The sequence below is a fragment of the Eptatretus burgeri genome, chromosome 13 (genome assembly GCF_056783735.1).
Source record: "Eptatretus burgeri isolate ZD-2024b chromosome 13, Ebu_testis_v1, whole genome shotgun sequence".
NCBI classification, from domain to species: Eukaryota; Metazoa; Chordata; class Myxini; order Myxiniformes; family Myxinidae; genus Eptatretus; species Eptatretus burgeri.
Window position 1 is genome coordinate 79694284 of NC_140973.1, and position 144179 is coordinate 79838462.

The 144179-nt window shown below is 45.2% G+C and overlaps 2 protein-coding genes, 1 long non-coding RNA gene and 1 other non-coding gene across 4 annotated transcripts; 3 read left to right on the forward strand and 1 right to left on the reverse strand.

Moving 5' to 3' along the window:
- The first annotated feature begins 15674 nt into the window (after window positions 1–15674).
- ATP5F1B (ATP synthase F1 subunit beta) lies at window positions 15675–26621 on the forward strand. Its single transcript, XM_085853310.1, has 11 exons — window positions 15675–15837; window positions 16762–16953; window positions 17301–17475; window positions 17739–17860; window positions 23164–23348; window positions 23562–23720; window positions 23845–23967; window positions 24616–24828; window positions 25257–25376; window positions 25591–25672; window positions 25935–26621. Exons 1-11 carry the CDS (start codon window positions 15741–15743, stop codon window positions 26030–26032), a joined length of 1566 nt encoding a protein of 521 aa, XP_085709436.1. The 5' UTR covers window positions 15675–15740; the 3' UTR covers window positions 26033–26621.
- On the forward strand, window positions 17581–17652 carry LOC147014890 (small nucleolar RNA SNORD59). Its single transcript, XR_015050949.1, has one exon. It is a non-coding gene; the product is annotated as a small nucleolar RNA SNORD59 (small nucleolar RNA).
- Window positions 26622–35358: 8737 nt separating the features above from the next.
- On the forward strand, window positions 35359–59285 carry LOC147014891 (uncharacterized). The gene is made up of 3 exons (XR_015050941.1): window positions 35359–40647; window positions 40782–40966; window positions 57383–59285. It is a non-coding gene; the product is annotated as an uncharacterized LOC147014891 (long non-coding RNA).
- On the reverse strand, window positions 44507–78067 carry LOC147014892 (insulin-like growth factor-binding protein 5). Its single transcript, XM_085853311.1, has 4 exons — window positions 77147–78067; window positions 75152–75408; window positions 46944–47063; window positions 44507–46424 (listed from the first exon to the last, which is right to left on the reverse strand). Exons 1-4 carry the CDS (start codon window positions 77532–77534, stop codon window positions 46317–46319), a joined length of 873 nt encoding a protein of 290 aa, XP_085709437.1. The 5' UTR covers window positions 77535–78067; the 3' UTR covers window positions 44507–46316.
- Between the last annotated feature and the right edge of the window lie 66112 nt (window positions 78068–144179).

Genomic DNA, 144179 nt, shown 5'->3' on the forward strand with positions numbered 1-144179 from the left:
GGGATGGCCAGACGGAGGCCCCTGGAGTACCGGCGGAAAGTGGACGCAGCGACGTGCTGTTCTGGCACATGCTCCCATACATAACCTGACCTGATTCAGGAAGGATATAGATGTCACAGAGAGGGTTCAGCTCAACCCCTTTCTCCCCCTGACGTATCATGTCATCCCGCTCCAGGTCATCCACTGCTCCATGTGACCCACCACGACGGGTGTCACTGCGTTTTACGACACAAACACTCGGGGTCACACAGCACGTGGAAGATGAGTGGCCCGTGTTTGGAAACGGTGTTGGGAATTCATTCAAAAGTCGAACCTTGGGTCGTTGTGAGTTCGGACGTCATGCTGCACCATGGTGACTGGTCGAGGAGGAGGTGGTGGTGGGGGTGGTCTCTGTGATGGATGAACAAACGTGCCCAAGTTCGTCTCTGCCGAGTGGGAACGACGCTCGGTATTGTTCAGGTGTCTTGAAGACATCCCTCATCGCCAGGTGTTTACCCCGCCAGGTGTTTACCCCACCGGGTGTTTACCCCGCCAGGTTTACATCCGTCACACGACATTAACACCAATAACGATTCCAGGGCAAAAGAGCGCGGGATCGGGATCGCAGCATCGGGATCGTCGCGCCGATTCCAGGGTGATCATCCGCAAACCGGCCCGACGGTGCACAGTGGATACGCCGCGCACGAGTCCGGCACGGAAAAACAGCCGAGCGATGCCAAGCTCGGCAGATTGATGAGCGAATGAGATCAAGGAGAGCGATTAATAAAACGGGATTGCGGGCTTCGGCCGGGAGGCGGAAATTGCGCCGAAGCCTTATCTCTGGCGCGGCTCGTCTCGCCTCGCAAAGCGAACTCGTCCATAAAGGTTACCCGGCAACTGATGGAGGCGCGGGAGCGCTTGATGTGCGTCCGATAGCCCGGGCGACCCGTGGGCTTGCTCGCAATATCGCTCCGGGGAGAGCTGGCGGCGGTTTCCGTGCTCCTGGCCAGAGCACGGTCGCAGATCGGACTCGCCGGGCGCCATGAGACCCCGTAGTACCCGCGAGTACCCTTCCTATACCGCCTGCAACCTGATGGTGAATATGTACCTCGCAGGTAACTTCCGGCCCAGGAGAGGCATCCGCAGCACTCCGGACTTTCACACGCACACGCACACGCACATGCACACGCACATGCACACGCACACGCACACGCACACGCACACGCACACGCACATGCACACGCACACGCACACGCACATGCACATGCACACGCACACGCACACGCACACGCACACATCGATTGAACTTTTACAAAGCTCGAGGATATCTTCATTTCCCTTCCCCTTGGTGTGTTTCGGTTTCGTTGCAGCCGCTCATCGCCTCCCTCCCCCCGTTCCGCTCTGAGTTCCTGCAGCGCTCGCTCGGAAATGGCATCGCCAGCGCTTCCTCCAGCGATTCCTCCAGCGCCTTTCCCTCCATCATTTCCCGCCAAATTTCCGACATTCACCGCGGCCGGAATTAACGCGAAAACCATCGATTTCCCGCCGATATTTAATGAGATTTGCTCAGGACTTTAAACTTGCGTTGGAGGACTATTCACTCCCGTCGAACCGGTACGCGAAACGTATCCCGGACTCCGCGTACCCAGGTACGCACGCGTCATGCACTCTGCACACGTGCACTGCGTGTACCCGGGTATGCACAACCTGTCGCGTACTCTGCGTATTCGGGTAGTCAAAAGATGTCTCGTACTTCACGTGCGTGCATCTGGGCGTGTCCAGTGCTCCACGTACTCAGGTATGTACGTGTGGCGTGCCCAGTACTCTGTGCAGCCACTGTCCGGGTGCTTGTCTCGCAAACCTTGGTTCGGAAGGTCCTCCTCGTTTGAAATCTACCTGTAGTGTTCGATACTGTGACGTAGTTCGCTCGTATTGTCGTTCAAAGCAGAATCCGTTGTCGATTGTTCACCAACTGATCATCAACTCGAGGAGGGATGAGATGATGACTCGAACCGTGGGTTTTGTTTTACCCTCCCGGTGTTGTATTATTAAACTTTGTCAAATGAACGTGTTTTAGTGATTTTATTCACTCCGTAATCTTTATATATAACAGACTTCATAAATCCATATAATGGGCTCCATAATCCATATACATTACTACTACTACTACTACTACTACTACTACTACTACTACTACTACTACTACTACTACTACTACTACTACTACTCTTACTACTTTAACGACTCCAGTTAATCACCTTCCTGTGAGGTTGGACGAGGGGGATGTTCGACCCAAGTCTTTCACGACCTGGCTGGTCACCCCTGATATTGGAATGCAGGTAATTTAGTTGAGGATAATTATAATTCGCTCAGAATGCCGGCGAAAACTCGCTTACTCTTCGCAAAACACATCATGGGATGTTGTACGTCCATCAACGAATACTCGCACACGGGACACCTGGTTTACGTGCATCGGAGGGCGAGCGCACTCTGTTTGTGTATTATAACAGTCTACCTGTGGAACACCTGTGGAACACCTGCGAAACACCAATCAGACAGTTTGTGGTGAGCTCGGGAATCCAACACAGACTACGCGGCTCCATCGGCTCGGTTTGCTCTCTCTGCACCATCCCCGTCGTACCGCACCATCCACATCCCCGTCGTACCGCACCATCCACATCCCCGTCGTACCGCACCATCCACATCCCCGTCGTACCGCACTATCCACATCCCCGTCGTACCGCACTATCCACATCCCCGTCGTACCGCACTATCCACATCCCCGTCGTACCGCACTATCCACATCATGGACGTTAACGGAAATCGATATTGTGGACACCATGTTCAGGTGTTCTGTGTCGTGTATAACGAACGGTATCATCGTCATGTGTATAAAACGGGACCAAAAATCCACGTCATGGACCTCGGAACACACACTCGACGGATCAATAATTCCGTGGCTTCACCTGAAATAAACTCCGACTTTCTGTTTACCTTTAACCACAACATATATACATATATACATATATATATATATATATATATATATATATATATATATATATATATATATATATATATATAAATATATATAAATATATATATATATATATATATAAATATATATATATATATATATATATATATATATATATATATATATATATATATATATAAATATATATATATATATATATATATAAATATATATATATATATATATATATATATATATATATATATATATATATATATATATATATAAATATATATATAAATATAAATATATATATATATATATATATAAATATATATATAAATATAAATATATATATATATATATATAAATATATATATATATATAAATATATATATATAAATATATATATATATATATAAATATATATATATAAATATATATATATATATATATATATATATATATATATATATATATATATATATATATATATATATATATATATATATATATATATATATATATATATATATATATATACATTTTTTTTTTGTTCAGGGTAATTTAACCTTTTATTAACTAGCAATCACCTTTTGTTAAGCCACGAATTTATCAATCAATCCCAAAATCCAGTTTGTGGACACCGTTCAATGCGTGCATGCACGTGTACAGGTAGGTACACTACCTGTAAATGCATGTGCATAGTGACGTAGGGAATGCGTACGTTTAAAAGTACACTTGCGTGCATGTGCAGAGTATACCTGTACACGGTAATGTATACGTATATATACCTGTGCGTGCATTAGAAAGTGACGGCCTTTGCCATCAACCCAGGACGGTGACCGGTATTAAGGTGTTACGGTATTGTGTGACCACACCTGTATGCTTCAGGTAATGACGTATTTATTTCCCACGTCGGTAGATTACCTTGCCAAAGCCCACCTGTGTCCACGCTTCCGTGTACCCACAGAGCCCAAGTGTAACGGGTTTCCACGAGAGATCCAATCGTCGCCGTGGAACGGCCTGTGTCCGTCTCCCAGCCCCAAAGGTACGGACGGACGGCACGGTGCACACGGCAGGATAACACATGTACGGATCCTTCATGGGGTTGACCGTTGAGACAAACACACGGACACGTTTCCAACCAAGTAATAAACGTTTTTTTATGATTTAATTTTAATAACGTTACATACACATCATGGCGATGGCACCGGGCGTAGTGGCGTGCGCCTGTAATCCGGCTACTCGGAGGCTTGGGTTGGAGGATCGCTTGAGGACAGGCACTCTGTGCTGGGCCGCGCTATGAGAGGGTGTAGGGCAGCCCGGAATCATGGCGAAACCAAATCCTTATCCCTGTGTCGTAAGAGGCGACCAGGGTTGCGTCAGGAAGGGCATCCGGCGTAAAACCTATGCCAAATCAGTATGCGGATCACAACGGATGATCCGCTGTGGCGACCCCTAACGGGAGCAGCCGAAAGAAGAAGAACAACAACAACACATCATGGCGATGACAAAGGATCACCGTTAGTACAATGGAAACCAGGTACGCCGTGAACGAGTCACAAAGTAGATCAGACAGGTGGTTCTCAGTACCAGTGCATAGCCGTACGTGCAAAAAAAAGAAGAAAAAAAAAGAAGAATTGCGACGTCAATTGTGACGTCATAGCACCGTGTCTTGTCGTTGGTTTGTTAAATAAATGGCCATAACTTGAGAACCACTTGTCCGATTAATATCGAACCTTGAAAAGGCACATACTCAGGTACCCAGCAATATACCTGGCAAGTTTCAATTAGATCAGACCAGTGGTTGTCGAGAAACAGCGGACACACACACAACACACACACACACACACACACACACACACACACACACACACACACACACACACACACACACACACACACACACACACACACACACACACACACACACACACACACACACACACACACACACACATTGCTGGAATTTTCGATAGATGTAATAAGTAGATAACATCTCAAGGTTATTGATGCTGACGGACCACTCAGGTGAACATGTACGTCCGTCGTTTTACAGGTAGCGGACAGATCCAGCTGTGGCAGTTCCTCCTAGAACTCCTGTCGGATGGCACGAACTCGCACTGCATCGCGTGGGAGGGTCCGGGCGGGGAATTCCGACTCACGGACCCGGACGAGGTGGCCAGGCGATGGGGCGAACGCAAGAGCAAACCGAATATGAATTACGACAAATTGAGTCGTGCCCTTCGCTATTACTACGACAAGAACATCATGTCCAAAGTGCACGGGAAACGCTACGCGTACCGCTTCGACTTCCAGGCAAGTCCCCCCCCGACGCGTACTTCCGTGTGTGTGTGTGTGTGTGTGTGTGTGTGTGTGTGTGTGTGTGTGTGTGTGTGTGTGTGTGTGTGTGTGTGTGTGTGTGTGTGTGTGTGTGCCATGTATGACCCGCGTATGGGTCCGGGGCACAACATGCGCACGACCACTCACCATTCAAAACATACCGGGCACGCTCGAGTGCATCGTCCATCTGATACATAATTTTATTATTACACTGGTGCGTGCCCATACGTGCGAAAAAAACGAAAAAAAAGAAGAATTGTGACGTCAATTGTGATGTCATAGCACCGTGTCCTGTCATTGTTTTGGTAAATAAATTGCCATAACTTGGGAACCACTTGTCCGATTAATATCAAACCTTGAAAAGGCACATACTCAGGTCCCCAGCAATATACCTGGCAAGTTTCAATTACATCGGACCAGTGGTTGTCGAGAAACAACGGTCACAGACAGACAGACAGACAGACAGACAAGCCGGTAGGCGACATGGGTGGTCGCTATATAATTGCATACTAGTTATACAGTTTTTGACTGATTGGGCTGAAATGCTTTGACAAAGAGGTTGATTATAGTGCGCATAAAAGGCGATTTTTGATTTTCGGAAAAAAATATATAAAAATATTTTTCAGATTTTTTCAAAACTTTCAAAGTCCCGTTGCTAGGCAACGGTGGCGTCCATAGCAACGGTGTTCAAAAGCATACAACTAGATCCTGGTATGAACCTACCAGCCAAGTTTCATCAAAATCGGTTGACTCCTCTGGCTTCCAGAGCTGTCCACTACATACATACAGACAGACGGAAAACCTCAGAATAACGGTAGTCTAGCGACCACCCAACAGACAACACAGAGATTGCTGGAATTATAGATAGATGATAATATTAACCTGCTTAGTTATTAGTATATTTATCCTGGTTTGTTGCACTACACGAAAAATAAATAAATATATCATTTTCCGTTAACGAGGTCATCGTCGTTGCCTTTCGGATGTCACCGTAAACTATTGTTGTTGTCATAACTACCTTTTCCTTGCCAACCCGTGGTGTGTCCGTCCATTGCCTCGATGGAAGTATCGAGCCTTGCAGGTGTTTAACCGTTATGGTGTTCATGGTTCCTTTTTAGGGTTTGGCCCAAGCTTGCCAAGGTCCACCCGAGCACGGACCCTACAAGCTCTCCGGACCCCTCGCGGCTTTGCCCTTCGCCGGGTTTCCAAAGTTCAACTTCGTCAGCACGGCGAGCGCACACACACCGCAATTCCCTTACGCGTGGCACGGCGCGGGCTCCACCGGCGGAATGTTTCCACGGGCGGGCACAAGTGGTGCCGGTCTTACGCCGAGCCATGCAGGGTCACAACCATTTTGCTCGTTTTCATCTGCCGAGTTGTCGGCCAACGGCTATCGGAGCATGTTCCACAACCTGGCGTGAATCGACAACAGCTCTGGACATCCTTTTAACTACTACTCCAGTATCTCAACACCATGACCACACCACCTCAACAACATGACAGCACCACCTCAACAATGCGACGTGACCAGCACAACATCGCAACCACACCACCTCAACACCACGACCACACCACCTCAACAACATGACAGCACCACCTCAACAATGCGACCACACCGCCTCAACACCACGACAGCACCACCTCAACACTGCGACCACACCTCAACACCACGACAGCACCACCTCAACACTGCGACCACATCGCCTCAACACCACGACCCCACTACCTCAACTCCATGACCCCACAAACGTCAACATTTGATTGCACCACCTCAACAGCACCTCAACACCAGGACTTCAACACTGTGACCCCAACGCCTCAACACTGTGACCTCGATACTGTGATGTCACCATCTCGACGACAACTGCTCTTGCACCATTAAACACCATTCCATTTTGCGAGTGCACACCAGACGTGTTAATCCAGGAGTGTGTGTGTGTGTGTGTGTGTGTGTGTGTGTGTGTGTGTGTGTGTGTGTGTGTGTGTGTGTGTGTGTGTGTGTGTGTGTGTGTGTGTGTGTGTGTGTGTGTGTGTGTGTGTGTGTGTGTGTGTGTGTGTGTGTGTGTGTGTGTGGTTATATTAAATGCCTGAAAGAGAACAATCATTATGGACTCATTGCGTTTCACAGCTGTGCTTATAAGGTTTGTTGCTTAGTTACCATTAAATCTGTGTGTTATCAGCGATATTGAATATTCAATACACTACCCAATGATAGACCGAACAGACGTATTGCATGGGTCCTACAACCAATATACCGCCCTGAAATCGACCATTGTCATATACACACACACACACACACACACACACACACACACACACACACACACACACACACACACACACACACACACACACACACACACACACACACACACACACACAGACACACACACACACACACACACACACACACACACATTGTTAAAGTGAAGCAAAGTACAAGGTGATGTAAGTACAGTGTTGACGCGGATATACGATATCCACCATACACCTACACCGAATGTGTTCACCGTAACTGACACTCTGTCTCTGATGCGGGTGAAACGTCCCCTTGGAGATTAAACGGTTTCCGTTCACACTCTGTAACCACACTAAATGTGGTTGATCATTGTGGACAAATTCCTCTTTGCGATCCCATTTAATGCACTCTATGAGCAGTTTGCGCATTCCCGTGTTCGTTAATTCAATACTTGCTTCAGTTGTAATTATAGTATCGAGTGAGTGTACGTTTGATGTGTCACGGTGGTGTATACGTGATAAATAGACAAAGTGCTCTGTATATGAACCTTTAGCTGCGACTCGTGTTTGGGTTGCCAATCGGGATTTTATTGCTTTTTCGAGAATAATCAAATCCATGGAAACCAGACAAAATAATGTGCAACTTTGGGAAAATGCGCAGTTTGTTTTATCATTTCATCAGGAATCGCCACCCAATGTGCAGTTTGTTTTATCATTTCATCAGGAATTGCCACCCAAAGTGCAGTTTGTTTTATCATTTCATCAGGAATCGCCACCCAATGTGCAGTTTGTTTTATTATTTCATCAGGAATCACCACCCAAGTGCAGTTTATTTTATCATTTCATTGGGAATCCCTGCCCAATGTGCAGTTTGTTTCATCATTTCATCGGGAATCGCCACCCAATGTGCAGTTTGTTTTATCATTTCATCAGGAATCGCCACCCAATGTGCAGTTTGTTTTATTATTTCATCATGAATCACCACCCAAGTGCAGTTTGTTTTATCATTTCATTGGGAATCCCTGCCCAATGTGCAGTTTGTTTTATCATTTCATCAGGAATCGCCACCCAAAGTGCAGTTTGTTTTATTATTTCATCAGGAATCACCACCCAAAGTGCAGTTTGTTTTATCATTTCATTGGGAATCCCTGCCCAATGTGCAGTTTGTTTCATCATTTCATCGGGAATCGCCACCCAATCTGCAGTTTGTTTCATCATTTTATCGGGAATCCCCACCCAAGGTGCAGTTTGTTTCATCATTTCATCGGGAATCGCCACCCAATGTGCAGTTTGTTTCATCATTTCATCGGGAATCCCCACCCAATGTGCAGTTTGTTTCATTTCATCAGGAATCCCTGCCCAATGTGCAGTTTGTTTCATCGGGAATCCCCACCCAATGTGCAGTTTGTTTCATCATTTCATCGGGAATCCCTGCCCAATGTGCAGTTTGTTTCATCGGGAATCCCCACCCAATGTGCAGTTTGTTTTATGATTTCATTTTGAATCCTCACCAAATATGTTGTTTGTTTCAACACTTCATCAGGAATCCCCACTCATTGTGTGATCTGTATATCATCCAAGGGGAATCCCCACCCAATGTGCAGTTTGTTTTATGATTTCATTTTGAATCCTCACCAAATATGTTGTTTGTTTCAACACTTCATCAGGAATCCCCACTCATTGTGTGATCTGTATATCATCCAAGGGGAATCGCCACCCAATGTGCAGTTTGTTTCATCATTTCATCGGGAATCCCCACCCAATGTGCAGTTTGTTTCATCATTTCATCGGGAATCCCTGCCCAATGTGCAGTTTGTTTCATCGGGAATCCCCACCCAATGTGCACCTTGTTTTATGATTTAATTTGGAATCCTCACCAAATATGTTGTTTGTTTCAACACTTCATCAGGAATCCCCACTCATTGTGTGATCTGTATATCATCCAAGGGGAATCCCCATTCAATGCGCAGTTTGTATGATCATTTAAACAAACGAGTGTGCGAGAGCATCTCCATGGGTTCTGTTGGGCGATGCGCCAGTCTTACACAGCACGTCCTATCATGTCATCACTGTTTCACGTTGTTCCCGTACACGGAATTAAAAACTGTACAATCAATGAACTATTTAGTGCTTTGTGAATGATTGGTTAAACTACATTCACCCTGATAACCGATGCCACCTTATTTCCAAATTAAATAGAGAATCTCATTTCGGTTTATTTATTCATATTGTGACGCATTGTTCTTTATTGTTTTTTTTTTATTGTCACAAACAAAGTCAATTCATAATCATTGAATAGAATACCCGAGTTTGTGTTTCTTGTTGGAATTTGAATAAAAAGACAGGTTTTGTCAGATGGAATTGTATCTATAATGTATCTATCTATTGTGTGTTTCATGGGTATATCAAGGAGATGGGGATGGGGCAGGCATCTGCCTGGGGATGGCCAGACGGAGGCCCTTGGAGTACCTGGGGATGGCCAGACGGAGGCCCTTGGAGTACCGGTGGAAAGTGGATGCAGCGACGCGCTGCTCCGGGGCATGCTCCCATACCTGACCTTACCTAATGTATCTATCCAGTACTGTATGAGGAGCCATGCATGCGTGTGTCCGTGCATGCGTGCGTCCGTGCATGCGAGTTCCACCCATTGGTTGGACAGTTTGCCTGACTCCACCCACAACTTCTATACTCTCGCCCGCCATCAACTTGGGAACCCTTTTGAACTTTAAAATTTACCCTTTAGGATTACCCTTTTGAGCCTGTTCTCTCAAGCAGCGCTTTCACTGCGGAGGTTATGCAGGTTTGCTTTTATTTCCGACTATTTTCTCTTAAAATTGTGAGTTGAACAGGCGACTGTGATGGGTTTCTGTGGAGTCGGTGATGGCATGATAGGGGAAGCATTACATATTCCACTGTTTCGACGTGGGAATGCCAGTTTATCTTTATGGGCGGGAGGATGGTGAGAATAAAGATGGGACAACTTTGGAAGGGGGAGGTTGAGGCTTTGGGGGGGGGGGGTTGAGGACTTTCGGTTGGGGATAGAGTGGTTTCAAGGCTGAATGTGGGGAGGGGATTGATGTCTTTAGGGTTGGGAGGGGAAGGGTGAGGATGTAGACTTGGGGTTGGGGGGGGGGAGGGTGAAGAGCAAAGATGAGACAGTTGAGAGGGGGAGGTTGAGGATTTTTAGATCCCTGTGGAGGATCTCTAAGTCTTACTCAACTTGTTGTTCTTCATCTTCTTGTGGACTTTTTTGTTTCACAGCCTACAGTTTACATCGAAACTTCCTGAAACTTGGCATGCATATATAAAAATACCCTGCGCAGATAGTAACCATCTCCAATTTTGAAAATTCCTCCTAGAAAAAAAAGTTATGACGTCAAAATATCTCCGCTAATAGAAATCGCCTAAAAAATTATCTCAAACTAGGCAAGCTTTTTGAATTCTGTTTGCGGGAATCGAACAGGGCATTAGCAGAGATGAATTACCGCACATATGATACATCACTATAACATCATATCAATTTTTATGACGTCATTCTTATTTCTTGACATTTTTTGTTTCACAACCCAGAGTTTTCATCGGATCTTCGTGAAACTTGCCATGTATATGCAGAAAGCCCACGCGCAGCCAGTAATCATCTCCGATTTTGGAAATTCTTCCGAGAAAAAAAGTTGACGTCATAATATCGCCGCTAATGGAAATCGCCTGTACCATTATCTCCGAAACTAGGCAAGCTGTTTGAATTTTGTTTGCGGGAATCAAGCCGGGCATTAGCACAGATAATTTATCTCAAACCTGATACAGCACAATGACGTCATATTCGTTTTATGACGTCATCATTAAGAGGACGAGGATCTTAGCTTATTTGAGCTTGTTTGTTAAGCAGTCAGAAATGCATATGTTTATTGTGTGTGTGTGTGTGTGTGTGTGTGTGTGTGTGTGTGTGTGTGTGTGTGTGTGTGTGTGTGTGTGTGTCCCCCATAACTCCAAAACCATGAAACCAAGTGGGTCCAAAAGTACATACATGGAGTGCATGAATGAAACTGGGTATTTGCATTAATTTAAACACCCCTTTTGAAGATAATTAACAGCTTACCTTGATGAAAGGCTTATCTTTGGCCTAACTTCACCTCGCAGGGTCTTTTGGTTTGGCCTACTCTAAAAACCTCACCTTCGAAACTCGATCTACTCTCACAGACTAAAGTATGTAATCGAAATATGATTTCAGATTTGAATATCAGATCTGGTGGACGAAATAAGTGTCAAAATCTGGAGTAAAATATGAAAATTTAAATAAATTAAATGTTTAAGTTATTTATTTAAGCAAAGCATGAAACAAATTTTTCTCCTGTTCGGACAATTACATTGAGTAAATAAATTATCAAAGTGTTATATTAACATGTCTCTATTAAAAAAAACAACTTCCAACATGGAACCTTGTGTTCCGATCTCCACCATATTGGTTCGAGCTGTGGCGGTCCATCCCTCATGATTTTGGCATTTTCGGGCTTTTCATGGCGGGTATTTGGGAAAATACCATCCATGTCTTTACCTTTGACGTGTTCTTTGGAATATCGTGAAGAGCAGTATGATGGTGTTGTTTTGGGTGTTGCACTTGTGACTGATGCTGCTGAGACTACTACTATTACTACAACCCTGGCTTCAGGAAGCTGTTGACTGGTAATATATCCACAGTAGGAGACCTTCTGAACGATGGGAAGAGAGGGCCTTCTTTCATCAAAATAACTCGCAGCGAAAATGTGCCGATGGACAATTAGAATCCCCTCAAGGATACTCCACGGGGTTAAAATGTATTTGCCTCCTGATTGCTTGGCATATCTAGAGCAGTGCTTCCCAAACTATCTGATGTGGTGGACCGGCAGGTTTTTTTTTTCCCAATGTGCCAGGGACCGATACCATATTTGTGCCATATTATTATTTGTTTATGACCCGAGAAAATATTGTTTGAACATCCGTCGTAATATTAATTTAAACCAGAAAAATATAATGAATATAATAAAAGTTGACACATTTTTTAAATATATTTTTTGTAAACGAGTAATACAGTATTACAATATTTTTAAAAATATTTTAAAAATCAAACCAGCAAAGCCTTCAAATATAGTTATTATAAACATATGTATACCGGTATATAAGTAATAAAATAAAAAATTATAATGAATAAGGTAGGTTGAAAAAAATTATATATTTTAGTTATCTTAAACTCCAGTGAATAAAGACATTAAAAGGAAATAGGTAACATTATATTGAAGACAACTTTGAAAATGTCATAATGTTAAAATATTAAATTGATGATATAGTCATGTCATTGGTTGGTAAATAAATGGTCGCAGCAACGTGTCATGTCATTGGTTGCTAAATAAATGGCCATAACTTGGGAAGCACTTGTCCGATTAATATCAAACCTCGAAAAGGCACATCCTCAGGTCCCCAGCAATATACCTGGCAAGTTTCAATTAGATCGGACCGGTGGTTGTTGAGAAACAGCGGACACAGACACACATTGCTGGAATTATAGATAGATGTACAGTTAACTACTTTCTCTGCAGTTTGACACCATTTTCTGGGGAGAAAAAAAGTACCAAAACAGCAACAAACTAGAGGGGGAGCACTCGGTAGAGTGCAAAAGCTCCGCCGCCAATACTGCTGGGTCACTTAAGTGAACCTGATATCCTATTCATTTCGGTCAAAACGGATCAAACTCTACTGAAACATGATTGAATAAACTAAACTAGATCGACGCGCATGTAGAAATGCCAAAAAAAAAAAATCGAAATTTTTTTGAAAAAAAAGGTGCAAAATTTCTAAGTTGTTTTTTTTTCTCTAACAATTTTTTTTAGGGGGGGGGGTGGTTGAAAATCATTCAAAACATGTAGAAATGCAAAAAAAAAATTCAAATATTTTTCAAATAAAATCGACATTTTTTTGAAAAAAAGTTGCAAAATTTTTTTTTTTTCTCACAAATTTTTTTTTTGATTGGAAATCACTTAAAACATGTAGAAATGCAAAACAAAAATTCAAATATTTTTTTCAAAATGGCCGCCATAGCAACCATATTGCACTTTGGACCGAGTCCAAAATCTAATGGCATGGATCCTTGGACCATACCTAATCCCCCCACCAAGTTTCGTCAAAATCCGTCCAGGAGTTTTTCCGTAATACTGTTCACAAACAAACAAACAAACAAACAAACACAGACAGGGGTGAAAACAGTAACCTCCGTCCATCTTCGATGGCGGAGGTTAAAAACATCTAAAGGTACCAAAAAAACACCTGTTGTTTAAATTCTGTCTCCTACTTGCTTATTTTCGATCGTAAGTTATCGCGTGTTTAAAATTAACTTCCTGGTTCGGAGCCTACCAGCTCACTCTGATGTTACTGAAATGTATGTACCGTCTAATATGAAAACAATCATAACTTGGGGTATTGTGTTTATCTATAAATACGCATAATAAATCGAGAAATTATTGGAATACACGAAGTCATCATTATCCAGAAGTCCATACGTTGTAACCCGTAATCGGGAACGCGGCTGAGGTTCCCTTCCCCCATCGGCCACGTCGACGCAGCAACATGTCTTGTCATTGGTTGGTAAATAAATGGCCATAACTTGGGAATCACTTGTCCGATTAATATCAAACCTTGAAAAGGCACATCCTCAGGTCCCCAGAAATATACCTGGCAAGTTTCAATTAGATCGGACCAGTGGTTGTCGAGAAACAGCAGACACACACACACACACACACACACACACACACACACACACACACACACACACACACACACACACACACACACACACACACACACACACACACACACACACCCGAGATTGCTGGAATTATAGATAGATTCAATAGCCTGGTATTTTTCTTTTTATTCGTCTTGCCTTTTCCTAAATTACTTGATTTCGGTCCTATGCAACATCCAATCAATTTGAAAATGTGATCAGCGTGTTCCTTGACCTGAAAAACATCCGAAATGATATATTACAAGCCTTATTCGTCACATTAGAGAAGGAAAACATGAAAAAAGGTCAATTTTTGGCCGCCATTTTGAAGAAATTAAGGTCCCGGGGGTCAAAGGTCATCGGAGGTCAAAAAGAAAAAAAATTCGACCGGATTCGGATTCAGCATGAAAACGGCCGCAGAAAATGCTATGCACAAAATTTCAATCTGATTTATCCAACGCTACTACATACTCCATGATGCACGATCGTCGCGGATAACTCGTCAAACATGAACAGTTTCAACTTTTACCATTGGCGCCAAAACACCCGAGAACCGAGTTTCACGAGACTCGACAATCACAGCACATTTTACACGATTGTCAAAAAGCGCATCCGACTTCAAACTGTCGCCCACAACGGTGTTGCAGTGTGTCGGCACGTGTGTGCGACGGCCTTCAGACAGCAACGTCCGAATCAAATCAAATAAAATAATAATTATAAATATTAAAAAAAAAACACCTTGTTTGGAGCTGGGTGGCAACTCACGCGCGCATCTTAACAACAACGTGCTGGGAACCTCAAACGGTTTATTTACATTGATCTTCGTACTTTCGATTCTTTTTCGTTTTTATTCCCACGCGTATTTCACCATTGCACTAACTCATAACTAAACTCGCAATAACCCGGCATGTAAACTATTTAACTAGCTCCACTCGTGAGAAGAAACTTCAACCGACAGGAGGACCGTACCATTTTGAGTTACACGTCTGGAATACCCCTCCGAACCATCAAGAGGACCGTACCATTTTGATTTACACGTCTGGAAGACCCCTCCAAACCATCAAGAGGACCGTGCCATTTTGACTTACCAGTCTGGAATAACCCTCCGAACCGACAGGAGGACCGTACCATTTTGATTTACATGTCTGGAATACCCCTCCGAACCGACAGGAGGACCGTACCATTTTGAGTTACACGTCTGGAATACCCCTCTGAACCATCAAGAAGACCGTACCATTTTGACTTACCAGTCTGGAATACCCCTCCGAACCGACAGGAGGACCGTACCATTCTCGTTTCCCTCTGAAATCTTTCACCAACCATGGTCTAACGGACGATACCATATTTGAATACTGCATGGGGAAATTTCCTACAGCCCCCCCTCAAGTGGACCATACCATATAATTCATATAACGTGCCACAGAAGCTCGGGAGTTCTTTGCTGCCGCCATGTTTGGTGTTGTAGGTCGAGGCGTCCGTGGTGTGATTCGGGCTTTTGGACCCACTCTCCGTGGGCAGTCCTCCACTCCACTCGCTGCATGTTCGCGTAAGAGAAAAATAAATCGTTGGAAAATAATATTTGGTTCCATTTGTTCAGTCTTTCGGCGATATGACCCCTCAAGGGCAAACGCGGTGGGTGAGGCCTGGTTGTGAGGGCTTCACATTGGAACGAAACCACTCCGTGGTGATGTGATGCTGTATGTGGTTTATGAATAATATTGTGTGGATATCGGAATAAGACTTGTTTGCACGTGTATCTGACTGGACCGGGGTAATGGCGTCCTGTGGTTCTTGTAAACTCGGATCGTGGTTCCGACCACGTTGGCTGCAAGGCCTCGTCGTGGTTCGTGCTTTGTGCCGGAAAGGGGCTGATCACGGTTCGTTTATGGTGGTTGTAGCAGCGTTTGTGGTTCTCGCATTGCGGTAGTAAAGGCGTGCTTGCATCACGTTGTGGCGGCGGCGTGTAATCCATGTCTCGCACTCCATCCCTCCACCCCTCCATCCCTCTACCCCTCCATCCCTCCACCCCGCTCTCACTCCGTCCCTCCACCCCGCTCTCACTCCGTCCCTCCACCCCGCTCTCCCTCCGTCCCTCCACCCCGCTCTCCCTCCGTCCCTCCACCCCGCTCTCCCTCCGTCCCTCCACCCCGCTCTCCCTCCGTCCGTCCACCCCGCTCTCCCTCCGTCCCTCCACCCCGCGCTCCCTCCGTCCCTCCACCCCGCTCTCCCTCCGACCCCCCACCCCGCTCTCCCTCCGTCCCTCCACCCCGCTCTCCCTCCGTCCCTCCACCCCGCTCTCCCTCCGTCCCTCCACCCCGCTCTCCCTCCGTCCCTCCACCCCGCTCTCCCTCCGTCCCTCCACCCCGCTCTCCCTCCGTCCCTCCACCCCGCTCTCCCTCCGTCCCTCCACCCCGCTCTCCCTCCGTCCCTCCACCCCCCCCCCCACTTGTATTGCATCCCAATCTTGTAGGGCGAGATTATGCATCTGGTCCATTGGGGAAGCCGGCAGTGGCCAAGCCAGGAGCTGCCTCTGGTCGTATTGTTGCAGTTATTGGTGCTGTCGTTGATGTGCAGTTCGATGACGAGCTCCCACCGATACTCAATGCTTTGGAGGTCCAGGGTCGCAAAACTCGCCTCGTGCTTGAGGTGGCGCAGCATTTGGGTATGGAATTATCCCCACCCCCTCTTGCCTGCCCCCCACCCCCCACCCCGCCCTGTGGTTGCACATCCCATTGCTGCTGTTGTGCAAATGCATTGACAATTTGATAGGTAACCCGAACTGTATCATGTGTGTTTTGAAGGTCTGTTTATTTTGCCATCGTGCAGACTCGATTAAAAAAATTTATTTTTCTGTTCAGGCAATGTGCTCTCCAATGATGTTTCCTTCAGATTATCTCGTTCATCTGAAAGTCTTGATGAAAATCTTTCTGAGGAGGTTCTTATTCTTTCACTTCCTTTGGTAAGATGTGTGCTGTTGGCACTGCTGTCTGGTGACTTGATGGTTTGCAGGTGAGAATACCGTGCGTACCATCGCCATGGATGGCACTGAAGGCCTGGTGAGGGGCCAGCAGTGCATGGACATGGGGACTGCTATCCGCATTCCCGTGGGACAGGAGACGCTTGGCAGGATCATGAACGTTATTGGCGAGCCTATTGATGAGCGAGGACCAATCACGACCAAGCAGTGTGTAACCTTTTGTGGTCTTGTTGGATTAAATAGAAAAAAACAAAACGAATACCATTTTTGAGTCTGTTTATTGTCTAACAAGTGAGTGGTATCCACATCGTTCCTCCTATGATGATTTTATTTGACTTTCGTTCTCCTGAATGTGATGAAGACATTTTTGATAACTGATGGAGGATCTGCATTTTGTTTGTTTTTTCCATCCCCATTGATAGTTATATTTTATTTTTTTGATAAATGCAGTGTTTGTGCGATGGTTGTAGGCACGCTTCGATCCATGCTGAGGCCCCGGAGTTTGTGGAGATGAGTGTGGAACAGGAGATCCTGGTGACTGGCATCAAGGTGGTGGATCTCCTGGCACCATATGCCAAAGGTGGAAAAATTGGTAAGGTTTTGGCAACCGATGAACAATGCATGTATGGCACGCCAACTACACTAAAACCTTGCTTCACTCTCGGGATGCACGAAAAGGGGTCATCATACTATGTGATGTTTTAAACAGCATTTTTGGGTGTTTCCTGGAGCTTTCTGATGTGGAACGTGATTCACCGAAATGATTGTGATCTCTGTTGATGAGGCTAATAATTACAAAGAACCCAGAATAATTCATATGTTAATGTGTATATAAAGCAGCTTGATACGTCCTGCTTGGCATGACATTCTCATAACCAAACTGGAGGGGGAGCACTCTGTAGAGTGCAAAACCTCCGCTGCCAATACTGCTAGGTCACTCAAGTGAACCTGATATCCTATTCATTCAATTTGACGTCAACAGTGCTCACAGAGTTATAGTTTGCAACTTTCCCTTTTACTTTTAACTTTTACATACTCAATTCATTCGTCATAACTAGATTCCTTGTGACAAATTGATTTTACGTGGGAATATCCACCTGAAGTTCCAAAATCAGCCACAATTATAATTTTGGCATGTTTTTTTTGTTGGAAATCACTTGTAACATGTAGAAATGAAGAAAAAAATCAGTTATTGAAAAAAGTTGCAAATTTTTTTTTTTGGGGGGGGGGGGGGAAATCACTTCAAACATGTAGAAATGCAAAAAAAAAAAAAAAAAATTCTAATTTTTTTCAAAATGGTGGTCATATTGGATTTTGTACCAGGTCTAAAATCTAATGGCATGATCCTTGGACCATACCTAATCCCTCCACGAAGTTTCGACGAAATCCGTCGGACTTTTTCAGTAATACTGTTCACAAACAAGCAGTTATAGACTGGTACTGACGAAATTGTCAACTTGACCTCTGACCTTGTCTAATAAAAGCTGTCTCTGGAGAAGGTAGCGGCGCAAACCAGAAGTTTCTACTATGATTCTGTACCAAACCATCAAAAATCAAATGTTTTGGATGTTTGACCTCACTGTGACCTTGACCTTTGACCGATTTTGACCAAAATCTAATCAGCACGAGCCATCATCCTCCTGAATCACGTGGTGTAATTTGACATTGGTAGCTTCTTCCGTTCTTGAGTTATCTGTACCAAACCATCAAAAATCGAATATTTGACCTCACTGTGACCTTGACTTTTGACCAAAATCTAATCGGCACTCGCCATCACCCTCCTGAATCACGTGGTGTAATTTGACATTGGTAGCTTCTTCCGTTCTCGAGTTATCGTGCCGATAAACAAACAAACAAACGGAAGTCATCAATATACTTACGAAATCTTTAGACTTCGTAAGTAACAAGCAGTCATGGACTGGTACTAACGAAATCGTCAACTTGACCTCTGACCTCGTCTAATAAAAGCTGTCTCGAGAGAAGGTGGCGACGCAAACCAGAAGTTTCTACGATGATTCTGTACCAAACCATCAAAAATCGTAACGTCGACCAAAGCAAAAATCTCTTTCTCCACGCAATTATACCTTAACGTAACTCAACGACGCGTCTGCTCGAGCGCACTGCATCATGGCACGACCCGTGACTCGTCGAGTGACATATTTTTTTATACAATCTTAAAACGTCTCCAAAATATCCGATTTTTGTTTTTTTACCAGAATTTCGACAACCGAGTTTTAAGCGTCCGAAGCGATCGCAAAAACCGAAGAAAAAATTAAAATCGAAGTTAAAACGAACCTGTAACGTTGAGCGAAGCAAAAATACTCCATTTCTCCACCTGAATTTACGGAATTATGTTTGACCTCACTGTGACCTTGACCTATGACCAATTTTGACCAAAATCTAATCGGCGCAAGCCATCACCCTCCTGAATCACGTGGTGTAATTTGACATTGGAAACTTCTTCCGTTCTCGAGTTATCGTGCCTTCAAACAAAAAATAGAAACGGAAGTCATCAATATACTTACGAAATCTAAAGATTTCGTAAGAAACAAACAAACAAACAAACGCACGCACAAACACACAAACACACACACACACACACACACACACACACGGAACTGATCAATATACGTACGAAATCTTTAGATTTCGTAAGTAACAAACAAGCAGTCATAGACTGGTACTTACGAAATCATCAACTTGACCTCTGACCTTGTCTCATATGAAAGCTGTCTCGAGAGAAGGTAGCGACGCAAACCAGAAGTTTCTACGATGTTTCTGTATCAAACCATCAAAAATCGTAATGTCGCGCGAAGCAAAAATCTCCATTTCTCCACGCAATTATACCTTAACGTAACTCAACGACGCGTCTGCTCGAGCGCATTGCATCATGGGACGACCCATGGCGCGTTGAGTGAAATTTTTTATACAATGTTAAAACATCTCCAAAACATCCGATTTTTACCAGAATTTCGACAACAGAGTTTTAAGCGTCCTAAGCGATCGCAAAAACCGAAGACAAAATTAAAATCGAAGTTAAAACTAACTCGTTACGTCGAGCGAAGCAAAAATCTCCATTTCTCCACGCATTTATTTAATATTATTTTATCAAAGTCACAAAACCGTAATATTCGGCCATCCACCAACAATCTTTACATAATCCGACGGCTTAGTGAGTCAGGCATGCTACGATAACCTTTATTGGGATAAAAAATGATTTTAAACAGTCAGCACGCACACGCAATACCTTCACGTAACTCAACGACGCGTCTGCTCGAGTGCACTGCATCATGGGACGACCCCTGACGCGTCGAGTGAAATATTTTTTATAGTCTTAAAACGTCTCCAAAACATCCGATTTTTACCAGAATTTCGACAACCGAGTTTTACGCATCCAAAGCGATCGCAAAAACCGAAGACAAAATTAAAATCGAAGTTAAAACGAACTCGTAACGTCCAGCGAAGGAAAAATACTCCATTTCTCCACGTGAATTTAAGGAATTATGTTTGACCTCACTGTGACTGTGACCAAATCTAATCAGTGCTAGCCATCACCCTCCTGAATCACGTGGTGTAATTTTAGATTTCGTAACAAACGCACGCACAAACAAACAAACGGAAGTCATCAATATACTTACGAAATCTTTAGATTTCTTAAGTAACAAACAGAAAGGGGTGAAAACAGTAACCTCCGATCTTTGATGGCGGAGGTTAACGAGAAGGGCACTCGGTGGAGCACATACCTAAACCGCATAATGCCTGATCCACGAGAACATATCGGGCCCAATACATTTTTGAAATATGCTATGTTGTACCATATCGCTTATGGCCCTATCAATGGTGAAGAATCGCTTTAAAAGTTAAATAATTATTGTATCTGGATCCGGGTCTTCACCAAAATCGAATCGATTCATCCTTGCAGCACCCTCAATCTGTCCAAGTTTCATCTGAATCCGTCCAACTTTTTTGAGATATCGTGCTATATATCATTTTTAGCCCTATCTCTCAATGGTGAAGAATCGCTTAATAATTCTTGTCTGATTCAGATCTTCACCAAAATCTAATCTGTTCATCCTTGTCACACCCCCAACCTGTCCACATTTCATCTGGATCTGTCCAACTTTTTGAGATATCCTGCACACAGACAGATAGCAAGGAGTGAAAAAAAATAAAACCTCCTTCACCTTTGGTGGTGAAGGGTACTGAGTGGTGTGCATACCTCTGCCTGGATTCGGATCATTACCAAAATCAAATCGATTCATCCTTGTCGCACACCCAACCTGTCTTAAGTTTTGCCTGAATCTGTCCAACTTTTTGTGATGTGCATGCAAACTTTTTTTATTTTATTTCTTCTAAATCTGCATTCAGTGAATTGGTGTGAATTGGAGTTTTTTTATTTTTTTTATTTTAATCCATTTTTATTTCCCTTTGTTCAAATTTTTTTTCCTCCATTGATTGCAAAAAAGATGCTTGGTGCTACAAAACTTTAATATAGATCTAAAAACAGACATTTTGAAGGACGTGTCATAAAAAGAAAACCACAAATCTTTTCGTTGTGAGCAGTCCAACACACCTAAATCAACAGTCAATTCTGATTGGATGTTCTCCACTGATGTCATCACCTCCCTATGGTCAAGGTGGGAGGAGCCTGTTCAGTGTTCAGCTCTCCAATTTGAGGTTGCAGAGTCTGAGGCAGAGCTGCTTTGGCTGTTGTGGAATCGTCTTCATAACCATCTGTGATCATGAGACGAGTTCATGTTCCTCTTTGCACAAATAAGCAAAGCGAGTGGACAAACTTTTTTTTTTTTTTTTTTTTCAAAGTTTTGCTAAAACGAAGCTTAGTTGAGGCAGGCAAAACATCCTTCTTCACTGCAGGAATCAGGCGTCGAGAGGTGAAAATCACCCTTGGACGAACAGCCAGATCCGTGTTTGAGAGACATCTTTGATTTGTTCTCCATATCTTTGCAACATTTTCCCTTTCCAAGGAATCTTGATGTTGACTGGGCACTTTTCAGGACCCATCCTCCATTCATCTGTGGCAGTGAGGAATTTGTACATAAACCTGATGTACTCATGATATCCATTCTCACTGAGGATGCCGGCAATCTTGTCCATCTCTGTATGAAGTTTGGAATTGGAACATATCCTCTTAGCTCGACTCACTAATCCATTGATCAAACCAATCTTGTATCTCGTTGAACTAAGTCCCATCGACTATACTGGCCGCTGAAAGTGGGCTTTCTTTTGATGAACAGAGTAAATGAAGATGCATATCTCTCGACGAGAACATCCAGAAAGGCTAAGTAATTGGTTTATTCCAATTCCGTCGTGAACTTGAGGGCAGGATGAAGAAAATTCAATTAATTCAAGAAGCGGTCACAGACTTCACGAGATTCAAACAGGCAAAACATGTCATCCACATATCTGTAGTACACGATTGGGGATTGAGATACCTGCAACTTGGTCAACTTTTGCAGTTCTTGATAGCCAACAAAGATGTTTACTCACGTTGGACCCAAAGGAGAGCCCATGGCCACCCCATCAATTTGGACTAACATAATGTTATTAAACCTAAACTCGACATCTCTTGCAGCCATGTTCATCGATACCACGAAGACAGATTCAGAAATGGACGGATGCTCAAGTTCCATGCGATTCAGCAAACGTGCACATATATCAATGGTCTCTGTCAAAGGGACATTTGTAAACAGGCTATCAATGTCAAAAGAACATATTGCATTCTCCAAACCAGTCTGACACGTCTCCCTTATGGCATCAGCAAAAGTGAAAGAATCTTGAAAGAATCCATTGATTGTACTTGTCACACACCCTGTGGGGAGTTTGTTTGGTTTTGTTTTTAATTTTTTTTTTTTTTTTATTGCTGATCCCTTCCAGGTCTGTTTGGAGGTGCTGGCGTTGGGAAAACTGTGCTCATTATGGAACTCATCAACAATGTGGCGAAGGCACATGGTGGCTTCTCTGTCTTTGCTGGTGTTGGGGAGCGAACACGTGAAGGCAATGATCTCTACCACGAGATGATAGAATCTGGTGTCATCAATCTCAAGGATGACACTTCCAAGGTGTTTTTTGTGTTTGTGGACCTTTGACCAAGGATGTGCATTTTTCTCGGCACCCTGTACATACGCAACCTGCTCCTGTGGATGAGTGAAGAGGGGAACCATGTTGATGATGCACAGATTGCAGTGTGTGTGTGTGTGTGTGGTTAAATCTCTGCCTCAACTCAAAAGTACAACCACTCGGTGTATGATCCATTGTACCTGTTGCTGTTCCAGGTGGCGCTGGTGTATGGGCAAATGAATGAGCCCCCAGGCGCTCGTGCACGTGTCGCACTCACTGGTCTAACGGTAGCCGAGTACTTCCGTGACCAGGAGGGTCAGGATGTGCTGCTGTTCATCGATAACATTTTCCGCTTCACACAGGCTGGCTCTGAGGTTGGGCCCTTAACGGTTTATCTCTGTGCTTGGCCTTTCTTGGAATGTATTTGTAATTAAAGCCATGAGGCCTTTCATGCAAGTGGCTGCATTGTGGGTTTTTTAAATTTTTTGTCGTCTACAGGTGTCTGCCTTGCTTGGCCGGATTCCTTCAGCTGTGGGTTACCAGCCTACCCTGGCTACTGATATGGGCACCATGCAGGAGAGAATAACGACGACTAAAAAAGGCTCCATCACATCTGTGCAGGCAAGCCGGTTGTTGGTGCATCACAGATCCCTGTACCTCCATCTCTTGCATTTTAATGGCATTCAAATCACCTCTTGTCTCCCACTTCCTGCCCCCACTCTTACCCTTTCCTACTTGGCAACCATATGCAATGTTTAACTTTGGACCTCGTTCAGAAGGTGTTAGTACTGCTTGCGCAGGGCCGTAAACGATTGCACGCAGGCTCCCGTCGCTTTGCAAAGGCGACTCGTTGCAGGTGGTAAGTGAAGGCATTTTCTCTGCTCTCCTGCAAGAGGTCGATTCAGAATGTCCCTTATTTATGGTGGTGCTGGTGTTGATATTTAGGTCGATGCTTGAACATATGAAGCGCAAGCACAGCGTGTTGCTGGTTTTCCTGTGTTTTTGAGCATTTATTGGCACAGCTACTTTCACAAGACTCGAGGAAGCGATCCCAGTTGCCTGTTGGTCTTCCCTGACTAGCAGGTTATTGTGAAAAGTCTACCTTGTCATTTGATATCTGAAATGTTTCGTTTTTATAACTAGCATGGTTGGGTTCCAGAATTAAAAAAAAAAAATTCCCAAATTTGCAGATGTCACCTGAACATGTGCTCTCCTTTTTATATTCTTTGTCTTCTGTTTGAGCGTGGGGTTATTTTATTCCTTCCGCAGGCCATTTATGTCCCAGCTGATGATTTGACCGACCCGGCTCCCGCTACCACATTTGCTCACCTGGACGCTACCACGGTTTTGTCCCGAGCCATTGCGGAATTGGGCATCTACCCGGCGGTGGACCCTCTCGATTCTATCTCCCGCATCTTGGACCCCAACATTGTCGGGCAGGAGCATTATGATGTTGCCCGTGGCGTGCAGAAGATCCTGCAGGTTAGCAAGCCCATGTGTTGAGCCTTGTTCTATCCCAGTGCTTTTACTTGTTTGCTGCTGTACCTTTATCCATTGATTCTTCTGGATTAAGTTTTTGAGATGTTCTATATCATTTGTCCTGGGGGGGGGGGGGGTTTGTGTTTCTGCGCACCTTCCTTTGTTGGAGTTGTCAGCCTACACTGGCCTTGTCATTATGCAAAGGGCAGGTCAGACTGTGTGATTCTTAGGTGATTCTTGAATTCACCATGTTTTTGTGCATCCAATTTGAGTAGTTGTCCATGCAATTTAAGTTCCTTAACAACCCATTTGCACTGTTGAAAGGCACAATCTTCCCCCTTACTCCACCCATGGTTTTTATGGCTATTGTGGGCCAAAGGAAGTATCTGGTGATGCGTTTTCTTTAATGCATTCTGGTTCTTCTTGTGCAGGATTACAAGTCCTTGCAGGACATCATTGCCATTCTCGGCATGGACGAGCTCTCTGAAGAGGATAAGCTGACTGTCTCTCGTGCTCGTAAGATCCAGCGCTTCCTGTCTCAACCCTTCCAGGTTCTGCTCCATCCTTTGGCATTACGATTACTTTCCATGACACTTCAGCTCTTTCACTTGTCTCATAAAACCACACCACCACCATTTAACCACACCTGCCCATTCTCTGGAAGGAAATGTATCACTTGTGTGCTTCTTGCTTTGTATCAATGACTGTTGACTGCAGATATGGTTTTGTGTTTGATGGAATTTTCTTGCGACCACCCCTTACCAGGTTGCTGAGGTTTTTACGGGTCACGCTGGCAAGCTCGTGCCTTTGGCCGAGACCATAAAAGGTTTCAAGATGATTTTGTTTGGTGGGTTTGCATCATGTTTGAACATTCGTGTAAATCCGTTGATCACCCGTGTTGCTCTGTCGTGACTTTTAATGGAAGCCTTAAAGTTTGGTGTTTGTTTATCCCCCCCTCCTTCCTGCTCTTAACTGATCCTTTCACCAACTCGTCATCCTCCACTGTTTCAGTCAATTTTATAACCTTTGTTTGGTATGATCAATTGATGTGCACATGTGTAAAATGTTCAATATATCATGGGTGTGTCTGAATTACCTGTTTTGTGCAGGTGAGTTGGATCACCTGCCAGAAATTGCTTTTTACATGGTGGGTGCAATTGAGGACGTCATCGCCAAGGCTGACAAGCTGGCCGAGGAACAAAGCTGATTCGCCATGCCCTAACCAAGCACCTTTAATTTTCTGTTTAAAGGTTGTTTGTACAGATTCCATCTGTTGCACTTGACATGCCAGCCCATTGTGATTCCTAATAAACTGGCATCTAAAGTTTTGTCTCCGAGGTTGTGTGGTGTGTGTGTGTGTGTGTCTATACATATGTTCATACATGTAAAACCTTTAACAGCTTTTTGAGCAATTTTGTTTGAAGTTGAGACTTCCTGCAGGCTCCTCTGCACTCGTTCCAGCTTGCTGTGAAAAGCTTTCTGCATGAACTCTATTGTTTGCATTCTCTCCAACCTCGCAAGTCTCTGGTGAATCACAATCTCGAGATATTTGACCAATCTTCCCCTTTGGTTGACAAGTTCATCTTTCCCAACCAATTTGGAGTGGCTAAGTGGTTAGCTTGATGTATTTTATTTTCATTTTTCTCAGTAAAAGGCTTGGTGGGCCATTCTGCACCCATCATACTTGGTGGGGTTTTCATGGTGCTTCCTCCTTCCACTGTGTGCCACAAAAGTGACAGCTCCACCATCTTGTATTTGAAGTGGTTTACTCATTCAATAAAAAATGAGACTGGGAATTTTTTTTTGCCTTCATGCTGAGGATGAGAATGATAAATACGAGGTGATGTTTGTTCAATTCAAGTGATTTGCAGACGTGTTTTGAGTTACTTTTACTTGATGTTACCAAACAGCTACCCACTGGCCGCCATTATCTGTTATATTGGTGCTTATTAATCTAGCTGTTTAACTTGTACTCAAGATTCTGAATGTTTGTTCATTCCTTTCCACCTGCATTTGATTTGATTACTTCTGCCATCGAAGGTGAAAAGGTTTTCTTGTCTGTGTGCATGATATTTCAGTTGTGGATGGATCTTGATTAAATTTTGTGGACAGGTTCAGTGTGTGACAAGGACAAACTGATTAGATATTGGTGAAGATCTGGATCCAACGAATTTTATTTCAAGTGTTTCTTCACCATTGAGAGATTGGGTAAAACGGTTGTTTAGGCCTGTCACATTTGCCACGGTGGCCGTGGGGGGTCTCCAAAATCTACGGCGTATTTAGAAATTGTGGAGACCGAAAACGTGGGGGTGCCGTACGGTCTTTTGATTTGATGTCGCACGGTGACCTTTGGGCGTCCCTCTGGCTGCCATAGAATTTTCAAGGTGACCGCAGGGGGCCCTAAGGAGAACGTACGGACGGTAACGAGTGGGTATGTATGTATGTATATGTATGTATATATATATATATGTATATGTATATATATATATGTATATATATATGTATATGTATATATATATATGTATATATATATATATATGTATATATATATACCAGTTCTTTTTTTTACTGAAATAAAAATATAACAGTTCGGAATATACCAGTACGTGGTGCCCCCAGAATTCGTTCCAGGTCGGCCATTGGCCAGATGGGTGATCATTCCCATCTCGGGTGGCAAAGGTTGACTGTACTTTTTGGAAAGATCTTTGTCTGGGCCAACTTTTTGGGTATGATTGCCACTCCAAATCGGTAGCTTTAGTGTAGTTTTTTGGGAAAATAGGCATTTTTGGGGTAAAATCTATTTTTCTGAAATTCTAACTAGAAAAAATATCTGCGACAAAACAACATATTTGAGACTTGGAATAAATAGCTATGGTAAAGTACAACCATTTTGGTGTGCTTTGTGTTGGGTTTCAATTGCCGGTTACCATGGCAACAACCATTTTAAGGTAAACATGGTTTTTGATAGTGAAACTTTAAAAATTCATATCTCAAATGAAAAATGATTTTTGAACCATTTAAACGATAAACACATCCCGATGCATCAGGGCAGTTTCTAAATTCCATAGTATGAGGGTAGGTTTAAGATAAATATACCGTTTTAGGGTAAAAACATCACATTTTGAATTGCATTTCTTACTAATCTGACAACCCCGTTTTTTGAGATATAGTCTAGAAGCCAAAATCTGTAGCGAGCCTAGAAGATAGGTTCGTTGCTGATTTCATGTTAGAATGGTGCAACTGGTGTTTTTGAAGAATCTAGGCATGACCAAGTCTAGTTCCACTTGTTGCCAAGTCTGCATCTGAATATTATGGCCGCCATGACAGTAATCAAAATGGCCGCCATCAGATTTAGTCTTTTTCTTACTGCAAATTGTACTAGCCAGAAATTTGTCATGATTGTGAAATACTATGTAATCTGACACGAACACTATTTTGTGCTTTATTTTTGTACTGGATCACAACTTTTCACAAAATTGACAACTTAAAGACGAAATTGAAAATGCACATACGAGCAACAAATGTGAAAAAGAAAATGTTTAGCACTATTGATGGAGATGGGTTTACAGTCAGTCAAAGGTTATTTCAACAGCTGTCAGATTCTTTCTCACACAAAATTACGTTGCTTTGCAGAAGAGAAAAGTGTTGTGAGAACACCCAAGTACAATTTTCAGAGCTATTGATCGGCTTGTACACTGAACGGGTTCCTACAAAGGGCTTTGCATCCACATGCTTTCATGCAAGGCAGTCCATTCCGTGTACATTTGCACCGTCGAGTTGAGCATGACCCACGGCATTTGCATGTCGTCAGTTCTACACAGTAAGCACTAATAGGCTGTGCAGTCATGAGTCGCGGCTGAAATGTTGTTGCCATCTTTGATGACCTGTTCCCACCCACAGTTCTCAGGTGCAGGTAGATGTGGTTCAGATTCCAAGGCTCTTCTCCACACAAAAGTCTGGTAGTGCGCTCGCTTGATGTGTAGAATCAGAGCATTGCGAGTTGGAGGCAGATTTTCAATAGCTTTGGTCAGACTGAGAAACAGATCACATCTTACTCGCTGAATTGAGTTATCTTGGCCATGAGGGTCATAAAGCCTGCAGACAAATGACTCAGCATCTGCAATCACACTCTCATCAGGAATTTCCTCTTTGCCTAGGTTATTTAACAGGTGGGAGTTGTTTTGAAAGACAGCCCATGCAGAGCGCTTCGCAATTCCAGCAAACTGGCTTGTGCTGTCTGAACCTGTCACTGCATGAAATGCCAGAAGTGACTCCCTCTGCGAATCTGGGATATTGATGGAGTCAATGGGAATGTAGTGTTGCTTTTTGGGTGTCCCTGCATTCATCCAGTGAAAGGGACTGAGATGCGGCTGATAGGCAACAAGGAGAATGAGGACATCAGTGTCCTGAAGCCACATGAATAATGTCTTGGCAAATGCTCAGAACTTTGTTCTTGGTATCTGTCTCATCCGCTTCTTCATTGTCCATCTTGTCAGTGCTGTCACCACCACAAAGAAGCTTTACAAGCATGTACAGGGTTTCAGGTACAATTCGCTCTGCATTTTCTGTGTTCAGTCCACCGATAATGCTATGCCCTGGAGAGTGTTTTACGTCACTGTAAATCTTTATGCCCACTCTGAAGATCCAGCTAAGGATTTCGTTCTCATGCACTGGGCCAATTCATCTTCTTCAGAACTTTCACCTTCTTCAGATAAATCATTCACGGCTGTTCTCATGGCAAACTTTGTCACAGTTGAGGACGCAACTATGAGGGGTTTTGTGACATCCAATGGCTGCACGAATGTCACCTTGTCACTACCAAAGTAAACCTCCACTTTCTGCTTGAAATTGTAGCTTTTGTAGGCTCCAGCCTCAATTCAAAAATCATTCAATAACAGCATGCTGTAGTGTTCCCAGATGTTTTTCAGGGTAAACACATGTCCCTTCTGCAGCTCTTTCTCAAGCTGGTTCATCACATTTCTGAAACAGATGCTTTCAGGAGACTGGTTTTTCTCTCCACTCTCCTTTTTATACTTTCTGCGAAAAGAAACATAACACTTGAGGTGATATTTACCTTCAGCTGCCATCAAGTCTGAAACACCTGCAAACCTGTGACGCATGGTGGGGTCAAATTGGGCCAAACTAAGCATCCTGGATGATGTGTGATCAAATTCAACATTTGTCAGGACACCAGCTTTTCCAGGAATGTCAGTCTGGCAGAAAGCGCATTTTGACCAATCCATAGCGCTGTGCGCAGATCTTAGTGACTTTGGGACATGGTATTTCTCTGAGGAACCTGATGTTGTGGGTATCTCTTCTGCGTAAGTCACAGATTGTGGCTGAATCCTTGACTTCAGTCTGTCTATTTTTTGTGCGTGAGTAAAGTCACTATAGCAGAATTTGTGCCATTGAATCTTTTCGACGTGCTCCGGTACAGAATATTTTCTGATTCTTGAGAATGAGTCAACATATTTAGCGTCATTATATTTCTCTCTTTCTTTGCAACATTCAGCTACAGTTTTCACACCAACGATTGTAGTCTTTCGAAGTGGCGTTGACTTGCTAGTTTTTGAACTGTCCTGGCAAATAAAGCATTTATTCCAGTCTACATGCTCTTCTTCTTCTCGATCCCTTGAACCCCCTGTGAGAAATCTTGCGGCTTTCATTTTTCAGTTAGTCCTGGGTAACAGAAAAACACACAGTTATGTAGTTTAGGTTCATTTTATAGCAAAGTTGTAAAATTAATTGATTGTGGTTTGTATAATCAGACATTCTAATTCGAGCCTGAACATTTCTTTAAAAATAATATAGTGAAAAACAAGTCATATTATTTTTAGAAAATGGATGGAGCAATGTTTTTTTCTATACTCCCATCAGCTCAGGCATGCTCAAAAACATGGAAATCGACCCTAATTTTGTAATTTCATGTCAATTTGCGGCTGAAATATGACGAAAAGTGTATTTAATGGCGACCATTTTGGAAACTGTCATGGCGGCCATACTATCCATATCCAGAGTTGGCAACAGGTTGATTCACGTTTCTGTGTGTCTGGACAGTCAATTTACACCTGTTGCACTATTCTAACACGGAATCAGCAGGGTCGTACACTATTCTGCATTGGGCCTCCTGACTAATAAGAGGACTTTATTTTATCAACTTCACAGAGTATCCAAAGTCTACATGTATTTATATATCACTTTACATGTACTAGTATAGGTTGTTTGAGTTACCTCGTTCAAATAGATTGGCGTTGCCATGGAAACGATCAATTTTGTGAGTAAACACGTTTTTTTGACGGTCAAAGTTGAAATATTCAGAGCTTGCAAGTGAAATAATATTTTTCAGAGATCTGAAGGCTAAAACCACCCCGATGCACACAGAAAGTTGCTTATTTCAATGTATAGGGCAGGTTGTCAACATTCTATCTTGTTTTAGGGTGAAACCATCAACTATTCAATAGCATTCCTCTAGAATTATCAAAGCAGAGATTTTGAGAAGTCTTTGGTTTTAAAGATTTTTCAATCGTACCATATATCAAAAGTCCATTTTGGCTAAATTTATATGAATTCTCTCATGGCAATCAATAAGTTGAACTCGACTGACGTTTCCATGGCAACGGTAATTTTGTGGAGACACCATTGTGAAGTGTATTTAAATATTAGTGTTTTTACATCTTTTTTTTCTTTTCAGGTGACTGATCATGGAAGAGTCATTGCCTCCCCAAAGCGGCCACGTACCCACTATGTTATCCACTGCACTGATGACGACACCGATCGTGTCACCAATAGATTTCGGTTCATGAACAACTGTTAAAGGCTGCAGAAATTCGAGGTTATGGACAAACATTATCTGCTGCAAAAGGTTTATCCGAAGGAGATTGCGCCAGTGAAATATCATCGCAGGTGCGGTTCTGTGTTTACCAACAAAAAGGACCTCAATAGACTAACACGTGAGAAAACAGACATACACGAGCAACCCAGCCGACATGGGACACCCAGGCAAGGGGCTGTCTCATCTCGCGTGTACGAGGCAAAGTGCATATTTTGTGCATATTCTGACAGATAACTGTTCGCCCACATGATTCTTGCTGCTGAGAGCCGTCATCTTGATTTGCAGGAAGTCTTAGGACACCCAGGTCAGGTTCCAGGTTTATGTCAGGTCAGGTTCGATCTGTGACCTGCTACAGGTACCATGTAAACCTGTACTAACCTGTTCCATGGTCGGGTTGTCGGCGACTAAACCGTCTCCCCCACCAGGTTTTCTGGTGAGGGGGGTGTTTGGATATGGACACCCAGCAGGATTAAAAACAAATCCTGTCAAAGGGCGGAGGAGCTCCTTGTGAGCCAACGGCCATCCATATCTAGTGCCCAACTGTGTCTACAGACGTCCTCCTGCAGTTGGGTTACTTCTTATTAGGAGGTTGGTGGCAGGATTTGCACTCCGGCCACCGTAAAACCCTTCATTCCGCAAAACGCAAAAACGCAAAAAAATCTGAAAACCCACTCCGTGGGAGTACCTCCTGTGCAGCTTCCCTTCGCAGGGCAGCTCACCGGATGAGGGGATTGGGGCAAAGCCTTCGGGACCCCCAATCTTTGATGATAGGAGGGAAACCACGGGGTAACATCCCTGGGTCAGATTGCGGGAGAGTGTGTCGGAGTGGTGCTGAGGTGTCGTCCACCAGACGGCGGTCTCCTTGGGTTAACCTGAGGCGGTCCCTTCGGGTGGGTGCCTGGAATGTCCTATCCCTAAGAAAGGATGATCACCTGTCTCTGTTATCATCTGAGCTCAAGCGTTTGGACATCGGGATTGCAGCTCTCTCTGAGGTTCTTAGACCGGATTGCGGCGAGATAATGGTGGGTGGTTACACCTACTATTGGTCTGGTCGCTCTGATGGTTACCATACCCAAGGAGTTGCTGTAGCTGTGTCCAATAAGCTGACCCCAATGATAATTGAGGTAACACCGGTCAACGAGCGTATTATGAGATTAAGGATTCGTCACTCCTTAGGTGTCATTTCCCTGGTCTCTGTTTATGCTCCGACTGAGGCGAGTGATCTCACCGTGAAGGATGCATTCTACGCCACACTCGAGTCTGTAGTTGATCAGTGCCCCAGACGAGATACACTTCTAGTCTTGGGGGATTTCAATGCATCGACTGGAACTGATAGGGATGGATATGAGGTGTGTGTTGGTCCCCATGGGTCAGGAACTATGAACCAGAATAGCACTAAGTTCCTTGACTTTGCAAGAAGTCATGGACTTAGGGTGGCTGGTTCATGGTTTCAGCGCCCACAAGCTCATCGCTGGACTTGGTATTCCAATGCTGGCGGTGTGGCAAAGGAGATTGACCATGTCCTCATTGACGGTCGTTGGAGGATGATCCAGAACTGCAGGGTCTACCGGAGTGCTCAGTTCCTCAATACTGACCACAGGCTTGTTGTAGCAACTCTAAAGCTGCACCTTAAATCCTGGAGAATGGTACCATCCCAGCCTAGGCTGGATGTTGCCAAGCTCAGGGATGAGAGAGTAGCTGAGGAGTTTGCGAACAGGCTGAGTGGACACTTGGGGGGTCTGGGTGCTTTGGGGGGTCCTGAAGAGTTGTGGAGCGCCTTCAAGACCACCGTCGTTGATGTTGCCGGTGGATGTCTTGGAGCTCACCGCAGGGCAAAGAAGAATTTTGTCTCTCAAGGGACACTGGATACCATTGACCAGAGTTGCAGGGCCAGGCTGAATGGCAGAGCTGAGCTGTTCAGGGAGCTGAGGCGTAAAACTGTACTTGCACTGAGGGTGGACAAGGAGGCCTATGTGCGAGGAATCTGTGAGGGGGTAGAGCATCACCTGTGGACAGGTGATTCTCGTCCCGCTTACAGGGGAATTCGCGCATTACGTTCATCCAAGCCCATCCCTCGGAGCACTACAGTTAGAGCAGAGAGTGGTAGGCTCTTGACAGAGGAGTCTGAAGTGAAGGCCCGCTGGGCCGGTTACTTTGAGCGGTTGTACCAGGCTGATCCCCCAGCTGTGGAGTTGGACGTCAAGGGTCTTACAATCCCTGTTGCCGACCCTCGAATCAACTGTGGTCCACCTTCGCTTGTGGAAACACGGGCTGCGGTGAACCAGTTGAAACGGGGCAAAGCTCCAGGGATCTGTGGCATCCATGCCGAACTTCTCAAGGCTGGTGGAAATGCTGCACTCGTGTCGTTGCATGCAGTTTTGTGCTCTGCCTGGAACACAGGCATCATACCAACTGACTGGAAGAGGGGCCTTGTTGTCCCTCTCTGGAAAGGGAAGGGTGATCGCCAAGACTGCAACAACTACCGAGGGGTGACGCTGCTCTCAGTGCCGGGCAAGGTCTTTGCTCGGATAATTCTCGATAGGGTTCGCCACCATCTGCTTGAGCACCAGCGTCCAGAGCAGTCAGGCTTTACACCAAAGAGGTCAACGATTGACCGTATCCTTGCACTTCGTGTCCTCACCGAACGCAGACGAGAGTTTCGGCAGGGGCTGCTTGCAGCCTATGTTGATCTCTGTAAAGCGTTCGATTCAGTGAATCAGGATGTCCTCTGGAGGATTCTTGGTCTTCGTGGGGTGCCACCAAAACTGATCGATCTGATGTCTGAACTCTACTCTGGTACTGAGAGTGCTGTGAAGTGTGGTGGTACCATCTCTGACTTATTTCCAGTTGTTACTGGAGTTCGTCAGGGATGTGTACTTGCCCCCACACTTTTCAGCACTTGTATGGACTGGATTTTAGGGAGGATGTCTGAGAGATCAAGTTGCGGTGCATTGTTTGGGAATGTCAAGATCTCGGACCTTGATTTTGCAGATGATGCAGTCATCTTTGCGGAGACTTTAGACATCCTCTTGGGGGCCCTCGAGGTGCTGAATGAGGAGTCGGAGCCGTTGGGATTACGGGTTTCTTGGGTCAAAACTAAGATCCAGGCTTTCGGTGACATCTTGGATGCTGCTGTCCTGTCTGTGTCTGTTTGTGGTGAGGATGTTGAGGTCGTGGAGAGATTCACTTACCTTGGCAGTGATATTCATGTCTCTGCTGGCTGCGAGTCAGAGGTCAATAGACGTCTGGGTCGGGCCTGGGGAGTCATGAATTCACTGGATCATGGGGTGTGGTGCTGCCGGTACCTGTGCGGGAGGACGAAAGTCCGAGTCTTCAGGTCCTTGGTACTTCCAGTCTTGCTCTATGGGTGCGAGACTTGGACTCTGACCAAGGATCTGAGACGGAGACTTAATTCCTTTGGTACCAGGTGTCTTCGGAGAATCCTTGGCTATCGCTGGTCGGATTTTGTGTCCAACGAGCGGTTGCTGAGAGAGACTCGGATGAGATTTGTTACCTGCATAGTCCGTGAGCGTCAGTTGCGGCTGTATGGACATGTGGCTCGTTTTCCTGACGCTGATCCTGCTCACCAGATTCTCTCAGCGAGGGAGTCTCATGAGTGGAGGAGGCCAGTGGGCCGACCACGTGCCTCATGGTTGCAGCAGGTTGACCATCATCTCAAGGAGATGGGGATGGGCCTGGCATCTGCCTGGGGGATGGCCAGACGGAGGCCTCTGGAGTACCGGCGGAAAGTGGACGCAGCGACGCGCTGTTCTGGCACATGCTCCCATACCTGACCTGACCTTAGGACACCCTCTGGGGCCCATTCCATGGTCCTTAGCAATGTCTGAGGGGTCCTTGAGGAAAACAAACAAAGCTGCTCTCGCCAAAGCGCTGACCAATGATGGCATGGTAGCCGAGAATATCCCGAGATCGTCTGCAACCATTATTGATGGAATGAGTTTAGTTCAGCGCTTGAAAGGGGACAATCAGACTTTCGCAGAAGTTGCAGACAGTTGCCTGACTCATGCACTTCATGAAGGTGAAAATAGCCAACAAATCGACGTAGTTTTTGACGTGTACCGCAAACAATCTATGAAGAATGCAGAAAGATCGAATCGTGGAGCAACGGAGGGTCGAGAGTTCAAGAATATCAGTCGAGGGCACAAAATTAGGCAATAGCGGAAATTCTTGCGCAGTTCGTCAAACAAAACCTGTTTCATCCGCTTCGTCGTAGATGAATGGAAAAGGCCAGAGAACCGACTCAAACTGGGAATGAAAGTTCTGTACATTACATGCGAGGAACGATGCTTTAAGCTTGTCAAGGACCAATGGGAAGATGTCAGTGAAATGAAGTCTATTCAGGAAGAGGCAGACACTCGTATCTTTCTGAATGCCAGCAGAGCAGCAGAAAATGGGTGCAACGCTATTGTGATAACTGTTGAAGACACGGACATTCTGGTACTTTGCATTGGTTTCAGCAAAATCATCCGTTCACCCATGTATCAGAAGGTTGGAACAAAAACTCGGCAAAAGTACATTGACATAACCAAGATTGCCAACACCCTTGGTGAAGATGTCTGCAAGGCCTTAATTGGCTTGTACGCCTTTACGGGGTGCGATACGGTCAGTGCATTTGCCGGAAAGGGAAAAATGAATGCACTAAAAACTTACCAAGAAGACAGTGGACTATCAGCAGTGCTTCAGTAAGCTTGGACGGTCATGGCAAATGTCCAATGAACTGTTTGCAAAGCTTGAAACATTCACCTGCCATCTCTGTTTCTAACAGAACTCTAGTTGAAGTCAACCAGTGTCGTTATCAGCTCTTCACATCAAAGAGGGGCAACATGATTTCAGCACAATTGCCACCATGCAGAGATTGCCTGTTCCAGTATGCCAAGCGGGCAAATTGCCAAGCAGCCATATGGCGTAGATCCCTTGAATGCACTCCTGAAGTAATCCCACCAACAGATTGTGGATGGTCTACAGATGACAGCGGTGACCTTGAGATTCTCTGGATGACTGGTCCCCCAGCTCCATCAGCTGTTTTGGAGCTCATGAGCTGTAGCTGTGTACACCACTGTGATGCAAAGGACTGTTCGTGCATCCGAAACAGACAAATACACTTAAATGTGTGACAACCAATATGAGGATGACGAAGCCGACACAGTCGTAACCGTATATGCAGATGATGAAAGTGATGATGATGATGATAGCGATCAAGGAATGTAAATCTAAGACACTTACACGACAGCTGCCTGCAGGTTATTCTACCTATTGAACAAACAAACAGCCTTAGGGTGGTAGTTAGCGTTCAAATTGCTCGAAAATATTACATTTCTACCAAGTTATGGATTTTTCAACTTTCACCGTCAAAAAATGTGTTTTATCCCAAAATTGGTTGTTTCCATGGCAACGTCAATCTATTTGTACAAGGTATCTCATCCAACCTAGTATGCTAATACATCTACAGTGATAAATGGACTTTTGATACTTCATAAAATTGAGAAATATTTAAAATGCTCAAAAAACTGGGTTTTCTCTCTATTTACCGAGAAATGAAATTCAAAATGTGATGTTCGAGTCCCCCGGACTCTGTATAGAATTGATTGATGAATTTTGTGTGGACAGTGGCGTGAAAACGGGAGAGCAGGGGAGGCAAAAAAACCTCAATGGATAGGTTATGAGCTGTCGTTGTGCACCTTGACACTGGTTTTTTTTGACAGACACGAAGATGCGAGGAATAAACGGTATTTTTAATCGCGCTAATATATTATATTGCGAGACGCCAACCATGATGACGTTGCTAAACATCTACTCGCCTAGTGGCAAGCACCTACCGCTTTGTATCTATTCATGGCACCACCTGGTGGTCCTAGGGGACTGATATGGTCAAAAGAACATACCCTTATATTTTTACCCTAAAACGATATATTTATCTTAAACCTCCCCCTAATACTATGGAATTTAAAAACTGCCCTGATGCATCAGTATGTGTTTATCGTTTAAATGGTTCAAAAATCATTTTTCATTTCTGAGATATGAATTTTTAAAGTTTCACTATCAAAAACCATGTTTTTTTTTTTTTATTATTACCTTAAAATGGCTGTTGCCATGGTAACCGGCGATTGAAACCCAACACAAAGCACATCAAAATGGTTGTACTTTACAGAGCTATTTATTCCAAGTCTCAAATATGTTGTTTTTTTGCAGATATTTTTTCTACAGTTGAAATTTCAAAAAACACGATTTTACCCCAAAAATGCCTATTTTCCCAAAAAACTACAATAAAGCCACCGATTTGGAGTGGCAATCATACCCAAAAAGTTAGCCCACACAAAGATCTTTCCAAAAAGTACAGTCAACCTTTGCCACCCGAGATGGTAATGAGAAGTCAATTTTTGGTGATTGGCCCATCACTTAAGGAGGCTGTTCGGATTGGAAAAAGTTGGATTCCCAAACTATTTTTCCAACAAGAAATAATGGAGTGAATTAATCTGTTCCTGGACCCCAAGAAAAGGGGGCCCCAAGGCGAACGTGCGGCCAGATGGACGGTAACAAATGGGTTAATTTTTTTAATTTTTTTTTTACCAGGTCTTTTGTTTCGGCTTGTCGAATTGCTACGGCGAATGTAGAAATGAAAAAAGTTATAACTCCGCGTTATAATTCCACGGCGACCTTACGGCCTGTAAAATATAGCCAAACGGCGTGGGGCCTCTCTGAGGCCACCTCAGAAACTCTGCGGCCGCCGCACGTTTCTGTCAAGTCAGAGGGCGTACGGCCGCCGTATTCTCGCCGTAGAGCAAATGTGACAGGCCTGAGCACGATATTTCAATGTATTGGGCCCGATGTGTGCGTTCTACCGATTGCCCGTTTCAAAAATTAATTGCTCCGGAAACTTGACCTGCCAGTGCACAGATGAGTAATCTACCCCCCTTCCCCTTTGGTTGACTAGTTTAACCACACCATGCTAACCACACCCCCCCCCCACCCTCGTCACCTTGCCTGGAGAACCAACATCTGCATCCTCTTCACTCCTCTCCCCCTCCAGGTTTTCAAGACTGCTGTTTCACCATCTCAGATCATCCCCAATCCAAAACCATGATGGTTTCTCACCTGTTAAACCACCAATTTTTCCTTCCAGAGTTTGACTGCCTGTTTTGTTCACCCCATGGTATCTTCCAGCCATCGTCGTTCTCCGCATTACTTATTGTCCAACTTGTTTAACTCTTCTTTCGCTGTCCACCCACCCCACCCCCCCTCCCCCCAAGCCTTGACTGTACAAGAAGTAACTGCCTTTCACAGGTTTGTGAACGTCATGCTTTTTCTTGGTTTTGTGGTTGGTATACGTTTTTGAGGCTCCATTGGTACTTGTTTTCAGACATTTGGTACTGATTTTTATTTTATTAAGTCTACCTTCACCAAACCACTTCAACCGACCCCTGCATGATGTTCTTCAGCTGTATCTTGGATAAAGCTGCTGATGTCCTCCAAACCCCAACACAGAAAAAAAGGTTTTGCTTTCATTCTTCTTTTTTCTTTCTTTTTTTTGTAGCTGCCTTGGCTAACCTTTTAACTTTTTACTGAGTGTCCAGATTCTTGTGCCATTGGATCATTTACTTTGCAGGTGATCAAGAGTGTGAAAAATCAAGTAGCATGATGCTCTTTTTGGATTGATTTTGTTTTTCTTCCCCTTTTCTATACATTGTTGACGCTTGTATAAAAGCTAACACACACCCAATACATAATGGGTGAGGGAAGGAGAAAACAGTGGGGAAGAGACTATAATTGATCTGTGGAAGGGAGAGGGGATTTTTTTTTCAGGAAGGAAAGGTGGATTAACAGGGGTAGAAAAGATCATGGTTTTGGATGGGGGAAAATAGATGGTGGTGAACAACTTTTGAAGACCGGAGGGAGGAGTGGAATTGAAGAGTGTGGGAGTTTGTTCCAGAGGTTGGGGGGGAGGTAGAGGAATCGGTGAAGTCCCTTCTTGCAAATGTCACATGACGACGGGCCCCTCTATTTTCTTTTTATGGGGGGGGAGAAGGGAAGGACGAAAAATATACCTGTACGAAGAGTGGTTTAACCTCAGCGTTACCCAGGTTTAAAAATGGAAGTTGTAACACCGTGTGCTACCACCACAAGGTGCTGCTACACGGTACAAATGTGCATAGAGGATTTGTACCCCCTCCCTGCCCCCCACACCCCCGTGTGAGGCTGCAGCCACATTGCCCCTCCCCATATGAAGCTGTATTTGTAGCCCGAGCTTGGAGTTTGTAATTTATAAGTTGTGACCGTGCATCAAGAACAAAGAAAGACGATGACGTTTACACACACACACCGTGGACACCTGCTTGTCCAACAACTCATTCCAAAATCTTGGGCATTAATATGGAGTTGGTCCCCCCCCCCCCCTTTGCTGCAATAACAGCCTCCACTCTTCTGGGAAAGCTTTCCACGAGATGTTGGAACATTGTTGCAGGGATTTGCTTCCATTCAGCCACGAGCATTAGTGAGGTCGGGCAATTAGGTCTGGCTTGCAGTCGGCGTTTCAATTCATCCCAATGGTGTTCGACGAGGTTAAGGTCAGGGCTCTTTGCAAACCAGTCAAGTTCTTCTGCACTGATGTCGCCAAATCATTTCTGTATGGACCTCGCTTTGTACATGGGGGCAATTTCATGCTAAAACGAGAAAGTGCCTTCCCCAAACTGTTGCCACAATGTTGGAAGCACAGAATCGTCTAGAATGTCATTGTGTGGTGTTGTGTTAATATTTCCCTTCACTGGAACTAAACAGCCGAGCCCAAACCATGAAAAACAGCACCACACCATTATTCATCCTTCACCAAACTTTACAGTTGGCAATATGCATTAGTGTAGGTCGTGTTCTCCTGGCATCCGCCAAACCCAGATTCTTCTCTCGGACGGCCAGATGGTGAAGCGTGATTCATCACTTATGAGAACACGTTTCCACTGCTCCAGAGTCAAATGGCGGTGAGTTTTACACCACTCCAGCCGACGCTTTGCATTGCACGTGGTGATCTTAGACTTGTGTGTGGCTGCTTGGCCATGTAAACCCATTTCATGAAGCTCTTGATGAACAGTGTTTGTGCTGACGTTACTTCCAGAATCAGTTTGGAGCTCGGTAGTGAGTGTTGCAATCGATGACGACAATTTTTCCCCGCTTCAGCACTCGGCGGTCCCGTTCTGCGAGCTTGTGTGGCCTACTACTTCGGGGCTGAGCTGTTGTTGCTCCTGGATGTTTCCACTTCACAATAACAGCACTTACAGTTGACCGGGGCAGCTCTAGCAGGTGAGAAATTTGATGAACTGCCTTGTTGGAAAGTTGGCATCTTATGACGGAGCCACGTTGAAAGTCGCTGAGCTCTTCAGCATGGCCCATTTTACTGCCAGTGTTTGTCTATGGAGATTACATGGCTGTGTGCTCGATTTTATATACCTGTTAGCAATGTGTGTGGCTGAAGTGGCTGAATCCACTAATTAGATGTGTCTGCATACGTTTGACTATGTAGTGTGTGTGTGTGTGTGTACATATATGTATCGCAATGCTCTTGATATATATATATATATAATTTTTTTTTATTGCCTCTGACGAAGTTGCTGGTGGTGTTTTAACGGGTTGTATGCACGTGCATCTGTCTGTCCATGCTAATGTTCTGTTTTCTCCACAACTGCTTATCCCATTGTGACACAATTTTCACCATAGGAGCAACTACTCCTGTTGAATGTTTTAATGACGTGATAGGTCACGTGGTGTGGTGGCCATATTGGAAAAAAGGTATCTGAAACGTACTACTACTACATCGACTCAGGCCTAAAGGGCCAGCATTTGGCAATACCAGTCCAATACCAAAATCCGAAACCGGTCCATTGAAAAAATTGAAACTTGGCACACGTCAAGTACTCCCCATGGGAAAGAAGTGTGATTTTTTTTTTTTTGATGGTCACAGGGGACTTCGTTATGATGTCATAATTGCTTAAGTAAAACGCTTTATCTGATCAGCATGAAAAAATTTGAGTATCATCTCAGGCTAAATTGTTGGGAGGGGGCGAATTGGTCATCGTTCATGTGGTTCATTAACCATATTGTGTTTAGCATTAAAACCTTCAAAAATGTCAAACGGCTGAACAGATCGAGGCAAAACTTTACAGGTATGATCGCCTATCCATGACATCATAGGTCACATGGTTTGGCAGCTCTGCCTCTTTGAAGAATAAACATTTAAAAAAATTTCCAGAACAGCTTGACAGATCGAGGGGAAACCACCCAAATGTTCCCCAAGCGTTGGGATACCTGGGTATTCATGGATAATTATTCGGTCACATGTTCTGGCAGCCATATTGGATTAAACAAAAGTCTGAATTTATTTTTCTTTAATTGTTTCAATAGACGTGACACTTTCACAGTTATGATCTCGTAGTCGTCAGGAATATATGTTTTAAATTTCAACCTGATCAGATGCATGGTCTGGCAGCCAGAATTATTTTTTAAAAATTTGAATCTGCATTCAGGGATTGAAATCAAATTTTGTACAAGTATGTAATAAGTATGCAGATTTTTTTTTGTACAATGTATATAATTGTAATTTTTGATATGTAATTTTGTACAAGTATGCAGAGACATATCTGGTGACATCGAAGAATGCCCTTGTCATTTGTTTTTTTTTTTTCTTCTTCTCTGCCACTGAAGGTGGACAGAGGTTGTATTCACCCCTGTTTGTCTGTTTGAACAGGATATCTTGGTTTCATCTGAATTCCTCCATAACTCTATGTGGATGGTGTGTGTGTATGACAAGGGCGAATTGATTCTGGTTAAGATCAGAATCTGAAATTTAACTGATTCTTCACCAGTAAGAGATGGGCTAAAATGATATACAACATATTTCAAAAAGTTATGGACAGGTTATGACAACTTGGTGGATGAGTTAGTTTGGTGACGAGAACAAGCTGATTTGAGTTTGGTTCAGGTCCAGATTTGGATCTGACCGATCCGTGGAATGAAAAATGTAAACTGTTCAGTCTGGTAGAGGTATGCTATGCGCTCGACCGCGTACCGTTCTAGTTTCTTTAAAATGTTACTTACCCCGTGCATGCTTTGGTTCATTTCTGCTTCCTCCAAACATGAGTTTATAATCGAGGAAGAACTTGATTTCACTTGAATGTTATATTTTGAACACGCAATCGAATAACCAACCTGTAGTTTAACAATACTTTTGTGAGCAGCAATATGGGTTTATGCCAGGAAAGAGCACCACTGATGCGATGTTTGCTTTGAGAATGTTGATGGAGAAGTATAGGGAAGGCCAGAAAGAGTTACATTGTGTGTTTGTGGATTTAGAGAAAGCTTATGATAGGGTGCCAAGAGAGGAGTTGTGGCATTGTATGAGGAAGTCGGGAGTGGTGGAGAAGTATGTGAGGATCGTGCAGGATATGTATGAGGACAGTGTGACAGCGGTGAGGTGTGCGGTAGGCATGACGGACCGGTTTATGGTGAAGGTGGGATTGCATCAAGGATCGACTCTGAGTCCTTTCCTGTTTGCAATGGTGATGGACAGGTTGACGGACGAGATCAGACTGGAGTCTCCATGGACCATGATGTTCGCGGATGACATCATGATCTGTAGGGAGAGTAGAGAGCAGGCTGAATCGAGCCTTGAGAGGTGGAGGTACGCACTGGAGAGAAGGGGAATGTTAGTCAGTCGGAGTAAGACGGAGTACATGTGCGTAAATGAGAGGGAGGGTGGTGGTATGGTGCGGTTGCAAGGAGTTGAGGTGGGGAAGGTGGATTGGTTTAAATACTTGGGATCAACTGTCCAAAGTAACGGAGAGTGTGGGAGAGAAGTGAAAAAGAGAGTGCAGGCAGGATGGAGTGGGTGGAGAAGAGTTGCAGGAGTGATTTGTGACAGAAGGGTAGCTGCAAGAGTGAAGGGGAAAGTATACAAGACGGTAGTGAGACCAGCTATGTTGTATGGTTTGGAGGCGGTGGCGCTAACAAAAAGACAGGAAGCAGAGCTGGAGGTGGCAGAGCTAAAGATGCTGCGATTCTCGTTGGGAGTGACGAGGATGGATAGGATAAGAAATGAGTGTATTAGAGGGACAGCACAGGTAGGACGGTTTGGAGACAAAGTGAGAGAGGCGAGATTGAGATGGTTTGGACATGTGCACAGGAGGGAAGTGGAGTATATCGGGAGAAGGATGTTGAAGATGGAGCCGCCAGGCAGGAGGAGAAGAGGAAGGCCAAAGAAGAGGTTCATGGATGCAGTGAGGGCGGACATGAGGGTGGTTGGAGTGTCAATGGAAGATGTGGAGGATAGAGCAAAATGGAGACAGTTGGTCCGCTGTGGCGACCCCTAACGGGAGCAAGCCGAAAGATGAAGAAGAAGAAGAGGAGTTTAACAATACTTTGGCTCTGAATTTGTCCTGATTATATATATGCAGAGAGAATTTTTTTCACTGTTTGGCAGTCAAACAGAATTGAAAATCATTCCAAACATGAAACTTACTGTTTTTAAGGAAGTCATAAAGGACACAAACACCAGGCACAAAAAAAACTAATGTAACGTATTAAATAAGGTGGTGTAAAAGACTCCGCATCAATGGTGGTAAAACTTCCAGAATTAAAAAAAAACAAAAAACAACCCATTATTTAAATTCAACACTGTGTGGGTGGTGTAAGGTGTTCTATGCACTCTAGTTACATCTGTTCTCGGCACCAACACAGCTTTAAGTGACCATACAGCTACCTTACATCGAACCTGCAACAATTTTGTTGAAAATAAAATAAAAATGCATTCCATTGAGGTGAGGAACATTTTCGTTCTGACAACATGCAACGTGTGCAAGTTCCTTTTTATTGACCCCAAAACTTGATAACAAAAACCTTGAAACATGCTTTTAAGAAATAAATAATGCAACATCGGGACTCACTAAGAAGTGTGTTGGGAGAGATAACAGCAGAGTGCAGTTTTGAGTACAGTACATAAAGTGAAGTAAAAATCATTGTCCTCAGCACCACGTTCATTTTTTATATTTTTTTTGTGCTGCACCCCGTGACGTCACCACCGCTGTGGGCAAACACCCAAACACATTTGATGGTGACGTGCAGTTTGGTACTTTTACGCACTGTTCGGTTGCAAAAACAGTGCCGACGTTGGACAGGTAGAGAAGTGCATTGAAAAAGTTTGGTTTTTTTTTTTTTTTTTTTTTTTCGACCCATGGCTCTTGGGGGTTGGGTGGGGGGGGAAGGGGAGAAGTGGGGCTTTAGAAACAAAGATGCAAACCTTACAGTTGAGATTCAATGAAACTTCAGTGTTCCACTTTTGGACATCTGGATCGAGTTGATGTAATAATGAATGAGGGTTTTTACCTGTACGTTTTATACATCAGATCAAGGTAAAACGAATCGGTGATATCAGCTCAACGGTCGTGCACGTCATTTCTTCTCTTGTCTTTTCGCTCTAATCGGTGTCTAAGGTTTTGCAGGGTCGAGCTATTGGAATGTTTCGTACAAACATCGTCAGTTAGTGCAAAACCTTGTAGGCAAGGATTTTCAAGGGCAGTCTCATCTGGTTCTAGAGTATAGTTAAGTCACGGCAGGTTTTCCTGTCTCTAACTAATCGCCTTTGCATTTCGTGAAGGGCTCGACTAGAGGGTGTTGCACCGGAGTATAGAATAATGTTATGACTGTGCTGGAACAGGGTAGAGCGGAACTACCCAGACTTCTACATAGCGATGTGGTAATAGTTTCAAAGCTTTACTCTCCTACGGTGTCTAAAGTCATTTTAGTTGCTAGTACAGAAGAAGCCGCTGATCTGCCTTAAAATTGGATCTTTACACATAAGCTGGAAAGACTAACCGTGTAAATGTTGCCTCTTTGAAAGTCGCTTCCAATTGTGCCGCTGCATGCTTTGCATTAAAGAAGGTAAATAGAATAGTCTAGCTTTGACTTTGGCAGATGAAGGAAAGTGTTAGTGCAATATGGACACATTCACAGGCCTTGCTCTGCAGGCTTCAAGATACATCTGCACTCCTTTTGAGGAGGAAGGAATACACACTTACACAGCAGCAAGTCTGCACACAAAAGGGCACGGCTGCAGTGGAATTCTCTTTCCCACGGTCGCTCTTGTTTGACAAGAAGCTTCCTCCTTACTGTAAATGACTTTCATCAACAAAAACGATGTTTGTAGAGGAAAGAAAATTTCTTTCCTTTTTAATTTTTTTGTGTTCATTCATTTATTAATTTAATAATTACGCACTTCTAGCTTCTGCGGGATGAAACTTTATGATGTGTGGTTTCAGCCTGATTTATTGGCTTAAAAGGCCGGATTTTTCAAAATAACCAAAACAACCCAATAATAATTATCACTACGTATTACTAAAAAAGAACAAACTCAATTCTGATGGACCAAACCGCAGCTACCCCGGCTCAAGAATCTTCGATTCCGTTTGAGATTTTGGAATGGCCTCATCGCTACTGTCAACCCAAATGGGCCGTCCCTGCAGTTCGCTACCACTTGAGTAAGGTTTTGGGGATTAATGTGCAGGAGTGGGGAATGCTGGTGTAAATGGAAAAAATGGACAAATGGGGAAGGGGGTGGGGGGCATGGGGAGTGCGCCTCAAGTTGTGTGGTGGATTTTGCTGCTCAGTCTGTCCCTGATGATGGACAAGGAGCTTGGGAAGGTGCAATGCTGTTCCCATAGCGATCCACCAGCCAGCAGAGACCCTTCTTCCTGCCCTTTGCAGATTGACACTGTCAGGACAAAGACAAATGGTTAGCATTGTACCCATTCACAGAGTCGTGCCTCAAAAAGGCATTTAAAAAGTTTCGACATCTGAAAATTTAGTCATCATCTTCAACCCCCACGAACCAAAATGGTTGTGGAGCAAAAAGGGTCTCGATAGTTTGTTTTTTTTTACTGTGTATTGCCTCCTATGAGATCTGCACGTCCTTTTCAATCATAACGAGATATCTTTTCACGACCAAAGTCATCGATCCTATAAAACGTTGATAAAGTGCGAGTCAAACAAGACTCCCACAGTTACCCTTTTAAAAGGTTTGAAATGGACTCCGTGCTTCCATAGCTTTCGGAGTGTATACATGCCGAGCACGTTTCCTCTTTGTCCCACCCGACCGTGCTGTAGAAGTGCACATTGAAAATTGCTCTCAATAGTGCATTGACCGTTTGTACATTCGCGAGTCAACTTGATTTACTTGTGTATTCACGAGTGTGCAAATTCTCCCAGCATATAATTATAATTGCACACACACCTGTTTCCGTTTGTAGAAGCCCTTCTTGTCGCAGTTTGGGAGGTAGAAGTCTTTCACGTATACAACACCTCCTTTGTTGAGATCCCTCAATACGGACTCCAATTCGTGTCGGCATGGCCCCTGCGAACCAATCGAGACGTAAACTTCCAGGTGGTCTTAACAAAATATATCGATTATTATCAATTTGTCAAACACACGACTCGCCTGTTGCACAAAGAACCCTTTCCCATTAAACATGCATTACTGTGAATTACATTACTGTTCAACATCGACGTGAACTTTTTATTCCAGTAAATCAACAGGTACATCGAATTTGATGAAACTACATGTTTTCTTAAATGGTGTTCTGATACACTTACATATTTATTTTGATACATCTTTGGGGTGGGTATGTAGCCATTTCAGGACATGTGCGTTGACGTCTTATTCATTCTTAAACCTAAAACTACCCAGATGTACTTTTAAGGGTCCATGGAGATGAAAATCACAAGGTCACAGGTCTGGACCATGTGGGCGATCATTTAGAACTTCCCAAGGAATCTCTAGTGGAGTTGTCGTGGTCACATTTGCTGTGCGAGCATGAGCATTATGATGCAATGAAATCTTGCCCTGAGACGACATACCAGGCAGTTGTCTGCATATTGCTCATCTCACTTCATGGAATAACAAGTGACCGCAGTATGATGCATTGATGGTTTCCCCATGTTCAAGAAACTCCACATGAATTAAATCAAAAATTGAACCGTTAAGATCCCACAACACTGTAGAGAAGGGGGGGAGAGAGAGAGAGAAGAGAAGAGAAGAGAAGATGAGAGATGAGAGATAGAGAGTAAAGATGAGAGATAGAGGATAGAGATTAGAGATGGAGATTAGAGATAGAGATGAGAGATTAGAGGATAGAGAAAGAGATTGAGATTAGAGATAGAGACAGAGATAGAGATTAGAGATAGAGATTAGAGATAGAGATTAGAGATAGAGATTAGAGATTAGAGACAGAGATTAGAGACAGAGATTAGAGACAGAGATTAGAGTTAGAGATAGAGATTAGAGATTAGAGACAGAGAGAGATTAGAGACAGAGATTTAGTAGAGTTCCCACAATAGGGTCCCGTGACCGTTTTTCCGGGACCAAGGTTTGAAGGTTGATTTTAGTCAATTTGAGGGTGCTGATTAAAATGAGCTGGGGTGAACCTCGTGAAAATGTGGGCTAACTCGGCCAGATGCGAAAATTCAAAATGGCCACCATGCTACTTCCAGTATATCAAAAATTGCATATCTTTGGTTCTACATGTCCAATTTTTTAATAATTTTTGCATCAAAATATATGTTTTGAAGGTCAAGGATGTCATATATTACCATTTCAGATTGTTATATTTAAGGGTTGTCACAAAATATGACATATAACTTTTCGGGGGCCAAATCCAAGATTGTCGTCGAGTAACATCTGGAAAATAGTAAAAAATCAATTTTCTTCTCATAATATTATTGGCAGTGAATCTTTTCATGCAAGTAAATGTTTGTTTATATGTGGGAGTGCACAACAAATTGAGACAAGAAGAGAAGGATGCAATCATTGTCTATTTTCAGAACATGATGTGTACATAATATCAATTTCTCAACTTTTACACTGTTCAGGTGGGTTATACCATTATTTTGTATGTCCCTCCTGTACTTTATCTAGAACAGTAATATGATGAAAGAATATCAACATTCCTTCATTTTGTCTGCAGAGCAACAGTGTTTCAATGGAAAAATGAAATAAAACATGAATTATCTGAATTCCCGGCAATTGACGCTTTCCCGGTAAGTATTCTTGTAATTTGCATTGACCAAAGTTTGATGTACTGTCCAAACTGTCTTTTACCTAAGACAGTCATCATAAAATAATATTAATATCTCTTATATTTTGACTGTGGCAATGTTTTTACAGTTGTAAATTAAATGAAATCTCCATTGAAACACATACATGTAATCCTTCAGTCACTATCTGAGTCGCTGGCTCCAGAGTCACAAACTTCATCATTTCTTTCAGCCTCATCATCGTGCAGCAATGTCTGTTCTTGTTCAACCAAGTCATGTAAACTTATTGGGAGTGCATCATGGGTATACCTCACTGACACACATCTACCGTCTTTCATTGTCCATCCATGGTTGGTGGGATTTGGGGGTGCATCCGGCTTGTCAGAGTTTAGTTGAATGTAAACTTGGTAGTTAACTCGCGTCACATGCAGATTGTGAGAATCTGGATCTGGTGGGATGTGGGACGTGGACTTGTTTTTCATCTGACCCCACTTCCGTGCTCTGGCTTCACCTAACGTTTTGCTGAAGCACCTCTTGTGTCACTGGAAGTGTTTTGCCAACATCTTTCAAAAGATTGCGTGCCTCCTGAGTTCCTGTTCCTTTTTCATAAACTGTGTTTTTTCCCATGTCCATAGAAGCCAGATGTTGTATCAGATCCACTATGGATGTGTAATGGGATTAATATTTCAGCTACATCATCAGAGCAAAGGTCTCTGCAGCTGATGATTTTGTCTTTCCGTTTGATAGCAAGGGTGCCCTCCATTTGATGTGCAACATATGCAGAAAGAATCACTACATCTGTGTCCTCGGCATCAATCACGACTGTCTCCATTTTTCCTGCTTTTCGTATTTGCGAATAGATGAAGAACAGCATTGTGTCCGCCTCAATGTGACTACATTCAAATTCTTCCATCCTTTCTTCGGAGATGTTCCAACAATTTTGCCTGATGGAGTACACAGTCAATTTCTCTATGATTCTTTACAAGCTTGGTGAACTCATCCTTTAGAAACTTTTGCAGCCTTTGTTTGTTGCCCTGATTGCTGAACAGCACCTGGAAGTTATTTGTGGCAGGAAACCTATCTGATGTTTTCATGTACACATTTCTGGACCCATCTCTATATGCTGTCGTGGATTTAGGACACTCACGCTCACTGTCTTTGATGAAATTTTCCACACCATAGGCATCATTTACAAAAACAATCTGGCTTGCATGCTTGCATGCCATGTCATGTGATGTCAATATATAATTCATGTTTTATTTCATTTTTCCATTGAAACACTGTTGCTCTACAGACAAAATGAAGGAATGTTGATATTCTTTCATCATATTACTGTTCTTGATAAAGTACAGGAGGGACATACAAAAGAATGGTATAACCTACCTGAACAGTGTAAAAGTTGAGAAATTGATATTATGTACACATCATGTTCTGAAAATAAAGACCATGATTGCATCCTTCTCTTCTTGTCTCAATTTGTTGTGCACTCCCACATATAAACAAACATTTACTTGCATGAAAGGATTCACTGCCAATTATATTATGAGAAGAAAATTGATTTTTTTACTTTTTTCCAGATGTTACTCGACGACAATCTTGGATTTGGCCCCCGAAAAGTTATATTTCATATTTTGTGACGTAACCCTTAAATACAACAATCTGGAATGGTAATATATGACATCCTTGACCTTCAAAACATATATTTTGACCAAAAAATCGGACATGTAGAACCAAAGATATGCAATTTTTGGTATACTGGAAGTAGCATGGTGGCCATTTTGAATTTTCGCATCTGGCCGAGTGAGCCCACATTTTCACGAGGTTCACCCCAGCTCATTTTAATCAGCACCCTCAAATTGACTAAAATCAACCTTCAAACCTTGGTCCCGGAAAAACGGTAACGAGACCCTATTGAGGGAACTCTACTAATTAGAGATCGAGAGAGATAGGAGATAGGAGATTAGACATGGAGATATATGGGGGTCGGGGAGTTAGTAGAAAGAACATGTTATCCTTAATGCACAACACAACACACATACACACATACACACATACACACATACACACATTGCCTTTTATTAGTTTTGATTGTTGTCATGTCATGAATAACTTGTTCAGGGCATGCAATATAAATGTACAAATTTTCAGTTTTGAACTATTATTTTTGCAGTCTTTGATAAATTGTCAATGTTGAAGTACCCAAGAAAATTCTTCTTCTTTACCAGACAATTATTCCCACCCATGTGGTCACCCACAGTGGTGTAGTCTATGTGATACACAGGTATACGCCGTATACCCACTAAGAAAGCTCCAGGATTTCCGTATACCCACTTAATACTGTGCAAGGATACGTAACGATATAGTTTTGTGACAGAACTTTCAGTTCATTGATTTTGTTCCCACATACTGGGTAGAGTATAACTGCAATAAAATAAGCCTTGCAAGGGAACCATCTACTTCATTCATAAAATTCAGCCCCACTCCAGTGTGGTGCAACTGTTAAAGCGTGAAACGCGGTGGCTCACTAGCTGTGACACGTGACCTCGACCTGACATCATGCTCATGCACCTACCAACGATGAACACATGTTTGACAGTAGCTAGCATTGCAAGTTTTTAATTAGCTAACATTATGAAAAGAAAGCAAACTACACTCTTTGAGTTTTCGGAAGTCTGGCCCTGAAGTTACTGCCGCTTCGGATGACACTACAGAAAAGGAGCAGCCTGATGCTAACGCTTCTATTGGTAAGTGAAAGTTGCATACAAATTCGTTAATCTCTCTATGAGGGAGGGGGGGGAATTGGCCAATTAATTATTGGTCTATCCTAAGGCGAGCTCAGGGAGGACAGAAAACTACCTGAACATTTTGAGGTATGTTCGGACGTTTTCGGAATTTGTATCGTCATTTTATGAGTTTGAAGAAATCGCGGCTTTGCAGCCCGGAGCGTCACGCCGAGGATGGTTGTAGGCCGCAACGGTTCGGGGCCCCTTTAGCGACCAAAATGGCTTCTTTCACCTTTATAACTGATATCGCCGGATGCCTGACGTTATTACCTGCACGATGATGTGCGTGTTGAATTTGTGTGACTTTGTGTTGTCGAGTTATGAGCGAATAAAGGACTTCGCGCCGCTGGCCTATTTGATTAACGTTAGGCCTTACGGCTGTGATGCAGTTTCACTCTATCGGGTGTCACGAACGAACGGAAAGATATTTTGGAATTCTGTTTTCAGATTTCGCAGTCGGAAGCCATCGGCTAAATCCCAACGTCGAAAACCAGGTGAAAATCGGAGGATTTTTGGTATTTTGGCGACTAAAGCAGCTTTGGGTACTTTGAGAACAGGAAATAAAATGCGCTGATTAATTCCCTTAAGCGGCGGTTAATGTAAATAATTTTTTCATCGGTACTTGGAGGTAGGTGAGGTATAGACCTACGAAACGAGGGTTATCATTCGGTTGTCGGACTTGTGGTGATAAAATTACAGAAAAAAAGGATTGTTGGCGAGCCGCGTACATTTCGGCGCCTTGCCATCGAAGGGAACGAAAATTTTTCAATCTGTTTTCGGATTTATCAGTATCTATCGGGTGGTAATGAGATTACCTCGAAAATTCGATTAAAAACGGCTTATGTTTCGCAGTTTATCCGCGGCTTTCATTTCGTACTGGGAAAAATAACATTCCAGAAGGAATTTCTCTTCTACCATCATCCGAATAATTTTTCCGTTGGCACGAGGACACATAGGAAGGATAGACTGACAAAATAAGGAGTTCCACTAAGCTCTGTGACTTATAATGATTAAATTAGAGATTTTAAAGGTAGCGGTGGAAAAATATGCAAATTCACTCCAACGGCTCTGACGAACGAACGGAAAGTTATTTTTGAATTCTGTTTTCGGATTATACAGTATATGTGTATGTATATATATATATATATGTATATATATATATATATATATATATATATATATATATATATATATATATATATATATATATATATATATATATATATATATATATATATATATATATATTGTTGCGAATTCGCGCCCGCCGGCGTGCGAGCGGCCACGTAACTCGAATCGCGGCACGTCGCCCACCGGACGGACAATTCCGTCGTGACCCTCTCGGACTAACGCCGGGAACTAGTCACGGGTGGGCCTTTCGGCCTCACCACGATTGTCCCAATCGGCCCCCCGCGTGGGATAGGGTTGTTCGCCAAATTCGACCTACCTAAGTACCCACACGGAGGGTAGACCTGGCGATCGCACCTCGCCGCAGGTCGACTTTGGACACGGGCCACTTTAAGCGACCCGTTCCGTACTATCGGGATAACCGAGCGGTGTTATCGTCAACCTCGACGGTTCCGATTAATTCTCGGGCATATTTAGCCCACTACCAACCCTTTACGTGAAGTAAGATGGCGATTCAATTAAAGAAAAGACGAAGCGAAACGGGAAAAACAGTTCAACATAATTCACATTTATTTCGCGGCACACGGATAGCACACATATACAATTACAACAATTATGCACCAAAAGCAAATGTAAAAGAAACACAACAATTATGCAGATCTACTACCGACTACGCGAGCACACGGCAACACTTACACAGTTTTACTTTACAGACGGCGCCGACAACACATATACTCAAAAGCAAAAGAAAAAGGGGCCACCCTCAACTACAAGGGGGCAGACGTGGTCTGTGGGTGCGAGACTGGGCAGAGCCTACCCGTCTTGTGATGAGCCGCAAAATGGCGGCGGCGCCCCGACTCCGCGCTACTCCGCGGGCCTCGCTGGCACTGCCTGGAATGGGATGGGAACGGGGCCCCCCTTTTCGCACTATCTCAGCGCGGGGGGGGGGGAAACGGGGGGGTTGTTGATGCTCTGGGGAAAGAGGATAGCTGGCTTGCTTGGGTCCCGCGACGAGCGACTCCACTGCGCCCTCGACCGCGTTCCCGGCTTCTCCTCTCTGCAGCTCCCCGACACACTCTGAACCCCGACAGACCGACTCTCCTCCAGACCCGTCTTGACTGCTGCTGCCACACTTCGCCGCCGCCACAACTCGCCCGAGCCCGAAACAGAAAACCTCCCTGAATTCGCCCCGCGCTCGACGCTTTATAGTGCGACAGGAGAACCCACATGCAGATTTTCGGATCAGGATGGGCTCGGGGGCGGAGCCACGCTCGCCCATTGGACGGAGGAAAAGTGGGCATGAATCATTCCTGATCCGCGAATCTGCATATATTGATTCTACTCCGACGCGCCTGGAGGCGGGGCCAAATCGCCCCGCGCTTAATGATTGGAGGGATCGGAAGTGGGCGTGAATCATTCCTGATCCGACTTCCCCTCGGAAAGGCCGCTTTTTGCACCCGCTGCTCGGCGCGCGCCCCGCACGAGGCCAGGACAGCCTGACGCTCGGCGTTCACAAGCGGCGCGGGAATGGCGGCAGAAGGAGGAGAGGTGAAGGTGGTGGAGGGTTTATTGTGGCGATGATGGCCATGGCGACGCTTGGAATGGCAGTGATGCGATGGTTGTGAGAGCGAGTTGTGAAGGTAAAGGCTGTGGCTGTTGGCGTTGTTGTTGTTGTGAAGCGGCGTTGCGGTCGGTGGTTGTTGTGTGATGGAGGTTGAAACGTGGTTGGTTCAAAATAAAGATAGAACAGAAAAACGGCTATCTTAAAGGGTCGCAGCCCGGATGAATCACATTTATTCCCTCTAAACAACGGGTTTGGGGCTAACTACACATGTACTTACAGAGATATCTCACCTACGGGACCTGAATGGTGGTCTGCGAATTTCCTCAACCACAACAATATATACATATATTCCTCAACCACAACAGTACATATATATATATATATATATATATATATATATATATATATATATATATATATATATATATATATATATATATATATATATATAGTTACGAATTCTGGCCCGCCTGGCGTGCGATCGGCCGCGTAATTCCAATCGCAACCGCGTCACCCACCGGACGGACAATTCAGTCGTGACCCTCCTGGAACTACCGCCAGGAGCCAGTCACCGGTGGCGGTTTAACCACACCACGATCGTGCCAATTGCCCACCCGCGCAGGATAGGGTTGCTCGCCAAATTCGACCTACCTAAGTACCTGCGCGAGTGGTCGACCGGGCGATCGTACCTCGCCGCAGGTCGGCCAAGGACACGAAACGCTTAAGCGGTCCGTTCTGTGCTACAGTGATAACCAAGCGGTGTTATCGCCGACCTCGACGGATCACATTTTCTTCTTTACCCGGGTGTTCAAAACCCACTACTAATTTATCCCGCGATTCAAGATGGCACTTTCAATGGGGAAAGCGACAAGGAACGGGATACATTTCACACAAGGACATTCATTATAGCAAGCACATATTACACACACAACACAAGCAAGGAATCATGCAATATACAAGCAACAAAGAAAGTACTACTACCGACTACGATGATGTACAGTCACTTACACAGGTTTACTTGTCGGACACTGCGCCACCCACACACACACAAACACACACACACACAAACAAAAGAAAAGACCTCCCTTTAGTGGTCGTCCAGTCTCTCTCCCACGACCGTCAACGTGGTCACGCCTGGTTCCGGCCTCCCACACGGCCGGCGCACCCTCTCCGGCACCCCTCGTCTGGACACGCAGGTCCACCAGACAGCCGGCACTGCTGCGCCTCCCGTCCGCATCTCCACCAACAGGCCGCTCGCTGGACCACGAGCGCCAGGAGCGAGAGAGGGAGAGAGGGAGAGAGAGAGAGAGAGGGAGAGAGAGAGAGAGAGAGAGAGAGAGAGAGAGAGAGAGAGAGAGAGAGAGAGAGAGAGAGAGAGAGAGAGAGAGAGAGAGAGAGAGAGAGAGAGCTACACCGAGAAGAAGGAGAGGCAGAGAGAGAGAGAGAGATAGAGAGAGATAGAGAGAGAGAGAGAGAGAGAGAGAGAGAGAGAGAGAGCTCGAGAGCTCGAGAGCTCGACCCTGGCCACCAAGAGAGAGAAGCACTCGACCCCGACAGAGAGAGCTCCTGGACCAGAGAGAGAAGAGACGTCGACGGCCCAGACAGAGAGAGAGAGGGGAAGAATCCAACACGATGATCCAGGCAGGAGAGAGGCCGAGCCCACGCGCGGTCCGCCCTATATAGCGCGGGCTCCGCCCCTTCGCTCCACCCCCTTTTTGGCTCCGCCTCTCCTCTAGCCCTTTCGAGAAGCTCCTCGAAAAGGGGCGTTTCCTCCTCACGGCCGCCTCACTCCCCGTATCCACCAATCGCCAGTGAGCTCTCGCAGCCTTTCCCGTCAGCCCCGGCGCTGCAAAAAAAGGCGGGAAAACTCGCGCGCCGTAGTAGGCCTTTCACGGGGCTTTTGTTTGAAGTCTTTGGACAGTCCAAAATAACGATAGAACAGAAAAACGGCTATGTTAAAGAGTCGCAGCCCGGTGAACACGAAGAATATCCCTTTAAACAACGGTGGGGACCTATCTGAACACCCACTTGCCAGCATAGCTAATCTAAGGAACCTTTCTGGTGTATTGCGAATTTCCACAGCCGTAACAATATATATATATATATATATATATATATATATATATATATATATATATATATATATATATATATATATATATATATATATATATATATATATATATATATAAACACGTTTCAGGTCCAAGCAATAATATTGTCAGTTAGCTGTGAACCATTGATTGGCCCATGAGGATGACTATTTGGCCTAGTGTGCCATTGCCTTCCCTTGAGTTTGGCTTAGTCCTATGCCTCATCCTCATAGTGCTATTGTTCACACCATTGCTCATTATTTTTTTTAAAAAAATCTTCATCCAATTTGGTGCTTAGCTTCAATGCTGAAGACTCGTGCACTTGAACCTAGTGATTACATGCAAACTAGCCGCACAAAGCTCTCTTGTAAGTGTCAACATTGGGGGTTCTGACACCTGATGCATTCAGACTATTCCAGTCTCTAACAGTTCCATCGGCGTGCAAAAACGAAAGACCTCTCCTGTGGATTAATATTGATCTGAAGAGAAAATCCGCCACAAGAAAACGTGTGTGCATGGTTGTGTGTGGGTCCAGTAATCAACAGAATACAATGCTATGATCACACTGTATCTCCTTGTTCCTTTCTGGATGAGAACTCCTGGCCAGCCTTGTGGACTGAGAGTCAGGCTATGGAATTTAAAAACCGGCATCCTTGGTTAGAATGCAGGGACAGAAAGTTGGGTAAATATCAGCCAACATGCAAATCTGCGGTATAAACAATTGGAATTCATAAAGTTGATTTCTACGTGCAAATGGAAGGATAGTTAATTCATGGTCATCTTTAAGGTGCAGTAATTTCAGACTTTTACACCATTAAATTACTAAATGGTATGTTAAATATCAATAGTTGTCAGATAATTAGACCTCTTGAAAGAGTGGAACATTTGTCTCCTTTCCTCTCCTTGTCATGTCATGAATTGGTTAGCCATGGTGTGAAGATTGTAAACTGTTCATTAAATACTTTTGAGTAGATTTTGGCCTTGTTCAGCACTAGGTGCTATTGCTAATATAGATACAAAAAGGACAACTTGTATGATGATGTTAATTAGCCATGCTTTTATTTACTTCCAGGTTGTGCTATTTGTAGCACTACAAAATCAACTGGCGTCGACACAGAAAAAAAGAGTGTCCATATCTGAGGAGTGGGTTTCCTTTAAGATCCAGTCCTCAGGCTCAAACGGAAACAGACAAACAGCCCTGGCCTCCTTGAGGAACAAGATTCGACGACATCAGATGTCCAGGGCACATGAAATAGCTCAGGAGCTCACTGAAAAGGGTGGACAGGATTTACTTGGAAATGTGGTGAGAGCTGTGTCAGAGACTGTGTTAGCTGAGACAGATGCTGTATTCAGGACAGCATACTACCTTGCTAAGATGAACCGACCTTTCACTGACCATGACAATCTCATTGAGCTTCAGGGAAAAAATGGTGTCAGCATGGGCACAAGTCTGCACTCAAGGTACAGTTCCACAAAAATCGTAGAACACATAGCAAAAGAGATGCAGAACTTTTTAACAGCATTGTGTCTTCTTCAAGCAAGTTGTCTGTTCTCATTGACGAGGCTATATCTGTCAGCCACAAATCTGCCATGACTGTCAATGTGAAAGCCTCTATAGATGGAGCTACTCCGGAATTTGTGTTTCTGGAGCTGGTTGAGCTAGAAAGCCAAAAGGCAGACTGTATAGAGGAAGCCCGATTGAGCTGTTTCGACGCTGCAGGCTTCAGTGAAGAGTGGCTTCAAAAGAACTGGATCTCATTTGTTTCTGATGGAGCCAGTGTCATGTTAGACAAGAATTCTGGTGTGGCAACCAGGTTGACTGCAAGGTACCCTATCCTCTTCACATGGCACTGCATGAACCACCATTTGGAACTGGCTGTATCTGATGCTGTGGATGAGGTTCAGTCAATCAACCACTTCAAAGCATTCATGGAGAAGATCCACAATCTCTACAGTCGGTCCAATAAAAATTCCTGGTAACTTCTGGAAGCAGCACTAGAAGTGGGCTCACGAGTCAAGAAAATTGGCAGAGTTTTAAATACGCGATGGGTGGCCAGCAGCTTCCATGCTGTAAAGGCTGTGTGGAGATCATATGTAGCACTCAACAGACACTTTGAAAAATGCTGCGGGAGACCAAGCAAGAAACAGCAAAGAGAGGCAAACTTACAGAGGTCTGGCACATCGTATGCAAAGCAAGGAATTTCTGTGTGACCTTGGACTCATGTACGATGTACTGTCTGAACTTGCAAACCTGTCTCAGCAACTCCAGGCCCATTCAATCAGATTATTGAGAGCAGAACAGCTTCTGAAGCGCACCATCCGATTGCTGGCGTCATTCAAAGACTGTCCAGGAGAGATGTCGGAGGTGGCATTAAAAGCAAAGGCTTCAGGACATTTTTGATCGGTTTCCCTGGAGTCAAATGGAAAGCTCACAGCAATCAATGCAAAGCAATTCCTACAAAGTCTGATCAACAATATGGAGAAGCGCCTCTCATTTGAAAGTGAAATGCTTCTTGATCTCAGCATTCTGGACATAAGCAACTGGCCATCAACACCTGGCACACGGTATGGTGAGTCACGAGTGAAACGACTGTGCAGGCGGTTCAATCTTTGTGAAGACCAAGCAGTTAATGGTATGAGAGATTTCCTTGAGCACCCACACAGTGAGCCTGAAAGCCTAAAACCTCTCATACGATGAATGCAGACCATCCCTTGCAGCACGGCTGAGTGTGAAAGGGGTTTCAGTCTAATGAACAATGTATGCATGGACAAGAGATCTACATTGTTGTTGTCCAATGTAAGTAATTTGATGATAATCAGCATCAATGGGCCCCCTGTAAGTCTTTTTGAGCCAAGGAAGTACGTCACAACATGGTTGAGAAGCCATCACTCTACCACACAAGCAAGGAGGCAAAGCACACCTCAGATGCCTGAGTACAAACATATTTGGAAAGTTTTGTAGACTACCAGGCTAGTTACCCCACCCACCCCCTTCTTACCTCCCCCCACCCCACGAAGATTATGTGACTTGATTTAGCAATAGTCCCATGCTCTTCTTGATCCTTATTTTGAATATGAATAGACGTTGATTTTCAAGATCACTGACTGGCATTTTATCTTTGAACTAATCACAAATATAATGCTAATATTTTTGTAACCTTAATTTATATTACTTTCACAATCCATCCCTTCTTGGCTTCATAGATGTATGACTATATACATTACACCTTACCAGAATTTTTAATATTGATATTTTGAAACTCTGCATGTTTGCATACAATTGATGTTGTGCCCTTTTTATGGACTTTTTAATAGAAGATGATTTTAATATTAGTGTCATATTTTTTTTTCTTTGTAAAACTTGCCGCAATTCGGTCTTTAACTGCAATGGCAAGTGAATAAATAAATGAATGGTTTGGAAGACAAGTGAACATACTGTTTTAATTCGTATCCTCCAGCCATGCAAAATCACTAGGGATCACTAAACAGTAGAAAATCAGTCCAAAGCGTTTAAATCTTCCCAGCTGTAAATGTCATTAGCTGTTATAGTCTGTGTTGCTATAATTTGTTGATAATACATACCCAGTCTTGTAGAATGCTCTCAATTGTGTGTGGATGCATGTAGTGTATGTGTTAGTGCCGTGGTGCTTATGGGGTGTCGCTCCGGCACAGATGTGGCGAAGGCGGGGAGGCATTCGGGGATCATCGCAGTATACTCACTACAAAAACCTAGACGACACCACTGGTCACCCATGTGGAACGGTTCTGGCCCAGGTCTTTCACAAACTGGCTGGCAAGTCATGTCATTTGAATGAAGGTTATTTGAGCAGGAATTTGTATTTTGAACAGGAATTTCCTGAGGACCCAAAAGTTCCCGAGGACTCAAAAGTTCCCGAGGACTGAAAAGTCGAAAAACGTTCCTGAGAACCCCAAAGTCCCTGAGGACCCAAAAGTCCCGAAAAGTTTCTGAGGAACTAAAAGTCCCAAAAGTTCCTGAGGGCCCAGAAGACCCCAAAGTCCCAGACAATCCAAAAGACCCCAAAATCCTCTAAGACTGTAGATCCTGTAGACCCTTTAAGACTCAACGATGCTGCACAAAATCCATTAGAATTCCCATGTTTTAAATGCATGCCATGTTAAAGTATATAAAGCAACTTAATATGTCCTTCCACCCCATGACACTCTAATTACAATATGGAAATAATAATAACGAACATATAATCCCCGCGTTGAGCCTAATCACATCTGGGTTTCGTGAAAGGCAAGCTAATGCTCAAGTAGTACAGCAGCCGGGTATGCAACAAGGCTGTGAAGACCAATGAAAATGTTGTCCATCGGACAACGGGCACACTAGTAATGTAAGCTGTGTGTATAACATGTTTAAAGTTATAATGCAATCTGTATGTATAACATGTTTAAATTTATCATGTAATCTGTGTGAATATAACATGTTTTAAAGTTGTGATCTGTGTGAATATAACATGGTTTAAAGTTATGATGTAATATTTGTGTATAACATGTTTAAAGTTATAATGTCATCTGTGTGTAACATGGTTGAAAGTTATAATGCAATCTGTATGTATAACGTTTAAATTTATCATGTAATCGGTGTGAATATAACATGGTTTAAAGTTATGATGTAATATTTGTGTATAACATGTTTAAAGTTTTCATGTCATCTGGATGTATAACATGGTTTAAAGTTACAATGTAATCTGTGTGTATTAAATGGTTTAAAGTTATAATCACATCTGTGTGGAAACATGGTTTTATGTCAAAATGTAATTTGTTTGAATAACATAGTTTAAAGTCATAATGTAATCTGTGTATATAACATGTTTAAAGTTAAAATGTAATCTGTGTGTTTAACATGGTTTCAAGTTATAATGTAATCTGTGTGTTTAACATGGTTTCAAGTTATAATGTAATCTGTGTGTATAACATGTTTAAACTTAAAATATAATGCGTTTAACATGGTTTCAAGTTATAAAGTAATCTGAGTATAACATGTTTATAGTTATGATATAATCTGTGTGTATAACATGGTTTAAAGTAAAAATGTAATCTCTATGTATGATATGTTTAAAGTTATAATGTAATGTGTTTACAACATGTTTAAAATTACAATGTAATCTGTGTGTATAACACGGTTTAAACTCAAAACGTAATCTGTGTTTCTCACGTTTAAAGTTAAAATATAATCTGTGTATAAAATGTGGAAAGTTAAAATGTAATCTGTGTGTATAACATGATTTAAAGTTAAAATGTAATCTGTGTGTATAACATGATTTAAAGTTAAAATGTAATCTGTGTGTATAACATGGTTTAAAGTTAAAATGTAATCTGTGTATAACATGGTTTAAAGTTAAAATGTAATCTGTGTGTGTAATATGGTTTAACGTTAAAATGTAATCTGTATGTATAACATTGTTTCAAGTAATAATGTAATCTGTATGTATAACATGTTTTAAGTTATAATGTAATCTGTAAGTATAACATCGTTTAAAGTTAAAATGCAATCTGTGTGGATAACATGGTTTAAAGTTATAATGTAATCTGTGTGTATAATGTGTTTATGATTTACAAAGTATAGGTGTGTGTACATTTACTGGTTACAATTTCATGGATGTGTATAACATGTTTATATGTTAAAATGTCATTTATGCATATAACATGTTTTTGGTTAAAATGTAAGAGGTGTGTATAATGTTTTCGGTTACGATTTAATCAGTGTGCATAACACATTTTTGGTGAAAATGTAATAGTTGTGAATAATACTGTGGTGTTCAGGCCCATTAACACCGACCTGGATGGATAGCCAAAGGTTCTACTTGGAGGGGAACAGCCGAGATCCTTTGAGTTTATGGCACGCATGGGATGGAGGGTGGCAAAGGCGTTTACCAGAATGGGAGCACACAGGTTTATTCTCGAACCCACAATGAATAGACGAACACAAGTAAATTCAACAAATGATGGTTTAATAAAAATAGATCAAAGATGTATAATGAAATAATTGAAAGCATGAGGTAGTGAAAATAAATCAAAGCATGAGGTAATGAAAAGTGAGGTAAACTAATTCCTAATTTGAGATGTCTCCACTCAGTCACAAATACAGACAAGTAAACAGATAAAACAAAAGAAAATCCTCCCTTTGTTCCGGCACTTAGATGTGTGTCCAGAGATGATGCTTTGGGAGCCTGGCAATCCTCGAAACCGCCTAGCCACCAAGCAGGAAGACACACTCAAAATGGCGCCAAGTCGTTCTCTGGTGTCACGTATGTGAGGTGATTCGCACAGACGGTCTTCCTTCGTTAAGGCCTACAACCCACCTTGGAGTTTCTTCTCACGATCAAGATTGCCACACCGCTCCACTCTCAGCACCAGGCCCACTCACAGTAAAGGGCGCAGCCTTTCTCCTTGATCATACAACAAGGCAATTGCCGAGGCTCCAAGATAAGGCTAAGAAAGAGATAAGGCTCTTCTTTTTCTCTCCTTCTCCTCAAAGCATACAAACTTCGCAACTCAGCCGAAAAGACAATGGCCAGCACCCTGTTCCAGTATGCGAGTACATTCACACAGCTTGAACAACGAGAATCACACTGCTATTTTGTCGTGCCGAGAGGGACCAGAGCCTCACGCTTTTTCCAACCACCCTCTTGACTCTCTCACACCTTCTTGGCGCTCTTGCGATTCTTCCCTTTCTGACGTCACCCCAACCAATCATCAACTTGGGGGGGGGGGCATGGCCTGCCGGTACGAAGCCGGGAAGGTGGGGTTTTCGCCTGCTTGGAAACGTTTGGCTCTGTTGTTGCCATAAAAACGTGGTTCTTTTATTTCTGGCTTTGTAAATGAAAAATGTAAGAAAAGGTCATAGCGGGGCAATTACATACTGTGAGAACTAGCCTTAGACCCTACCTAGTTAACACAACCTCATGACCCCCCTCCCCCCCCCAATCTGGTGACACGTAACAATGTAAGCTCACAGTTTCCCGACTTAAATTACATCAACATGTCTCCTACTCATCCACGGACCATGCTATACTATACAATTCTATCTTCACTATGGGATTCCTCCATATACCCCACAGACATGACAATACGTTTGTAGGTTCCAATGTAATAGGTGTGCATAACTAGGTTATAGGTTACAATTCACTGAATGTGTATAACACGTTTATAGGTTACATTGTAATAGGTCAGTCTCTACAATACGGTTTTGTGTTTGAAATATGAACATCTCCTCGCGTCTCCACACGCATGAGTGTTCCGAGGAAAAAAAAAGTATTTGCCTCCAAGCAGCTGGCGACTGAATCGTTTTAATCTCTAACCTTAATCTTATAGAGGTGTTAAACAGCTCAATGGAATACCATTCACTGATAAGTCATTTTTTTCACACACATTCACATAATTATTTGATGTTTATTTAGACTATATGGGAAACGTTCAATATCCCCAGTTTGTCCGTTATGGTTTTTGTTTTGCTTTTGTCCTGGAAATTTAGGTGAGGGAAAGACTGATGTAAAAATATCATTTATGTGCACATGTTACTGTAAACTGTTAAATATAATCAGCATCTTTAACTGTATAACGTGTTCTGACTTTTGTTAATAATTGTGTGCAACTGTAACACCTTATTATTCATATTTCCATCGAGTGCTGCCTTTTTGGCTGCTGGTTGCATCATTGGTTAGGGGCGCGGCTATACCACTGATGCAGTGCCCCTGTTACCAGTATACTGGTGCTCATTTCGTCAACCTCAGAAGAATGACAGGCTGAGTCAACCCCCTGGTGTTAATTCAGTGGAAACGGGACTCAAACTCCCAGGCCACCACCCTAACCGCTAAGCCAACATCAAGCTAATTATTCGTGTTAATATCTGCAATAGTAGAACATATTGTTGTGGTTACCAAATTCGCAAACCACCATTCAGGTCCCTTAGGTGAGGTATCTCGGTAAGTACATGTGTAGTTAGGCCCAAACCCGTTGTCTAGTGGGAATACATGTCATTTATGCGTGCTGCGACTCTTCAGGATAGCCGTTTTTCTTATGCTATCTTTATTTTGGACCAACCGCCATGATTACCACCACAACCACAACATCAACCACCAACCACAACGCCGCTTCACCACAACCGCCACGACCTTCACGTCACACCTCGCAACCGTCGCATCGCCACCGTTCTTGCGCCGCCTGTGGGTACCGGTGTTGGACTCGTGCAGGGCGCGCGCCGAACAGCGTGTACAAAATCACGGATTTTGTGCTTCAAAAACGGATCAAAAACGACACACGCCCACTTTTTGCCGTCCAATCGGTGAGCGAGGGGCGATTTGGCCCCGCCTCCAGGGCGTTGGAGGGCGATCGATATATGCAAATTTATGGATCAAAAAGCATTCACGCCCACTTTTTCTCGGGCCAATGGGGAGCGAGGTGAAAGGTCGAAGGGAGGGGGTCAAAGATGAGAAGGCGAAGCCACGGGGCTTATAGAAGCGACCGTGTTCGTCAGTCCAGTGAGTAGGAGAGTCGAGAGGGAACAGAGAGTCAAGACTTCGCGGGCGGTGGAGTGGCAAGAAGGAGCTGGTCGTCGTGTGCGTTGGAGTCGGAGGGGACGGAGCTGTGGAGAGGCGGCGAGGGCAGACGAGGGGGTGCTCGCGTCGTGCAGGGAGCTGCACCCCAGGGAGGCCGACAGCGCGACCCGGCCGAGGTGGAGACGCTCGTCGCAGGACAATAAAAATCCTCTATACCCCAAGCATCAGCAACCCCCTCCTGTTTCCCCCCCGCGCTGAGATAGTGCGACCAAGGGGGCCCCTTTCCCACCCCCTACCAGACACTGCCCGCGAGTCCCGCGGAGTTGAGGCACCATCGCCGCTCCGCGTCTCATCACCAGACGGGTAGGCCCGACCCGGTCTCGGCCTCAGGCCCGCCTCATCCTTGAGGGTATTCTTTCCTTGGTTTTGGGTATGTGTTGTCGGCGCCGTCTGTGAAGTAAAATTGTATAAGTGTTGCCGTGTGCTCGGTAGTCGGTATTAGCTCTGCATTGTGTTTTCGCTTTTACATTTGCTTTTTGTGTAAATTGCATTGTGTTTTTCTTTTCTGTGTGCATTTGGTGGAATTGTATATGTGTGCTTTCCGTTCATCGCGAATAAATGTGCTTCGTGTTGAACTGTTTCCCGCTTCGCTTCGTCTTTTCCTCCATTGAATCCTCATCTTGCTTCACGTAAAGGGTTGGTAGTGGGCTGAATACGCCCGATAATTAATCGAACCGTCGAGGTCGACGATAACACCGCTCGGTTATCCCGATAGTACGGAACGGGTCGCTTAAGTGGCCCGTGTCCAAAGTCGACCTGCGGCGAGGTGCGATCGCCCGGTCTACCCTCCGCGTGGGTACTTAGGTAGGTCGAATTTGGCGAGCAACCCTATCCCACGCGGGGGCTGATTGGCTCGATCGCGGTGAGACCGAAAGGTCCACCCGTGACTGGTTCCCGGCGTTAGTCCGAGAGGGTCACGACTGGATTGTCCGTCCGGTGGGCGACGTGCCGCGATTCGAGTTACGTGGCCGTCAGCACGCCGGCGGGCGCGAGTCCGCAACACTGGTGTCAGGTCGTGCGATACAAATCCATCGCCCTCCTCGCGGCACTGGTATCGGAGAACAGGAAAACGGGCTCTCCTGTCTCCGGCTAAATTCACGGGAATCGGTCCAGGGGTGAGAGAAGCGACCCCCGATTCCCTCCAAATTACGAGCGAGCGAAATTAACCCTTTAAGAGAAGCAAGATGGCGTCTCAAGGCGAGCGGGAGCCGGGGGTATTAGAAATGTATATGTGTAGTAATGTAGAGTCCATGGTCCAGGATGGAATCCCCGTGCAGGAAATGTTGATTGTGCAGGAACACGGACTCGTCCAACTGAACCCAGAGCCCGAAATGGGTGCGGCAGCGGCCGCGGTGTATGACACCTCCCCCCCCCTCTCCACCAAAACCCCCCGACCCTTGCCGAAACGACTCACCCAAGCGCACCCGACATGGCCCAGCTATTCACCATGCTGGCAAAGATGAATGCGGAAATGATCGAAAAGATGGATGCGAATATGAAAAACGAAATGAAAGGCATGAACGAAAAGATGGATGCGTATACACAAAAGATGGATGCGTATACACAAAAGATGGATGCGAATACACAAAAAATGGAAGCAAACATGAGGGAAGAAATGAAAAAGCTACGGGGTGAGACGCAGAACATGGGCCGATGCCTGCAGGCGGGCATGAAGGCCGTGACCAGGGAGATAGAAATGGCGACTCCACGTGTGGAAGCAAACGAGCTGGAAGGGGGTGCAACGGCTGACAGGCCCGCGGTGGAGGCGGCTAAAAAAATAATTCGGGGGGCGTGTTGGACGAGGGTCGTGACAGAGGAATCGACGGTGACCAAGAGGGAAAAATTAAATGGGGAGACCAAAACGTGTGAGACGAGACACGAGGTGACGACGACAGAAACTTATAAATGTATAGAGACACGGGAGACAGAAAAAATAGAGGGAAGACGACACGATGAAGACGGGGTAAGTGACGCACACACACACACGGAGGTAGTGGAGGATAATGGGGGTGAGCTGGTGGACTGGGTGGAGACCCAGTGCGAGCACCTGGATGGCCTCCTCCAGGAACGAGGGGAGGGAGTATGCCCCCTTGAGGCGAGTCACGACCAGGTGAGTTCGGTCGTGCTTTGCGAGGTTGAGGGGAGGAGTGCTGCGAACGGGTGCTTGGAGAGCTTGGGGGTATAGAGGCCCCGGAGACCCTTGTGGGGACACGAATCCCCAGTGTGGTTGTCCCTGTGTGTGTGGTGCAAGGCGTGAGTGCGTCCCCGTGTGTGGAAGCGACCCCGTGTGAGTGGTGTGGTGGCGATGGTGCCGGAGTGCGTGCTTCCCAGCACGCCGTGTGTGGATGAGGCACCGTGTGTGAGTGAGGCCGTATGTGTGGATGAAACGGCCAGTCTGAGTGAGGCACCGCGGGTGAGTGCCCCCGCGTGTGTGAGTGAGGCACGGAGTGTGGATGAGGCACCGCGGGTGAGTGCCCCCGCGTGTGTAAGTAGTATGGTTTGTGTGAGTAGTGAGGCACGCGTGAGTGAACGGCCGTGTGCAAGGTCGCTGTGTGCAAGGGAGACCGTGTGTGTGAGAGAGCGGTATGAGAGGGAGATGTCGGTTGGCATGCGGGAGCACGCAGCCGCGTCTCCCGGTGTGAGTTTAATGGTGTGGACTGTGTGCGTCGTAACACGCAGGTGTGCGTGGGTGGAATGGAGGCGACGACGGCGACATGACAGGAAAGGAAGCCGAGTAGCGGCTGTAGTTGTTTCGGGGACCGTGCCGGGTTCACCCAGCAGTGAGCACGCGGTTCGTGCTGTGCAACGCACGAGACCGCCACGTGCTCGCTTGCGAGAGTGAAGTCCCGGTCCGGAAACGCACGCGGTGGATTTGCCGATCCCGCGGACGGACAAAGTTTAGGCAGGTAAATGGATTTGGACCGGACGGGTTCTCCACGCGATCGTGTGTGTTAAGCTCCAACGGGCAAAGCACATGTGTTCGCGTGGGGAACCCCTCGAGACGTGGGGCTTGTTTTTTTTTCTGCGCACGGTGACGTCATGGCTGCACGTGGGGTTGGAATCCGGCAGGAGGGGTATCTCTGCCGGATGGCACCGTCCAAGGAGGGACGAGGAACACGTGCAGCTGCATGACGTCACGGGCAGGTGCAAAGTGCGCAAGCTGGGAGTTGCCGCGCTGGTGATGCGCATGTAAAAAAAAAAAAAGAAAAAGCAAGCCTCACTTTCGGGTGCACAGGATTCCTGAGCAAGGGGTGGAAGACCCCCTTGACCTGGGCACAGGATGGAAACTAGTTAGGGGGAAGGGTTAGCTTAGCTAGACCGACTTCATGGGGCAGGGGTAAGTCCTCATGGAGTCCGTGGAATGGATTAGTTAGAGGGATTGTAGCCAGATTTAGGTTGGGAAATAAAATGGGATTATTTGAGGACATGGACAGACTTATGGATGTGTAGGGGGGATGTAGCTTAGCTACGTAGGTTAAAAGGAACGTGCTGTAGTTTAAGGGACGACGTGGGAGCACGAGTTAGGTAGGGGAGGTAGTTAGAAGGATGGCAGAGTTCAGCGGTGTGTGTGTTGAAGAGTTGTGGGTTGTGAGGTGAGTACGTGTACATGTTGAGTGAGTGAGGCCAGCGGGTCTGTGTGTATGGAGCGAATGGGGAATGCATGGTGCGATGAGTGATTGGGGGGAGGAGTGACTCCCGCCCAAGGGACCCCGGGGTCAGTGTAGAGTGAGTTAGCTGGGTTAGTCAAATTGAAAAATGGAGGTCGTTTTGCTGTTGGTGGGAAAGTAGGCTCGAGACCCATTTGGAGGGGTGCAGGAGCCCTGTTGACGGGCTTGGGAGCGTGGCTGCGAAAGGTGAGTATCGCTGAGTGGGTACCCCGGGCACCAGGCTAGTCGGCCGCGGTAGGCCATGGGCCCATGGGGGGCCGGGATAGAGTAGTGGGCACGGGTGCGCCTGCTTGGTGCGGGGGCCCGGGGCGCCATTAGCCGCGTGGGCAGTGTTGTGGGCACGGGTGACCCTCGGAAAGGGGCCCGGGAGGCCGGCCTGCCACGTGTGCGTTTCAGGGGAGGTGCCATGGGGGGCACTCCCCGGTGTTAGGGAGCTGGTAGGCTCGGAGGCAGTGTAGTGCCCGGGGGTGCCATAGCGGGAGATTCGGCAGAGGGTCGTGCCTGCCAAAGGGAGCCACGTGTCCCAGCCAGGAGACCGTGTGAGGGCACGGAGAGAAAATTGGGGGGCGAGGCCCGAAATTGTAAGGACACCAACACAGGCGACGGGAATCTGGGTTTATAGAACCAATAGTTTAAGCGAGAGGCGCTTGTTGAAAGCCTCGGGGTAGTTTAACAGTTAAATGGTTAGGGTAGATTAGGAGATGTACCCCTCCGCACCATCCATCCCCTCGCTCTCGTTGTGGGCCACTGGACCCACTTTGGGTTAGATCGCCGAACTCTGGGGAGGCCATTCTGAGGCTTCGTTGGGCCTCGGCACAGGACGTTAGCTCTCCCTTATTCCCCTCCGGGAAGGGAACGTAGGGGTTGGGAGTAGGCTAGGTGACAGGATAGGTTAGCCGAACAAAGACGATAAAGGGGGTTAGGGGACGATTTATAGTGGGGGAGTAAAAATAAAAACAACAAAAAAATAAGTTGGGGCTAAATTGGGGTTTGACAAATTAAGGGAGTGGGTATGTACAGTGACAGGCAAAGGCGATAGGTTGGGAGGGAGACAGGTAGGTAGGTCCGAGCCCGCCTTCCAAGTGGCCAGCACCACCGCACTCCCTCCACCAACTTCCACTGACAGCAAGGCAGAGGCCGGCCAACTTCATCGGCAGCTGTTGTTGTGCTGCAAGGCCTGTGCCGGCCCACTTCATCTGCCGGCTGGCTGTTTTTCTTCAAGGCCTGTGCCGGCCAGTTCATCTGCCGGCTGTGTTTGCCTGCAGCGGCCTTCTTCTGCGGGCTGTGTTTGCCTGGTACCTTTGCCATGCCATGCCCACTGCCCCTGTTCACCAGCCCCGTTCAATTTTGCTTTGCCCCCCCCTGTTCATTTCCATGTGCGCCAGGATCAAGGCAACAGTTTGCAAGCTGCGAGAACTGCCCTGTTGGCAGCTACAACACGGGCCTGCAGTGGCGGCCCGTGCACCGTGTTTGTGTTCATCCATCCATTCGTTGTGCTCATTGCGTGTGCCACTTGAGCTGGCACGGAGACTGCGTTGTGCAGCCCATGCACCGTTGTGGTTCACTGCGTTCAGTTCAAAAGGGAAGGCCTTGGACTGCGTGTGAGCAGCCAGCCACGTTCCCTGTCACCTGCATTGTTTTGAGCCAGAGACTGCATGCGAGCAGCCTGGCTCCCTGCTAACTGCTTTCTTTTTGCTGAGTTCAATGATCCTGGGCCATGGTTTAGTGTAAAATTTGTAAGTTAAGGTTAAGATGTACTGTAAATATGAGTGCGCCCCCGGCATGTCTGTCTAGCGCCGGCAATTTTATTTAAGTCGTCCGTGTGAGTGAGTTTGTTTAGGTAGTTACGCAGCCCTCAGGTTATTTATTTTGGGGACACGAATACCATGAATGTCGCACTCAGGGATCCGTAGGTAAAATGTACTAGGGGAAAACTACACATGATGGCACACGAAAATTTGACGACTCGGGACGAGTCTGTAAAAAGGGGAGGGGGTAGTGTTGTGGTTACCAAATTCGCAAACCACCATTCAGGTCCCTTAGGTGAGGTATCTCGGTAAGTACATGTGTAGTTAGGCCCAAACCCGTTGTCTAGTGGGAATACATGTCATTTATGCGTGCTGCGACTCTTCAGGATAGCCGTTTTTCTTATGCTATCTTTATTTTGGACCAACCGCCATGATTACCACCACAACCACAACATCAACCACCAACCACAACTCCGCTTCACCACAACCGCCACGACCTTCACGTCACACCTCGCAACCGTCGCATCGCCACCGTTCTTGCGCCGCCTGTGGGTACCGGTGTTGGACTCGTGCAGGGCGCGCGCCGAACAGCGTGTACAAAATCACGGATTTTGTGCTTCAAAAACGGATCAAAAACGACACACGCCCACTTTTTGCCGTCCAATCGGTGAGCGAGGGGCGATTTGGCCCCGCCTCCAGGGCGTTGGAGGGCGATCGATATATGCAAATTTATGGATCAAAAAGCATTCACGCCCACTTTTTCTCGGGCCAATGGGGAGCGAGGTGAAAGGTCGAAGGGAGGGGGTCAAAGATGAGAAGGCGAAGCCACGGGGCTTATAAAAGCGACCGTGTTCGTCAGTCCAGTGAGTAGGAGAGTCGAGAGGGAACAGAGAGTCAAGACTTCGCGGGCGGTGGAGTGGCAAGAAGGAGCTGGTCGTCGTGTGCGTTGGAGTCGGAGGGGACGGAGCTGTGGAGAGGCGGCGAGGGCAGACGAGGGGGTGCTCGCGTCGTGCAGGGAGCTGCACCCCAGGGAGGCCGACAGCGCGACCCGGCCGAGGTGGAGACGCTCGTCGCAGGACAATAAAAATCCTCTATACCCCGAGCATCAGCAACCCCCTCCTGTTTCCCCCCGCGCTGAGATAGTGCGACCAAGGGGGCCCCTTTCCCACCCCCTACCAGACACTGCCCGCGAGTCCCGCGGAGTTGAGGCACCATCGCCGCTCCGCGTCTCATCACCAGACGGGTAGGCCCGACCCGGTCTCGGCCTCAGGCCCGCCTCATCCTTGAGGGTATTCTTTCCTTGGTTTTGGGTATGTGTTGTCGGCGCCGTCTGTGAAGTAAAATTGTATAAGTGTTGCCGTGTGCTCGGTAGTCGGTGTTAGCTCTGCATTGTGTTTTCGCTTTTACATTTGCTTTTTGTGTAAATTGCATTGTGTTTTTCTTTTCTGTGTGCATTTGGTGGAATTGTATATGTGTGCTTTCCGTTCATCGCGAATAAATGTGCTTCGTGTTGAACTGTTTCCCGCTTCGCTTCGTCTTTTCCTCCATTGAATCCTCATCTTGCTTCACGTAAAGGGTTGGTAGTGGGCTGAATACGCCCGATAATTAATCGAACCGTCGAGGTCGACGATAACACCGCTCGGTTATCCCGATAGTACGGAACGGGTCGCTTAAGTGGCCCGTGTCCAAAGTCGACCTGCGGCGAGGTGCGATCGCCCGGTCTACCCTCCGCGTGGGTACTTAGGTAGGTCGAATTTGGCGAGCAACCCTATCCCACGCGGGGGCTGATTGGCTCGATCGCGGTGAGACCGAAAGGTCCACCCGTGACTGGTTCCCGGCGTTAGTCCGAGAGGGTCACGACTGGATTGTCCGTCCGGTGGGCGACGTGCCGCGATTCGAGTTTCGTGGCCGTCAGCACGCCGGCGGGCGCGAATCCGCAACAATATTATGGTTGGTGTTAAATATCTATAACTGAAACACTTTATGACTGTGGTTACCATCAGCAATCGTATAACATTTTATAGTCAGTGTAAATATCTGCAATAGTAGAACACATTATGGTAAGTGGTAAATAACTGCAACTGTAACATTTTATGACTACTGTTAACCTCTGTAACTGTATAACATGTTATGATCAGTGTTAGTGTCTGTAACTGTGCAGAATACATTGCAGTTAGTATTAACATCTGCAATAGTAGAACACATTCTGGTTAATGTTAAGTATCTGCAACTGTAATATTTTATGACTACTGTTAACATCTGTAACTGTATAACATGTTATGATCAGTGTTAGTGTCTGTCACTGTGCAGAATACATTACAGTTAGTATTAACATCTGCAATAGTAGAACACATTCTGGTTAATGTTAAGTATCTGCAACTGTAATATTTTATGACTACTGTTAACATCTGTAACTGTATAACATGTTATGATTAGTGTTAGTGTCTGTCACTGTGCAGAATACATTACAGTTAGTATTAACATCTGCAATAGTAGAACACATTCTGGTTAATGTTAAGTATCTGCAACTGTAATATTTTATGACTACTGTTAACATCTGTAACTGTATAACATGTTATGATCAGTGTTAGTGTCTGTCACTGTGCAGAATACATTACTGTTAGTATTAACATCTGCAATAGTAGAACACATTCTGGTTAATGTTCAGTATTTGCAACTGTAATATTTTATGACTACTATACCTGTATATCTGTACCTGTATATCATGTTACAGTCAGTGTTAATATCTGTAACTGTATGGTTAGTGTCAATATCTGCAACTTCAACATTTTATAACTGCTGTTAACTTTATAATATGTTATGGTCAGTGTTAATGTCTAACTGTAGAACAGTTAGTGTTCAATTTTTTTACAGGCTCTAAGGCTTGTGGAGGAGCTGCAACACAAATCATGCACACATGCAGACAACACCAGACTTGACTTTCGCACAAACACAACCGCTGAGATTGGGTGAAGTGACGTCACTTCCAAGAACATTCTGGGTACTAGCGACATCATCTTTATGTTATGGTAAGTGTTAATCTTGGTAACTGTATAACACGTTATGTTTAATGTTGACACCATAACCGCAACACATTGTGATTTGTGTTTATATCTGGAAATGATGCATTCTGGTTTATGTTTCCATCTGTAACACATCATGATTTTAATATGTGTACTCGTATTAGATGTTATGTTGTGTCGACATGTTTCTTGTGAATGTTCATGTTCTTATGACTCGTGTTAATGTGAACACTATCAAATGTAATGATGAAACTCAGTTTGAAGGTGTAAAATGTTTTTTAAAATCACAAACACATGCTACATTACTGTGGATCCCATCGGATGAAGAGACTTGGGTTATAAAAAAAGATACCCAATCATTTAACCAATCATTATATTCATCGTTTCCTCTTTGGAACTCGATGTGAAAAGTTTGTCATTTTAGCATCTTTGTCCCTCCCTTTGGTTGAATTTGTTGTATTCCATCAAAACGTTAAAGTGCTTTCAAAACTGCAAAGCATTTTTTTTTAAAGGCATTGCTCGATTATTCTGTTGCTTCCAGTAATGCCTGCACTCTTCCACAAAGTCATCCTGTAAAACCAAAGTTGGCTTTTTGATGCAAATATGGCCGTCTTCGCTTACAAATGATAAGTAAGGAAAGGGCAGAACGAGGCACTGATGGTAAAGGAAGGTATGAAGCAAACACTACCATACTGTGTGCGCCATCATCGAGCCAGCCTTTGCCGTGAAACGGGCATGGAATTTTTGTTGGTGCATTGCGTTGGGTAACCCTCGTGTGTTGCACATTTTCAGGCATTTGCAAACTGGACTCGTACATTAAACTCGGCAACTACAAGTCGCTGCCTTCGACATCTTATGGGCCGGTCATTCTATACTGATGACCAGGGTTAATTAAACGGTCCATCATTTGAAAATACCACGCTTGATTCGATGTTCAGAACTGCTTTTATGAACTGTACAATTACTTTATAGTATTGTCATTAGTGTCTCGTTAACCTCCAGGAGTCTAGGGACACAACCGTAAACCAACTGAATGACACTTTTGGGTTTCTGAATGACACTTTGCTGCTATGATGAGGCAGAAATATAGTTTCAAGAGCAATACCAACCACAATCCGACCCCCCCCCCCAACTTTTCCCTCCTTTCCCCACTAACTTAGATTCATGCTAAACAAGTGTTTGGTAATTTATCATATGATATGATAGGACACACACATGCTTGTTGACAAATGCAAGAGGGATGGATGAAAACACTGTCATGAGCAAATGTACATTGTTATGCCACACATGGATTACAATGAGCAAATCAACACACGATGCAATTTGAACCTGGGATCCTAACACCATGATGTAAACACTAAAGAGGTAACTTAAACTACCTGGATGAAAAAGGTCTACAAAGATCTGCGTTGATAAAACACAAGAATAACATTTTGTCACATTTTTATCATAATTCCGAATTTGTTCCATGAATAACTGGCTATGCTTTAGGTTAACGATATATGTCATCTTAACTATTTTAAACCGTTTTTTTTTAGATTAAAAAAAAAAAAAAGAATCAGAGCAATTACTGCATTTTGTGAATACTGTACTTCTACATTTTATCACAACTTTTTTGCCCATCTCCTTCCTAATTTCCAGCCATCATGGTACCCCCAAGTCACACTCCCTCCCTGTCTCCTTTGCCGGTCTCGATGATGATGATGCAATATGTGAAATATCCCACTGAACAACCTTAACATTTCAATGAATGTAATGATTCATTTTGTAACCCGTGAGGTTGGTTGGTTAACCGCATTCGGACCTCCATGGCTTACATAATCGTTGTCTGACGTTTTCGGTTCAGGCCCAGGCTGGGACACCGAGTTGTCCAAGTCTCTGTCTGACGAGGACTTGTCCGACGACGCATGCTGGACACGTTTGTGCATCTTTGTACGACGTGCCTGCTCCTTCTCCGAATCCTGTGCGGCCCAGGTCGGCCGGTCTAGTCGGCAGTCCACCCTTGAAGACTGCGCTGAAGGGGACACGGGATCGGCATGGCCCAGAACGCTTCCTCGCATCTTGACATCAGAGTCTGAAAAAGACGAAAGGAGGTGCAATTGAGGCTCTCTTGACGATCCCTGCAGTTGGGTTTGCATCGGCGGTTTCACAGCCAGGTGCGATGTTTGTCCAGGACTACTCTTTTTGTTTATAACTTTCTGTCCATAAATAATGTATTGATTTGAAAAAAGCTAAACGCGAGATGGTTCATGAGACATGGTTCATGAGAGAAGGGTCATTAGACATTGTTCATGAGAGAAGGTTCATTAGACATTGTTCATGAGAGATGGTTCATGAGAGAAGGGTCATTAGACATTGTTCATGAGAGATGGTTCATGAGAGAAGGGTCATTAGACATTGTTCATGAGAGATGGTTCATGAGAGAAGGGTCATTAGACATTGTTCATGAGAGATGGTTCATGAGAGAAGGGTCATTAGACATTGTTCATGAGAGATGGTTCATGAGAGAAGGTTCATTAGACATTGTTCATGAGAGATGGTTCATGAGAGAAGGGTCATTAGACATTGTTCATGAGAGAAGGTTCATTAGACATTGTTCATGAGAGATGGTTAATGAGACATTGTTCATGAAAGATGGTTCATGAGACATTGTTCATGAAAGATGGTTCATGAGACATTGTTCATGAGAGATGATTCATGAGACATTGTTCATGAGACATGGTTCAATAAAGATGGTTCATGAGGGATGGTTCATGAGGGATGGTTCATGAGAGATGGTTCATGAGAGGTGGTTCATGAGAGATGGTTCAATAAAGATGGTTCATGAGAGATGGTTCATGAAAGATGGTTCATGAGGGATGGTTCAATAAAGATGGTTAATGAGATATGGTGCATGAGAGAAGATTCATGAGAGAAGGTTCATGAGACATTGGTCATGAGAGAAGGTTCATAAAACAAGGTTCATGAGAGATGATTCATGACAGATGATTCATGAGAGATGGTTCATGAAACAAGCAAGGTTCATGAGACATTCTACATGAAAGAAGGTTCATGAAACAAGGTTCATGAGAGATGGTTCATGAGAGAAGGTTCATGAGACATTGTTCATGAGAGATATTTCCAGAAATTGTTCATGAGAGATGGCTCGTTTGAACGGGTTAGTGAGGTCGAGTTTTATCTTGTGTTTTCCAGGAAATTAACACTTTAAGATCAAAGCAGATTTGCCACAAGAGAAAAAAGTATGATTCAGAAAATAAATTAATGGAAACAAAATATTCCAAATTCTAACGTACACACACACACACACACACACACACACACACACACACACACACACACACACACACACACACACACACACCCCCACATCCCCTCCAACAAACACACTCATAATCCACCCTGACACATACCCCGCCTCCTCACAAACACGTACACCCCCATCCCAAAACACACACACACACACACACACACACACACACACAAAACCCCCTCCAACAAACACACGCATAATCCACCCCGATACACATACCTCCCCACCTCACAAGCACGTGCACCCCCCATCCTAAAACACACACACACACACACACACACACGACCCCCCAACAAACACACCCATAATCCATCCCGACACAAATTCCCCCCACCTCACAAATCCGTACACCACCCCCATCCCAAAACACACACACACCCCCCAACAAACACATCCATAATTCACCCCGACACACATACCCCCCCCACCTCACAAACACGTACCCTCCCCCCCCATCCCAAAACACACACACACGGGCTCAGTGACGCCATTATATACGCACTCTGCTGGAATGTGTCGATGTACAGACGGTACGTCCTGGTACTTCTGCAAACACCCCGAGCTGCAAGGAGAGCGCGCAGCGGCCTCGGCTCACCGAGCCGCGGTGTGCATTTGAGGCCCGGGCCGCAGCTCTCGGTGTAAGCGCCGCACGGATCGCCGTCTCCAAGAGCGCACAGCAGACAACATCCGCAGCCCGGCTCTCGGACGAGGAGCGGACATCGCGGACCCCGTTCGGGCGTCTCAGGACACCGGGCGAGCGTGTCGGCATCGCACGGCGCGCACCGAAACACCGAGCCCGGAGGTGGAGCCGCGGCGCCGGCGAGTGCGGACGATCGCCACGTCGCTGCAGCGCACAGCACGGAGAAGAACAAGCTCCGCTGGCACAGCATCGAGCTCGCTCGCCGGGGCAGCGCTTGTGTGGACGAGGAAGAGGAAGATTGCAGCGTTCCCCGGGGCCGCCCTCGCCCCCTGCGCGCCGTCCCCACTGGCGTCCGTACAAACCCGCCGCTCAAAGTCGCCAAGGGGCGACGGGCAGTGAAAGGCGCGTTTCTTTTCTTTTTTTTTTCTTTCTCTCTCTCTCTCTCTCTCTCTCTCTCTCTCTCTCTCTCTCTCTCTCTCTCTCTCTCTCTCTCTCTCTCTCTCTCTCTCTCTCTCTCTCTCTCTCTCTCTCTCTCTCTCTCTCTCTCTCTCTCTCTCTCTCTCTCTCTCTCTCTCTCTCTCTCTCTCTCTCTCTCTCTCTCTCTCTCTCTCTCTCTCTCCTTCCTCTGACCGTCGTCGGAGCGACCGATCTTTGCTGCGCTTGAATCGACGCGCCAAGGTTTTAGACGGGATGTTTGTTCCTCTGTGTTTTCCTTTAATGCTTCACATTTAAAAACCCTCTGCACCCGCGGCACCGACGGAGGATGCTTATATTGCGCAGCGCGGGAAGCTGCCCGGGAAGCTGCATACGTCCCGCCGAGGACAGTGATGGCGGGGGCGGATCGTTTGCGTCTCCCCCGGCCAGCCCGCTTGTCGTCCTCTGCACCCCCCCCCACCACCTTTCTTGCCATGGCTGTGACGCGCGGACAGGCTCTCCCTGTGGGAGGTTTTTAAAAAAAGGGGGGGGGGGAAACACGTTTTGTGCCTCGTCGTGATGCTCCCTTTGAGGTCCGCGTGAACAGAGACCGCACAAAGGGAAACGGGACGACGCTCGAGCGGCCCGAGCCATTTTTACGCATTCTTTCTGCGCGGTCACCATGTTTTTACGCACGGCCTTTTGGGACCGTCCCACGGCGCCCCAAGCCCGCGCCTCGGCTCCAAGCTTTTCGCGCCTCTTTGTGCTCACGGATAACACAAACAACCCGTTGTGGTCCCCGGGTCACGAGCGATGAACGTGCCGTTGTCGGTACGTCGCACTTTTACGCATAAACCCAGTGCTGAGAGAACTGCAAGGGAGAGTTCCCTCAAATCCGTGCTGGGAAAGGCATCGAAGGATGAAACGATGCTTGTTTCGATCCCAACATGATGAGGTTTCCTAACATTTAGGGAACTTGGGTGGGAGGAAAGAGGGGGGAGGGGAGGGGAAGGGGGGGAGGGTTGGTGCACTGAGACAGAATCCCGGCAGCAGAGAGCGCTGTACTCCTACCACAGTGCGGACCCCTGGCCCTGCCGCGGATCGCACGTCCTTCATCGTGCTGCGGTTTGTGAGCCAATACTTGTATGTCCTTTTGTGGCACTCAGTGCGGTCTTAGTCTTTGGTCACTCTGCCTGTGTCTCCATGCAAACCGAATAACATACTTTTGCCTATTTCATACTGAATGACATGCACGACGTGCTCAATGAGTCTTCTCTGTCGAACACTGTTCCCTGGAATCACACTCGCCGAGCTTTTCATTTGCTTTAAGCAGCGGCCCTGGAAGGTTGTACAGTGTATATATATATATATATATATATATATATATATATATATATATATATATATATATATATATATATATATATATATATATATATATATATGTACTCGTGGGGTATGCTAACACATTGGAAGCAATAACGAACCGTGCTTCGTGCGTCGCGATATAAGAAATCGAAGCTTTATGATTATAGGGAAGCATCACCGACCAAGATACCATTGTGCTGTACACATTGTCTCTGGTCGCTCACCTGCAATGAGCTCAAGAAGGCTGTACTTATTTTTTGGATATTTTCATTTACCGACGTCACTCAGAAAGTTCCGAACATTAATATCATCCAGTCATTGAGTTAATATGCCTGGTGTTGGTTTAATGGTTCGGGTGGTGGGCTTGGGATCCTTGGGATCCTGAGTTCAAATCATGCTCGGTTGTTAAATTAATACCAGGTGGGGTTCACTCTGCCTGTCATCCTTCTGAGGTCGGCAAAATGAGTGCCAGCTTGCTGGTATACTGTGTCGGAGTGGCGACCTGTCCAGCATTGTACCCAATCACCCAGGAGACTGCTTCAGCAGCATTAATGTTTTGCACAGAGTATGGTCCCAATGGATGGATGGATGGATGGATTCAGTCAATCTTCTTCTTCTTCTTCTTCTTCTTCTTCTTCTTCTTCTTCTTCTTCTTCTTCTTGAATTTGGCTGCTGGGTTGCTGTCATTTTGTTGAGGTGCAGCTGTGCCACTGATGCTGTGCCCCCTACACCAGTACACTGGTACTCATTTCGCCAACCTCAGAAGGAAGACAGACCGAGTCAACCCCACCTGGTGTTAATTCAGCGGGTAACAGGGCTCAAACTCAGGACCATACTAAGATCCCACACCAGCCACCCAACCACTAAGCTAACACCAGGCTTCGATCGAGTCAATGAGTGGTTAGAATGAGACATATATATATATATATATATATATATATATATATATATATATATATATATATATATATATATATATATATGTATATATAATATGAGACATCTAATACATAAAAGGTCTTCCAAGCACTGACTCACTCACTCACTGATATCAATGTTTGGGACCTTCTCGGTGGGGTAAAAAGCTGAAAAATTTACATACTGATGCAACACGAAGCGAATATCACAAGAAAAAAAATGTATGTATATATATATATATATATATATATATATATATATATATATATATATATATATATATATATATATACATATATACATATATATCAGAAAAATGTCGGAAAGCATCCGTAAACGAAACAATAGATGAATAAGAGTTGAATGGTCCAGACAGACTCGCTCTGTTCACTGCAGTTCACGTGACCCAAGGCAATGGAGCTGACACTGGAACTGGTTGCTAGGCAACAGTAACAAGCACCTCTTCCACCTCTTATTTTATAACCTTTGCCGGATTCACGGTTAAAATTACTCCAACTGTTAACTTTAAAATAAGGAGCACATTGCAATTAATAATTCTTAATTTACTTGAGTTATTTTGCTGCTTACAGATATGCAACCAAAATGGGCTTTTATTTTAAAACATTTTACAATGTTGTTGTTTTTTCACATCAACTGCGATGATGGACCAGTTTATATGAAATCCTTCCTTTACTCCAACAACCTCATCTGAGACCATTAATTTGGATTCAGACTAGGTCACTCCACCTTTGACATGATGCTTCGACTCACCAAATAAGTGGAGGCCCTCAATATCAGACCTTGAGATCAGGGCCATCTCTCCAGACATATCTCGTGCTTTCGATACAGTATGGCATTCTGCCTGTCTCTTCAAACTCTCTGCCTATAACATCTAAGGCCAACTTCACTCTTGGATTAATGACTTCCTCTACTCTTGTAGACGTGTGGCTCTCAACGGAACCCTTTCATCTCCCCTCCCTGTTAAGACTGGTCACCCAAAGCGGTGTTCTGTGCCCAGTCATATTCCTGATCTTCATCCATGATCTCTCTGACTCTCTGGAAAATCTCCTTTATCTGTTTGCTGAAAAGTCCACCCTCTGTCACGACATCCCTCATCCTTCAGACAGACATGCTGCAGCCTCTTCCCTCTCTTCAGACCTTGACAAAATCACACGATGGTCAAACACTTGGAATATGTCTTTCAATCCTGACAAATTTCACACTCTCACTATCTCTCTCTGAAAGGACCAACTGGCAAGTACCCCCTCTGAGATGTATCAGTAGTTTGTGATAATGCATGGGTGCACCGGGGCGTGGTTAAGAGAGTCAGGTGACCCACCCATGTTCCGATGCTGTGTTGTGCCAGTGTCCAAATTAAGCCTGTTGTTCCCATTTCAGAGCCTTCGTCCCTGTCTATGGAGTACATTACACACTTCCATCTAGTTTTATGTTGAGGAAGTTCGGTCATTCTAACTCATGGTTCTCACGATCAGCCACGATCTTTCTTGGGTAAACCACATTTTAAAGTTGGTCTCCAAAGCCAAACAAAATCCTTCCTTGGCACACCTGAACTATCCACCGACAAGGCCTTCATTCACAGCTTCATGGAGTACTGCTCTCCCCTCTGGGCTTTCTCTCCTGCCTCACATCCTGCTCAGCTTGACTCCCTGGAAACCAAGGTCTTCAAGATTATTGGAATCGCCTGTGATGAAGCTGAGTTTGTGGGTCTATCATTATGCCATTGCAGACAGGTCAGTGGTCTCTCTGTCTTCTACCGCCTTCTTTCTGGTCTTGCACCCTCTGCTCTTTCCATGCTTTGTCTCCCCCAGGTTTCTGCAGGACACTGAATCCAGGATCACTGCTCACCTCCACTAATTTTTCCGTCTTTTTCCCCACCTGTGGAACCAAGTTCCACATTCTCTTCAATCTCATTCTTCCTTCCAGGTCTTCAAGACAGCTGTTCACCACCATCTTCGATCGTCCCTAATCTAATCTGATCGAGCGAACTCGGGCAATCTAAAACCATTATATTTTCCACGCTTGTTAACTGCCTTCCCCACCCCACCCCAATCCCTCATCCTTCCAAATTTCCACTTTAACCTCTTGAGAGTTTCCTTCTGTATCCATCTTGTCCACCCAATGCATGCTCTCCTGCCCCACATTCCTCCTAACACTCATTGTTTGTCCAAGTCTCTCTCTCTCTAACCTGGCCTTCGACTCTGCTGTTAGTGTTCCCCCCTCTCAATACTGTTCCTTTTGCGTCCTGTTTTATGTGTTTTACGTCCTTGTTTGCATCCTGGTTTTTTTTTTTGTGACATCCTTACCTGACCTGACCTGACCTGACAGTGTACCAGCTCTTCCACGAGCCTCGACTCTGCATACAAAAAAAACAGTCGAAGGAGACCGGTCTTCATCTACAGTATCTATAATTCCAGCAGTGTGTGTGTGTGTGTGTGTGTGTGTGTGTGTGTGTGTGTGTGTGTGTGTGTGTGTGTGTGTGTGTGTGTGTGTGTGTGTGTGTGTGTGTGTGTGTAACCGCTGTTTCTCGACAACCACTGGTCCGATCTAATTGAAACTTGCCAGGTATATTGCTGGGGACCTAAGTATGTGCCTTTTCAAGGTTTGATATTAATCGGACAAGTGCTTCCCAAGTTATGGCCATTTATTTACCAACCAATGACAGGACACGTTGCTGCGTAGACGTGGCCGATGGGGAAGAGATCCTCAGCTGCGTTCCCCATTACGGGTTACAACGTACGGACTTCCGGATAGTGATGACTTAGTGTATTCTAATAATTTCTCGATTTCTTATGCGCATTTATAGATAAACACAATGCCCCAATTGAGTCCTCGTTTACGAGAGCGAAGGAACATTTTACAATGTTGTTGTGTGTGGTTGTTTTACATTTTACAATGTGTGGTTGTTTGAAAAAAAATTTTTTAGCACGTACTTTTTTTTTTCTTCTTCTTTTCTTTTCTTTTCTTTTCTCTTCTCTGTGTGTTTTTCCTTGCAATGACATTGCGAAAAGGCAAAATACATTGGCGCTAATTGAATAATTGGCCATTAAAACTAAATTGCGAATAATCGTAACTTCGATATGCGAACTTCAAGATTATTGGAATCGCCTGTGATGAAGCTGAGTTTGTGGGTCTATCATTATACCATTGCAGACAGGTCGGTGGTCTCTCTGTCTTCTACCGCCTTCTTTCTGGTCTTGCACCCTCTGCTCTTTCCATGCTTTGTTTCCCCCAGGTTTCTGCAGGACACTGAATCCAGGATCACTGCTCACCTCCACTAATTTTTCCGATCCCCGACCCGACAGTGAGGACTTAACTTCCGGACTTCCGGATAGTGACGATTACTGTATTCTTTCTCGATTTTTTTTTCGATTTATCGACTTACTGTATTCTTTCTTTCTCGATTTCTGTACTTTCTCTATTTTTTCTCGATTTATCGACTTAGATTATTCTTTCTTTCTCGATTTTCTTAAACACAATTCCCCATTGGCCATTCCAGTCGTTGTTTACGACAGCATTTCCTCAGCAATGTTGTTTATGAAGAGGTGCTAACGAGATAATAACGAGATAAAGGTGTGTACATGGAGACAATTATTATTATTATTTATTTATTGAAGAAAAATTGTTCCAAAAATAATTTATCAAAAAAAGTGCACAACTTATTTTTGTTTCCAAGTGTCAAAACGGTGTGGCCTTTGGAAGTGTTAAGGAATTCAGCTCTACTCACCATGCTTGCCAACGAAATACATCTCATTTTGGTGGTATGCTTTGCAAACTTAAAAAAAAAAAACTATTTTCAAACTAAAACAATTCGAACATGGAATTATGTTCGATACAATAATGACACTGTACTTTCAGGTCTCCTACAAATCCTACCCTGTTGCCTCACCGTGGCGTAGGAGTGGCAATGGTCAATGGCAGCGAATGTCATGGAGAGCAAAGACAGGGAGATAAACTTGATTTTAATTTGGATATTCATTAACTGTGTGTGTGTATCACAGCAGTTGTTACTTCAATGCAAGCGATAATTCGTGGAATGCATATGAACATTCCGTACGGGCACGCACCACTTCCGGATAGTGATGACTTACTATATTCTCTAATAATTTCTCGATTTCTGATGCGCATTTATAGATAAACACAATGCCCCAATCCATTCATCGTTTACAACAATGAAGGAACGGCCTGTGTGGTTGTTTCTGGCTCGCGGTTTGAAAGTTTTTTTTTTTGCACGTACGGCCACGCACGTACGGGCACGCGAGAGCGAAGGAATGGCTGTGTGGTTGTTTCTGGCTCGCGGTTTGAAAGTTTTTTTTTTTTTTTTTTTTTTTTTTTTGCACGTACGGCCACGTATGTGCAGGCACGCGAGAGCGAAGGAACGGCCTGTGTGGTTGTTGTTTGTTTTAATTTTTTTGCATGTACGGCCACGCAGGTACGGCCACACACGTACGGGTACGGGCATGCACTAGTACATTAGAAAGGAAGCAATTAGAAGTGATTCCTTTGTCTTTGTCTATGATGTGCTTTTAAGTATTGATACGTTGTAAATGTTGTTAACTAGCAAATACCACCCATCGCCTCACTGATGGTAATACTAAAGGGGGGGGAGAGACAGACAGGCAGACAGACAGAGAGATACAGAGAGAGATCGAGAGAGAGGGACAGAGAGGTTGGGGGGGGATGAGATGTTTGGGAGGGTGTTGCACTGTATTTGGAGGGGGCAGAGCGAGGATGGGACTGGGGAGGGAATGAGATGTTTGGGAGGGTGTTGCACTGTATTTGGAGGGGGCAGAGCGAGGATGGGACTGGGGGGAATGAGATGTTTGGGAGGGTGTTGCACTGTATTTGGAGGGGGCAGAGCGAGGATGGGACAGGGAGAGAGAGAAGGGGGTGGGGGGGAGGGGAGTAGGCAGAGAGAATATGTTGCGCTTAATGAACCACACACACACACACACACACACACACACACACACACACACACACACACACACACACACACACACACACACACACACACACACACACACACACACACACACACACACACACACACACACACACACACACACACACACACACGCTTGGCCAACATCTGCAATTTTTCAGGAATCAGCAGATTGGAGTCAATCTTGAGCAACCTTGAGTTGCTTTCACCGTTGTTTTGGGGGAATTTCAATAAACAAATTTAAATAACAACGTGGCATTTAAATAGACCTTTCACATTGATGTTCATAAACATTAATCTATTTAAACAGCTGCGTGTGATGGGAAGAAAAAAATTTTGCTCGGTGATTTTGTGATTTAGAAAACACGTAATTCCGGCAACCGGCTCAGAATTCGGGTGTTATAACATATATTTAACTTTGAAACTCACAAAGAGAAACATTTAACCTTTGTAAGTCAAATCCTATAACCAAATGCTTTAGAAACAGGTGCGAGGACAAAAGAAAACGTGATAGTGTTACGAATCTGGAAGCCATGAGCACTCAACATACAGGTCCTATAGCTCAGTTATTTCGATAAGTAAATGTGGATAGATAGTTCCCCGTCCCTTGTTAAATGGGTAATTAAATGTTCATGCGCTGCGGAGTTATTTTGATAGTTAGGGTTTTCTTTTATTTTAAATCAACTATAACTATAACAACAGCAGCATCACCCTCACCTGCACCTCACTTCCTCACACCGACGCCATGGCCTACGTGCATGTCGGCACATACGTGGGCGGAGTCCAATGTGCCAGGCGGAGTTTCTTTGGGGCATTGGCATCTTGGAGTTCACTCCAAATACGGGCATGGTGCCCCGATCAGCCAATCAGAGGGGTGCGAGCGAGATTGCCATCGGGTACCCAATGAGAGAGGGCCATACCTGAACGGACGGAGCCGGAAAGAAAGAAAGGAAAGGAGAGCCGAGGATAAGTGCCGCGGATCTGATGGAAAAAGAGTTTTGGTTGTCGGGACGAGCGCTGAGCGGAACTCTAGACTTTGATCGCTCTCGCTGGCGCTTGGTTCTTCAGGCCGTTTCTTCGAGCGCATGTTCTGGGCTCTGCTCGTCCCGTCACTGGCACCTGGTTCTTTGGACCGTTTCTTTGAGCGCGTGTTCTGGGCTCTGCTCGTCCCATCGCTGGTGCCTGGTTTTTCGGACCGCATCTCGACGCTGGCCTGGTTCCCTCGTGTCAGCCAAACCACACGAGGTGGACAGGTCCATGTCCTTCTGGGTATCTGTGTGTGTGTGTGTGTGTTTGTGTGTGTCTCTCGGTGGGCCCGTCTTTAAGTCGTAAATTGTTAAGTGCATTCGCTGTACATTATTTGCCTTGCATCTCTTATTAGTCGTGATAACTCTGCCCTTACGTGCTCCCTCCTTCCCCACATACTGTTAATAAATACCCTATTTGTGAAATCTATCAGCTCCTTTTTGTGTTTCTTTTATTGGTTTAACACGGTGCATGTTGGGGAATTAAAAAGGCCATTGTTGCTATAGTGGTGTGCATTTGGGACTGACGGAAGCTCGGTGACCCTCCGCTCGGGTCACGCACGGGTCGAGCATGCATATGGCTCATCCCGTACGAGTGCCGTCAAGGGTGTGGATACTCAGTAGCTCGCCACATGGGTCTCTAGGTATTTTGAAGTTTGGCAAATAACCCTGTCCCACGTGGTGGAATTATTGACGATTCACGGTCCTGTCAGGGACCCGTACCTCTCGGAGTTTTCCGAATGGTACGATCTAGATTCCGGGTGTTTGGCAGAGTCGACCCTACTGCTCCAGCTAGCGGTCATGCTCGCAGCCGATCCCCGACCCGCAACAAATTGGTGTCAATCGTGGAGATACGAACCCCTCCGCCTCCGTTAACAAAAATTACAGGTTCAAATTCACAACAATTTGGTGTCGGGAGCGTGTTTCGAACCCCTCCGGCTCCGGAGAGAAATTTAAGGGTCGGACCAGGGGTGTAGGGAGCAAACCCCTCCCCCCCCCCGTTCCCCCAAATTACGAGCGTCAAATTTTACTCCCAACACATATGTCGAACCAAGATGGGCTGAAGCAGGTGGATAGTAGTAGTAGTAGTGTAGAGGAACCAGAGGCCCAGGACACCACCATGCAGGTCGACCATCCCCCACAACCGAACTCAGAGGTTGTAATGGGTGCAGAGGGGGCGGCGTCGAACGAGCGCCCCCACGTGCAATTTCGCCCATGGATCGGATGATGGAAATGATGGGACGATTGATGAAGGAAAATGCGGAAGAAATGAAAGCTAACATGCAAGCGATGCAAAATGGATGCGAGCGCGCAAAATGGATGCGAGCGTGCAAAGTATAGAGCACAAAATGGATGACATAAGGGACGATATTCAAACGCAGCGAGGGGAAATGCAGACCATGGGGTTGAATTTGCAGGCGAGCATGAAGATCATAATGGCGGCACCACATGGCGGAGCGACCGAACCGTCGAGGGGGAGTGTGGAATGTGTCCGGCCCACAATGGATGCGGATAAGGTCGAGGGGACGAGAGATGTCACGACAATTGATGGGGAGACATGTGGGATGAGACATGAGGGGAAGACGGAAGAACCAAAGGAGGTGAGGGAGACTGAGGAATTAACAGAGACAAAAGGATGACGGAAAAATTAGTAGAGACACGAGAGGAGTCAGAAATAAAGAGGGAGACGCAGGAAGCAAAAGAGGGGAACGAATTAAATAAAGTAAAAGACGAGCACACACACATAGATTTAGGAGGGGATAATGGGGTCGAGCATGTGGGATGTTTCATGACCCGGTGCGAGTAGCAGGATGGCCTCCTCCAGGAACAAAGGGAGACGGTATGCTCCCTTGAAGCAGATCGCGACGAGGTGAGTCCGGTCGAGCTGCACGGGGTTGAGGGGATGTCTGATGTGAACGGGTACACGTGGAGCTTGGGGTGTATGGAAACCCAGGGATTGCTTGTGGTAGCACAAATCCCCGATATGAATGTCCCGGTGTGTGTGTGGTTGAGAGTGTGAGTGGTGCGAGTGTGCCAGAAGGTAAGTATGGTGTGAGTAACATGGCATGCGTGGAAATGGACGGACCGATCCAGACGGGAGACACGGGTGGCGAGCCTGGAGGGTCGCAAAGAGTTATTTTGGTAACCGTGCCGGTCCCACGAGATGCCGCGTACAAGGCCCGTTCGTCATTTCATGAATGGCCCTCGCGTGCGCGTCTTCGTGGAGGGATTCCGGTGTGGTAACGTACCGTGTTTCGAAAGAGACTGTCGCACAGACGGTTAAAAGGTAGGCGAGTGTTGGGTGAATTTGGAACTTGCGGGTTCCCACGTGGGCACGTATGCGAAGCTCCACATGCTGCATGCCGCGTGTTCTGTTCGCGGAGCGGGTTTCCGGGACGATGCGCTCATGCTGGCCTGCACGGGAAACCATGCAGGTTCGGTGCGCGGGTGATGTCATCGGCCCGGACCTCGCGGCACGAGCTTCGGGTTAGCAATGCGCGTTGTCCCGCGTGGGGAATTCCCCGAAAGCGAGCGCTCGTTGTAATTGGTAGGGCGACGACAAGGCCCCAAGTATCGTCCATTGGAGGGGACGTTATTATCACCCATAGGGACGAACGGGCAAGCCGTAGACCGCCACCATGGCGGTGCAAAAAAAAAAATCCTCGCTCCACGTACACAGTTAGGTGTTTGGGCAAAGGAAGCACTAGTTAGCGGGATGGGTTTAGCTGAAGGCCCAGTCACACCTTGACGTTTTAGCCAACGTATGCCGATTTTTGAAATTTTTTTCTAAAACGCTGGCACACGTTGAATACGTTATGGGTAAGTTTTGATAACATTGAGAGCACGCTGAAAAACACTGCCATACGTCATTGTACGCTGGCTTTAAACATACTTTTCGGTTGTCCTCAAATTTTTGCATGCTTGAAATTTCACGACGTATGCCGGCGTATGACTCACACGTTCCGCTACGCTGGCCACAAGTTGTATGCACGGTCTGCGATCGTTGACAGACGTCAACACATGCTACTTGTAAGTTAATCATAAGTTGAGACACGCCGAGGTAATGTTTAGCGTACCCGAAACTTATTTCTAACCTGTGATTAACGTGTTGTTGGCACGTTACGCGTTCGATGCCACACGTCGACAGACGTTACTTTTAAGTTACTCATAGGCTGAAAGACGTCGGTATAATGGATCGTCCTTGTGTCAGCGTCCACGGCCACGGCCAGGACACTTATTTGCAGCATTCTTCAAACTTTTCTTCGGCATGACGAGAATGTTCACACTTCGATGTCTAGCTTGGCTATGATTCCAATTTTCCATCGGCAGCGTCTATTTAAAATAGTCGAGTTTGAGCGTTTTAACACGTTCAGAAGAAACGCTTCAAATTTCCAAACCCCAGCGTCAAAAAACAAAGGCGAGTGACAGCAATTTAAATCGTTCATTGTAAACAATGAAAATAGCTGAGTGGTACCGTTTAAAAGTCGTTGAGTGTAAAAAAAAAATATCCAATTGTTGAGCGCAAGCGTCTACTTTCAATAGTGGAGATGCAGCCATTTAAATCGTTGAGTGGCAGCCTATGAATAGTGTGACGTCCACGGGACTTGAACAGTCCCGCCAACGTAGAATGAGCTGAAACGATGGAGGCGGTTTATTTATTTATAACCCAAAGACGGCGGTTTCAATCGCCCTACCGCAAACGGGACGAGGAAGGTGGCACGAGTCGCTTTTCACTGAGTTGATGATGTTTATTCTTTTTTTATCACTGACCAGAAATATCAAGACTCGGCAAGAAGAGGGATCCGGGGCGATTCGACGGGATGGTGTGGGATCGGGCGTGGGGAAAAACACAGACAATTCCAATGAATATACAGTTCTCAATCCCTCTAAGGCGCCAAGCAGACACACACACACACACACACACACACACACACACACACACACACACACACACACACACACACACACACACACACACACACACACACACACACACACAAAACGTAGCTATCTCTGGTGGTCAGGCTGGACCGTGGTGTGGACGCAACTGTCCCTGGATCGGCGCCGGACGAGCCGGCCTTGCTCTCGCCAGGGGGGGGGGGGGGCAGGAGAAACCGCGGTGCTGTCGACCTCCTGGTCCTGGCCCAAGTCCGCCCACAGCCGGCAGGGAACCAGCTCCCGCGCCAAGCCGCGAGCAGGAGAGGGAGGCAGGTCCACCCGCCGCCCGACCCCGTATTCCGAGTCAGCAGAACCCTAGAGCCAACCAAAGTGAGGCACGAGGCTCGGCAAGGCTCCCAGGCAAGATCAAGAGCACGATCCACTCAGCACAGCAACCAGGACGCTCTCTGCCGGCACAGGTACCACACCAAAAAAACACGAGCGTTCTGGTTGTAATCTTCTTCTTCTTCCTTTTCAACCCCGAACAGAACCTTTTTATCCTTCGTCCTCGTCACTCCCAATCAGGCCGTTTATTGGCCCACCGCCATCGCCTTCCGCCAATCGTGATCACGGGGCGGAGCCATCCGTTGCACTGTCCTGTGACGTCACGGCTAGTCTCCAGAGAATACCAAAAGGGGTTTACGCAGACACACTTACCCTATCCCGTGTCCCTATCTAACTACGTGACATTTATCATTTCCCCCTTGAAGAAATGAACATTTACTCGACAACTTATCACCACTGAATTACTACTTATTACATCGAGATCCTGGTAAACTCGAACAGCATGGCATACCTAATTAAACATCCTAATTACCCTTTGAATGCATACCCCCCCCCTCAAACGTAACAATAGCAAACCCCACGCCACCGGCAAAGATAAACTGCCGCACGATATGGATAAGTTAGGCTATCGTTGGGCATAGTTTGTGAATGCCGGCTACACGATAATTATTCGTTGGTATACTGAATCTATAAGTTATCGAAGCGCTCTATGCACATTATTAGTTCATTGTGCATTTGTCCAACCCATTATGAATAGACCTAAATCGTAAAAACAAGCCATAGCTCATTGTTGAAAAAGCCCCATAAAAAATTAGCCGCGAAGAACTTCGAACAATGGTGCAAAGATGTCTCCTACCCGTGGACACGCGGACGCAAGGAGGATCCATCATAACCCACACCCTCCCCCTCACACTCACCTACTACTGCCAACATGAACAAACTACTACTAATACTAATACTGATACTGATACTGATACAGTTACTGCTGACATGGACATCGACTCAAAAAGGACTCGAAAACACTGTTGGGTTCCCCTTTTATGAACACCATTTTTATATACCAATTCCCAAAATCGCTGGGAACACGTCTTTATATGGCAGTTGTAAGTTAGAAACACGTTCATTTATTTTTTTTGTCGATCGGAAGACGTCATTGGAATACGTCTACATACGTCAATGTGTGTTGGGACTACGTGAAGAATTGGTTCAAAGCACGTCAAACATAAGTTAGAAATAAGTTTTGCGTAAAAAAAGACATTACCGCGACGTGTTTCGACTTATGAGTAGCTTATAAGTAGCCTTTGTGGACGTGTGTAAGCGTCCGCATATCGTGTGTACAACGTATCCCCATCGCATGCGGAACGTGTGTCATACGCCAAGTACGTCGTAAAATTTTGAACATGTTTAAAATTTCTTGACGTACTCTACTTACTACGACGTATGATAGCGTACTTTAGCGTTCTACTCACGTATACCAAACTTACTCATACCGTATTTGACGTGCCCCAACGTTTTAGACACATTTTTCTTAGGTCGGCATACGCTGGCAAGATCGCCAAGGTGTGACCGCGATGTTGACACTTCCATTTCTACGGCAGTTATGATTCGAATCGTTGTGCGTCAGCCTTTTAATAGGCTACGTCACGACATCGTCGGCGATGCGTGCAACGCGCTATGCCTAAGTTAGACTATCGTTGGGCATAGGTTGTGTAGGCCGACAACAGGTTCAGCATTCGTTGGTATAAGTTATCTATAACACAACGAAACGTTCTGTGTCCGTTACTAATGCGTTATACATAAGACCAAGTCGCTCTGAATACCTCCGAATCTTTAAAAAAAAAACATCAAAAGTTCAACGTAAGCCAGCGTTTTACATAAATTTTAATACGTTTCCATCGCTGGCTAAAACGTCAAGGTGTGACTGGGCCTTTAGTTAGACCGGCCTCATGGGGGCATGGGCCGTCCTCCATGAGGCCCATGGACGAGTTGGTGGGAATGTTAGGTTATAATTAGAAATGGATTTTTGGGAGACATGGACGGGCATGGAATGTGTAGTGGGGACGTAACTTAGCTTCGTAGATGAAATGGAATGTGCATTCGTTTAAGGGATGACGAGGGAGCACGAATTAGTTAGGGGAATTTAGTTAGTTGAGTGTCAGTATTGGTGTGAATTGGAAAGTTAAAAAAAAGAAAAAAAAGTGTGCAATGAATGAATGTGGGACAGCGGGCCCAAGTGTGAATGGAGCAAATGTGGTATGCATGGTGCGAATGAATGATTGGGGGGAGGAGTGAATCCCACCCAAAGGAACCTGGCGTTAGTATAATGTTAGTGGGTTAGTTAAATTAACCAATCGGATGTTGTTTTGTTGTTGGTGTTGAATGAAGGCACGAAACCTTTTTGTAGGGTGCAGGAGTCGATTGACCAGCTGGGAGCGTGGCTGTTGAAATATGCATACTGAGTAGAGGGCATCCCGGGCACCGTACAGTCGGCTCAAGTAGGCCATGGGTCCAAGGGACCGGGATAGTGTAGTGGCCACGGGTGACCCGTCGGTAGCGGGACCCGAAGTGCCAAAATGCCACGTGGGCATCAGAGGGGGGAAATTCCAGGAAGGGCAACCCCCCACGTTCATAGGGGGCAGGTAGGCTCGGAGACAGCCTCAGGGCCTGGGGGTGCCGTAGTTGGAGTTCGGTAGAGAGGGAATCCCTCCCAAGTGAGCCACGCTGCCCAGCCATGAAATTGTGCAAGGGCACGGAAGAAAATTTGTGGGCAGGGCCCAAATTAATAATGGACACCAACACAGGCGAAGGGAATCATGGTTTCTAGAACCTATAGTTTAAAGAGACAGGCGTTTTGAAAAGCCCCGGGGTAGTTTAAAGTTAATAAATGCTGGGATAGTTCGGAAATGTACCCCTGCGCACCATCCATCCCTTCGCTCTCTATAGGCCACTGGACCCACCTTAGGAAAGATTGCTGAATTATGAGGAGGCCATTCTGAGGCTTTGTTGGGCCTCGAGACAGGACGCAAGTCTCCCTATTCCCCTCCAAAATGGAACGTAGGGGTTGGGAGTAGATGGACAGGATAGGTTAGCCGGACAAGGATAATAGGAGGGTTAGGGACAAACAATTATTTAAAAAAATATATATAAAAAAAATAAAAGGGGCTAAATTTTGTGGGTTCATTGTTGCAAATTAAGGGAGTGGATATGTACAGCGACAGGCAAAGGTGATAGGTTGGGGGGAGACAGTAGGGTAGGTCCGAGCCCATTGCCAGAGCGGCCGGCACCACCGCACTCCTTCCACACAACCTCACGAGACCAGACCAGAGGCCGGCCTGTTGTGCAACAGTTCCTCGTCCGCATTGCCTTGCCTTGCCATGCCTTTGTTGCCTGCCTCTGCCATGACCCCATGCCTGCTACCTTCTTTGCATTGCCCTGCGTCACCATCACCATGTGCACCAGGATCTCTCAGAGTGTGTTGCAGGGACTGCCCTGCAGGCAGCCGCACACGGGGACTGCATTGAGCAGCCCGCGCGTCCATTTTTGTTTTGTTTTTACATCGCCATCCATTTCCATTCCCATGAGCCAGAGACTGCAGTGAGCAGCCTGGCCACCTCTTCTTCAATAAAGGCCACTTCAAATGACCTGTGGGATGGCGCATAGCCTGCCGTGTTAGGGTGAGTTGCCTCCAGCAGCTGAAGACTGAAAAAACAGAAAAAGAAGGTTCAGTGACAAAAGAGGGACCTTTTGAGCAGGCCCTGAAGATGTCTGACCTTCCAGCTGCTGAGCACTTACCCACACAAACTGTTGACATTATTTGTGCCTTCTTCCTCACAGATGACCAGTCCTGGGCCATGGTTAGTGTAAATATTAGTTAAGGAAAAATTGTAAATAAGTTTAACCCACCTGTCAGTCTGTCGTAGTGCCGGCAATGTGGTTAAGTTGTCCGTGTGAGTCTGTTAGTTAGTTACGCAGTGCATTAGGTTATTTATTTTTGGGACATGTATAAAAAAATGTTGCACTCAGGGTTCGGAAGGTAAAATGTAGTAGGGGAAAACTTACACATGCTGGTCACATGAAAATTTGACGACTCGGGACGAGTCTGTGAAAAGGGGAGGGGGTTGTGTTACGAATCTGGAAGCCATGAGCACTCAACATACAGGTCCTATAGCTCAGTTATTTCAATAAGTAAATGTGGATAGATAGCTCCCCATCCCTTGTTAAATGGGTAATTAAATGTTCATGCGCTGCAGAGTTATTTTGATCATCAGGGTTTTATTTTATTTTAAATCAACTATAACTACAACAACAGCAGCATCACCCTCACCTGCACCTTGCTTCCTCACACCGACGCCATGGCCTACGTGCATGTCGGCATGTACGTGGGCGGAGTCCAATGTGCCAGGCGGGGTTTCTTTGGGGCATTGGCATCTTGGATTTCGCTCCAAATACGGGCATGGCGCCCCTCTAAGCCAATCGGAGGGGTGCGAGCGAGATTGCCGTCGGGAAACCAATGAGAGAGGGCCACGCCTGAATGGACGGAGCCGGAGAGAAAGAAAGGAAAGGAGAGCCGAGGATAAGTGTGGCGGAATTGCTGGAAAAAGAGAGTTTTGGTTGTCGGGACGAGCGCTGAGCGGAGCTCTGGACTTTGATAGCTCTCGCTGGCACCTGGTTCTTCGGGCCGTTTCTTCGAGCGCGTGTTCTGGGCTCTGCTCGTCCCATCGCTGGCGCCTGCTTCTTCGGGCCGTTTCTTCAAGCGCGTGTTCTGGGCTCTGCTCGTCCCATCGCTGGTGCCTGGTTCTTTGGGCCGTTTCTTCGAGCGCGTGTTCTGGGCTCTGCTCGTCCCATCGCTGGCACCTGGTTCTTCGGACCGCATCTCGACGCTGGCCTGGTTCTCTCGTGTCAGCCAAACCACACGAGGTGGACAGGTCCATCTCCTTCTGGGTATCTGTGTGTGTGTCTGTTGGTGGGCCCGTCTTTAAGTAGTAAATTAAGTGCTATAACTGAACATCATTTGCCTTGCATCTCTTATTAGTCGTGATAACTCTGCGTGCTCCCCTCCTTCCCCTCCTTCCCCTCCTTCCCCACCTACTGTTAATAAATACCCTATTTTTTAAATGTATCAGATCGTTTTTGTGTTTTTTTTTATTGTTTTAACACGGTGCATGTTGGGGAATTAAAAAGGCCGTTGTTGCCGTTGTGGTGTACATTTGGGACTGACTGAAGCTCGGTGACCATCCGCTCGGGTCACGCACGGGTCGAGCACGCATACGGCTCGTCCTGTACGAGTGCCGTCAAGGGTGTGGATACTCAGTAGCTCGCCACGTGGGTCTCTAGGTATTTTGAAGTTTGGCAAATAACCATGTCCCACGTGGTGGAATTATTGACGATTCACGTTCCTGTAAGGGACCCGGAACTCTTGGAGTTTTCCGAAAGGTACGATCCAGATTCCGGGTGTTCGGCAGGGTCGACCCCACTGCTCCACTTCGCGGTTGTGCTCGCAGCCGATTCCCGGCCCGCAACAATAGAACCTCCAGAAGATACGGGATGGAACTTTGCCACCACGGCATGGCACCCATAACAGGCATGGCATGGCAGAGTCCATACAGATCCAAATCTATCCACATGTACCACGTTCGTGTGTGCTGTATACGTTCCTCTACCTTGTATAGCAAACACACTTTAAATATTGCATTTTGGGTTATATGACTAGCCACTTTTTTGGCTAGCCTAGTTATATGACTAGCCAATGTTTGATTAAGTTAATTATGAATATAATAAAATTTTGAAAGAGTAGCATCAGCAATCCATAAATACCTGAAAGAGCAGAGCAAAGGAAACTCGAGAGTTCATAGAACACTTTACTCCATGCAGTCTTAAGAAATATGGACATGGGTGTGGTCTCCGAGCGGCAAATTTGATTGATCATGATGCCGTAAAATGCTGTAATATTTTGTCCAAGTACTGCTAAATGGAAGGGTTTTTAAAGTCCCAAAAAGGCGATTTTTTTTTTTTTTAACGGTGTTCAAGTGTATAATTCAATTGAAATAAAAGAATGATTTTAAAGATTGTGGAAAACCTCTGCGCATGCGCTATCTGGAAGAATTCATAGCCAAAGTAATGCTAAACTACAGTTTCGTTTTCCGATTCATGGTCCAATTTGTGTTCAAAATAAAACATTCAATTGAAATTAAGATGTTCCTTAATCATAAACTGGTCTTTTGTAGAAAGACAGCCAGACAAAGTGAACCAATTGCCTAACCCTGCTTTTCGCTTCATCACGAAAACCAAGGATACAGCTCTTTTCTGAACAATTGAAATTGCGTTACATTGCTGCTTTGTGTGTCCGTTTGAGCACACAGGAGTCCCAAATGACAAATTAAGTGAAAATGGGTACAAGATCATTATTTTTTAATATATCAACTTTCAAAGCACATACAAATGACTTATCTCGTTTTGACAATATAACTGACATGAACATCCCATTTCAGATCTGCCTGGATAAAAATACCCAACAATTTGATAACATTGTTATTGGTCCGGGGTCGGTGTCACGAGGGGAGTTCTCGGACCCACTCCTCGGCCACCGACCCTGAAACTTACGAACCGCAGATAACTCTGTGGCGTGACGGATTGCTAAGCAACCACAAACGCTGTCTGAGATGCTTAATTTCTGGAGGATCCAGCGTCCAATTGCCGCTTCCAATTGCCCTAACTTCCTGGCAAATTTATCACCCCAGATAACGACTGTGCTTCCCAATGCTCAACTGCTATCAATCAAAATGACCGATTGATACCGTTAATGGAACGTTGGGTAATGGTTGACCATAACAAATGGGCGGGACTGAACTCCCTGTCACTAAATGCACACTATGTCGAACCAATGGAAGAAGATGATCGGGCAGTTTGGAAAAGGGTTTAAAATATTGAGCAAAATCACACAGTTTCACAAAAGGAAGCTCTTACCCCAAGCACAGAAGCCCAATCTTAGTCAGTCACTTAGTCACAGGTTCTACAACACTGGCTCCTCAGTAATTCCGGGACAATGAGATAAGAAAGAGTGATATACAGAGGAGTGAAGCAGGTGGGGTATGGTGTTGACCCCATCATCACAGACACCTGAGCCAACGCGCCGACCACGTTCCTCGTGGTTACAACAGGTTGATTGGCATCTTAAGGAGATGGGGATGGGCCAGGCATCTGCCAGGGGGATGGCCAGATGGAAGCCCCTGGAATACCGGCGGAAAGTGGACGCAGCGACGTGCTGCTCTGGTGCATGCTCCCACACCTGAGCTGACCTGTAGCTGCTGATTGCATAATTTTCTGGAAGCGTGGCTGGACCGCTGATGCAGTGCTGCTGGTACTCATTTTGCTGACCTCAGAAGGATGATAGGCTGAGTCAACCCCTCTGGTGTTATTTCAACGGGAGGACAGGGGCTCAAACTCAAGATCCTAAGAGGCTAAGATCTTAAGCCAGCCACCTTGACTGTAAAGCCAACACCAAGCTTGTGGACAAGTGAGTGGAAGACAGAGTGACATGAGGAGGGGGGGACTGTGAGGGATAGGGAGAGGGACAGAACGAGGGGAGGGAGGGGGACAGAGTAAGTAAAGGGAGAGGGGAATGAGTGAGTAGGAGGGAGAGGAGACAGAGTGAGGGAAGGTGGAGAGGAGAGAGGGGTGAGGGGTGCAAGGCGGGAGATGAGAGGGTCGGGGTGCAGGGGCAGATAAAGGAGGAGGTGGGGAGAGAGTAAGAGAGGGTAGTGGGGGGAGAGTTGAGGTCCTGAAGTCACATTTTACATTATGTGGAATTTCCACGGGTACCTCCTCCAGTCTCATTTGCCACAAAATATAGCCTACGCTTTCCTGATGCATTCTTCACTGGAATCTGCTTCATTTAAAATAAATCACGGATCTACACTTTAAACAGCAGAGAAGTACTTTGTAAAATACACATGTATGGTTAATTTATTCTGTCGTCATGATGCTAGATGACACAGACTTCACTCTGTGTGTACTACAGTAATGTGTTCAGAACTGCTTTCTGCTTTAATATATCAACCATGCAACAGAAGGAAGATTAACAGTCTGTTTGGATTCAGTACACTGCTAAAGAAAGACTTAATATTGATATCTAAGAAATAAAATTTGTCGACTGTATCCTGGAACAGGCCACATGTCCAGATTCTTAATTAAGAATGCTCCAGGCAGTATAACCAGCACTTGCAGAGTTTCAAATAACTTTTTTAAAATTTAAATCACTCCATCAGCGTCTGTAAAAAAAGCATTCCTTTTACACAAAACAGCACGTCCCGCCAGACCGGATAAGAGTTCCGCTCGCCCTCTGCAGCGGAGATGACGCCACACATGGGTGAAGCACAAACATGCATGAGGCAAGCATTGAGTAGAACATAAATATGCATGAAGCAAAACAAGAATATAAATTTTACTTTCACACTCCTTGCCTGGTTTTCATATAAACCACTACAACAGTTGATTTAACAAAGATAATGATGTGTAACAAGAACCAGGGAAGCCACCTTGGCTGCAAACATTGTCAGACTGTTATTGAATCTTATCAAAAATGTTGAACATTTGTCAAAAATGAAATAAACCGACAACATAGTGCATCATATACAGTCACTAAATTCATGGACCAGACTATGGCTAACGGATATGGACAAAGTGGAAATAACATGAGAATATGAAATTCACAGTTAATCGAAACAATGAAGGAATTCACTCTTTCCCCGCTGATATAAGCAGCATGACCTCAGTCACGGCCCAACCATCTGCGCTGGCCAATGTCTCAATCATGCGTCCATAGGGCCTGTGCACATCAACCTTCAGCAGAACGATGTCACTGACACAAAGGTTGCGTTTCTTGACTTGCCACCGTGTAGGAGGCTGCAGTGTTGGAAGATATTCTTTGTGCCATTGTGACCAGAAGGTATTTGCTGAATACGGTACATGTCGCCACTGATAGCCAAAGATGTCTTTATGATGACCAAAATTGCCTGGTGGTGCAAGAAGAGGTGTTGTCTTTTTGGTAAGTAGTGCCATTGGTATAAAGATTTCTCGCACTTCTGGATCTGGAGACACCTGGTACAACTTGGAGAGCATTGACAATAGCTCATACCTCTGCCGGAAAGGTAGTAAGGAGTTTGTGGGTTAGAGAAACTTTGGTCTCCAAGAGAAATCGTTTAGGATTCTACAACAGACACTGATCATTCGTTCCCACACTCCACCCAAATGTGACGTGTGAGGTGGGGAGTGGGGGGGGGGGAGGGGTTAAACTTCCACTCAACTTTGTTGTCCATCAAGTATCTGTCAATAGACATTTTGCCCATTTTCCTTCAGGACGTCATTTAGCACATTTGAGCCCCAACGGAGTTGCTTTCACAGTCTGAAAATAAGGCCTTAACAGGCCCATGGATAGCCATGAAGTGGCACAGTGCATTGATAAAAGATGATGCAGTCATCTCCCCAATGACTTGTATGTGCACTACTCTTGTTGACGTGCAGGCAAATAATACAAACCAGCATTTTCAAGAGAAGACTCTGCCCCTGGTACGATGGGTGAGAACTTTCCACAGTCGAAAAACATCAAAGCCAACATGAGGATAAGGGGATGAAAGAAGATAGAAGTCGTTGAGGCGGACGATCAACCATTTGCTCCTGTGCACTTTCCATCAGAGTTTACGACACGAGCAGAGTACCCACCCGATGGGCAATCTTGTTCCAAACATGCAGCACATTCTTCTGATGCATACCTTTATTTGGGCGGTGTACTATCGGCAACTGACATCTTTTTTTGGCAAAAAAAATAATCCTGGGTTACGTGCATGAAGCAAAAACATACATACTGCTTATAATTCAAAACACCTTCACTGCACTGGAAAACGTGGGGACAGGAATACCGTACTTTAAATAATGGATACTTGTAATACCCTCTCCCACCTGGAGGCGGCGCTGCACGATACACATTTACATCGAGAATTTGTGTCCCCCCTCCCTCACCTCCCCAAGACCACCGGCAAAGATATAAACACCCTATACATTATTTGGGGTTGCGTTGATCCTCTGCAGCAAGTTTGGATGGAATTGGCCCAGAACTGTAGGAGGAGTAGCGCGACAAACAAACAAACACACAAACACTGGTCCGTGAATTGTCGTTAGGATGACTCACTTGTTCTGTATACCATGAATGAGACTCCTGCCACCAACAATCCAATATCCACTGTCGTGAATAGCACCACTTGTGAAGTGTCTATCTTGATGATTTACTTGATCATGATAATGACATACAACGAGGGTCGTAATGTGATGCTGCTTAGGTAGTGTGACTGGATGTCGCTCATTGTCACTTAGATCTGCTCACTCAAGTCTACCACTGACTCAGAATTCCTTTATCGTCGAAGGTGGTTTATTCAATTGCTGGACTTGTCTACTTGCCTACCATTAGTCATCACACCATTTGAAAGCCTTTATCCCTGAGCAGGGGTCAGCTTTTTGCGGGCTCCAATCATGGTACCCTGTCTTGTAGCAATGTTTTTACGGCCGGATGCCCTTCCTGACACCAACCCTTTAGTCGCCTTTGACCCTGCAGGGATAATTACCAGTATACTGGTGCTCATTTCGCAGGGATAATTACCAGTATACTGGTGCATCATTTCGGAAGGATGACAGGCTGAGTCAACCCCCTTGATGCTAACTCAGTGGCCAGCAGGGCTCGAACTCAAGACCCCAAGGATCCCAAGACAAAAAAAGTCTATCTCTCATGTGAGTCATGTGGGTCAATGTCTTATGTGAGTCAATATCTCAATGTGAGTCAATATCTAAGATTATGTGAATCAACACCTCCGATTGTGTGTCAATGTCTCTGATAACGTTGGTCAATATCTCTCAATGTGTGGGTCAATATCTCAAAATGTGTGGGTCAACGTCTCTGATAACGTGGGTCAATATCTCCCAATGTGTGGGTCAATATCTCCAAATATGTGGGTCAATGTCTCTGATAACGTGAGTCATTATCTCCAATTATCTGGTTCAACGTCTCTGATAACGTGGGTCAGTATATCCAATTCTGTGGGTCAACGTCTCTGATAACTTGGGTCAATATCTCCAAATGTGTGGGTCAATATCTCCAATTGTGTGGGTCTATGTCTCTGATAACATGGGTCATTATCTCCAATTGTGTGGGTCAACGTCTGATAACGTGGTTCAATATCTCCAATTGTTTGGGTCAACATCTCTGATAACGTGGGTCATTATCTCCAATTGTTTGGGTCAACATCTCTGATAACGTGGTTCAATATCTCCAATTGTTTGGGTCAACATCTCTGATAACGTGGGTCATTATCTCCAATTGTGTGGGTCAACGTCTGATAACGTGGTTCATTATCTCCAATTGTTTGGGTCAACGTCTCTGATAACATGGGTCATTATCTCCAATTGTGTGGGTCAACGTCTGATAACGTGGTTCAATATCTCCAATTGTGTGGGTCAACGTCTCTGATAACGTGGGTCATTATCTCCAATTGTGTGGGTCAACGTCTCTGATAACGTGGGTCATTATCTCCAATTGTGTGGGTCAACGTCTGATAACGTGGTTCAATATCTCCAATTGCGTGCGTCGGTGTCTCTGATGGTGGAGCCCAGTGTGTCTGATTGTTTGGGTTAATGCAGTTGAGATTGTGTTTCGAAAGGTTTTTCATCGTTCTCAGCATTGTTTTGTCATTGTTTTTTCACTCGAGTCTTTAACTCGTCTTGTGTTTGATGTGTTTTATTGCCAATCGCTTGTTTAGTAGTTTCCTTTGGCCTTTCCTGGCCGGAATAAACGTGTGTCGGTTGCCATGGTGATGAGCTTAATTTGAGCCCAGAAAACCTTTTTCCTTTTTCTTTCGTTGCTTTTGAAAGGAAACAACATTCGTTCATGTTCAGGTTTCCCATGCAAAGATCGCACTTGTTTCGGATGTGTGACCTTTTGGAACAAACTATTTTTGATAATAACGAAAAGTTAGCTCTTGGTACGGAAACCGCACGTCGCCCCCGGTATATGTGTAGGCAGAGGTCTGCATTCTTATTTCATTTATAACCTGGCGGGGATCCAGGACACGAAAAAAATGGGGAGAAAGGAGACTGAAAAGGTTAGTGGAGGAAGGGGACAAACGGTGGGTAATCGGTGTGGGGTAAACCACGAATTTCCATTAAATCGCACCCAAAATCCAACATCATTTATCTTCAGTGCAGACGATGCACCTTTATGGCACAAAAGACAAATAATACGATAAAGCAACAATTTTGACCAGAAATAAATAATAATTTTAAAAAAATCATTAGTTATTGTTCATCTTATATATTATTTCCGAGTTAGTGGTTTTGTGTCGCGCTATCTTCGACTTTGTTCTGCGCTCGAGTAACGTGATATTCGGCTTACATTATCTCAAAGACCATATGAGGTGCATGGTACACAAAAAGTAAATAAAATGGTTCTGAAACAGTGAAATCGTATTCCACTTACTGCATTAAAGTAAAATTACTACTGATACTCTGCATCAGTTCCTTTCTCAAACGCACCCACCCCAACATGTCGCGCAGAGCGCGGGTTATGCTAGTACATCAATAAAACCAAGAAAGTGAAGTCCACAAAGTTCTAATCTCAACTATTCACATCTTCAGCAACGACTCTTGAAGCCTCTATGTATGATGCATCTCTTTCATAATGATGTTCTAGTGAGAAAAAGATCATGATGAAGTGAAGGGCAAACCATTTTAAATGGGATATTTTCTCTGGAAGCCTATTAGCAAACTTAGAAGAACCTGAAAAAATATGAAGGTGAAATACACAAACTTTGCGGAATAATAATGAAGTGGGACAATGCCTCCCTCGAACAGAAACCTCAATGTGATGGCTTTGTAGGTCATGTAAGCAGGATTTTGCGCTTGTGCTCGTTGTCCAAATGACAGATGTGCCACATACTCGTTGGGAACAAGGTCCATGTTTAATATTGCAGTACACAAGCAGATGTTCTGGATTCGAACTGCATTTTGTAAACGGTGCGAATGGGACGAAGAATGGTGGGAAGGTGGTAGCTGAGGAGGTGTGGTGATGTGTTTCTAAGTGATATGTTAGTTTGAAAATCCGTTTGTATGTTCTGCATCTAATATTTTTTTTTTTCTGTGGAGTTGACTGTCCTGTCTTGTAACTGCAATGAAGTAATTGACTTGAATTTTTTTCATTTTGTGCAATATTTATTTCACAAAAATGTGACAAGAAGAAAAGTTTAAATTTGCTCTTATAAGTGCAAGTGCTCACGTATGAGCACGCACACACGCACGCACACACACACCCTGAGAAGAACCCTAACTCAGGTGGTAAATGCACTCTTGCTTTTTCACATCCTCTATTGTACTTTTGAAAATGAATTTTTTTTGTGTCCATTGTGACTACTACACTTATGGCTGATCTAGCTCCCTTTCCTTGGGGTCTACCTGTCGATGAGCGATGTCGGTGTCATTGCTAGCAAATTACCTCTCTTTGTGGGCAACTTCCTATCTATATTACACCCCTCCTTCCCCCACCACTCATACCCTCCCCTTCCCCCCACCCTGTTCATAAAGCAAAAAGCAGGGTTAATTAAGCAATTGATCCACTTTGTCTGGCTGTCTGTCTGTCTGTCTGTTCACAAACGTGAGTTTATGTTTGAGAAACAGCTTCATTTCAATTGAATGTTACATTTTGAACATGGATGGGAAAACAAACCTGTAGTTGAGCAGTATTCGGCTCTGAATTAATCCTGATTGTGCATGCGCAGCGAGGAGTGAGATAATATTCTTTGTCTGTCTGGCAGTCAAGCAAAATTGAAAATCATTCCAAACAGGAAACCTACTGTTTTTAAGGATGTCATAAACGACACAAACAACAGGCACAAATAACTATTGAACATGTTAGATAAGGTGGTGTAAAAGACGCTGCATCAACCGTGGTAATATTCCAGAATTTTTTTTTTCTACTGTCTTTAAAATCTTTATTTTACTTCAATTGAATTATATACTTGAGCACTGTAGAATGCAAAGTCCTTTTTGACACTTTCAAAACCCTTCCATTTAGCAGTACTCGGACAAAATATTACAGCATTTTACGTCATCACAACCAATCAAAATGTTCAACTCTTAGACCCCGCCCATGTTCTTGTTTCTCAATACAGCGCAGGGTAATGTGCTCTATTAACTCTCTAGTTATGCTTGCATCTGTTGCAACCACTGCCCAGATTCTATGAAAGAGAAAAAAACAAATAAACACCAGAGCTGATCTGGTTGAGCTTGCTATGTACGTGTGTCGAGCCGCGTGATAACACATGGTACAATTCATGCAATTGGTCCATGATCACACTCGACAAAAGCCTGGTGTTAGCTTAGTGCTTATGGTGGTTTGCTTGATATCTAAGGGTCCTGAGTTTAAGCCTCGTTGGCCACTGAATTAACGCCCGGTGGGGTTGACTCAGCCTGTAATCCTTCTGAGGTTGGTGAAATGAGTGCAAGTGTACTGGTGTCGGGGCATAGCATCAGCGGCATAATTGCACCCCAACAAAATGATAGCTGGCATACGCAAGAAGAAGAAGAAGAAGAAGAAGATGAAGAAGAAGAAGAAGATGAAGAAGTCAGTCAACAACTAGAGAGTTCATAGAACATGATATCACATGCAGTGTTCAGGTATATACTTCAATGAAAATAAAATAATGATTATGAAGATTATTTTTTTTTAATTCCAGACGTTTCTGGAATAAAACTTATACACCAGCCTTATGTGACATGTCCAAGTACTGCTACACCGAAGGGTTTTGAAAGTGGAAAGAGGGCAAATTGTGTCCGACAGTGCTCACATCCTGTATATAATTCAACTTAAATAAAATAAAGATTGTAAATGTCATATAAATAAATTAATTCCGGAATTTACTGCCGTTTTACCACTGTTGATGCAGTGTCTATTACATCACCCTACAGTGGCCTGCAACAGTATTCACCCCCGACCAATAATGCCATATTTAGATGAATTACACAAATTACGGAGAAACAATTTTTTCCAAATGTACTTTTTTATTAATATCTGAAGAGGTCAAACTAAACACTGTTATAGTTAAAGGAGGTTACATGTCAGACACACCTGTAAAAACATGTACAAATCAAAATTCTCTGGTTGTAAACTTATTCAGCCCCTATCAGTACCTGGTGGAAGCACCTTTTGTAGCAATGACTGCTATGAGTCTTTGTGAGTAGATCTCTACCATCTTTGTACAGTGAGATGGTGAAATATTTGTCCATTGTTCACGTGAACATTGCTCCAGTTCCACCAAGTTTGATGGGAATCATTGATGGACTGCAATCTTCAAGTCTCACCATAAATGTTGAATTGGGTTCAAGTCAGGACTTTGACCGGGCCACTCAAAAACATTTATTTCCTTATTCAGCCACTCCATTGTGGCTTTAGCTTTGTGCTTCCGATTGTTCTGATGAAATGTGAATCTCCAACCCAATTTCAGATTCATGGCTGAGTCAAGAAGGTTTTCATCAAGGATTCTCCCGTACTTTGCACCGTCCATTGTCCCTTCTATCCTGACAAGCTTCCCAGTCCCTGCTGATGAAAAGCATCTCCATAACATGATGCTGCCTCCACCATGCTTAACAGTAGGGATGGTGTTGACTCGGTGATGTGCAGTGTTAGTCTTGCTCCAGACGTAACACTTTGAATTTAGACCAAAACGTTCATTTTTTTTGTCTCGTCTGACTAAAAAACTTTTCTCCAGATGTCTGCAGTATTAAGATGCTTTTTCACAAACTTCATTCAAGCTTTTAGATGCGTGTTTTTCAGAAAAGGGTTCTTTCTTGCCCCTTGTCCATGGAACGGGATATTGTTGATTGAGGAACACTGACCCTCATCTTGGAGATAGAGCCTTGCAGATATTTCAAAGTCATTGTTAGATTTACAGTGACATCCCGAACCAGTTTCCTACTTGCTTGGCTGCTGAGTTTGGATGGGTGACCTCATCTGTGTAGATTCTGAGTGGTATGATACGTCTTCCACCGTACTCAAAGGGATAATGAGTGACTTTGAAATGTTCTTATAACCCTCTCCTGAACAGTGCTTCTCCACCACTTTATGTCTGACTTCTTTGGAAAGCTTCTCGATCTTCATGTTTACCTTGTTGGTTGACCAAGTGAGTTTCACCTTAAAACTCCTTCGATAAGTGAGGAGATTATTTTTTAATTTAAACCACCGATTACATACAGGTGAAACCTCTTGCACTTATTTTGTAACCTTTCAAACAAATAATTTGCTCCTGAAGTGATTTAGGGTTAATTAGGTAAAGGGGTTCAATACTTATGGAACTGAGAGTCATCTGATTTTGTCTGTTAATTTAACTTATTCACATTTTGTTTGCATTTTTACTTTTATCACTTTAGAGTAGTTTGTGAAGATTATCTATTAAGTTTGATTTGAAAACATCATGAAATAAGCTCAGGTAGCATCAAAATGTGAAAACATTGGAGGGAGGTGAATACTTTTGCAGGCGACTGTATCAACCTGTCAATGTGGATAATTAATTAATCCCTCTTTGTCATTGAATTACCTGTGCTTATGCACCATTTAGCTGTCTTTTTGTGCATTCCAGATATTTTTTTTAGCTGAGTTTGTTTGTGCCCTATCTTCCCTTGTGTTGAAGTGTGTGTGTGTGTGTGTGTGTGTGTGTGTGTGTGTGTGTGTGTGTGTGTGTGTGTGTGTGTGTGTGTGTGTGTGTTTGTGCGATCTCGGTGTCTGTTTGCGAACTACCAACCCTGTTTTGTGATCTCGCTGTCTTACTGTCTCTGACTGTCTTAATCTGTACAATCTGCTTGGTTACCTCTGTCACCTAAGGTGGATGGAGGTTATGTCTTCACCCCCTATCAGTTTGTTTGTAATCAGGATATCTCAAAAAGTTGTGGACGGATTTGGACAAAACTTGGTGGACAGGTGGGGTGTGTAACAAGGACGAATTGGTTCGATTTCGATGAAGATCCGAATCCAGATCCAATCATTTTAATGTAATTCTTCACCATTGAGTGATAGGGCTAAAATGATATATCGCATGATATCTCACAAAGTTGTGGACGAGTTGTGACTAAACTATGTGGCTGAGTTCGTTAGGTGACAAGAACAAGCCGATTAGATTTTGGTTCAGGTCCGGATCCAGATCCAGCCTATCAGTGGGATGCAAAGCCTGGTGTTGGCTTCGTGGTTAGGGTGGTTGCTTAGGATCCTAGGATCCTGAGTTCAAGCCCCGTTGGCTGCTCAATTAAAATACACCAGGAGGTTGACTCAGCCTGTCATCCTTCCGAGGTCGGCAAAATGAGCACCAGTGTACTGGTAAGGGGGACACTGCATCAGCGGCATAGCCGCGTCCCAACTAATGATGCAACCAGCAGCCACAGGCTGCACTCGATGGAGAGAGAGAGGGATACAAAACGTAATCTGTTCAGCCTGGCGGAGGTATGTGCTCTACCACGTACCGTTCTAGTTATACCTGTGTACGATCTACCTATCTTTGTGTCCAATCTACGTGTATGTATTTGCCATCTATGGTTCTATTTGTGTGTGATCTACCTGTCTGTGTGTACGATCTACCAGTATGTACTTGCCATCCATTGTTCGATTTGTTTGCAACATATCTGTCTTTTTGAGTGATCTAACTGTCTTTGGGTGCCATATAGCTCTCTTTTCGGCCACCTATCTGTATGTATGTGCCATCTCGCTATCTTGGCATGCGATATATCTCTTTTTTGCCAAAGAGCTAACTTTCTTTGTGAAATTGCTGTCTTTGAGACAATTTAGCTCTCCTTTTGTGCTCTTGATTTGTATTTGTGCTTTGTATGCCTGTATTTCATGAATGTATTTTGTGTTTGATCTCCTATGTGATCTCAGCCCTGACTTCACTTGTGTGCTTCCATATGTAATCCAGATTTCTTTGTATAAAATTTATTTTTGTGAGATATTTCCAATATTTTCTTTTGTGCACTACACACTTCTTTTTGCATGTGATCAATCTCATTTTATAAGCACATACAACGAAACATGAGAACAGAACGAGGTGATTTGACCCATCATGCCTGAGTCATATGCATGCTCCAGCATTCTATCCAAACTACCAAGATGAAATCTTTCGATCACACCACATTTTGTTTGCATCCTATTCCTATCTTAGTTCATGTGCAACCTTTTGCAAATTGCAACTTATTACAGCGCGTGCGCTGTTATACAATTGCACCGAGTTTGCAATGTCCCCGGTGTCTACCATGTCTCCGGTGTCCCCTCCCCCCCTTCCACGCTCCTCAAGTGACAGCCAATGACGGCCGTCCGGTAGATGGCAGTGCGTAACCTCGACGGAAATGGCGACAATTGACGGAAATACCTGAGTATTTCAATGGAAATTTGTGAAACTAATGTGTTATATATGTGAAAACCATTGAATTTATTGCTTGATGGAAAAAAACCAAGAAACGCTCCCCTCTCATGTACGAACGAATGAACGAAAGACGTCATTTCCGCCCACCATGGCATTTCGTGCCGAACGCTGAAAGCTAAGTTCTTCTTATGCCATCATTCTCTTTAATATTAGCCATAAACAAGTGTTTCGTCATGCATTAGTAGTTGAAATTTACTTACAATTATGGCAGATATTGGTGGCAAAGTGATAAGTGGTTCTTTCAACCAGGGACATCTTGAATTATTTTCATGACTTTGTACTGTACATTTAAAATATGCAAAAATTAAATATGCTTCAATTCAAAATGTGTTCGTCTATATTTTATATAATAACAATATAACTAATATTATGTAGTTGATGTAACCACTATGTTTCAATGTTTTGCTCAACAAATATTTTAGCTTTGCTTTCATCTTTTCATCAGCAAAGCTTACATTTTACTCATCATTTGTTTGTCTGTACATTAACTTTATGATTATTATTTTTTTTTACATTATTCTTTTGCGGCCTCCTGCCACGCTGTATCGAACGATTTCATTCCTTCTGTTATATATATAAAGGTGCTTATCACAATAATAACAAGATTTTTACATTTCAAATATTAAGTACGCTTTTTAATCGTTTTTCAACTGAAAAAGCATAAATTGCATATTTTAACATTAGTGTACTCATTTGCTTCACCGCATGCGTTGTATTGAAGGATTTCACTTGTAATTTTCACGAATAAAGTAGTTAGAATGATGAGCTACTGAAAGTTTTTGCAGCAATACCAGTTTTCCAGAAGAAAATAAAATAAAAACACCACAAACTGATTCGGTTACTGAAGCCTTATTTCAAGCAAGCAATCAATGGCCCGTACATCATTTGTGATTATATATATATATATATATATATATATATATATATATATATATATATATATATATATATATATATATATATAATGCTGCAGGCCCGGGGTCGGGGGCGAAGACCACGAGGGGTGATCTACCTCAGGCTCGGGTTCCCACCGGAATCTCCGGAATCGCAAGCTGTTGCACACGAATAACTTTGTGATGTGATGGGTCGCTAATCGACTGTGAATGCCAATAACTCGACCACGTGACTTAGGGTCCTCCATCTATTGAATACCGTTTATCTAAAAGTCATGTGATCAAATTACCGGGGGACACTCCCTCGGTACGCACTAACTCAAACAGGATCACCGACCCGGATCAGATGCAGCCGAGCAGAACTGCCAAGCACGTACTGGCTAGGAAACAGATCGTTGGGGGATAACGTCCTGGCTCAACAAGGGTGTGAGCCATGCTGGATCAATGAAAGAAAACATGAAAACAAGATGGGAACATTTCTATACAACACATTTATTTACAATCAAGCGAGGAAAAGTATGTGGCACATTGAATGGGGTTTATTTTCATGTACAGCAGGGGATAGCATGGAATGTTTGGGGTGCGGCAAAAGACAAGCAATCTTACAAAAGAGACACAGAGCATAGTTATCCCGTTATATCTTCTACAATCTTTATTTATGCCAGGACAGGCACTATCTCTCACACACACACACACACACGGAAGATTAGATTGCCAGAGAGAAAGAAAGTCGGTGAGGATAAACGACCTCTCAATACCTGGTGCGGTCGGCAGACCAACCAACCCAGAACGCTTAGGGAGAGGTACGTGGGAGGAATACTGGTTATGTCTAAGGTGTGGGAGTGGGAGGTGTGGAGTGGAATGTGGGGGGGGGGGGGTGTGCAGTGTCGTGCCAGAGGAAAATGGGATTGCAAGTCAGTAATGATGTTCTTTGTACAAAGAAGATTGGTGTTGGGGGGGGGGGGGTAGAGATAGAGATAGAAGAGAAGAGAAGAGAAGAGAAGAGAAGAGTAGAATAGATGTGCAAGGAGAAAGATCCCTAACTCTGTGTAAAGGTCTGTTTATGTAACTTGTACCTCTGTGGGAGGCTCCGCCTGAGCGCTTCCACCTCATAATATGGTGCATTATCTCTCCTGCTTAATTACTTTGCCGGAGCGCGTGGCAATGTGCGCTCCACACTGGCCCGTCTGGCTGCACGGGGTGTGGCGGAACATCGACAGCATTTCAGTGAGTCTTGGCAGTTGCCCTGGATCAGCCTCTCAAAGAAGAAGAAGTAGAAGCATGTTCTAGCAATCACCCACAAATAGCGAAACAAGGAGCGAAGTGAAGAGGTGAGGAGCGAGGAGCGAAGAGGTGGGAGAAGAGCCAGCGAAGAGAGCGAGGAGACTCTAACGGCTCCACGCTCCCCCTTTTATAAGCCCCGGGCGAAGGGTGGAGTGATGACTGGAAAGTGACGCGCTGTGGGCCGAATCCTGCTTCTCTATTGGGCCACAGCAGCCCTACCCATGCCCTGCTAGGCTCCAGGACTGGAAAGCATCTTAGTTGCCCACCCACTTCTGCACGATCGGAGCTCCCGACTCAACATAGGGCATGCTCCCTGAGCCGGCACCATGGCCCTGAATATGCTCCGAGTGCAGTCTGAATGTCGAATAGCAGCGGACTTTGCACGCCACCCACGTGCTCCCTCATAAACCAAAATGCACACCTGGGCCCCGAACCAAACTCCTGGATCACCCTTCTCACGACTCCTCCTCGTTGCCCCTGGTCTTGCCGTGGTCTGTCGACTGGATGAGGGTTGTATCAATTCCGGGACGTCCCCGGTGAGATATGGTCGAGCTCTTAACATCTGTTGCGTGGTCAAGCATCGCTCGGTGCCGACGACAATCCGAATCATGCGGTGTTCCTACAAATAGTTTGACGAATTGTAGTGATGCAGAGATACGAGGGGGTGTGTGAATATTTTTCCCGTGAGCGGGAGGCGTTTGTGGTCAATGTGGTGAGGTTTGATGAGCAAGGTGCGAAGCAAGGTGAGGTGCCAGTTGGGAATTGGTGCACAGATTTGAATGAAATAATGGCGCACGATGCACAGGTGGATAAGTATGTCGTGGAGTGGAGTGGTGCGGTGGATCCAAGCCACGGGAGGCATCGTGGTGTGCTTATTATCAATTGCCTATTGAATGGCGTGTGTGCTTGCATGCTTGTTTTGTACTCTGACTAAAAGGACAGGATTAGGGTAGGAATCAGCATATGAATTAGAGATAGTTACTCGACCTAACTAAGAGACCAACGCAAAGCGCTTTGTCCCGTTAACCCACGAGATATGAGGGGGAGGACTAACTGCACCAAGACTGATGAAATAACTGCCTGGGGATCACTGTATATTGGGTGCCATTGCCTTGGAGGCATGCAGTTTTGTAGAACCCCAACAATATATATATATATATATATATATATATATATATATATATATATATATATATATATATATATATATATATATATATATATATATATATATTTCTGGGCGTTCACAGTAAAATACTTCTCAGAAACCGATATTGTTTGGCACTTGATAGTGTTTTTCAGTGGCGGTATTTCCAAATCCAATGTTTGACCTTTTCTACATTTTGTTTGAGGAAAAACGTTTGAGAATGCACTTGTGCGTCACAGCATACTTGTCGCGCCTTCCTTTTCCAAAAAGTGCATTTTCTCTTGGCTTTTCAAAGGGCTGTTCCTCAGGCGATCGAAAACCGCACAGAGGGGAATGGCCGTCCTGACACTTGCACACACGTCTTGTGGTTTTGCATCAAGCACAGCGAGTGCTTCGTGCTTCGCTTTGCTCGAAGGCAGGATCAGTAATAACTCGTTTTTCTCGATGGGAGTTCAACCTTGACTATGACAGACTTTTTAAAGAACAAAAACAAAGTCAACGGAGCACCTTCAGGAAACTTTTAAAGGTTGGATTAAAGTTTTGTTATAATATGTGCACATACATTCACTTAGTAAGAGTCAGCGCAAGGAAAACAGTGGGAAGTTCATGTAAATGGAGGGAATATATTTGATTCAGGGATGGAGAAAGGAATCTTGTGGGACGTGAGTGGAAGACGCTGCTCCGGAACATAGGGAAGCTCATGGTGGAGTTTTTCAATGAACAAATGCAAACATCGAACTAAATCAAATAGATACTACAATGGCGCACTTTATCAAATAGAAACTACAGGAGCACATGAGATAAATTTTAACAGCCATAAAACATTTACCAAATTCACTGATATGCCTAATCGTTGGTTCAAGCAGATGTGTGAAAACGTGTTTGCTGTTAAAGATGCTCCTTTCCTCCCAAGTATTTATGTTACGAAAATTTCATAAATTTCTCAAAGAATAGCTTTCAATCTGAGTATCAATGACTCGCACGAGGTTTTAACGCGGATCTTCAAAAATAAGATATCGGTTATTTAAACTTCTAAATAAACGAAGCTGGAATGGCACTTGGTGGTGTGCGTGTCTCTGCCAGGCTGGACAGTTTACGTTTTGTATCCCACTGATACGTCAGATCTGGACCTGGACCTCAACGAAAATCTAATCGGCTTGTTCCCGTCACCTACCCAACTCATCCACCAAGTTTTGTCATAATCTGTCCACAAGTTTTTGAGATATCACGCTATACTCCACTGCACATCGTTTTGGGCCCCATCTCTCAATGGTGAAGAATCACTTGAAATTAAAAAAAAATCATTGTATCCAGATCTTCATCAACATCGAATCAGTTCATCCTTGTCAGATACCCAAACTGTTCACCAAATTTCATCCAAATCCTTCCATAATGTTTTGAGATATCCTGCTCACAGACAAACAAACAGACAGACAGACAACAGAGAGACAAACAGACAGGGGTGAAAACAATCTCTTCCCTCCTTTGGTGGTGGAGATAACTCGAACAGCACTCGGTAGAGCACATACCTTCCCCAGGCTGAACAGTTTACATTTTGTACCCCACTGAGAGGCCTGATCTGCATCCGGACCTGAACCAAAATCGAACCGGCTTGTTCTTGTCACCTACTCAACTCATCCACATAGTTTTGTCATAAAACGTCGACGACGTTTTGAAATATCGTGATATATATATATATATATATATATATATATATATATATATATATATATATATATATATATATATATCTTTCAATGATGAGGAATCGGTCTAATAAGTAAACAATTCTCGTATCCAGATCCAGATCTTCACCAAAATCGAATCCATAATTGGCCTTGTCACACAACCAACTTGTCCACCAAATTATGGCCGAATCAATCCATAACTTTTTAAGATAACCTGCTCACACGGAAACGCAAAAACATGAATGCCTAAACTCTGTTTGCTTCTAAATCTTGTGTCTCAAATCCATTGCTTTCTGTACCCACTTAGCCAATTGCACTCGGCTGTTCCTGGACTCTGTGTCCTTTTCTCCTGACAAGGTGGAGAGCTTGCTGTCAAACCTCGACTCAGATTCTGCAACCGGTCCAGACGGCATCAGCCCACGTGTCCTAAAAACCTGATCCACTGCTCTTGCTCACCCTCTCTCTCTCTGTTCTATTCACCCTCTCATTTGCTCAAGGTCATCTGCCATCTGCTTGGAAATCAGCAAACATTACTGCCCTGCATAAAAAAGGTGCAAAAACAGATTCCTGCAACTGCAGACCAATCAACCTTCTCCCAATCATCAGCAAGGTTATGGAATCCATCATCGCTTCTGACATCAAATCCTTCCTCCTCTCCAATGGCTTGATTTCTGATCATCAATTTTATTTAGACCAGGTCACTAAACCCTGGACATGCTACTTCTGCTTTCCCAACAATGGATGGAGGTCATAAATGCCAAACATGAAATCAGAGCCATCTCCCTCGATATAGCGTGAGCTTTTGTTATGGTCTGGCATCCTGCACTGCTCACCAATCTCTCTTCTTATGGTATTGAAGGCAATCTCCACTCATCATGGCTAATGGACTTCCTCTCCTGTCACAGTCAATGCGTGGCTATTAATGAAATTCTCTTATCTCCTCTTCCCGTCCAGGCTGGAGTTCAAGGCAGTGTTCTTGGCCCTGTGTTTTTCTGGTTTTCAGCAATTAGCTCTCAGATTCCCTGGAAAATCCTCTTTATCTTTTTGCTGATGACTCCACCCTCTGCTGCACATCATCCAGAATTCCATCACATTGCACTCCATCACTCTACCTTCTATCATCATCTTAAATCACCCTGCCTTACATCACCTTGCCTGACATCTTCCTGCCTTCATAACAACTGCACTCCGTAATCCTGCACTCCATCATCATGCCTTCCACCTTCCTGCATTTCTTCACCTTGCCTTCAATCATCTTGCCTTTAGTCAACCTGCCTTCCACCCCACTTCCATGATATGGTGATGAACTGTCCGTCAGATATCCCAGAAATTCCAGCAGCTTGCACCCCAACATTCAGGATTCAATCATCCTGTCTTCCATCATCCTCATTCCATCGTCTTGTACTCCCATCATCTGGTAGTCCATCATCATTCACTCCATCACTGCCTTAAATCATGCTGCTTTCCATCATCCTGGCTTCCATCACCCTGCCCCTCCATCACACCACCTTCAACACCCCATCGCACATCACTCAGGACTTAATAATCCTGCATTTCATCAGCCTGCATTCCATAATCTTGCAATCTATCATTCTGCCATCCATTATCCCACACTCCATCACCTGACAGTCCATCACTGCACTTCATCATCCTGCCTTCCATCATGTTGCACTCTACCATTCCACCTTTCCTAATCTTGCACTCCATCACCCTTTGTTGCATCATTTTGCATTCCACCATCCTGCCTTACATCACCTTACACTCCATGACTTTCCACTCCATCACTTTGCACTCATTCATGCTACTGTCTTTCATCCTGCATTCCAACAACCTGCACTCCACCACCCTGACTTGCATCATCAGGCAGTCCATCAGCTTGCACATCATCGTTCGGTATTCCAATCGTCATGCCACCTACTAGTATTACCCTGAATTCCATCATATTTCACTCCATCACCATGCGTTCCTCATGCCTTCCACCAGCTTTCACTCGTCACTTTGAAATTTACACTCCATCACTTTACATTCCATGATCGTGCTTGCATTCCATCATCTTGCCCTCGAATACACTACCTTCAAACTTTCTGCCTTCAGTCACCTTCAATCATCTTGCCTTCAATTACTCTGTATTCTATCATCTTGCATTCCACCATCCTTCATGTCATCACTTTGCACTCCACCCTCCTTTCCATAACTTTGCAATCCATCACCTTGCACTCTGCCATATGGCATTTAAACGTTCTGAACTCTATCATCTTGTACACCATAATCCTGCATTCTGCATTCTATCATTCTTCTGGAAAGTTCCCTGCTAAGGTATCTCTTGGGGTTACATCATCCTTCCACGAAACAACCAAGGAGTACTTCATCCACGGTCACCTTTGCAATGTCAGCATTGTCCACGTCATGATCCTTCCTGGTGGAGGTCTGCGCTCCAACGAGTGCCGTTCGGGTTTCGAAGCCGGCACACCGGAAAAACAAAAATCACAGAATCGTCGGAAAACACCCAGAAATGAAAATATAATTGAATTATTTGTTTTTAATAATAAATAAATAAATCAGTAAATGAAAGAAAAAACACAAGCTTGTGAGCGACCCAAGACAATGGGAAAGCATGGTAATTTTGTGTGCCGACGGACAATAAAGCCGATACACCAGGAAAAAAAAATCACAGAGCCGTCAGAAAGCATCATTAATGAAAATAAAAAATAAATAAATGAAAAATCAAATTCAGTTGAGCGACCTGAGATAATGTGGAAGCACGGTTCGTATGCTTACACAATATGTAAGCACACCCCGCTAATATATATTTATATATAAAATATAATTGACCCCTCCCACACTCCTCAAGCTGTAAAGAAACCCAAGAAGACCTGCACAAGATAAGTGCTACGCTGTTTCAAACCCTTCCCAGAGTTCCTCAACAACTATAGAGATGTTCACACATCGTACACACATGAGAATCTCAATGCTATAATCCACCTCAGCTACCGGACCAGTTTCATCACTTGTTGGCGAATCATCAGCGGGAGCGTAGATAGCAATGCATACCAACGAGGCTCCCAAACATGTATCACGTGCAAACGTCAAAAGCAGTCAATATATAAATAAAGAAAGACTCACCACAATCTCTCACCTGTGAATGGTGATTCGCCAACAATTGATGTGAATTCGTTTAGTAGTTACCTTGCGTAAGTCTTCTTGAGTTGCTTTATGCATATATTGGGTCACCGAAATAGGTGACCCTTATTGTCAGTAAATCTGTCTGTTTGTTTGGATGTTTGTTCGTTTGTCATCAGCATAATTGGTAGTAAACGTGGGCGGATTTTGACCAAACTCGGGTGGTCGGTACATCTTATGACCTAGTGCTTTGGAAATTGTGATGGTTGCTCGGGACGCTTTGGTTCCCCAGCAACAACTGAAAAACCTTCAAAGTTGGTACCGTTCACACAAAATAAATTCCGAAAGCCATTATCCCACTTAGGGTTATAAAATTTGGCACGAATGATCTACAGATGATGCTCTATCAAATACATTCCGGTTTTGTGATATATGGAATACTTTACCCGCAGCGCCCCCTAAAATTAGTGTATTTTTATTATTTTTTTGTATACCTTGTCGAGGCTTGTATGAGAGCTAACACACAACCCACATCAAGAGGGGCATGAGACAGGATGGGAGGGAGTAGGAAGGACAAAATAGTGGGGAACAGAGACATTAGGAGATCTGTGGAAGGGAGAGGGATGGGGCAGGGAACATGGGGTATACAAGATGGACATTACAGGGACTTTCAGGAAGGAAAGCAAGGAATTTGAAGGAGGTGGGTTTGGGGTGGATTAACGGGAGTAGAAAAGATCGAGGATTTGGATGGGGGACGATAAGAGGTGGTGGTGAACAGCTGTTTTGAAGGCCTGGAGGGAAGAATGGGAATGAATCGAGTGAGGGAGTTTATTCCAAAGGCGGGAAAAAAGAGGAATGAAAGAGTGAAGGTGAGCAGTGATTCGTGATTTTAGTCGTTTTACCAGAAGGGGGAATGCGCGAAAATTGGCGAAAAATACCAGTATGCGTGAAAATTGAAGGCCCCCTAGTGACCAGGTGAGTGCATCGATACGAATGAAACTTTGCAGGTTAATGGTATGCAATGAGTACCACAACTTTGCCTCAGGACATATTGACCAATTTCGCTTAGGTCAGGGGTGAAAGGTCAATTCATGCAAAAATCGATAATATGCGAGAGCTGGAGGTGCTTTCGCGCCAAATGCTACTCCTCCTTGGGTTATGGTCTGATGGTCATGAAAATTCACACTAATCGTCTGGAATACATTGTGCACAAACGATCGAACCGGATTTTCGATTTAGATCTTTGTTCACCTACAGCACCCCCTCGAACTTTGGGGATTTCCGATTTCAAACCGCATTTTCAGTACTTTTCATTCAAATGGATACCGAGTAGTTATCAATTGATGGAACTGGATGAGATTTGATATGCATAATCTTAAGGTGATTCCCTATCCGCTATGGCTTGTGGCATTGTATTGTGTACACTGTGGTCCTAAATGAGGAGAAAGCTTAGAAATTGAACCCAGTTTTAATTAGATAAACAATCTTAATGTTATATAATGCCCAAGTGTCTGTGCTTTGAGAAAATGTATACTTTGCTATGGGTCCTATGGATATAGTTTCTTACAAAGCATGTTTTTTTTTTATCCAAACACAGGCTATTTTTTTTCCATTTTTATAGCTCATTTTTTAGAAATGGGTTATATGTATGATTGTATATGTTGTCCAAAATGGTTGAAAATGCATTTTTTGTTTGATATATATAATTATTCATAAGAATAGAACAATTCCTCGAAACAGTACATTTCTTATGACTTTCTGCATATCTTGGCACCTTCAAATGTGTAAAATCTCAGATTTTGCAAAATTTCCCCCAGTCATTATGAAGCTTACAAAATCTTATTCCAGAAATTTGAAATGCATCTGATAGAACATCTTAAATAGCAATTTACTTCTGCATAAAGTGATGATTTAAAATGGCAGGTTTCAGCATGGATCATTACTACATACCAGTTTTTCAGTTCACTTCCATGATTGGGTCAAAAATGTTAGGAAGTACGTAACAAATTGCATTTACCAAGCTGCTACAAAATTACTGGTAGCTATAGGCTTGATTTTATAACCATAGAAGAAGTTTACCAAGATGATATATATATATATATATATATATATATATATATATATATATATATATATATATATATATATATATATATATATATATATATATATATATATATATATATATATATATATGATATAAAAATCAATAACAAATGCCAGTTTGTGTTCAGTATACAGACAATCAAAGGTCGTTAGGAAGCACGTAACGTTTTAAAGAAATCTGCACTTTTAATCCTAAGATGTTAGTTTGGTTCATCACAGCATGTATTTCTATTGTTAAGTTTATGTGCATATGTATGTGTTTATATATATATATCTTCTTCTTCCTCTTTCGGCTAGCTCCCGTTAGGGGTCGCCACAGCGGATCAACCGTCTCCATTTCGCTCTATCCTCCACATCTTCCATTGACACTCCAACCACCCGCATGTCCGCCCTCACCGTATCCATGAACCTCTTCTTTGGCCTTCCTCTTCTCCTCCTGCCTGGAGGCTCCATCTTCAACATCCTTCTCCCGATATACTCCGCTTCCCTCCTGTGCACATGTCCAAACCATCTCAATCTCGCCTCTCTCACTTTGTCTCCAAACCGTCCTACCTGCGCTGTCCCTCCAATATACTCATTTCTTATCCTATCCATCCTCGTCACTCCCAACGAGAATCGCAGCATCTTTAACTCTGCCACCTCCAGCTCCGCTTCCTGTCTTTTTGTCAGCACCACTGCCTCCAAACCATACAACATAGCTGGTCTCACTACCGTCTTATATACTTTCTCCTTCACTCTTGCAGCTACCCTTCTGTCACAAATCACTCCTGCAACTCTTCTCCACCCACTCCATCCTGCCTGCACTCTCTTTTTCACTTCTCTTCCACACTCTCCGTTACTTTGGACAGTTGATCCCAAGTATTTAAACCCATACACCTTCCCCACCTCAACTCCTTGCAACCGCACCATACCACCACCCTCCCTCTCATTTACGCACATGTACTCCGTCTTACTCCGACTGACTATCATTCCTCTTCTCTCCAGTGCTACCTCCACCGCTCGAGGCTCGCCTCAGCCTGCTCCCTGCTCTCCCTACAGATCATGTTGTCATCCGCGAACATCATAGTCCATGGAGACTCCAGTCTGATCTCGTCCGTCAACCTGTCCATCACCATTGCAAACAGGAAAGGGCTCAGAGTCGATCCTTGGTGCAATCCAACTTTTACTTTAAACCGGTTCGTCATTCCTACCGCACACCTCACCGCTGTCACACTGTCCTCATAGATATCCTGCACAATCCTCACATACTTCTCCACCACTCCCAACTTCCTCATACAATGCCACAACTCCTCTCTTGGCACCCTATCATAAGCTTTCTCAAAATCCACAAACACACAATGTAACTCCTTCTGGCCTTCCCTATACTTCTCCATAAACATTCTCAAAGCAAACATTGCATCAGTGGTGCTCTTTCCTGGCATAAACCCATATTGCTGCTCACAGATCGTCACCTCTCCTCTCAACCTAGCTTCCACTACTCTTTCCCACAACTTCATGGTGTGGCTTAACTACTTTATCCCTCTGTAATTTCAACAGCTCTGCACATCACCCTTGTTCTTGAAAATCGGAACCAGTACACTTCCTCTCCACTCCTCCGGCATCCTCTCACTTTCCAAGACTTTATTAAACAATCTGGTTAACAACCCCACTGCCATCTCTCCTAAACACTTCCATGCCTCCACTGGTATGTCATCTGGACCAACTGCCTTTCCACTTTTCATCCTCTTCATAGCAGTCCTCACTTCATCCTTACTGATCCACCCCACTTACAGATTCACTATCTCCACCTCTTCCAACCTTCTCTCTCTCTCTCATTTTCTTCATTCATCAGCTCCTCAAAGTACTCCACCCACCTTCTCAACACACTCTCCTCGCTCGTCAGCACATTCCCATTTACGTCCTTTATCACCCTAACCTGCAGCACATCCTTCCCAGCTCGGTCCCTCTGTATTGCCAATCGGTATAAATCCTTTTCCCCTTCTTTTGTATCCAACTTCTCATACAGCTCGTCATATGCAAATATATATATATATATATATATATATATATATATATATATATATATATATGCATACATATATATTTATGACCTGAATGAACACTGATCAATTTGATCAATTTGTTAATTTCATATGACCATGACCTCTTTTCTCAAGGACAAATATCAGGTAAACCAAATATTCTCCATATATGTGGTTTCCAATTAGTGAATAATACAAATCTAAGCCATCAGACCAATTTTAGAATGATATGAGTGGTTCCTTGATACAGATAATTGATAACCAACTTTGACCCTGTCAGAGCAATCGAAAGAGGAACAATTAAGCTCTGCTCAAATAGATCCTGAATCTCCATGATGTTGGCTAACAAATGATTTGCAAAACTTAATCATTCAATTACTTTCATTTTTTGGTCCCCTGTGTCCTAAATGTGTACATAATACCTTGCTATAAGCCCTATCAGGTCAGGTATGGGAGCATGTGCCAGAACAGCACGTCGCTGCGTCCACTTTCCGCCGGTACTCCAGGGGCCTCCGTTTGGCCATCCCCCAGGCAGATGCCAGGCCCATCCCCATCTCCTTGAGATGATGGTCAACCTGCTGCAACCATGAGGCACGTGGTCGGCCCACTGGCCTCCTCCACTCATGAGACTCCCTCGCTGAGAGAATCTGGTGAGCAGGATCAGCGTCAGGAAAACGAGCCACATGTCCATACAGCCGCAGCTGACGCTCACGGACTATGCAGGTACCAAATCTCATCCGAGTCTCTCTCAGCAACCGCTCGTTGGACACAAAATCCGACCAGCGATAGCCAAGGATTCTTCGAAGAGACCTGGTACCAAAGGAATTAAGTCTCCGTCTCAGATCCTTGGTCAAAGTCCAAGTCTCGCACCCATAGAGCAAGACTGGAAGTACCAAGGACCTGAAGACTCGGACTTTCGTCCTCCCGCACAGGTACCGGCAGCGCCACACCCCATGATCCAGTGAATCCATGACTCCCCAGGCCCGACCCAGACGTCTATTGACCTCCGGCTCACAACCTGCGGAGACATGAATATCACTGCCAAGGTAAGTGAATCTATCCACGACATCAACATCCTCACCACAAACAGACACAGACAGGACAGCAGCATCCAAGATGTCACCGAAAGCCTGGATCTTAGTTTTGACCCAAGAAATCCGTAATCCCAACGGCTCCAACTCCTCATTCAGCACCTCGAGGCCCCCCAAGAGGATGTCTAAAGTCTCCGCAAAGATGACTGCATCATCTGCAAAATCAAGATTCTTGGTCTTCGTGGGGTGCCACCGCAACTTGATCTCTCCGACATCCTCCCAAAAATCCAGTCCATACAAGTGCTGAAAAGTGTGGGGGCAAGTACCCATCCCTGACGAACTCCAGTAACAACTGGAAATAAGTCAGAGATGGTACCACCACACTTCACAGCACTCTCAGTACCAGAGTAGAGTTCAGACATCAGATCGATCAGTTTCGGTGGCACCCCACGAAGACCAAGAATCCTCCAGAGGACATCCTGATTCACTGAATCGAACGCTTTACAGAGATCAACATAGGCTGCAAGCAGCCCCTGCCGAAACTCTCGTCTGCGTTCGGTGAGGACACGAAGTGCAAGGATACGGTCAATCGTTCACCTCTTTGGTGTAAAGCCTGACTGCTCTGGACGCTGGTGCTCAAGCAGATGGTGGCGAACCCTATCAAGAATTATCCGAGCAAAGACCTTGCCCGGCACTGAGAGCAGCGTCACCCCTCGGTAGTTGTTGCAGTCTTGGCGATCACCCTTCCCTTTCCAGAGAGGGACAACAAGGCCCCTCTTCCAGTCAGTTGGGATGATGCCTGTGTTCCAGGCAGAGCACAAAACTGCATGCAACGACATGAGTGCAGCATTTCCACCAGCCTTGAGAAGTTCAGCATGGATGCCACAGATCCCTGGAGCCTTGCCCCATTTCAACTGGTTCACCGCAGCCCGTGTTTCCACAAGCGATGGTGGACCACAGTTGATTCGAGGGTCAGCAACAGGGATTGTAACACCCTTGACGTCCAACTCGACAGCTGGGGGATCAGCCTGGTACAACCGCTCAAAGTAACCGGCCCAGCGGGCCTTCACTTCAGACTCCTCTGTCAAGAGCCTACCACTCTCTGCTCGAACTGCAGTGCTCCGAGGGATGGGCTTGGATGAACATAATGCGCGAATTCCCCTGTAAGCGGGACGAGAATCACCTGTCCACAGGTGATGCTCTACCCCCTCACAGATTCCTCGCACATAGGCCTCCTTGTCCACCCTCAGTGCACGTACAGTTTTACGCCTCAGCTCCCTGAACAGCTCAGCTCTGCCATTCAGCCTGGCCCTGCAATTCTGGTCAATGGAATCCAGTGTCCCTTGAGAGACAAAATTCTTCTTTGCCCTGCGGTGAGCTCCAAGGCATCCACTGGCAACATCAAGGATGGTGGTCTTGAAGGTGCTCCACAACTCTTCAGGACCCCCCAAAGCACCCAGACCCCCCAAGTGCCCACTCAGCCTGTTCGCAAACTCCTCAGCTACTCTCTCATCCCTGAGCTTGGCAACATCCAGCCTAGGCTGGGATGGTACCATTCTCCAGGATTTAAGGTGCAGCTTTAGAGTTGCTACAACAAGCCTGTGGTCAGTATTGAGGAACTGAGCACTCCGGTAGACCCTGCAGTTCTGGATCATTCTCCAACGCCCGTCAATGAGGACATGGTCAATCTCCTTTGCCACACCGCCAGCGTTGGAATACCAAGTCCAGCGATGAGCTTGCGGGCGCTGAAACCATGAACCAGCCACCCTAAGTCCATGACTTCTTGCAAAGTCAAGAAACTTAGTGTTATTCTGGTTCATAGTTCCTGACCCATGGGGACCAACACACACCTCATAACCATCCCTATCAGTTCCAGTCGATGCATTGAAATCCCCCAAGACTAGAAGTGTATCTCGTCTGGGGCACTGATCAACCACAGACTCGAGTGTGGCGTAGAATGTGTCCTTCACGGTGAGATCACTCGCCTCAGTCGGAGCATAAACAGAGACCAGGGAAATGACACCTAAGGAGTGGCGAATCCTTAATCTCATAATACGCTCGTTGACCGGTGTTACCTCAATTATCATTGGGGTCAGCTTATTGGACACAGCTACAGCAACTCCTTGGGTATGGTAACCATCAGAGCGACCAGACCAATAGTAGGTGTAACCACCCACCATTATCTCGCCGCAATCCGGCCTCCGAACCTCAGAGAGAGCTGCAATCCCGATGTCCAAACGCTTGAGCTCAGATGATAACAGAGACAGGTGATCATCCTCTCTTAGGGATGGGACATTCCAGGCACCCACCCGAAGGGACCGCCTCAGGTTAACCCAAGGAGACCGCCGTCTGGTGGACGACACCTCAGCACCACTCCGACACACACTCCCGCAATCTGACCCAGGGATGTTACCCCGTGGTTTCCCTCCTATCAAAGATTGGGGGTCCCGAAGGCTTTGCCCCAATCCTGTCATCCGGTGAGCTGCCCTGCGAAGGGAAGCTGCACAGGAGGTACTCCCACGGAGTGGGTTTTTAGATTTTTTTGCATTTTTGCGTTTTGCGGAATGAAGCGTTTTGCGGAATGAAGCGTTTTACGGTGGCCGGAGTGCAAATCCTGCCACCAACCTCCTAATAAGAAGTAGCCCAACTGCAGGAGGACATCCGCCGACACAGTTGGGCACTAGATATGGATGGCCGTTGGCTCACAAGGAGCTCCTCCGCCCTTTGACAGGTTTTGTTTTTAATCCTGCTGGGTGTCCATATCCAAACACCCTCCTCACCAGAAAACCTGGTGGGGGAGACGGTTTAGTCGCCGACAACCCGACCATGGAACAGGTTAGTACAGGTTTACATGGTACCTGTAGCAGGTCACAGATCGAACCTGACCTGACATGAATTTTGCTCTATATCTTATAGTTTCCATGCTTGGCGACCCATCGCCACCTCCCGGCTTATGTGTATATATATATATATATATATATATATATATATATATATATATATATATATATATATATATATATATATGTACTTTTATATACGTATATGTATATGTGTATTTTACATATATATATATATATATATATATATATATATATATATATATATATATATATATATATATATATATATTGTTGTGGTTACCAAATTCGCAAACCACCATTCAGGTCCCTTAGGTGAGATATCTCGTTAAGTATATGTGTAGTTAGGCCCAAACCCGTTGTCTAGTGGGAATACATGTCATTTATGCGTGCTGCGACTCTTCAGGATAGCCGTTTTTCTTTTACTATCTTTATTTTGGACCAACCGCCATTGTTACCACCACCAACCACAACATCAACCACCCACCGCGGCGCCGCTTCACGTCACACCACGCAACCGTCACATCGCCACCGTTCTTGCGCCGCTTGTGGGTACCGGTGTTGGACTCGTGCAGGGCGCGCGCCGAACAGCGTGTACAAAACCACGGATTTTCCACTTCAAAAACGGATCAAAAACGACACACGCCCACTTTTGTTCCGTCCAATCGGTGAGCGAGGGGCGATTTGGCCCCGCCCCCAGGGCGTTGGAGGGCGATCGATATATGCAAATTTATGGATCAAAAAGCATTCACGCCCACTTTTTCTCGGGCCAATGGGGAGCGAGGTGAAAGGTCGAAGGGAGGGGGTCAAAGATGAGAGAGCGAAGCCACGGGGCTGATATAAGCGACCGCGTTCGTCAGTCAAGTGAATGAGAGAGTTAAGACTTCGCAGTCGGTGGAGTTGGGAAGAAGAGAATGAGAGAGTGAAGACTTCGCAGTCGGTGGAGTTGGGAAGAAGAAGCAAGAAGGAGTTGGTCATCGTCGTGTGCGTTGGAGTCGGAGCAAAAGGGGACGGAGCTGTGGAGAGGCGGCGAAGGCAGACGAGGGGGGTGCTCGCGTCCTGCAGGGAGCTGCACACCAGGGAGGCCGACGGCGCGACCTGGCCGAGGTGGAGACGCTCGTCGCGGGACTCGAGGCAGAGTGGAAATCCTCTATACCCCGAGCATCAGCAACCCCCTCCTGTTTCCCCCCGCGCTGAGATAGTGCGACCAAGGGGGCCCCTTTCCCACCCCCTACCAGACACTGCCCGCGAGGCCCGCGGAGTTGAGGCACCATCGCCGCTCCGCGTCTCATCACCAGACGGGTAGGCCCGACCCGGTCTCGGCCTCAGGCCCGCCTCATCTTTGAAGGTTCTCTTTTCTTTTGTTTTTGGGAATGTGTGTTGTCGGCGCCGTCTGTGAAGTAGAATTGTATAAGTGTTGCCGTGTGCTCGCGTAATCGGTATTAGATCTGCATTGTCGCATTTGCTTTTTGTGTAAAATTGCATTGTGTTTCTTTTTCTTTTCTATGTGCTTTTGGTGGAATTGAATATGTGTGCTTTCCGTTCATCGCGAATAAATGTGCTTTGTGTTGAACTGTTTCCCACTTCGCTTCGTCATTTCTTTCATTGAATCCTCATCTTGCTTCACGTAAAGGGTTGGTAGTGGGCTGAATACGCCCGATAATTAATCGAACCGTCGAGGCCGACGATAACACCGCTCGGTTATCCCGATAGTACGGAACGGGTCGCTTAAGTGGCCCGTGTCCGAAGTCGACCTGCGGCGAGGTGCGATCGCCCGGTCTACCCTCCGTGTGGGTACTTAGGTAGGTCGGGAATTTGGCGAGCAACCCTATCCCACGCGGGGGCTGATTGGCTCGATCGCGGTGAGACCGAAAGGTCCACCCGTGACTGGTTCCCGGCGTTAGTCCGAGAGGGTCACGACTGGATTGTCCGTCCGGTGGGCGACGTGCCGCGATTCGAGTTACGTGGCCGTCGCACGCCGGCGGGCGCGAATCCGTAACAATATATATATATATATATATATATATATATATATATATATATATATATATATATATATATATATATATATATATATATATGTACTTTTATATACGTATATGTATATGTGTATTTTACATATATATATATATGTATATATTTATATATATGTACTTTTATATACGTATATGTATATGTGTATTTTACATATATATATATATATATATGTATGTGTATATGTATATATATATGAAAAATCTCCGTTGGTTTGTTCATTCGGAGAAGAGATTCTTAGTTCGGGGAGGGTAGTCCCACATTTGGAGAGAACTTCAAAATCAAAATGCCGCCATTTTGTTCTCTGTCAAGGCTCTTTTGTGAGGCTTGCACTTCCACTCATGGCTTAACCCCAACTCTAATTCGACATATCATTTCATTTTTCATGGTCGCTAAGATGGTTTAACAATTGGTTGCAAAAAACAAAAACGAAGAGAAAATTCGACGAAAATTCACGTTTTTAAACAAATGCATTTTCAGTGAAATTAAAGAGCAGGTTTTGGGTCGCTGATGACTTCGCGTGATTCCAAGGTTGTAAGCACATTAATAATCGTTGGATATTTATTTTCCTACATTTTAAACTCAAAATATGCTAAAATTAACTTTTAAGTCAAAACTTTTGTCAGTGATCGAAAAACAGTCCGGAAGTTACCGAAGATGCTATGACGTCAGGTCAGGGTCGGGTATGGGAGCATGTGCCAGAACAGCGCGTCGCTGCGTCCACTTTCCACTGGTACTCCAGGGGCCTCCGTCTGGCCTTCCCCCAGGCAGATGCGAGGCCCATCCTCATCTCCTTGAGATGCTGGTCAACCTGCTGCAACCACGAGACACGTGGTCGGCCCATTGGCCTCCTCCACTCACGAGACTCCCTCGCTGAGAGAATCTGGTGAGCAGGATCAGCGTCAGGAAAACGAGCCATGTGTCCATACAGCCGCAACTGACGCTCACGGACTATGCAGGAAACAAATCTCATCTGAGTCTCTCTCAGCAACCGCTCGTTGGACACAAAGTCCAACCAGCGATAGCCAAGGATTCTCCGAAGAGATCTGGTACCAAAGGAATTAAGTCTCCGTCTCAGATCCCTGGTCAGAGTCCAAGTCTCGCATCCATAGAGCAAGACTGGAAGCACCAAGGACCTGAAGACTCGGACTTTCGACCTCACGTTCTATGACGTCACGTTCTCCGAAAACTTCGTAAACATTCGGAAACAGCGTGTGAACAATGGCGAGATGCGAATCAGAAAGTGATTTTAGCGGCAATGAAATTGATTGTTTTCATTCCGATATTGCCGAGGACAAGTCGGAGGATGATGGGAATTTATACTATGGAGTTTCTGGCCCTGAGCCATATAAATTTGAGCCACTTGCAAGAGCCAGAAAACGGCCTATTTCGTGTACAAGTGGCAGGACTGACTGCCAGACAGTTCACACTGACAGACTCCACCAGACAGATTGGTTTGTAGATTTTCATTTTCTTGTTCAATGCATAAAATAATGTAAAGTTTGATTCGTCTGTGACTTGATATAATAATTTTTTTAACCCTCTCGTAGCCTGGTGTTGGCTCAGTGGTTATGGTGGTGGCTTGGGATCCTCGGGTCCTGAGTTCAAGCCCCGTCGGCCACTGAATTAATAGACCAGGGGGTTGACTCAGCCTGTCATCCTTCCGAGGTCGGCGAAATGAGTACCAGTTCTAGTGTGTGTACTGGAAGAGGGGCACTGCATCAGCGACACAGTCGCGCTTCAAGAAATGATAGTTATCCCGGCAGCTAAGCTGCCATACGACCACCACCAACTGTGTAGTCACTCAAGAGTCAGAAATAATGAATCGATTATGGACCCAAATATATTATACACCGTAGCCTTGGCGTTGAAGTCTTTCTGACAGCTGAGCTTGACCCCAGCGAAAGTGAACAGTTAGAACAAACCCCAACTTTCAAGAGACTGTTGTGGCATATCTATCTATAATTCCAGGTGTGTGTGTGTGTGTGTGTGTGTGTGTGTGTGTGTGTGTGTGTGTGTGTGTGTGTGTGTGTGTGTCGTTGATTGTTATCTCCACAATTTGGGTTTCAGAAGATGGAACAGAGTCCTCCCAGGGATCTTATGGGATGGCATGTTGTCCATCCACAAATACTTGCAACTTCTCAGAAACTACACATATGATTTCAATGAAATTTGACCATAACCTTCATCACCCATGATGGCATCAAAAAAACAATGGGGTCTGAAGGGATCTACAGAGGGAGTTTATAGGGGGTGGTTTGGTGGGTTGCCCCCCAAAGAGGTATTTGCTTTCTTCTCAAACAATACATGCAATTCCGATGAAACTTCACGACAACCTTCATCACCCATGATGTACCAAAGTTTGTTCATGACTACAGAAAAATCTGGCTCTCAGGGGATTTAAGGGGGGTTGCCCCCCAAAATATGAATTTGCTTTCTTCTCCAAAACTACACAAACAATTCTGATGAAACTTGACCACCATCTTCACCACCCATGATATACTAAAGTTTGTTCACGACATTAAAAAAAAAAATTGGGGTCTAATGGGTTCTGCAGGAGGGTTGCCCCCCAAAATATGTATTTGCTTTCTTTTCTGAAACTGCACGCACAATTTCGATGAAACTTGGCCACAACCTTTATCACCCGTGATGTACCACGGTTTGTTAATGGCATAAAAAAATCCATAGGTATTTACTTTCTTCTCCATTATATATTTTGGAGGTCATCTATGCCTACCAGTCGTTGCCTGGTTATCTTATCCATCCACTACCAGGTGACCACTCAGGGGTATTGCCCCAATGTTTAATATATCTGTGAGGTTCTTTGTCATCATTCCTGTCGGTCCAGCTATCACTGATACAACTTTGGTATTCTTCAGCTTCCAGGATCTTCTCAATTCATGCTGCAGGTCTTGGTATTTGTTGATTTTCCTTATTTCTGTATTGTTTAGTCCCAAATCATTGGTATCAATACCTCAATCGGCAATGCCTTCTTCTCTTTCTTTGTACCTAAGTATGATATCCTGTCGCAACGCTTTGTTTGCGATGTTCACGCTCGATGGATCATTAATTCGTATGTGAGTGTAGATTAGTTACTTCCATGTTTTCAGTGATTACTTTTGGTTCATGTTCCCACAAATTTTCTGAAACTGGGGCATCAAAGTTTTTGCAGATGTGCCAGCAGATTACTTTATAAACTCTTTTGTGTCATTGTGTGTACAGCTGTTCTGACATGAGTTTTTTTTTGTGTTCGGTCATTAAGCGTAACATGTTCTCTTTGCTAACCCCACCTCCACCCCTCACCTTTCTCTCTTCTTTTTTTTCATGCTCCTCTCTCTCTTTCTCTCTCTGACTACCCTCCCTCCTCTCTCACCTCCCCTCCTTAATACCCCAATCAGCAAAGCGACGGGTTGTATTTGCTAGTAATAATAATTTTTATAAAGCGCACCCATGATCGAAGGAAGCGGTTCAGTTTAGCATTTTTAATATGAAACAGGCAAAGTCTCGAAACGAATGAAACCCAACAGAATTACCCTTTAGGAACCCCCCCCCCTCAGAATTACACTACATGGCCAAAAGTTTGTGGACACCTGCTCGTCGGGGGGCATGAGACAAGAGGGGAGGGAGTGGGGAGGACAAAACAGTGGGGAACAGAGACATTAGGAGATCTGTGGAAGGGAGAGGGATGGGGCAGGGAACATGGGGTATACAAGATGGACATTACAGGGACTTTCAGGAAGGAAAGCAAGGAATTTGAAGGAGGTGGGTTTGGGGTGGATTAACGGGAGTAGAAAAGATCGAGGATTTGGATGGGGGACGATAAGAGGTGGTGGTGAACAGCTGTTTTGAAGGCCTGGAGGGAAGAATGGGATTGAATAGAGTGAGGGAGTTTCTCCAAAGGTGGGAAAAAAGAGGAATGAAAGAGTGAAGGTGAGCAGTGATTCGTGATTTTGGTAGTTTTACCAGAAGGAGGTTGTTGGCAGACCTTGAGCGCCCTGCGGAAATATGGTGGGGACAAATCGCAGAGAGCAGGGGGGGGGGGCGAGACCGGAGAGGAGACGGTAAGAGACAGAAAGACCACTGACCTGCCTGTGGTGAGAGAGTGAGAGGCCCAAAGACTCAGCCTCAGTGCAGGAGATGCCAATGATCCGAAATGCCTTGGTTTCCACAGCATGAAGCCGAGAAAGGTGCGAGGCTAGAGCACCAGCCCAGAGGGGAGAGCAGTACTCCATCAGGCTGTGGACAAAAGCTTTGTATGTGGTCAGGAGCTCAGGTGGGCCGAGAAAGGACTTTGGACGATGGAGGATTCCCAGTCGGCGACTGGCTTTGGAGGCCAGGTTGGAAATTTGGCTTTCCCAGGAAAGATCATGGCTGATAGTGAGACCCAGAAGCTTGAAAGAAAGGACTTCTTCAAGAGGATTGTTGAGAAAGTAGATGGGGGTGGGGGGGGGCTGAGGGTTCCAAACGGTGCTTTCGGAGAGACAAAGTGAGAGTGTGAGATTTGGCTGGATTGAAAGAGATGTTTCAGTTGGCACTATGCATTCGGGCAGGTAGTGTTCTCCTGGCACCCGCCAAACCCAGATTCATCCGTCGGACTTCCAGATGGTGAAGCGTAATTCATCACTCCAGAGAACGCGTTTCTACTGCTTCAGAGTCCAATGGCTGTGAGCTTTACACCAGTCCAGTTGACGTTGGCATTGCACATGGTGATCTTAGGCTTGTGTGTGGCTGCTCAGCCATGAAAACCCATTTCATGAAGCTCTTGACGAACAAGATTGTGCTGATGTTGCTTTCAGAGGCGGTTTGGAACTCGGTAGTGAGAGTTGCAACCGACGACGAACAATTTTTCCACACTATGTGCTTCAGCATTCGGTGATCTCATTCTGTGAGCTTGTGTGGCCGACCACTTCGCGGCTGAGCTGTTGTTGCTCCTAAACATTTCCACTTCACAATAACAGCACTTACAGTTGACTGGGGCAGCTCTAACAAAGCAGAAATTTGATGAACTGCCTTATTGGAAAGGTGGTATCCTATGACAGTGCCACGTTGAAAGTCACTGAGCTCTTCAGTGCAGCCCATTTTACTGCCAATGTTTGTCACTGGAGATTACATGGCTGTGTGCTCGATTTTATACACCTTTCAGCAATGTGTGTGGCTGAAATAACTGAATCCACTAATTAGAAGGGGTGTCCGCATACTTTTGGTCATGTCGTGTGCTTTTTGAACACTAGAATTATGCTTTAGACCCTTTAGAACCCTTTAGAATTAACCACGGTGGGTTAGAAAGGTTCTTGTTTTTCATTTTTAATGGATGGACGGAAGGAAGGATATACCCAAATAGTGAAGCAATCGGTAGAGCACGTACCTCTGCCAGGCTGAACAGTTCACATTTTGGATCCAAATGATGGACCAAATCTGGATCCTGACCTGAACCAAAATCTAATCGGCTTGTTCTTTTCACCTAACAAACTCATCCATCAAGTTTTGTCATAACCCGTCAATAACTTTTTGAGATATCCTGCGATATATCGTTTTTGGCCCGATCTCATAACTGTGAATTGAATCTGTAGGTGACAATTCCTTTTAGTGTGCTAGTTATGATAATGGTTTTTAAAAACAGAACATAAGAAATCTCACTCTCTCATGATGATGTTGTTGAAACCAGAACAAAAGAAATCTCACTCACATCTAAAATACAATGACGTGTTTTCGTCTGAATCTGTCCATAACTTTTTGAGATATCCTGCTCATAGACAGACAGACAGACAGACAGAGTTGTTAGACAGACAGGGGTGAATACATAATTTCCGTCCACCTTCGGTGGCGGAGGTAATGACAGGTTGCTCTACATGATGCGACTGAAAACGTTTCCCATATTACGGTGCTATATACAAATCGTGTGAACTACAGACGAAGAGAGGAACCAACGTAAAATGACTCCTTTGTGGTGTCCTGGAACCGTGAGAGGTTTCTCGACTCGAAGTCCTGACACTCCGACCCGGGAAAATCTGCTTCTCCTTTCCTGCTCACCATTAACGTCACAATAGGAACCCACGTCATAGGTGTTTGCACAGGAACAATGGTCAGCGACGCGTTCGTTCTTCTTCCTGTTCTTTTGTTGTCCATCATGCTTTTCCGCTTGAACAACTACGAGTGTACGTGCACGTGCGTGCTTGCGTGCGCCCCGTCTTCGCGTGTATGCGTCGGTGAGTGCGCAAAGTGCGTACGTGCCTGTGAGATATGTACGCACATGAAATGCGTGCGTGCTGGCACGTTCGTTTGTAATGTCCCACCCCATTGGTGAGATGTTGCGCATGTTTTTCTATGTTTGTGTGAAATATACCATCACAAGGAAAGACTCCTTTCCTAGTCGTCATGGATATCGCAACGGCTTCTTACGTTGTAAGGGTCGTGGCGTATTTCCCCGCTTTGGGAAAATACTTTGTGGTCAAATTCGCGTCCAAGAAAAGCAAAGGCAGAGCGACGATATTTCGAGAAAAAAAACACAGGATGTACCAACGACATTTGCTCTTGAGGGTGGGAGTAAGGACAAGGGGGTGAGTGGGTATTGGGGTTTGGGGGGGGAATGTGATCTCATGAGTAAATTATACTCACACCCTTCATGACCTTTGGGGCACTGGGTGTTTCGGAAGACACAGCTACGAGGAACTGCGCGTCCGTGTGAAGGGAAGTTACCAAGGATCGAGGGCCATCGCTGTTAGGAATGTCGAAAGAAAAGGTTGATTGACTATGACGTCAGAGCACCAAAAGCGAACAAATGGGGATGTTGTTCAAAGGATTTCACTGCGATCATTCGCACTCTCAGTGAACCGATTCACCTAACAACTGAAGCCTTGATGACCATTTGCTGTCATACCAGGTGATTTTAAACAGGCCTTTGAGATATGTTTGAGTGTTCCCTCAAATGCGTAAAGATGACAAATATGAAAGGGTTCCACCACCGTTGTGTGCGAGTGTGTGATGGAGATATTTAACTTTCAAACTCGTGTATTGTACTTTTTACCATCACCTTACCATTGTTTGACACATTGGGCGTACACCGTCATCATTACGTCACGTATTAACCGTTAGAATATCGTGGTTTTTTTTGCACAAGGTCTGTTCACCGACACGACACAGAATTAACATTGAGGTTAAACAAAATGGGCGCGATATCGGAGGCCATTTTAAATGGGTTTAATCGACATCAGTGCAAACGACATCCACATTAATCGGTGAGCAGCTGATTCTACTTCTTCTTTAACGGGCACAATTATTCCCACGTTCTTGTGGAGTTGGCCGGGGGAACCTTGGCCCAAGTGTTTCACGAACAGGCTGGCAAGGCCTGACGTTCGACTCGGTGTGTAGTTGGGGCAGAAATTTGGGATTTGTTGAGGGTGCCGCCGTGCCGGTGATAGCTTGCTCGAGCTGTCATTTTGAGTTGAGCTGCCATTTCAATGAGAACTTCATGGAAACCTTCATCGTGGTGCAGCTCGTTTGCCCGCGCTCGTGAAGCGAAAAGCGGGGTTAAGCGATCGGTCCTGTATGTACGTACGCGTCTGCATTTTCTAATTCCCTTTTCCCTGGAACCGCTTGTCGGATTGACACGAAATTTTCATCACAGGTGCAACGACTCATGGATAATATTTTAATGATAACTATGACGTCATAGGTCACGTGGTGGAGCAGCCAGGCTGGAAAAAAAGGCGAAACGTTGGACTTCTACATTTCCAAAACCACTCCATGAAAAAAATTGAATAACTTAGCACATGTGAAGTACTTCCCATTAATTTTTTTGAAGTTTGATTTTTTGTAATGATGTCATAAGTGCCTTCATGACGTCCTAATTGCATATGTAGAATGCCACATCTGATCAGTATGAAAATTTATGCGGGTCATCTGGAGATAAATCGCCCAACAGAAAAGAAAAAAATAAGACGTCATCAGTCACGTCGTTAGGCAGCCCATTTAAAAAATTTTTTCTTAAACCTTCAAAAATCGTCTCCGAAAGGGATGAACAGATCGAGGAGAAAAACTTTACAGGTATGACCGCCTATCCATGAGAAACAAAAGGTTCCCCACCTATGACATCATCGGTCACATAGTTTGGCAGCCATATTGGATTAAACTTCAAACATTTAAGAATCTTCTCCAAAACAGCTGAACAGATCCAGGGGAAACTTTTTGACACATTCCCCAAGCCTTGGGGAGTGTTCATAAATAATTGAGAGGTCACATGGTTTGGCAGCCATATTGGATTGAAGGAAAATATATTTTAAAATTCTCTCTCTTGAACCGCTGCATCAATTGACATGAAAATTTAAAATTATGATCTAGTAGTGATGGTGAATATTTGTTTTAAATTTCAACCTCATCAGACACATGGTCTGGCAGCCAGAATTATTTGTTTTTTTTTTTGAATCTGCATTCTTTTTGATTATTTTTATTTTGAATAAGGCTCCCTTGTCTGCACCGTGATGGGTTTGAGGGTTGAGGAGAAGCCGTTGAACCCCAAGTCCTATTCACGTTCCTCCTGATGACTCCATCTTTATTTTTTGCTTGTGCGGGTTCCTTCTGATGACTCCAATGCAGTACCTATTATATTTGGTCGTCCATTTGATTTTTTTTTTTTTCAACAACTTTCCCACCAGAAGAGTTGGCTTGCACCAAGTCCTTCTCAAGACTGCGTGGGGTAAGTATTCTATGAATACCATCGAGTTATTTTTCATCCAGTAACTCGCATTTTAACCCTTTGAGGACCACAAGCATATTGAAAGTAATTTTCAGATACAAATCAAATGTTATTATTAGTTTGGTTATAATGATCACAAATATCAATGGAAATACAAAAGTAAGCATGACGAAAAATACAAGTTTTTCTCATCAACAAAACAACAGAAGAATTATGGCAACGACACAATGTTTGCCAATGTACAAACATAAGGTAACGTACAGCAGGTATGTGTATGTACATGAGCAGCACGCAGACGGCGGTTTGTTAATATTCTTCTTCAATGGCCACAATTATTCCCACGTTATTGTGGGGTTGGCTGGGAGAAGCTTGACCCAAGACTTTCACCAACCAGCTGGCTCAGCCTGACATTCGACAAAGGTTAACGCAGGAATTTGTAATTTGTCCATGATGCCACCAATAGCTCACCTATTCTTCACGAAGAACACCGTTGGGTCTTTAACGTCCATCAACTAATGCTGGCAGATGGTACTCCAGGTTTACTGTTCATCCGAGGGATGGCACACATGTTGATGAATCACGCTGTCTGGGAAACACCGGGATGGCAGTTTATAGCTGGAGCAGGATTCAAACCCAGGCTAGATAGATCAGATTAGAGGTGCATGCATACCTCCAGGCCATCTTTATTTCATTATTTATTTCTTCCTTTCTCATTACCTCCCAATTGAACCAACATCCCTCATAATTGAATCAAATTGCTTTAAAAGCTTTTAATAACATTTTGTAATGTTTAATTTGCTTAATTTCACGAAACCCCACATTCTTCTTCTTCTTCATTACTATTTACTGTCATGTAATTAAAAGTAATGTAATTAAATGTAATTGTAATTAATATAATTAAATGTAATTTAATTGCAATTAAAAGATTAGCGAAAACGAAATCACGTAATATCACATTAAATGACGCAATATTAAACTATATCAAACGATATCACGTGATGACAGTCCATGCGGAACGATATTGAAAGAGCAGTTCTAAGTCTGTGATGGAGTACGGCGTGGGGCTGTGATGTGAAACACATGGGTGGTTGTGCATTCCTCCATGCCAGACCGTGACAGAGCGAGGGACCCATGCCGCAATCGGCACATTTTACCACAACAATTCAACCGTGATGCAGAAACCCGCGTTCGGGGCGGACCTGCTGTACGTCCGACTTTCTCGACTTTCAATCCACCATCGCTCAATTCAACAATCCCACCTTCACCCTTTCGGCCTTACCTTCAACCCTTGATGTACCGGGGATGCTCGGGAGGATTCGCCTACTCGTGTTGGATGCCTCAGAAACGCAGCTGCATATCCCATCGCAACGCATTGCCGCTCCACCGCTAATCTTTCTATCCTTCTCCTCACCCCACCGCTAGTATATTTGGACTGGCACAGCCCCGTTGGGTTGTGTGACGTGAGGGAAGGAGTCAATCCCAAGCTCCGTTCTTTTCTTTATCCTCAGTTCTTCATGTCCCTTTTTCCCGGTTTGAATGATGGCCATATGTCTTTTGTCTAGGTAAGTCTGTGTAAGGGAATACGTGTTAGGGTTAAGTCTGCTCCTCTGTTGCTTTTGCCTGTCCTGTAAATATGTGTTTGATTATTGCTGGTGTGTGTGACTATGTGCGTGTGGAAATAAATAGTTGGTTGTTCTTTCAAATCTGCCTCGGTTGTTCTTCCCTCCATTGGTCAGACACAGTGTACAAGCATACTGTAGTTAGACAGGAAGTTGTACCCAAATAATTGGTTCCTGGATTGGTTCAGTTCCCTATTGGGCCATGGCAATCATAGGCTAAGGGGGTTGGTGAGGGGGAAACACACCCCCTTCCCCCCCCCCCAGCCGAGGGGCCTTGCCACATAGCCTATAACCTTCCTGGGGCCCATCCCAACATTTTTTTCAGTGGTTAACTCCTATCTTTCACCTTTCAGGAGATTAGCGTGTGCAGACAAACAAACAGACAAACAAAAACTTAAAATCATATGTTAGATTTATTGTATATAGCGTTGGCCCCATGTCAATCAGCTGAACTTGAAAAATTAATGTTACAAAATCAGGTGATGACGTCATAATTCGGAAACCGGAAGTCGGAAGTACAATTCTTTTACATCGGGACACTCCCGGGTACATGTTCTGTCATCATGTGAAGTATGGTGAGGATCAGTCCAGTACTTTTCGCGTGCATAGGTCACAGAGAAACACACAGACACACAGACAGACACACTTTCAACTTTATATATATAAAGATCATTGCCACCTCAGTCGAGAAAATCGAGATGGCTCTGATCCGTTCATCTGTGGGGGACATGATAAGCATAGAATGCCTTAAAGTACGTCGGGTTTCCTCCAACTTGTTCCAGTACCTACAAACCTTTTGGTGTTCCGGTACCTCCAAACGGTTTCCTCCAAACCTCCAAACAGTAGCAACTGTTTATAAAGGTAGACTACGTTGGACAGAATTGATTGAATTGTTTGAGGTGATAATCTATCTATAATTCCAGCAATGTGTGTGTGTGTGTGTGTGTGTGTGTGTGTGTGTGTGTGTGTGTGTGTGTGTGTGTGTGTGTGTGTGTGTGTGTCTGTGACCGCTGTATCTCGACAACCACTGGTCCGATCTAATTGAAACTTGCCAGATATATTGCTGGGGACCTGAGGATGTGCCTTTTCAAGGTTTGATATTAATCGGACAAGTGCCTCCCAAGTTATGGCCATTTATTTACCAACCAATGACAGGACACGTTGCAACGTGGGCGTGGCCGATGGGGAAGGGAAGCTCAGCTGCGTTCCCCATTACGGGTTACAACGTACGGGCTTCCGGAGAGTGATGACTTCGTGTATTCTAATAATTTCTCGATTTCTTATGCGCATTTATAGATAAACACAATGGCCCAAGTTATGATCGTTTTCATATTAGACGGTGCATACATTTCGGTAACATCAGACAGAGCTGGTATGCTCCGAACCAGGAAGTAAAAAAAATTTTCTCTCTCTTCTCTTCTCTTTTTGTTTTTCCTTGCGACAACATTGCAAAAAGGCAAAATACGTTGGCGCTGATTGAATAATTGGCTATTAAAACTAAATTGCGAATAATCGTAACTGCGATATGCGAACTTCTGGGCCACGCACGTACGGGCACGCGAGAGCGAAGAAACGGCCTGTGTGGTTGTTGTTTCTTGCTTGCGGTTTGAATATTTATTTATAAAAATTTTTTTTTTTGTTACGGGCACGTACTAGTAATTTTAATTCCAGTAAGTAGTGTACTCCAAGAAATGCCAAGCTGAGTTATTTATCCACCTTAACACAGAATTTGTCCAAGGCGGAAATCCCCCTTGAGGGAGGGTGGCAGGTTGATTCGATACAACCTCCTTTGTGTGACCCTTAGTTCCCCTGGCAAGTTTGGTTGAGATTGGATAGGTAATGACCGAATGTATCGTGGTCAAACAGACACACACCAAATTGCATATTTTATTATATAATTACTCAATGTGAATTCAATCAAATGTGATGGCCATCTTCATCTTTCGATCACAATGAAGAAATTTAGAAACCTGTCTGGCCCAAGTCAGGGTAATGTTTGTGTTTACATGGACTAACACCTGCAGTTGAGCATTATAAATATGTCACATCCACATAGTATTTTTGTTATGTAATATAGTATTTTTGTAATCATTTTTTAACTAACAGCACATATTCAACTGTCAATTTTTTTGTGGGATGGATTATAATATATTTTGCGCGTTTGGAGCGGATTTGCACGATTACGCGTGACTGGAGCGGAATCACGCGACTGGAGCGGATTCACGCGACTGGAGTGGATTTGTGCGACTGCAGTGGATTTGCGCGACTGGAGTGGATTTGCGTGACTGGAGTGGATTTGCGCGATTATGCCCGACTGGAGTGGATTTGCGCGATTATGCCCGACTGGAGTGGATTTGCGTGACTGGAGTGGATTTGCGCGATTATGCCCGACTGGAGCGGATTCGCGCGACTGGAGCGGATTTGCGCGAATAGAGTGGATTTGCGCGATTACGCCCGACTGGAGCGGATTCGCGCGACTGGAGTGGATTTGCGCGATTATGCCCGACTGGAGTGGATTTGCACAACTGGAGTAGATTTGCGCGATTACGCCCGATTGTAGCAGATTCGCGCGACTGGAGCGGATTTGTGCGACTGGAGTGGATTTGCGTGAGTGGAGCGGATTTGCGTGACTGGAGCGGATTTGCACGACTGGGGCGGATTTGCACGACTGGAGTGGATTTGCGTGACTGGAGTGGATTTGCGCGACTGGAGTGAATTTGCACGATTATGCCAGACTGGAGCGGATTTGCGCGATTACGCCCGACTGGAGCGGATTTGCGCGATTACGCCCGACTGGAGCGGATTTGCGCGATTACGCCCGACTGGAGCGGATTTGCGCGATTACGCCCGACTGGAGCGGATTTGCGCGATTACGCCCGACTGGAGCGGATTTGCACGACTGGAGTGTATTTGCGCGACTGGAGTGGATTTGCGTGATTACGCCCGACTGGAGCAGATTCGCGCGACTGTGGCAGATTTGCACGAAGAGTGGATTTGCGCGATTACGTGCGACTGGAGCGGATTTGCACGACTGGAGTGGATTTGCGCGATTATGTGTGACTGGAGCGGATTTGCATGACTGGAGTGGATTTGCGCGACTAGAGTGGATTTGTGTGATTACGCGCGACTGGAGTGGATTTGCGCGACTGGAGCGGATTTGCGCGACTGGAGCGGATTTGCGCGACTGGAGCGGATTTGCGTGACGAGTCGATTTGCGTGACTGGAGCGGAATTGCGTGACGAGTGGATTTGCGCGACTGGAGCAGATTTGCGCGACTTGAGAGGATTTGCGTGACTGGAGTGGAGTTGCGCAACTGCATGTGTTTGGAGCAGATTCATGTGACTGGAGCGGATTTGCGCGACTGGAGTGGATTTGTGCGACTGGAGTGGATTTGTGTGACTGGAGTGGATTTGCGCGACTGGAGTGGATTTGCGCGACTGGAGCGGATTTGTGTGATTGGAGCAGATTTGCGCGACTGGAGCGGATTTGCGCGACTGGAGCGGGTTTGCGCGACTGGAGCGGGTTTGCGCGACTGGAGCGGGTTTGCGCGACTGGAGCGGGTTTGCGCGACTGGAGCGGGTTTGCGCGACTGGAGCGGGTTTGCGCGACTGGAGCGGGTTTGCGCGACTGGAGCGGATTTGCGCGACTGCATGCGTTTGGAGCAGATTCACGCGACTGGAGCGGATTTGCACGACTGGAGCGAATTTGTGCGACTGGAGCGGATTTGCGCTACTGGAGCGGATTTGCGCGACTGGAGCGGATTTGCGCGACTGGAGCGGATTTGCGCGACTGGAGCCGATTTGCGCGACTGGAGCGGATTTGCGCGACTGGAGCGGATTTGTGTGATTGGAGCGGATTTGCGCGACTGGAGCGGATTTGTGCGACTGGAGCGGATTTGCGCGACTGGAGCGGGTTTGCGTGACTGGAATGGATTTGCGCGACGAGTGGATTTGCGCGACGAGTGGATTTGCGCGACGAGTGGATTTGCGCGACGAGTGGATTTGCGCGACGAGTGGATTTGCGCGACGAGTGGATTTGCGCGACTGGAGCGGATTTGCGCGACTTGAGAGGATTTGTGCGACTGGATTGGAATTGCGCGACTGGAGTGGATTTGCGCGACTGCATGCGTTTGGAGCAGATTCGCGCGACTGGAGCGGATTTGCGCGACTGGAGCGGATATGCGCGACTGGAGCGGATTTGCGCGACTGGAGCGGATTTGCGCGACTGGAGTGGATTTGCGCGACTGGAGCGGATTTGCGCGACGAGTGGATTTGCGCGACGAGTGGATTTGCGCGACGAGTGGATTTGCGCGACGAGTGGATTTGCGCGATGAGTGGATTTGCGTGACGAGTGGATTTGCGCGACTGGAGCGGATTTGCGCGACTTGGGAGGATTTGCGCGACTGGATTGGAATTGCGCGACTGGAGCGGATTTGCGCGACTGCATGCGTTTGGAGCAGATTCACGCGACTGGAGCGGATTTGCACGACTGGAGCGAATTTGTGCGACTGGAGCGGATTTGCGCGACTGGAGTGGATTTGTGCGACTGGAGTGGATTTGTGTGACTGGAGTGGATTTGCGCGACTGGAGTGGATTTGCGCGACTGGAGCGGATTTGTGTGATTGGAGCAGATTTGCGCGACTGGAGCGGATTTGCGCGACTTGAGAGGATTTGCGCGACTGGATTGGAATTGCGCGACTGGAGCGGATTTGCGCGACTGCATGCGTTTGGAGCAGATTCACGCGACTGGAGCGGATTTGCACGACTGGAGCGGATTTGCGCGACTGGAGCGGATTTGTGTGATTGGAGCGGATTTGCGCGACTGGAGCGGATTTGTGCGACTGGAGCGGATTTGCACGACTGGAGCGGGTTTGCGTGACTGGAATGGATTTGCGCGACGAGTGGATTTGCGCGACGAGTGGATTTGCGCGACGAGTGGATTTGCGCGACGAGTGGATTTGCGCGACTGGAGCGGATTTGCGCGACTTGAGAGGATTTGTGCGACTGGATTGGAATTGCGTGACTGGTGTGGATTTGCGCGACTGCATGCGTTTGGAGCAGATTCGCGCGACTGGAGCGGATTTGCGCGACTGGAGCGGATTTGCGCGACTGGAGCGGATTTGCGCGACTGGAGCGGATTTGCGCGACTGGAGCGGATTTGCGCGACTGGAGCGGATTTGCGCGACTGGAGCGGATTTGCGCGACGAGTGGATTTGCGCGACGAGTGGATTTGCGCGACGAGTGGATTTGCACGACGAGTGGATTTGCGCGACGAGTGGATTTGCGTGACGAGTGGATTTGCGCGACTGGATTGGATTTGCGCGACTGGAGTGGATTTGCGCGACTGCATGCGTTTGGAGCAGATTCACGCGACTGGAGCGGATTTGCGCGACTGGAGCGGATTTGCACGACTGGAGCGGATTTGCGCGACTGGAGTGGATTTGCACGCCTGGAGCGGATTAGCGCGACTGGAGTGGATTTGCGCGACTGGAACGGATTTGCGCGACTGGAGCGGATTTGCACGATTGGAGTGGATTTGCACGATCGGAGTGGATTTGTGTGATTGGAGCGGATTTGCGCGACTGGAGCGGATTTGCACGACTGGAGTGGATTTGCACGACTGGAGTGGATTTGCACGACTGGAGCGGGTTTGCGCGACTGGAGCGGGTTTGCGCGACTGGAGCGAATTTGCGCGACTGGAGCGAATTTGCGCGACTGGAGCGGATTTGCGCGACTGGAGCGGATTTGCACGACTGGAGCGGATTTGCGCGACTGGAGCAGATTTGCGCGACTGGAGCGGATTTGCACAACTGGAGCGGATTTGCACGACTGGAGTGGATTTGCGCGACTGGAACGGATTTGTGCGACTGGAGCGGATTTGCGCGACTGGAGCGGATTTGCGCGACTGGAGCAGATTTGCACGACTGGAGCGGATTTGCACGATTGGAGTGGATTTGTGTGATTGGAGCGGATTTGTGCGACTGGAGCGGATTTGCATGACTGGAGCGGATTTGCACGACTGGAGCGGGTTTGCGCGACTATAATGGATTTGCGCGCTGAGTGGATTTGCGTGCTGAGTGGATTTGCGCGCTGAGTGGATTTGCGCGCTGAGTGGATTTGCGCGCTGAGTGGATTTGCGCGACGAGTGGATTTGCGCGACGAGTGGATTTGCGCGACGAGTGGATTTGCGCGACGAGTGGATTTGCGCGACGAGTGGATTTGCGCGACGAGTGGATTTGCGCGACGAGTGGATTTGCGCGACGAGTGGATTTGCGCGACGAGTGGATTTGCGCGACGAGTGGATTTGCGCGACGAGTGGATTTGCGCGACTGGAGCGGATTTGCGCGACTTGAGAGGATTTGTGCGACTGGATTGGAATTGCGCGACGGGAGTGGATTGGCGCGACGGCATGCGTTGGGAGCAGATCCGCGCGACGGGAGCGGATTTGCGCGACTGGAGCGGATTTGCGCGACTGGAGCGGATTTGCGCGACTGGAGCGGATTTGCGCGACTGGAGCGGATTTGCGCGACTGGAGCGGATTTGCGCGACTGGAGCGGATTTGCGCGACTGGAGCAGATTTGCGCGACTGGAGCGGATTTGCGCGACTGGAGCGGATTTGCGCGACTGGAGCGGATTTGCGCGACGAGTGGATTTGCGCGACGAGTGGATTTGCGCGACGAGTGGATTTGCACGACGAGTGGATTTGCTCGACGAGTGGATTTGCGCGACGAGTGGATTTGCGCGACTGGAGCGGATTTGCGCGACTTGAGAGGATTTGCGCGACTGGATTGGAATTGCGCGACTGGAGTGGATTTGCGCGACTGCATGCGTTTGGAGCAGATTCACGCGACTGGAGCGGATTTGCACGACTGGAGCGGATTTGCGCGACTGGAGCGGATTTGTGTGATTGGAGCGGATTTGCGCGACTGGAGCGGATTTGTGCGACTGGAGCGGATTTGCACGACTGGAGCGGATTTGCACGACTGGAGCGGGT

What these genes read in the sequence shown, in the direction of transcription:
- ATP5F1B (XM_085853310.1), top strand. Translation starts at nt 15,741, where the DNA reads ATGTTTGGTGTTGTAGGTCGAGGCGTCCGTGGTGTGATTCGGGCTTTT. An exon ending in TGAGGTGGCGCAGCATTTGG is followed by an intron (nt 16,954 to 17,300) that starts GTATGGAATTAT and finishes GATGGTTTGCAG; the next exon opens with GTGAGAATACCGTGCGTACC. An exon ending in TCAAGGATGACACTTCCAAG is followed by an intron (nt 23,349 to 23,561) that starts GTGTTTTTTGTG and finishes TTGCTGTTCCAG; the next exon opens with GTGGCGCTGGTGTATGGGCA.
- LOC147014892 (XM_085853311.1), bottom strand. Translation starts at nt 77,534, where the DNA reads ATGCTGTGCCAGCGGAGCTTGTTCTTCTCCGTGCTGTGCGCTGCAGCG. An exon ending in CATCGACACATTCCAGCAGA is followed by an intron (nt 75,409 to 77,146) that starts GTGCGTATATAA and finishes CGTCTTTTTCAG; the next exon opens with ACTCTGATGTCAAGATGCGA. An exon ending in GCTTCTACAAACGGAAACAG is followed by an intron (nt 46,425 to 46,943) that starts GTGTGTGTGCAA and finishes TTGTCCTGACAG; the next exon opens with TGTCAATCTGCAAAGGGCAG.